Source organism: Sebastes umbrosus, chromosome 19, assembly GCF_015220745.1.
Source record: "Sebastes umbrosus isolate fSebUmb1 chromosome 19, fSebUmb1.pri, whole genome shotgun sequence".
NCBI classification, from domain to species: domain Eukaryota; kingdom Metazoa; phylum Chordata; class Actinopteri; order Perciformes; family Sebastidae; genus Sebastes; species Sebastes umbrosus.
This window is the reverse complement of record NC_051287.1, coordinates 3,741,717-3,878,596: the sequence shown is the minus strand read 5'-3', so window position 1 is coordinate 3,878,596 and position 136,880 is coordinate 3,741,717. Positions and strand designations below refer to the sequence as shown.

At 39.4% G+C, this 136,880-nt stretch overlaps 3 protein-coding genes and 1 long non-coding RNA gene across 8 annotated transcripts; 2 read left to right on the top strand and 2 right to left on the bottom strand.

Annotated features, from left to right (window-relative positions):
- The first annotated feature begins 19,770 nt into the window (after positions 1-19,770).
- On the top strand, positions 19,771-99,032 carry lhx5 (LIM homeobox 5). 5 transcript variants are annotated; one of them, XM_037753651.1, is made up of 8 exons: positions 19,771-19,976; positions 39,193-39,396; positions 76,229-76,296; positions 79,006-79,644; positions 83,097-83,320; positions 84,498-84,775; positions 88,001-88,166; positions 97,232-99,032. In XM_037753651.1, the coding sequence occupies exons 4-8, from the start codon at positions 79,472-79,474 to the stop codon at positions 97,579-97,581; spliced, it is 1,191 nt and encodes a 396-aa protein (XP_037609579.1). In that variant the 5' UTR covers positions 19,771-19,976; positions 39,193-39,396; positions 76,229-76,296; positions 79,006-79,471; the 3' UTR covers positions 97,582-99,032. The 5 variants fall into 5 exon arrangements, with proteins under 5 accessions (XP_037609579.1, XP_037609576.1, XP_037609577.1 ...); XM_037753648.1 differs by having other exon boundaries at positions 78,817-79,644; XM_037753649.1 differs by having other exon boundaries at positions 19,771-19,986; positions 78,817-79,644.
- On the bottom strand, positions 53,364-72,479 carry LOC119478728. The gene is made up of 3 exons (XR_005204489.1): positions 72,315-72,479; positions 72,081-72,082; positions 53,364-53,375 (listed from the first exon to the last, which is right to left on the bottom strand). It is a non-coding gene; the product is annotated as an uncharacterized LOC119478728 (long non-coding RNA).
- A 16,197-nt stretch (positions 99,033-115,229) lies between the features above and the next one.
- On the bottom strand, positions 115,230-118,870 carry LOC119477763 (beta-1,3-galactosyl-O-glycosyl-glycoprotein beta-1,6-N-acetylglucosaminyltransferase 4-like). The gene is made up of 3 exons (XM_037751875.1): positions 118,624-118,870; positions 116,884-116,936; positions 115,230-116,781 (listed from the first exon to the last, which is right to left on the bottom strand). The coding sequence occupies exon 3, from the start codon at positions 116,778-116,780 to the stop codon at positions 115,476-115,478; it is 1,305 nt and encodes a 434-aa protein (XP_037607803.1). The 5' UTR covers position 116,781; positions 116,884-116,936; positions 118,624-118,870; the 3' UTR covers positions 115,230-115,475.
- A 5,673-nt stretch (positions 118,871-124,543) lies between these two features.
- On the top strand, positions 124,544-135,832 carry LOC119478406 (3-hydroxy-3-methylglutaryl-coenzyme A reductase-like). The gene is made up of 19 exons (XM_037753125.1): positions 124,544-124,676; positions 125,833-126,029; positions 126,152-126,263; positions 126,360-126,447; positions 127,390-127,474; positions 127,584-127,689; positions 127,796-127,902; positions 128,012-128,131; positions 128,337-128,470; positions 128,583-129,030; positions 129,122-129,316; positions 130,319-130,477; positions 130,581-130,738; positions 130,871-130,976; positions 131,098-131,268; positions 131,434-131,574; positions 134,154-134,312; positions 134,447-134,601; positions 134,693-135,832. Exons 2-19 carry the CDS (start codon positions 125,868-125,870, stop codon positions 134,745-134,747), a joined length of 2,661 nt encoding a protein of 886 aa, XP_037609053.1. The 5' UTR covers positions 124,544-124,676; positions 125,833-125,867; the 3' UTR covers positions 134,748-135,832.
- The last annotated feature ends 1,048 nt before the right edge of the window (positions 135,833-136,880 follow it).

Sequence of the window (136,880 nt, the reverse complement as noted above, 5' to 3'; positions counted from 1 at the left end):
GGACGCAAGATATTGCCTGCTTCCATTGCATTCCTTTAAAGACACTAGACGGTTTCTTTCTCTCTGTGCTGATTGACGACACTCACAGATCTCAGCGTAGCGGTGGTCTGTCTTTCTTCTTCGTCTTGCCGCTGAGTGAGTGCAGCTGTGGTGTCTTTCTCTAGTTGAAGGGTTGATAATACAGTCAGAGCCTTGAGGAATGCAGTGAAACGCATTTGTAAGCATCACTTTCAAGAATACTCGCTGCTATTGATCTTACCTGTGATGGTCTAATTGATTTTTTATTCCATTCATGTCCCGTGGTTGTGAGGAGGAGGAGGGTGGGTATAAATATAAGGGGTAGGTATACATTATTAATAGGGCTGTCAAAGTAATCGTGATAATAATGCTTTAATTAAATATATGAAACTAGAAAACGTAAGGAATCCATCGGTACCAACCATGTCGTACTAGATTGTTGTGAAGGAGGTTAAATAACGCTCCAAACTTACACTAAATTTTGGTGAGGAAAAACTGTCATGGCCATTTTCAAAGGGGTTCCTTGACCTCTGACCTCCAGATATGTGAATGTAAATGGATTCTATGGGTACCTGTGAGGGTTTCTGGACAATATGTCATTGTTTTGTGTTGTTAATTGATTTCTAATAATAAATATATACATACATTTGCATAAAGCAGCATATTTGTCCACTCCCATGTTGATAAGAGTATTAAATACTTGACAAATCTCCCTTTAAGGTACATTTTGAGCAGATAAAAACTGCGATTAATCGTGATTACATATTTTAATCGATTGATAGCCGTAATATTTTTTATATTTAACTGTAGAATTTGATGCCCATCGTTCTGAATGGTTTTACTGCGATCACATGGGGGCAGTAGAAGCACACTGCAATTAGCATCGTCACCCAGTTGAGCCCAAATCTTTTTTTTTTTTCTCCACCTTTTCTGCTTCCCATCATGAATGAAAGTGAATGTGAAATGAATGCATTTAGTGTGTATTTGAAACAAAGCATCCTCTCATTCACAAGCAGTCTGATAGTTTTGCAGGTGATGCAGAGAGAGAGAGAGAGAGAGAGAGAGAAGGAGCGAGGGGTGGAGATGCTGTGTGTTTAGCTGTCTACGAGGCAGGCTGCAGGGGCTTTATGTGGCTGCGGGTCTTTTATGTGGCCGTTTGTCCTGTTTATGTGCTCCTGCCTCTCCTCTGCGCTCTGCATTGATGGCAGCGTGCCTGTAATTGATGGCACCTTATTGCTGTGGTGTAGCAGGTTTAATGGGGCTTGACAGAGCAAGAGAAAGCAGCATGCAACCAGGGAGGGAACTTAACCCTTTCGCTCACGCCGCCACCCTCCGTCCGCCTCTCCACCGCTGTTCCCTGCACCCTCCCCCTGCACATCATTGCATGCAAAACACAAATGAGAATACAAATAGGGCCCTCGGTGATTAGCTTGTTTACGATTCCTACTGTTATCAGTGGTCATGGTAATGGCAGTCTGGTTCATGATCAAGGAAGCCCAGACACCCCTCTGACTCCACTTCCCCGAAAATAAATACTCGCCAGCTGTTGGTGCTCTCCCCCGTTTTGCTTGGAGGAACCTAAATGTGTTTGACAAAGGTAAACGGCTGGGAATTTATTTCCACAAACTTGGCCTGTAGTTCCGGCTGTGACCTACAGGGGCCAGTATGGGTCCAAGCTGCCAGTGTGGCCCTCCACTACCTTGGATTTCCATAGGCATCCACTCCAGCATTTTGGATGTGTTTATTTTGTTATGAGGGAATTTCATGGCTAGTGCAGACTCCTCCATTAAATAGGGAGTGTTATCCTTCACTCAGGCGGCGCGGTGCGCGCGCATGTACACACTATATGCACCATTAATCAATAGAGACGATGAAATGATGCTATTGTGTGTGAGGCAAGGCGAACGGCACGTTGAATAATGAGCTAGTCAAAGCTGTTGGCAAATCATTAATGTAAGGTGTTGGTCTAAACCAAGTTCTCACACTTTTTCTGTGCAAGCTGTTCCCAGGTGACAAAAAACTGGGGAGAGACACTATTTTAGGAGCCGATATCACACCTCTCTTCTTTTTTTTTTACCCCCATCACTTATATTCCCTGCTGAATCTCTTTCTCTGTGAGAGCACTCGGGTGGGGTGTGGAGGAATATCATCCTGTTTTCTTTCCCTTCTTTCTCTCGGGTATTATCCTTTCCTGTGAACTCTTGGTCCACATTTCTCTCTAAATTTATAGGCCACTTTCCCCTCACTTGTTGTCTCTCTACATTCACTCCCTCCCCTCTCTAACCCCTTCACTCTCCATCATCACGCCGCCCGCCTCCCCTCCCCTACGCTCCCCCCGCCATCACCCTCCTTGCCAGGCTGGCTGCAGATTGGCTATTTCCTGCACGCGCCCAGTAGAGCCCTTATCAGAGGTAAAGTGCTGATTGTTGGTCTGTCTCTCAGGCTGACTGACAGTTCGGGCTGCGCTGCTGAAATGCCTGATTTGGTCAATGTTTGTCTGTGGGGCCTTATCTCCACACCTTATATTAACTGCCTTGACAGTATGTGCAGGCAGTCTCTCTCCATCTTGTTGCACCCTCCTCCTCCACCCCCTCCACCTCCCTCCATCCTCTGTCTCTATCTCCATTCACTCTCTCTCTCTCTCTGCTATACGCACTATAGTCTTTCAACCAGCAGCTAAACACTTTCACGCTGGTCCTCCTCCTCCATCATTCTTCCTCTTGGCGCTGGATCAGCACCTTGAACGCCATAAACGTCACTTTATTTCTTGTTTGTTATTTCTTCCAAAAGCGTCCCTCGAGGGTGAGTTCACCCAAATTATAAAAGAGACAGATTTTACACACACACTTTACTGTTCGTGGTATCAAACCTTGCAGATATTTTTGGAGGTATTGAAATAAGCATCTCTGCGTTTTCTGCTGCAAAATTCAATACAATATAGGTGAACTGCATTTTTTGTTCGTATAAGCATTGACAAATTCACCAGCAACAATATCTCAGTTACTCCACAGACCTCACAGAATAAACTGGAGCAACTTACTACTGAAGAAATAGTTATTCCGTATTAAAACGGTGGATTATGCAGAGTAACAGAAAAATGTTGCTGTTCAATTTTCAACATTACAAGCAGGGCCACAGCCAGCTTTTTGGAAAATACTAGGGTCATGCGTCAAAATCCCCACAAAGAAAGTCACAAAAATGTTGTAATTAATTGAATTTTTCACATTTAATTTATTCAGTGAGGTGTTCAGTTATATTTTCTGCAGGTTTTATTAAAATGGAACATTTCTTTCACGGAAATTCCTCTGGAAATCACCAACGGCAGATAAACTCAACACATCTAACCTAACTAAAAAGCTAAAATAACAAATAGCTTTGTCTCTCTCTTTGCCCTGTAATTACTGTAATTAGTAGATTATAGACTTCAATCTTATTATAAACTTCCTAAGAAATAAATAGGAATTCACATACATGCAAATGAAGTGTGAGATGTAGAGAAAAGATAGAATAGGATGTGAAATGCAGTTCAGAGCTCTAATAAAGGTAGCATGTGGACCTTGAGTTGAGATTATCACACATAAAGTGTTCCCCTTTCATTTCCCGACATATAAAGCTGTTTCAAATGTCTGAATGTATTAAAATACTGTATACTTTATTTATTCTGTTGGCCTACAGTTGTCATATTTTAATATTATTCAGTCTAAAAATACTGGAATCTGCCTAAAAATGTGAATGTTTTTAACTGTATAATATAAACTATCCAGGAAGACATGACCTCAGTGTCTTCAATTATAAGAATCTCAGTGATGGATATAACAAATACAAAAGTGTCTATAATAAGTAGCATAAGGACTCTCTTGCACAGCTGCCTTTAAAAGAGGCTGCATAAAAATGTTCTTTATAACTGTTAACAAAAGAGGTTGCAGACAATTTATGTTCTTAAAAAAGCCTTTTAAATAATGACATTACTTTTTATATAATGAATACATAAATGGTCTCCAAACAGTCGTCTTAGAAATCGCCTACGTTGACTGACAGACACTTAATAAGCCGAACTACACTTCTAACTACAGCTTGAAAAAGTTTGTGTAAAGTCGGTGATATTTCTATATTTTTTCTTCTTGTCATAAATCTTATGAAAACCAACAAAGAATGTATCTAACAAGTATCAAAGCCTGATATCTGTTCTTCCTCTGAGCCATAGAGCTCCATTAAAACACATCAATGAGCCTCACTGGGTGACAAGTTCCTTCATTACTATGAACACACACACACTGTAGTTTATTTAGACTCAATCTCACACACACCGTCCTGCTGACACAAATCACTAGAACACCAGATGTGGATTAATCCGCAGCTGAAAGTATACCCCAATAAATGCACTATTTCCTCAACCCGGTTGGCAGAATTTTTTTTTGCATTGTACGTTTCTGCAAACGACGGGACGGATACGTTGAATGTTGACGTTTCCGAACCAAAAATATGTTTCATATCAGCCTCGTATCACGCTTGCAGAAACACACACAATGACACGTGGTTAACATTGTGAAACGATTGGTTAGGGTTAGGCAAAAAGCTACATTCGATATCCAGAGCATTAATATTAGCAGCAAACAATTATTGTCTATGTAAAGATATAGAGGAGTAATGTCTACCTGAGCAGAGAATGAAGTCGCTCTCCCTCTGTGTGTGTGTTGTAATCAGAGCTTCTCTGTGCTTTGTTGACATAGCCGGGCCGGCTGCCGGATGCTTTTAGTGCATATTCGTGGCCGCCGCTCTGCACTGTTCTCATACGGCGGTTATAGCTGCTAACGGCGTCCCGGGAAGTGTAGCACCGACCCTCCGAATAAACTTTATTTTCCAAGATGTGAGCCAACATCCTGACATGTAACCTATGTAGACAGGAAAGAAAGAAATAAACACAAAGAAATGTGATAAAAGGACATACAATAAAACTTAAAAAAAAAAAAAAAAACTAAAAAGACTGCATCAAATATTTATGAAAAAAATAAATAAAATAAAAAATAACTTTATATCCTGTTTTATAAGATTATTTAAAATTTAAAAAATGAAACTAAATTTTTATGACCTCTTTTTAATGATTTACATCCTCAGTTGATATGAATGGGGATGAGTGCCACAGACAGGAAGTCAGAAAGTATTGAGAGACGTTTTGGTCTTTTCATCACCAGCCTTGACCTTTAACATTGAGTTGAGTTCACCTCAATAACCTGATTAGCAATCCACCAAAGTGACTGTAACTACTAGTGGTAATGTATAAACTGTACTTACAAGAGTTGATCCACCCACACATCGAGAATCAGAAACTCAAAGCTCTTCCTGCTTTTTTTCTTTTTTTTTTTTTAAAGTAGCACTAAACGACAGAGACTGAGGAGGTAAACACGGCCTCTTAAGCGTTATTTATTTATTCACTTTATTAGCAAGAGGCTGTTCATTCCGTCTGTTAATGGCAGCTGTGGGAACGAATAGAGTTCACACTCACTTGGACCCCTATTGTGTGGCAGGCTGTCAGGTTACACACACACTCACACACTCACACGCAGCCGAACACACGTAAACACTCGTGCACAAAAGGCGAGACACTCTGCACAGCTGCCTGCGAGGTGTGTCTTAGATTAATTGTTTTCTGGAATCACTGTAGTTCAGTATTACTGTAGAAAGGTGCCTCTAAGCTGTGTCAACAGTCTGCTCCTGCTATTGTGAATATAGAACGTGTGACACGGCTGTTTAACTGGGTGACTTTCTGCATCATCTATCAGAGGATGTTTCATTCATTCATGTTCCCCATATCTTCATAGTCATGTGATCTCTGCTAGCTCTTCCTGCGTCTTCTTAAGAAAATCATTAAAACATTAAAGGGTTGATTCACCGAAATTAGGTAACATTTTTGCCCACATTTTGAGATATCTGTCTCTGAGGTTTCTTTTACAATGCTACAGGTGTTTGTGCAGGTCAACGTGGTGAAAAATGTCATTTAAAGGAGACATATTATGCTCATCTCCAGGTTCATTCCATAGACTGTATATAAGAAGTGGACGTAGTCACCGTGACGTCACCCATTGGTTTATAGACTGTCGTTTTGAAGCCTCGAGTTCTGCATTTTGGCCGTCGCCACCTCGTTTTTTTGCAACCAGAAGTGACACGAGAGGGTGGAGTTAAGTACAACCGAACTCTGAATATGATGTTTTTATAATTCACTTTCATGAACTGAAAACTGAGAACTGTTAAAGGGACAACTCCCAGACCGGACAACGCCGTGGTAGCGACCTCTCAATCACAAGGGAGCCCCGCCCTAAAGCATCCCCTGCTTTATGGTCTATTTGACTCTAAATGGGACCATAATTTACTAAATGAACATCATGCTGTATTGAAGAAGACTTGAAACTAGCGATTGAGACCATAAACTCATGTTTACAATGTTTACTGAGGTAATAAATCAAGAGGGAAGTAGGCTCATTTTCTCATAGACTTCTGGGTGGTATATTCTAATGAGTCTGCATGTGACATAGGAAGGGGAGCCAACTCTGAACGGCTTGTTGAATCACATGTTTTCTGATCACAGCCCACAAAGAACTGACTGGGTTGTTTTATTTCACAGCTTGTGGGATGGTCGGCTCTCCAGATAACCCAAATGCATGAACACAAGCATTGAAAAAACAACTTTTTCATGATATGTCCCCTTTAATGAATTCAGTAGCATCATTTCTAGCAACAGTTTTCACTGGAACTACTTTCTACTAGTGTGCAAGTAAAAGTCATGCATTCAAAAGTTTTCTTAAGTAAAAGTGTTATCATCAAAATATACTTAAACTACCAAAAGTAGAAGTACTCATTATGCAGATTGTCCCATTTATATTATTGGATTATAATTATTGATGCTCTATAATAAATCATAATTCATTAGTTGAGCACTGTTGAATATTAGTTAAATTTTGTATTAATCTGAATCTATAAATACTAACTATAGCTGTTACATAAATGTAGTGGAGTACAAAGTGCAAAATAAAGTATAAAGTAGCATAAAATGTGGAAAGACCACATTGAATTTGTCTGTAAAAAGACAAAACAAAGAATTTACTTTCTCCGCCGCCTCAGGTTTTTTGGGACGAGTAAACAAATCCTTCTTTTGTTTTTTACTTCTGTGATTATGAGTGTTCTACAGTATTGCTATACTACATGGTACAAGAATTTGTCCACTACTTTAAAGTCAAAACTGCTCCACCAAATGAAAATCTGCTCAAAGATTGTAGGTCAACCCCTTGAGAAACTCTATGAATCAGCCTATCATAATAACATCTCAAGGCTGGCTAACACCATCGTCTCTGACCCCAACCATGTTTTGAACAGTGAATATCAATTGTTACAATCAAATCGGAGATACAGGGTTCCATGATTTAATAAGGTTAGACTGAAGCACTCTTTTGTACACCAGTCAATCCTTAAACTAAATATGGAGCCTAATCCCAGATCAAATGTGCGTTAAAGGGCCCTGAATATCGTCTTCTGTGGTTGTAATGTTTAAATGTTTGTATCCTTGTTTATTGTCTTTCTCATTTCTGTGATGTTGCAAACGGAGCTGCTGTGATGCAAAACAAATTTCAGACCTGTCTGACAATAAAGTATTATCGTATCGTAAAATGGAAATACTCAAGTAAAGGCAAGTACCTCAAAATTGTACTTAAGTACAGTACTTAAGTAAATTTACTTTGTTACCTTCCAAAGGTAACAAAGTTACCTTGGCTATTTTGCTGCATTGGAGATTTTTACTTTTTGCTGATATTACTTAACGTACTTCTGCTTATGTATCATAGTTCCTGCAGGATTTTAATAGTCAGGTTTTGCTACTTTTACTCAAATAAAGGATATAAATACTTCCTCCTCCACCGGACGTCACCCTCTGCTCTCGAAACTTATCATTTTCTAGACTATACAATTAATCAATTAACAATTGTCACATAACATGGAGGCGTAGCTACCAGTGAAGGCACCGAGGATATTTAAAATTAAACACCTTATTTTTATATTTCATGTCAAAATGTTGTGAGTGTTGAGGGCTGATCTCAGTGTTCCCAACATCCCGGCCAAGACGAGCTGTTTATTTGCTTCCGCCTTGATGAAGTCTATTTGAAGTGTGTTGTTACTCCGTAAAGAATCCGCGTGAGAGCTGTTAAAAGAAGGAGAGGTAACAATAACTGTGCTGTGGATTATGAGCTGCTAATTGTCGACTAAAGAATAAACAGGGAAGAAAAGAGGAGTTTAATCATTTCCCAATTAAGACATTTCCAAAGGTGTTTTGTGTGCATGTGTGTGTTACAGGGCTTCAAATTCCTTTTAATTAAGGCAGAGACAGAGGTTACTTGTCTATCTTTGTCTCAGTTGTATTTCATGGATTTTCTATTCTGTGTATTTAAACTGAAGATTTTAATTGCCTTTAATTATGCATATTTAATTAATACACCTTCAGTTTAGAGTTTAGGAACTTTTAAACCTGTTGAGTTGGAATCGTTTGCTTTCTTTCTTTTTTTGTTTTTTGCGGCATGCAGAGCAGCTGGAGCAGAAGAACAAACAGTAATTAGGAGCTATGTTTAAGTTTTCTTTTTTAGTTAATTTTAATTGCTGTTCTTTGTTTTTCTGCTACTATATTTCAACTTTTTGTGTGTTTGTGAGCTTGCTCTGGTGTGTGTCTGCAGTCTCACGACACCTTGTGAAATAATCACTAAATGAAATCGATTTAATTTGTGTACATCGACACTAATTTCACTTTTTTTTTTCAGGATGCTCAGCACAACTTTTTAACAGCGTATTTTTCGTGCATTTTCCTACAAAAGTCCAGCAGCACATTATGCACGTGTCAATTTCCGCTCCAGTCTTTTCAAAATAAAACTACTTAGCGACTTGGTTAGGTTTCGGCAACAAAACTACTTGGATACATAGGTATAGTTTGAACTTTAAGGTTGGGGGTTCACAAAAAAGAAATCTAGAGGGAATGCAATGTGTACAACACAGAGAGGTCTAATGTATTGGGATGCGTGTAGCTTACATATTACACCCTCCAAACAGAATGTGACGCGAGTGTCGGCGACAAAATCAGTTTGATTGCATTGTTTTCTATTAGAATGAACTAACTGGCCGCGAGCGACGAAGCGCTGCACAACGCAGTGTTTTGTGCTGAACTTGTGTCAGACGTCCTGTTTCTATTTATTCCTGTTTCCAACGGACGAGGAGCAGCTGATTGGTTTAAGTTGAAATAAGGAGTTATCGATACGATACCTCCTCATTTCACTACAAACACCTAAATAAGGAGGCAGCAGGCTGGAGGGAGATCACCTGACAGTTTACTGAGGCTACTGTTGGCTGTATTGTGTCATTGTCAGTAAATATCGTAGTATAAAACCTGTGTTTTCTGTTTAAAAAACACAAACGTCAGACGATAGCAAGTACTACTCACCCATCTTTTAAGTGGTTACGTCTCCAGTCTGATCTGGAGCACACAGCTGATAGCTACATGGTTTGTTTACATGACGTAACAGAAGTGCATATTTAACGGTGTGTTGACAGAGAGTGTCTGATGTTCTGAGGCTAGAATTAAATAAAAATACCACAAATCTATCTTCTTATCTTGTTGGTTTCTTATTCTGCTCATATGAAGACACAAAAAGGTTTATATTATTCATCATTACAATTAATTATTAGTTCTGCGTTATTATAAAAAAATTATAGATGCATTTCTAGGGGGTTCAGCGAGCCCCCAGAAACCAACGCAAAGTGTGCCTGAGCTTGGATTGCTTTAGGGAAAATATCGTGGTTTGGGTTTAAAATAACTCTGGAAGTGGCGTTACTTAGGTACTGAAGTTATGTGACAAAAACTACTTAGTTAAGTTTAGGAAAAGATCGCGGTTTGGGTTTAAGATAACTCTGGAAGTGCGTAACTTAAGTACGGAGGTTGCATTTGACTTGTGGTTTCACACGGGACGTGGTTTTCCTGGGTGAAAGTCTGGTGTTTTTTTGACCCACCCATCCTTCCCGACCTCCTCCCTACACGGCGTGCAGAACAGCATCCCCCCTGAGGAATCCGTCATATGTCAGCGGTGTTATGTCATGTCATGTCACTGCCTTGACTTGCTGACACAATACCAGTATTTTGCATGTGTAAAGGCAGATTATGTACATTTTTTGCCACATGCTTTTACCCCGGTTTATCTACGCGTGCATGCATGTGTGTGCACAACACCGGTGTTGTACCGTATAGCGTCCCGGTGCATGTGTTGGCCGTGCACCCCGACAGACTGCTGTGCTGCTTGCCCATTGTGTTGGCTCCTCACACACTGGTTCGCTGGAATAATGCCAACAACTACCCCCATTGTACCCGCTCTGAAAGGACTGAAAGAGCTCTCTCTCCGACACACACACACGCGCATATTCACCTGTCTGTCAAACCGCATGGCAAAAGCCATACAATTACCCTATAACATGATGAATATTTACATACACTGCTGATCCTGTTGAGGTTAATGCCGTTTTCATTCAGCTCCTTTTGTGCCTCAGTGATTTGAACGTGGCCATGCCGTTGCACCTGAATTTAGAAGTTTGCAATTAATTTGAGACTTGACAGTTTATTAATGAAGGTGGGGGCTTCCTGGTGTCTCAGTAGGCTGTTGGATGAACAATGTAACCGCAGTGTTGTGGTTTTGAATCGGGCCTGGGACCCTTGATGCAATCATCCTCTCATCTCTCCTGGCTCTTCCTTCTACCGGCTCTTCATTAAAACGTTAAACAGACAATTTAATCTGTCCATGTTTCCAGATATCTGTCTTTGAGATTTCTGCTTCTGCTCCAGTACAGTGGAGGTGAAAGGGATTTTGTTTTCGCTGGTCAAAGGGGTGAACATTTTAATTAAAAATCATAAAACAAAACAAGAAAATAACCTTACGTCCTTCCAGGTCTGGATGATCCACAAAAATCACTGTGAACTAGTTTCAACGGAACTACTTTCAACCAAAAAAGTAGTCCCTAAATTTGTTGATTGACGATCAACCCAACTTTTCTGGAAAAATATATTGTTGAATTTGACATTCCTCCATTGAAAATTTTGATTTTTTAATGCTGTGAGCACCACAAATGCAATTAAATTCTCCAAGACTGAATTAACTAGAAAAATGCCATCAGTAGAGTGCAGATCTCCTCCAGGTGTTTCTCCGTCTCCTCGGTGTTTTTCTCTCACAGAAAAATAAACTTTAATAATGAAAACTTGAACAGCAGATTCAGAAAAATCTGTGTTTATGAAGCAATTTACAAAACTAGAAAAGCGCACTCAGTAGAGGGCAGATCTCCGCCAGGTGTGTCTCTCTCTCCCCTCTTAAACAAAGGACGAAAAACCGGGGTTTAGTCATCTCGTATTGTGTCTAACTTTAATGGATCATAACATATCAGGTATTGAATTAATCTGCAGATGCTCCGGTTCAAAATGAGACCAAACATCTACGGATGTTAATTTTTGAACCACGACAAAAGCCAAACTGTGGCCTGCAACAGACTAGTTAGGCTTGCTTTTAGACAAGCTAACTGAAATGCCTCTTCCTACTGAAGCAGTCGTTGATCACTTGCGGCGCCTACCACTCGGTTAAGAGGAGTCAGCAGTCAATGACGTTATAAAACAGTCAACAAATTATGTTTTTAAAAAATTGTGAATATTGCAACCATGAGACGTCCTTGAGCAGACAGTCATAAATGAACACAGAAAATATTGCACCTCGTTCCACAGGGTTTTGTTTTGTGTCAATAAAAGAATGGATAGAAACAACACTGCAGGTATGGCAGAGAAGTGACTTGCTACATGGATATAAAACTGTGTTTTTGTATCTATGAGTTACTGTCGTCTAGACAAGTCACATTTTAATGCTACATTTTTTCTAAGTGAAAAAAGTTTGACGGTATATTTATCTAACATTGGTAGCATGCTAGCTGTGTAACAAAGACTGTGCATGCATAGTTCAGACATCTTTTAACAAAATAGTACATTCATTAATCAGTTTATTAATTTGCTAATTTGCTTAAACACACATTGCATATGGTTTGCCCATCATCTGCCACAAAAGCTAAATTTATCCAAACTCGAGGCAAATTACGGACCAAAAAAAAAACCCGGAAGGTTTCGCAAACACATCGGAGATCACGAAGGTTCCCACAGGAATGGTTGATTTGGATACGTACACAGAGCTATGTGGAAACAAGGTGTTAGAATGATGGGTTCACTAGTATGCGAGATTAGCCGTGGACAGACAGACAGACACACGACCGAATGCATGATCTCCCCACAGGCCTGGCGGAGATAATAAAATCAAAACTATAGAAAATCTTTTTTTTGTTCTTGTAATTTGGGTGAACTGACCCTTTAAAGCATATATATATATATATATATATATATATATATATATATATATATACTTGGTTTGATTGTATTTAAGTGTGTATGGGGGGATATCAGTAAACGCATTATCGCCTGGCGGAGATAATGAAACCAAAACTATAGAAAATCTTATTTTGTAATTTGGGTGAACTGACCCTTTAAATCATATATACTTGGTTTGATTGTGTTTACGTGTATATGAGGAGGTATCAGTCTGCAGAATAATGTGTTGATATAATGACGTGGTGTAACACTGGTGTTGCTAAAGTGTATATTTGATTTTGACAGAAATAACAGACCACGTTTCAAAGACTTTATTATTTTTCTCGGCCGAATCTCAGATATTAAAATAAACTGCATGTCACTTATTCTTCCTCTTTGTCTCCTCGGCTCTCACGCTGTTCTCTCTATCTATAAATTTTCGCTTTCCTGTCTCCTCTGACTTTATTTTAAAAACCCTCCTTCCCTCCTGTCTCTTGCAGCCCGCTAGCACCCTCATATTCTGTCTCACTCCCTCTATCTCTGCCTCCCTCCTCCTCCTCCTCCCTCTATACACTACCCCTCCTCCTCCCCTCTCCTCTCCTCTCCTCACCCTCCCACTCCCTCTCTCCCTCTCGCTTTTCCCCTGGCAGGCTAGTGATTGACACTTACAAATTACCCGGCGGCAGTGGCATTGTGTGTGACCCCTCTCTCTCATCTCCAGCCCGCCGCCGTTTTGTCATCTAATTACTGTGAATCCCCGGCCTGCTCCCCACTGCTGCATTTTTAATATGCCTGCCTACCCCCCTTCTCTCTCTCTCTCTCTCTCTCTCTCACACACACACACACACACACACACACACACAACCCCCTCTTCCATTCACCTGCAGCCTGCTTTACCTGCTTCTCTGTCCAATACTTGGAGTGCGACCATCGTCTCTATATCCTACCGTGCGCCCTCCGAGTGTTTTCTCTCCACCGCCTCCATTATCACACCATCATCTCTCCTGCCTCCTCACTCCGCTCTCCTCCTCTCTGTGGAGTGTCACTCCATCCCACACACAGACCAATCCATGTCAATCTCTCTGTTTGCATTTCAGTTTCCAGGAGTATCATTAAAAGTGTTTGGTAAACATGTTGTTCAGCTCACCTGATCAATACACGCTAATGAATGCACAGAAGCTGTAACAGGATGGAAGATTTTTTACCTTCCTGTCTCACACGCTTTCATAAATATTATATTTTCTCATCACATTGAGTTGCCTGTATATCTTATTTAGTGAACTGTAGTTCATTATTTGCATGTGCAATGCAAAACATCTCAAAACAATGTTGTTTCTCTACTGTTCTGTAAGCTTTCTATGTCAGACAGTATCCTCAGCATAATGTACAGTTTCTGTTTGGGCACAATTGATGTCTGTTTGCAATGCTGATATTTTCTTTTCATAAAAAACATATAATAGATGTGAAATTATGTTGTATAAAAAAATGCACAGAATGCTAAAGAAAGCCATTATTTCACCTCAAGGTGACAAACATAAGGAAAGCACGACGTCTCGAAGGACTCTTTGTTCAGAAAACTGCATAAAGTTGTGAAAGAAATGAAGAATGCAAAGACTTATATACGCTTCTCTGACTTACTTCATTTCCTCCCACACGCATGCACTATCACCAATAGGCACAGATCAAGGTTTTCATGCAAACACACACACACACACACACACACACACACGGCAAACACAAGGAGAACCTCCACTGTAAGTTGTAATGATTGCAGCATGACGAAATGCAAATCTCCTCGGACACACAACACCCACAACGGGCCTCACATTGAGTGTTTTCTACCTGTTTCTTTGTGTGTGTGTGTGTGTGTTGCTGTGTGTGTGTCGTCCATGGCTCAGCTGCCCACAGCCAGACTGAGCTCCCCCGCCGATCCCCATCTTCCAGCTAGAAATCAGCAGAGCATGGCAGACTGCTGCTACAGCAGCGCTCCAGAGGAAGGGAGGGACAGAAAGAGAGGAAAGACTGTTAGAAAGAGAGGAGCAGGATGGTTGGAGATGTTTTTGTCTTTTGGTTTTGCAAAGTTCTGCAGATCAGAAAGTTTTATTTAGAGTCCAGGCGATGACAGATGCCTCACAGCGTGGCTGAGACAGACGTGCAAGGCCAGGCAAAGCCAGGCCAGGCCAGGCCAGGCAGGGGCCGACCTGCCCCTCCACCTTCTGATGTTGCTCCAGGGCGTGGTAGGATTTAGCATGGCCTCATTACCTTGTCATGAGTTTGGAGAAATATGGGCCTCCTGAGAGAAGCTCAGGGACGTGGACTGATGAAAAGAGAAAAGGAAGGGGAGGTGACAGCAGACGCACGCTAAAAAAAAAGGGAGGCAGGAGGTGGGATGAATGAGAAAAGAAGGAGGGAGGAAAAAAGAGGTAAGAGAAGGAGGGTAATTGAGAGAGAAAGGGAGGAGAGATGTTGGCAGAGCTGGAAAAATAGAGGGAGGGATGGAGTATGGCGGGGAGTGGCGAAACTAATGGTCCTGCCTGGAGAGATAGTAGTCAATCAATCATCTTTAAACAAAAGCAGCAGGCCCAGGAGAATATTTAAGAAGTGCTTATTTAATTAAAAGTCCCTTTGCTCATATTTATGGGCCATCCTTCCTTCAAATATTAACCTTCCAGGTCCTGGGAGGCCTCGGACGACTCAGCCCCGCTCTGTAGGCTGGATGGCCCGACACAGCTGAGCTCGGAGAGGAAATACAGTACGCCGTTCACATCAAAACATCAGTCTCACAGTCTCACATTTCCTTACCTTCTTTACCTTAACATGTGCATCAGTTATTGGACGGCTGTCAATCAATTAAAATATTGAATCGCAAATTAATTGCACATTTTTTTTTCTGTTCAAAATGTACCTTAAAGGAGATTTATCAAGTATTTAATACTCTTATCAACATGGGAGAGGACAAATATGCTGCTTTATGCAAATGTGTGTATATATCTATTATTGGTTATCAGTTAACAACACAAAACAATGACAGATATTGTCCAGAAACCCTCACAGGTACTGCATTTAGCATAAAACAATATGCTCAAATCATAACATGGCAAACTGCAGCCCAACAGGCAACAACAGCTGTCAGTGTGTCAGTGTGCTGACTTAACTATGACTTGCCCCAAACTGCATGTGATTATCATAAAGTGGGCATGTCTGTAAAGAGGAGACTCGTAGGTACCCATAGAACCCATTTACATTCACTGATCTGGAGGTCAGAGGTCAAGGAACCCCTTTGAAAATGGCAATGACAGTTTTTCCTCGCCAAAATTTAGCGTTCATTCACTTGTAAGTAGATTTTATTTTATTAACTTTTTCGATATATACAAACATAAAGGCACATAAAACCAGTTGCTACAGTAGATCATTGAAAAATAAGTAACAAAGCAAACAAAAACAAAATAAATCTACAAAGAATTTATGTACAGTTGTACAGTAAACTGACTTTTATATGTGAAATTGGTGGAGTGCCCCTTTAAATTATGAATCCCTTATTGAAATTCAGCACTAGTAACTTCATCTATCAGATAAATATAGTGGAGTAAATTGACTCATAGATGTACAAAGCAGCATAAAATGGAAGTACTTAAGTACTCAGTTACTTTCCTCCAAAGTAATGTCACTTTTTGTTGTTGTATTTTTCTTCCACTAAATCAATTACAATAAATGCCTTCAACTAATCTATTCAGACACTTACCTGCCCCAAGAGTCAGCTGGTGAATACTCAACAATATAAAGATCACTCAAAGGTGTAAATATGCCTAATTTCCCCTGGCCTTTATAAACATGTGACATATCAGAGTGCGCTATTCAACCAACCTCTGAGTTCTCACGTCGTGGCTGCTCGGTTCACACATCCAGCGTAAATCAGTGATCCTCTGTTCCTGCATCCTTCATCTCCTGTCAGCTGATGTTCGGAGCTGACATCAAGCGCTTTCTTCTTCTTCTTCTTCTTCTTCTTCCTCTTCGGCATCAGACGCGTTCTCACATATTCACACACATCTTCAGACTGCGGCGACTATCAACACTTTACAGTGTTCTCAGTGTTCTAATGAGAATGAGATCACAGGTAATGTTCACTTAAGACCTTCAAAAACACTCCACTTTACATAACTGTTTTATGAACCGGTGCTCACTTTGCGGAAGCACCTCACTACGTTCAAGCACCCACCCGTGGGAGTGCTTGTTCATTACGTTGGGCGATGCTTACACTCAACGCATTACATTACATTTTTGGCATTTTTCTGCCATGAGCCTGTTTACTGCATTCTGCAGGTTGAAATTGTCTACATTTTAACGGCAGAGAGGAATCACAGCAAGATAGAGCTTTGAATGAAGTGTTTTTTTCCCCCTTATGTTCTAGTATTAACAGTATGTATGTGAAAGCCTCAAACAATGATAACATATTAAAGTGCTGAGGAAGTTAAATCTTTTTATAATCAATATTTATATTTATAAACAGATGACTTCTTGTTTGTGTGTACGTATAAGAGGTGGAGGTTGAGGTGAACATGGATGGATTACTGAACAGGCCTACTGGGAACAGAGTAGTCTCAGGGGCCCCGTTGGCTTTGACGTACAAAGTGTAATTCAAAAAGACACGTACCAACCAGGAAGAGACTCAAAATGACAACATGGAGACATAAAATGACTATAAACAGATGCAAAATGACTACAAAGACGCAATGCGACTACAAAGAGACGCAAAACGACTTCAAAGAGACACAAAGTGACTATAAAGAGGCAATTTGACTACAAGGAGACACAAACCGACCACAAAGAGACACAAAACGACTTCAAGGAGACACAAAGTGACTATAGAGAGATGCAAAACGGCTACAAAAAGACACAAAGTGACTACAAAGAGATGCGAAATGACTACAAGGAGACACAAAGCAACTACAAAGAGACACAAAATGACTGCAAAGATGCAATACGACTACAAAGAGACTGAAAAAACTACAAGGAGATGCAAAATGACTACAAAGAGACACAAAGTGACTGCAAAGATGCAAAATGACGCAAATGCAAAGAGACTTAAAACGACTACAAAAAGGGGCGAAACAACCACAGACAGAAAATAGCTACAAAAAGACCAAAACAACAACAAAGTGACACAAAACAACAACAAAAAGAGGCTAAACAACTATAAAGTCTGCTTGTCTTGCTCATTAGTAGGAGAGATGGTGGGGCCTTTTCCCCACCATCTCATAATCTGGTGAGGATCACCGGTGGGGAGTGATGCTCTCACAGCACAGTGGACCATCAACGCACGGCTGGAGCTGACTGGAGCTGTGGGGGTGCTGTGTGTCCGGAGTGTTTTGAGTTGGACGTGGGCGGCCACCGGGAGTTCAGAGACTGCATGGGAGAATTTCAGGACAGTGATGATCTGCAGCATTCAGGAGGAGTTAGTCACTTTATATAGCTCAATATCACGAATCACAAATTTGCCTCAAGTGGCTTTACAATCTGTACAGCTACAGCACAAGAAATAAAAAGTTGTTTTACAGAAGGCCAGCAAGGAGTGACCTGCAGTCATTACGCCTCTGTACGTTAAATGAAGTAAACTAGTTTCCCTCTTTAAATAAAGCAAATGTTTGTGTGTGATATTGTGTGTAGTTTACATTTAAGCGTTTGTGAAAATGCAGCTGAAGGAACAATCTTACTGTAATAAGCCTACAGCAAATAATTACCCCCATGAATTATGCAGGATTAAGATCGCCATCATATGGGAGATAAAATCACAATTTACTCACGCAAGATTTTAATGGGAGGAATAAACTGGTCTCTGTGAGAAAATAACATTCACAACTTTACAATGGCATCTCAAATAAGTGAAAGAAATGTTCTGTCTGTGACCAACTTGAAACTTGAGTATATTCATAGTTCTCTCTCTTTCTAAAGCGTCAATAGTGTTGACCTTCCCAGGGTTCCTCACTAGATGCTGACTCCAAAAGCATTGTGGGAACACCTTGAATTTTCATCCTGAAATTCAAAATCAATAAACATTTTCTTACAAATCAGGGTCACTGTTGCTTTTTTCACTTCTAACATTTGTGTTGGTGGCAATATAAAAAAAAAAAATGTTCCATTGAGGAGATACTATGACTTAAACCTGTATTAAATGATTTTTCAGTCACTTGGAAAAAACTTTATTATTATTATCACACTATAACATGTTTTGGCTTGTAGTTAGTGAACAGGTACAAAAAAATGCACAACAATGCAGTGAATTTAAGGATTACTTCATTATGGGTTATGGTTAGAGTTACTGTACCTCAGCATAGGTAAAGGTTGCACTTGGATCTACCTAATTGTTCTTATCCATTTCTTTATTTAAGAAAACACATTAACAGTATGTACATCCAAAACTGCTAATACCTTGGGTGCATATACAAAGTATATATAGCCTATAAAGAAAAGGTAGGCTAATACAAATTACTACTGCTACTATTATAATTATTATAATTATTCTTATAATTATTCTTATAATTATTATTATTATTATTATTATTAATATTAATAATAATAATAATAATAATAATAATAATAATAATAATTCAAAACTATCGGTCCATAAAAAATTATCAACAATATGAATAGATTTAATTGCCTTCTTATTCTTAATATTTCATATGGATACAAAATTTCAAAATTTAGGTTTGGAGTCCGCCTATATCTCTTCTTGTGAATATGGTAAAAACACTTGCATCACTTGCATCTACCTAATTTAGTTTTATTTCAAACTGCCCATATGCAGAGTAACAGAAGGACACATTAGAAACACTCACATACAGATGATGAAGCATAGCAAAAACAGAAACAAAAAGCAGCACCAAACATAAAAAGGACAACAGAAATGATTCAAATCCAACATAAAATAAATCAAAAGAAAAACACACAAGAGTATGACAAGTAAACATTTTGAAGATATTGCATACATTCATTGTTTTCATAACTATTTTTGTTTTGTGAGGAAAAAATCGTTGACACATTATTGTTCCATTTCCTTTATAAATACAAATAAATTATTTTCTTTTTTTATTAATTTAATTTTTTTTTTTTTTTATTATTATTTTTTTTTTGTGGGGTAAATTTAAATTAAAATTAGATGAATAAGGAAAAATGCATAACTGTCTTTATCAGTGTAATCATAGCAACCAAATATACAATTTCTATAGTAAAAATGCAAAATCTGAGACATGCATCTACCTAAAGCACCACCAGCTGGCACGCTAACTGACGCAAATCAAACACACCTACGTCGTTGCGTCACAAACAGGTGCACCATGGGACTGGCTAACATGCTGAATGCCAACATGTGGTGGTTCCTTTTACCTTCAGTTAGGTATCTCATCTGCTTGAGGACTGGTTATACTGGGACGTAGAGACTGAGTGGACTGGTTATATAGTTTGTATTGGGAATAAACGAGCTGAGAAGTTGAACCTGGTGGAGATTACTTACCTGTGTGGTGCAGGAGCCTCACAGAATGACGTCAGACAGGTGAGTACAGGTGAGTACAGCAACAACAACACTCATTTATTGCTGTGGTGATGTGCAGAAACTCTCTTTCTGCTGTCATGTGTTTGTAGCTGCAGCAGCTGTGGAGTTGATATTGTTTAAGCATCTCTGTGTTGCTGCTTTGTGAGGTTTTATTCTGCTGTTGATGCTATGAAGTTTCAGCCTGTTATTCATTGTTGGTCATTTTTGTTTAATTGTTTTGTCTTATTTTCTGGTTAATTCTTGTCAGGCTACACAGAGGAAGGCTGGTGTATATTTATAATTGATAATCAGTTGTATGTAGCATGGATACAGGCTATTGTTGATTTGGACATCCGGGTTCTTTGGTATTAGCCTAATGTTTACTCAGAGTACATTTTAACTGACCTTCTTACTGTCATCTAAGAAGTACATTTTGACACAGATAACATCACTTTTACTTGATTTTAATATTGTAGTACTCTTTCTGTACACCTTGCATATGTAAGTCAATTATCTTAAGATCATCTTCATCATAAAATATCAATGCAATAATTAATGCAATCATTATTTAAGAGTAAATAGATCAAGTTTCCAGCATCACAGTTCCATAGTGCAAAACATGTTAGTAAAAAGGCAGTAAAGAAGTTAGTAGTGCAAAGTACAAAAAAATATACCAGATATAAAAATACAAGGAGATGAAGAAAAACTGTTAAAAGTGAATATAGTGCAGGGTAACAGCTGTGATACAGGACTATTAAAAGAGTGAGTATAGTGCAGAAGAGACTGTTAAAAGTGAGTTTAGTGCATTATCATCTGTCCTGCAGATATGGTGATATAAGAGCAGATATCATCTTAGATGTTGGATATGGTTATATGGCATAAGTGTTGTCTTTTTCTGGTTTTAAAGGCATTACAGTACAAATGTAGCTGTAATTTTTTTTAACTTAACAGGCTGTTCTAGCTGCTCTATCATTTGCCTTTACCCACTTAGTCATTATATGTTGTGATATTTGATTTTCTCATAACGCCCAGTAGATAGTCTACTTATATTATTACTGTTTTGGTTCCCAACTCATTTCAGAATGGATTTAAAAATTAATTTAAAGGCCATTTATTGTAGAACTCAAATATACAGTATGTTGAACTCTCCAACCTGCTATTTCAAGGATCCTGTTCTATTCTCCAAGGCCTCTTCTCCCTCCAGGTAGTCAAATCAAAAGAAATCTGGCCTCTTGAAGCTATGGAACAGTTCAACATATACATTCATGGATATTTTTAAATCTCTTGTGATGTACCATCTCATATTTAAGGGGCATAAACTCACAAGAAAGATCACATTAGATTAATTAGAATGGGCTTTTTATCCTTCTGTATTTTTCTAGTATATATGATTTATTTTTTTACTTGTCTACTAATATAACTATTTAAAAATGTGGCCACCTCTGCAAACAAAATTGCTTCGATTTTCCACGATGTTATTGTTTTTTTTTTAACCGGTTGAATATGAATTACGGCACAAAGAAGCAGTTGTTTTGAAAACACAATGTATGTTCTGTCTTCTGCCGGAGATGTTTAATGTATTTCACACAGTTACATACTCAATGCATGTTATTATTTGTGTTTGCTTTGCATTATGTATGTGAGAGAGAGAGAGGAAGAGAGGGGAAATTCAAGTGGATAGCAGTGAAAATGTATATAAAGGATAATGTGCAAGAGGATGAGAGAGTATAGAGGGGTGTATGTATGCACACTGTTAAGAATTTCCCAGTAAAATAACAGTAAAGAACTGGGTTGCCTTTATGTTACTGTAAAATTAACATTAGTATACTGTCACTGAAATTTACAGCTTTGTACTGTTATTGAAAAATACAATATGAACTGTTTTTTTTATTAATTTCACAGTATTTTTACAGTTAATTTACTGTTTAAAGATACATTATATAGCTGTTTTTCACCTTTCTTTTACATTATTTTACTGATTTTGTTTTAAGTCACTATTTAGGTTACATATACATTTTAATAAACATTATTATATTGCCTAGATGAATAGACTTAGCAGGTTACAGACATAGGAATAGTCACACTAAATACAATTAAAGGCACTTGTTAGGAAAAAGGCTATAATAGACTTGTTGACACTTTTCCCAAAATGTGTGTCTCTAGCTGGCTACAAGCACAGAATGCAAACCAGAACAACATGTGAGTGAAGAACAATAAAGCTAATTCACTGATTTTACAATCATGTACAATGTACAGCCTCACATGTGCAGATCAGGTCCCAGAATTAAAACAATACTGCATGAAACTGTTACTGATGATACTTTAGACAGTTGATCAGCAGTAAAGTGCTGTTTTTTAAGAATGCATTATAGTTCAGTTAAATTTAATTTAGCAGGTTTTCTTTTGTATTAACAGTAAAGCACTGTTTTTAGCAATAACAGGTTAATACTGTTGAAATCCTGCTGTAAATTAACTGCATTGTTTACAGTGTATGTATAAGTATTTGTGTGTATTTGTGAGCGAGGGACAGACAGACAGACAGACAGACAGACAGACATACAGACAGACAGACAGACAGACAGACAGACAGACAGACAGACAGACAGACAGAGAGAGAGAGAGAGAGAGGGAGAGAGAGAGGTTATTGCTGGAAAGCGTGAAGACAATAATGCAAACTGACACTTTAGAAATGAGATGCCGGTTGCCTTGGCAACAGGCCCTGGCTAGGGGCTACCGGGGAAGGGGTGAGGATGGGTGAGCGCGGGTGAGAAGGGCTGCAGAGAGGGCCGAGATAGTGAGTTAAATTACGTTTGATTAGAAGCTCAATCATTTGAAAAGAGCAGAGAAGAGAGCGTGGTGGCGGTGAGAGGACAGGAATGTGCTGTATGTGGAGATGGCAGGAATGCTCCATCTATAGGAAGCGCCTCCAAATGGACACGCGTGCTTCTCAAGTGTTTTCTTTTTTTCTCACTGCTGATGTTTACCTGAAGGAGCACTAGAGCTAACAAATAGTCTGTGCTCTGTGTCGGCAGTACGGCATTACTGTGCTGCTGCTCGGTATTTACTTTATTCATCGTATATTAGCTCAGATGGCAAACATTGTTTATACGGGATGCAAGAAATGTATGTATTCATGCTTTTCTAAATGTAAGATAGAGCACAGCAGCGTAAGAAATTAAGGGGGGCAAAGCAGGGCAAATGCAGCAAGTGCCAAATCTAAAACACATTTTTTTAATCCAACCAATGATGGATAGTCGAGTCTATAAATTTGGGCATGAAAAAAAGCATGCTAAAATTTTCAACTGCAGTTATTTCCAAAACTATATATAAACTAACAACTTGGGCTGCCCCCTCTTAGTTGACTAATCGGCTGTTTTGGTCTTCGTCAACTAAGATTTCTTAAGTCGATTAGTTCTTTTTTATACTGTTTTCTTGCTGAATGACTCATTTCTAAGAAACCTCTGAGCACATCTCTGGTAAACACCAGATTTAAAGCGGTGCTTTTGTGTGATGCTTTGTGGAGAAACTGAGTTTTACAGATCTGTTGATTAAATCAACTAATTGATTAGTCTACAAAATCATATTAGTGTTAGTTGACTAATAATTTCTTTGGTTGAGGACAGCCCTATTTCTAGCACACTATAATGTTATTGTTTTTTATTTTATTTACACTTAAATTTACACAAGATAGACAAGTTCCAATCGCTACAACACATGACACGTTGTGAAACAACACATAACATAGACTTTTAAAGTGTTTATTAATGTTCAAAATTTGTCAACAATTATAACTTCTCCTATGAAGACATACACTCACCGGCCACTTTATTAGGCACACCTGTTCAATTGCTTGTTAATACAAACAGCTAATCAGCCAATCACATGGCAGCAACTCAATGCATTTAGGCATCTAGACGTGGTGAAGACGACTTGCTGAAGTTCAAACCGAGCATCAGAATGGGGAAGAAAGGGGATTTAAGTGACTTTGAACGTGGCATGGCTGCTGGTGCCAGACGGGCTGGTCTGAGTATTTCAAAAACTGCTGATCTGCTGGGATTTTCACGCACAACCATCTCTAGGGTTTACAGAGAATGATCCCAACAAGAGAACATATCCAGTGAGCGGCAGTTGTGTGGACGGAAATGCCTTGTTGATGTCAGAGGTCAGAGGAGAATGGGCAGAGTGGTTGGAGATGATAGAAAGGCAACAGTAACTCAAATAACCACTCGTTACAACCAAGGTATGCAGAATACCATCTCTGAACGCACAACACGTCCAACCTTGAAGCAGATGGGCTACAGCAGCAGAAGACCACCCGGTACTAGCAAGGTGTACCTAATAAAGTGGCCGGTGAGTGTATATTATATTGATGACAATGATATTGAGGATGTTGTTTAGGATATTCATGATGATATCGATGACGTTGTTGATGTTAATGATGATGATGACAAAGAATCTGCTTCTATCCTCCCTGTGCGTCGCCTCTGTGCACTCCTGTCGGCACCTCGGTCCGATCGGACTTAAAGCTGTTGTTGGCACTTCCTCACGTTGTCCCCCTATCTAGATCCTTGCTTGTGTTGTACGAACTCTCAGATGTACGTCGCTTTGGACAAAAGCGTCTGCTTGTGTTTCGCTATATTATGTTTATACACCAGCCTCCACTTGTGGGTGGATCCACAGGAGGAATTATGGTTTTTGACAAATACATTAATACATATCTGCTTACAAATACCTTTTTTTATAGAAATGTTTACTGCTTACAAATGACAATAAGGGGGTTAAGGAAAAGTGTTACCCAAAATGCATTTAAGGAATCAAACAGGAGTAATTGGTGCTTTTTGGGGGGATTATTTCCAGCCATGGATTCGGTGCATTAGTGAGTATTTGTGGCAGCAGGACGGTGTGTGTGGGATTGAGTCGGTGTGTGTGTTCATGGTGATGAAGGAACATGTCACCCAGTGCAACAGTGTGGCTCATTGATGTGTTTTTAATAGGTTTTCAGGCTTTGGATACTTGTTAGATCAATTCATTGTTGGTTTTGGATTTTTAATTTAACCTTCAATACTTCCAGTTGTGTCACACAGCTGTGATGAAGTGTTGAGGGAAGTTTTAGTTTAGTTGCAAAAAGTGCAATGCTACTGAATGAGCTGAGCCACAGACTCATTTCTGCATGTCAGCAACCAGTAATGCTATTACACAATGTTAAATATGTTCATTTTAAACAGCCACACAATGCTGCACATATGATGTGTGGTGTGAGCAGCGGACATTTTTTAATTTAGACAGTACGTGCTACTTGTGAAGCGCCACAATGATGCTGTTGTCATCGTTTCTCAGCTTTATGCGACACAAGTCAACGAAAACGAGCAGCCAGTCGATTTAGTTCTCTAATCTTTCATAAAAGACGAATAGAAACAGCTCAGTGTTCTTTACTGTCCTGCCACGTCGGCCGCCTTCGATGCAGAATAAGGATTTACAGTTGAACATTTGTCTGGACTGCTGTATGCTATTTTGTAAAATGTTTATCGAAGACATCATAAGAAGCCGTATAGCAGCAGATGGATGATTGCAGGAATGCAAACTGCAAACGTAGCTCCGCCATCACTTGGAGATTACTAACTCGTTGCTAAAGAAAAGCTGTAGACTTTGGGTTTTGACTCTGCACAGGTGATGGGAGCATATCAGTAGTCAGTCTTTGAAAGGACAGTAAACATGGCCAAGAGGCAGAGATCAGACAACAGAGAGGCGTCTTATCTGTTAGATATTAGCTGATGTATTCATCCGAGCTGAAAAGTTAGAAAAGGAATTTATTAGCAGCAAAACGCCAAGTGGCAGTGTCCTCTGAGCTCGGCAGAAACTGAGACGACTGACACCTAAACACAACCTGCACTGCCACCACAGAGTTTATTATTACAAACACATAAGGGGCCATGTTTGCATGGTTCAATAACGACCTTAAAGTTTTTTTTTTTTAAGCTGAATTACTTGAACAATCTGTATAAAATGATTCAAAAGACATCTAGAATATTTATTTCTATTGCAGTTGATTCAAAGTGTGAAATGATGGTGCACGTTCTTTTTTACTACTTTCATTTAATGACCTCTTCTCCGGAGTAAACACGGTGATTGAAGGTGATTGCAGACAATAGCAGGAGAAGGTTCAATGACACCAGCATCAATACTCAATTCATGACTTAGCATTGATAGTGTCTCCTACTTTGTATCTACATGAAAGATGCTATAACTAATATTTTTATATTGACATGGGATCAAATAGCTTTGCATATGTGAAAGGCGTTGATGTACCCACAGAGGATTATCACCCGACTCTGCAGTTCCCTTCAGCTATATGGAACATTTTAGCATCTTTCAGCTCATTGTTTTGGTTTTCTGGCACACAACTTTACTGTTTTGGGCAATATAGCCAAAATCTTCTATCCCGATTTCATATCTCGATAACGATATTTATATCACAATATAGCATTTTGTTCTGGTAATTGGATAAATAAATATGAAATAACCACATGGTATTTTTGTATACTCCTGTATAAATTAAATACTTGACAATATTGCGTATTTTCTAATTTTACTAAGAATTTTAGTGCAAAATGAACATAACAAAAAATAAAAAAAGAATAGATAGACCTAGGTGAGTGGAAAGCAAATTTTATATGAATAAAAAAACAGCTGATAAATGCATTTTACAGGATAGGTGGCAGACATTAAGGCCCATAATAATGTATACATACACATTTCTGCACAAAACTACTACTTCTAAAAACTGCACAGTTCTTTCATTTTATTTCAGATATAGTGTACATATTTTTGTGGTATTTTTTTCACATTTTCATTGTAATTTTCCATACAGCTTTCCTTTGAATTCAGATATATTGTATATATATATATTTTTAAAAAATATATATTTTTATTGTAATTTTCCCTTTCTTGATTTTTGTACTTTTTATTTTTTATTATATTTATTATATTTTCTCTTACCAAAGCAAATTCCTTGTATGTGAAACCTAATTGGCAATACACGGGAATCTGATTCTGAGATATTTCCCTTGCAGTTGGTGGAGAACAAAACGGAGCTAAAAGGAGAGAAAATATTGGACGTACATTTATCAGGTGGCCAACATGACTCCAAACAAATCCTAATGTTGCTACGTAACTGCATCAGTTAATGTAGGTTTAAGAGAAAGCATGGGGTGCAAGAGGTTAAATGGCTTCTTCGTTTCCCGGTTGAGACTTTTAGCCCTCTCTTAATAAACTCTGCTCAGCGTGGTACACTGTGACTCACTGCAGCTAAAGCATGCTATACCGTACCATACCTGACCTCCACAGCTACAGTCACAGTTAAATATGTCTCCTGAGAGGTCATGTAATTCCAGCTGTGCGTTGCTACATTTAGAAAGACAAATGATCAGCCAGCTACTCGTGTACTTTAAAATACTAATCTATATACAGTTGGAGCAAGCACAGTAGTGTGTGATATACATCTCAACATGAAATAGGCGCGCTCTGGCTGCTCTGTCAAACCGGCCAGCCATGTGTGAACATTTTTTGCAGGCCTGCACTGTAAGACAAGTAATTATACGCGGCAGTCCAGGAGGCCGCCGTCATTACGCACCTGGTGCATTTACAGCGCCGATAGCGTGTTAGCATCGTGTTGTTTACTCCACAATCAACAATCTAACAACAGGGGGACAAAACACAAGCTTTAAATAAACATTAGGATGATTTAAGTCTGTGCAACACGTTACTAAATCTGACTGGTTTAGGATGAGGATGAGTCTTCTTTTTTAGCTTTGCAAGACGCCACACATAACGCCGTTAGATCTCCTCACCTCGTGATCGCTGCAATGAATCCCTTTAAAATCACAATCAAAGTGCAGTTAGAGGAGACCTGCTGTCACTTCAATTAAAATGTGCAAATAAAAACCGCTAAAGAAATAAATTTAAAGCAAACTTGTGAAATACCAAAATCCACATTTTGCATAAATTTGAAAGCAAATATTTTCCTAATCATGTGTACAAAGTTTGTAATGAATTGTGTATTGGCTCCACCAGCACGGCACGGATGCACACACACACATGCCACATTACATGCACACACACACGCACACACATGGACACGCACAGAGGCAGCAGAATTGAATGCGATAGGGAAGTGAAAAATGATTAACCCGGGGTCAGCTCTCAGCCTCAATCTCGGCAGCGCTCAAAGAACATCCTCGCCTGATTTACACTCGTCATGTTCCACAGCACACATTTGCATATATTTATTAAATTCACCACGCGTTTGGAGAATAAAATATAACAGGGTGGAGGGGGTGGCAGCGTGAGGGAAGGAGTGGAGGAGGGGAATGAGGGAGGGGGTTATTTAAAGGAGGCGTGTTTCTGATAGATTTGCCTTTCATTCATATTCATTTGCTCTCTCTCTCTTTCTCTCCCTCCCTCTCTCTCCGTCTCTGTGTTTTGTTCATTAGCATGGAGGTCAGCGCAGGCATCAGATGTGACTGCTTAACGCTTTAGGGAAAACATTGCTGTTGGTCAGCCTATTGAATTGACCTTGTTATCGTTGTGACAGACTGTGTTATTTATCAGTTAGTTAGATAAGCCAGCATGGAGGATGGTGATAGTCCACCGCACGGAGAATGAGTCTCGATAGTGAATCTGCGGTGACAAACACGGCCCCGGGGTGTTTTCACACGTGCTCGCAGTTATCTTGGAGAGCGCCAAAAAAGTGATGCGAGGACAAAATGAGTTGTCTTTGAGGAGGACTAAAAATCATTTTCTCAACTTTAATGACGTCTCTACTTGTCTTTAATATTTCTAGCAGTGTGGTCGACTGCAATATGTTAACAACTACTGGATGGATCGTCTTTAAGTAGGTTCAGATATTAATATTATATCACTTTGGTGATCCCGTAACTTTTTATAGCGGCAATTTGTCAAATTTTTTGCTTTAGGGTTGGGCAGTATAATAAAATATATCATCAAAACAACATAAAAATATCCATCATATATGTATTTTTCTATAGTTTCTATCGCGATACAAGCTAAGTCTATATTTATTTATTTTTTCTCTATAATTTCACAATTTAAAAATGAGAAAATACTTTTTATTTGTCAGGCATTTAATTCACACAGGAGTATACAGAAATAGGCTTTACCATGTGGTTATTTAATATGGACTGTTTATTAATTAAATTACCAGAAAACATGCTATATCATGACATATATGGTTATCGTGATATGAAATGACTGACATCGGGATAGAAGATTTTGGCCATATCGCCCAGCCGTACTTTGATTTATAAACAAATACCTGCAAAACGAATGACATCCCCATCAGCCTCTGTGTTTACTGTTCATTAGCAGATGTTAACATGCTAATATGCTGAACTTAGATGGTGAACGTTAGGGACTAAGTACGGTCTCAGAGAGACACTAGCATGGTCAGTCTTATTTCTTTTCTTATCTTTATTTAAATTAGAATTAAAGCACAATATCTAACGATGCTGATCAAGTTTAAATGTAGTCCTTCTAGGCCTATGCTGTTTCCTCTTCCACTCCTTGCACCGGAGAACAATGCAAGTCGACACCATTGCGAATAACACGGTTTTGTAAACAAACAGACATTGTCTACAAAGTTTTTCGTGCTCTAGCAAGCCGAAATAATGGAAAACACCTCACCGCCAATATTTAGACATGCTGGAAGCTCAAGTCAAGGCCGAGGGGAGCGGCCTGGGAGTGATGTTAAGATAAGATAAGATATACTTTTATTGTCCCCGTGGGGAAATTTTTCCTGGACTCCGTCCAACTGCAGTTACAAACACTAAATTAAAACAGCATAGACAACAATAATAAACAATTCCACATCAGACAGGGAAACAGTTTCACAGAAACAGATGTTCCAACACATACACAGTCCATGTACATAATGGCATATACTATCACACACACTATCACACACACCATGGCAGGTATTGCACCGGTAGTGCACTGCACCGTCTACCGCGTTGCCCATATTGCACAGACAATAGTCCAATATTACACATATGCAACATATTACACTGTCCCAGTTTAACATATTGCACTGTCCCAACCCAACATGTTTCCGGCGATGAGCCCAGTGCATTCTGGGTGTTGTAGATTTTCTACCTTTTGAGCGAAAGACAATATCACACAGCTCTTTTTTCTCTGTTTTCTCTGGTCATGTAGCACCAATTTCCAAAATATTTGCTCCTTTGTACTGCATAGACAGCCTAGTTTTATGACTCCAGAGGTATATTTGATGTTATATCTCACAGGTGCTTTATTCTATCTTTCGAATTTTTCATGACTTTGTCAATCAATTTGTTCCTAATGACTTCACATAATTGTTTTCTGTTTCTGTTGTAATTAGTGTTTTATTAAATACTAATATATTGGTGTCTATGCAGTCATTTTGAAGGAGACAGACACCGATACAGCAGACCCACGTCTTCATGTGCTCTGTCTGTATTTGTTTTACACAAATTAACTCACTTTCTTAAAATAATAACCTGTTTTGTTTTCTTCAGATGACATTAATTACATAACTAATAATATTTTGAGAAGAACGGTTGTTAGTTTATTCAGCTAATAGTCCTTGTATGTTAAATATGTTGGTAGGATGAGGGTTAAAACACCAGCAAACAAGATGTGTCTCATTTAGTGTAGAAATAGGTCGGCTCATTTAATTAGTAAATAGCTCCCTCCCACTCCCTCTGCAGACCTCGAGGTAATTAGCATCAACTTCTCCCTTTTTCTATTTAATTCTCAGATTTTCCTTGTTTCCAGGGTTTCAGAGTCGGACAGTTAATGCTGACAAAACATGCTGATTAATCACCCCGAGTTCACCTAAAAAGTTGAAACCGGCCAAGTGTGAAACCATCCTTAAACCCCCCCCCTCCTCCCCCCTCCTCATGCTCTCTATCCCATCTGATCCCCCTCACACCAGCTGATGTGAGCAGCCGTGGCAGGTGAGATCAATAGGGCTGAAACCTGTCCAGAGCTTTAATCCATCAGTGGTGAGCCGGGAGAAGAGACAGGGCAAGGAAGCCATCACTCACACACACAGAGCCGAGCCCCTTTCTGCTCCAGCCGGCTAAATGGCCATCTGGAGAAAATTGTCAATCAGTAAAGTTCCCTTTTTTTCAGTCAAATGTGTCTCTATACTTTGATTCTGTTTGGTGGGTTATGAAGCTTTCCCATAATATCGCCTTGCTTACAGTATCACAATATATCGAATCATTACCCCAGTATCATGATACGTATCGTATTGCCAGATTCTTGTCCATCCAAACCGGGTTACCGACTGCGCGCATTTTTTTATTTTTATTTTACGAATCTCGCCAAAGTGTGGCCTAGAGCTCTGCATTTTGAACTAGGGATGCACCGATACCACTTTTCTTCAGACCGAGTACAAGTACTTATATTTGGGTACTAGCCGATACCGAGTACCAATACGAGTATTTCTCTGTCCCTCGTTAGCGACACATGGCAGGCTGGGGAGTCCCGCATATGAGGTGGTGCGCCGTGACCGCCTATAGGTCGGCTTGGAAAGGCTCGGGCGAAGGTGCTTCCCGGGGCCGTGGCCAAAGTGTCACCGTGGCGGACTGTCCTTAGTGGGCCCCAACCGCGTCGTGCCCCCAGGGCGGGGCTCGGCCCACGTGAAAGGCGCCAGGGGTCTGTGGCGATATCTGCAACCCAGCCGACCAGTCTTGAAACACGGACCAAGGAGTCAGAGGGTGCAAGCAAAACCCTGTGGCGCAATGAAAGTGAGGGCTGGCGCGCGCCGGCTGAGGTGGGATCCCGGCTCCTGGGTCGGGCGCACCACCGGCCCGTCTCGCCCGCACCGTCTAGGAGGTGGAGCGTGAGCGCGTGGACCCAAAAGATGGTGACGAGAGGTTAACGTCACGCTGCCGTAAAGTGGTATCGGTGCCGTTGTACCGTTTTGCAAGTACGAGTACACAGTATCGAACCCGATACCCGATCCCTATTTTTAATTATTTTAATACAGGTAGTCGTGCGGCTGTGAACATGTAATAATAATTTCAGTTCCGAGTCAAGACAGCAATAAGTTTCCTCTGAGGAAAACTCTCTCCAGGATTCCCAGACTGTCAGTGCGTCATGATGACGGGGGGAGTCCTGTGATTAAAGGGGCTGAAACTAGTGAATGTAATTGTCACAGCCTCTAATGCAGCCACCTATAATGTATGCTAATGCGTTCTTTCTGGTCCCACCTTGTGCCCAAGTGTGCCACAGGTGCGCCGAGGGAGCCTGGCCACGAAATTACCAAAAGTGCACTTGGCACGCTTCCGACGCCCTTGGCAAGACGCACCTGACTGCGATCTGGCCGCGCCGCTGGGTTCACGGAAAATAAGAGCCGGCGGTGTCCCCTTCTGTGCACAGAGCAGACACTAACCACCGACGTGTGGAGGTAAAGAGATAAAAAACCAACACTCTGTCTGTGCATAGAAAGCAGTGACAGCTGCTGTTTGTGGGCACAGACAGGATGGACATCTGAAACATGACGCAGTGTTAATAACATGTTTAATAAAACACCACATATGAAGTGGTAATCAGCCCGGAGGTGTGGAGTCCGTATGGGAATGTTTTCAGTTTTGATGAGTCAGCAGTAGCTTAGCTTGTTGCAGGTTTAAATATCCTCCATCATATTGATCATATTGATCATATTTATCCTGCTGTCAGATTATTTCCAATAGTACTGCTGTACATCTGTCAGCAACATGAATATGCACATAAGCTTTCACGTGTACACACGTCACCTTTGCTGAAAATATACTCCCATGCACATGCATATGCAGTATATATACATGTATGTAGATATATGCACATACAAATACTGTACATTTACACACAGGATATGTACATAATGTATATACCCAAACACACATGCAATATATGTATTCACATACATGTATAGACAATATCATTCTTTGCGTATACATATACTGTACATGTACTTCCAGGTTGCTTCCGGGCTCAGTTTTAAAGCTAGAAGAAGATACTGACATCATATGAAACTACAAAAACTAATGAATCCATTGGTACCAACCATGTCATACTAGCTTGTCGTGAAGGAGGTTCAATAACGCTCCAAACTTACCTCCAATTTTGGCGAGGACAAACTGGCATGGCCATTTTCAAAGGGATCCCTTGACCTCTGACCTCAAGATATGTGAATGAAAACTCTGAGATGAACAGAGTGAAAACTGTATCTTATTAGATAAAAAAGAGATGTTGAGAAACGGCACAAGTTTGCAGTTGAAAATAGGTAATAAATGTCTTACCGCAATATCGCCAAAATGTTTAAAATCACAATAAGATCATGTGACTTGAGATAGTATTAATTTATGTTTCTGCTTATAAAATGGTCTACATGTAAAATATATGCAAGTACATGTACAGTATATTCTTGTGTATATATGTAAATAGACATGTACATGTGTGTGAATAAGCAGAACAAACAGACCACACTGAAACAAACAAATAAAAACCAAAACATTGGAGCAACTCCACCGCTCTGGTGGCCGACTGCCAGGCAGCCTGCCTCCCTGGAAGGCCCCTGTCTGATGCCGAGTAAAACAATTGGCAAGAGGGATGTGAATCCCTCTCTCTCTCTCTCTCTCTCTCTTTCTCTTCCTCTCTCCCCTAAACACACACTCACACACACATGGAGAGGTAGTGATGGCAGAGGACCAGCAGCCTATGCCAGTAGGCGTAGTGGGACTGCTGGGCATGCTGGGACCAGCCTCAGGAGTTAAGACTCGCTGAACTACAGCTGCAACCAACCCAGCCGTCGCCAGAGCAAGAGAGAGTGGCCATGGGATACATGCTCCGACACACCGCTACAGATACACTGACAGACATACGCTCGCCTCCGCCATCACACACACACACACACACACACAAAGGCGTCTGTCTGGTCCCGTGATATGTGTCTCAGCTGTGCCAGCGTCGCCGCCCCCCCTCAGGCCTGGACCTCCCGCGTATGCCACCCCTCTCCACCCTCTTCTCCCTCCTCCTCCTCCTCTGCTCCTCCCTGCCGGTAGCCTTTGTGGGCTAATTAGCGGTGAAATTGGTGAATTGCAGGCTCGGGCACACACACACACACACACACACACACACACACACACACACACACACACACACACACACACACACACACACACACACGCACACACATACAGTCGTTGAATTGCAGGCTCAGGCACAGCAGTGCAGACACTTCAGCATAGCCAAGCGCCACTTCAGCCGCTGAAAAGCCTCTGAAATGGGGCACACAACACAAAGACAGGATTGGAGAGGAGAAGAAAGGAAATTGGGGAAGAGAAGGAGAGAAAGAGTGTAAGTGGAGAAGGAGGAATATATTTTCTCCAGATTTCCTATTTACACTTGAAACGTGCTCCTACTGTACTTACAGAAGTTTTTAAAATATTCTTTTTCCGTCTTGTGGTCCAGGCTCGCCGTTAGTTTTAAGGTTTAGCCGACACTCACCTGTGTGTCATCAGCTTTTAGTGGAGAAGTAGTGGGGCAGCTAAGCTAAAAATATTCATAACAACAGTGCATTTTGTATTAAAAGCAAAAAATTTTACTGCTAATGAAAAGTGAAATGCACCGATGGAAAGCTGAAGATCTTGCTGTTCTAGAGGTTGTCATTCTATCATGAATGAAGGCAAGGCGGTGAAGTTTGACCCTGATGTGGCCATGCTCCTTTTATTTGGTTTTCATGCTTTTTCTCAGATTAAAAGCTTTAAAAAGCACCCTTACAATTTTTTAAAAAGATTTAAAAGATGATATAATCAGCTTGAACACACCTTGGAAATAATCAAGGCTCATAAAATAAGTTTTCTGCAACATTTAGGAATATTTAGCGCTAGGGACTCGTACACCATTTTTCGGGTCCTATCGCACGCGCTCACGCTCCGCCTCCCCGACGGTGCGGGCGAGACGGGCCGGTGGTGCGCCCGACCTACCTGGCGCGCGCTTGCCCTCACTTTCATTGTACCACGGGGTTTTGCTTGCACCCTCTGACTCGCGCGTGCGTTAGACTCCTTGATCCGTGTTTCAAGACGGGTGGGGTGGACTGCAGACATCGACCCCTGGCGCCTTTTACGTGGGCCGAGCCCCGCCCTGGGGGCACGACGCGGTTGAGGCGCACTAAGGACAGTCCGCCCCGGTGACACTTTGTCCACGGCCCCGGGAAGCACCAAAATTGCAGCTCCCCGATATCTATATCTTTTCATAACATAAAAACCTACGCCTGTGCCGAATTTGTTGCTTTTATCGCAAAATGCACAGTTGTTATGCTTCACTGGCGCGCTAAAGGAATCACTGAGCGTCTCTCTCTTTGATAGAGTGAGAGTGAAAGAGAGCTTCCAGTCTCTAATGATTTCTGTGATGGACGACACTCATTCCATCATCCCCTCCGTCCCACCCACACCCCATAAATTAACTCTCATATTAACAGGCTGTATTAAAACCATGCAACGTGTTAGGGCTCTCATTTAAGATTAATAAGTGGTAATTATGGAGGGAGGGAATCTGATGAGGAAATAAGGGAGGTTGGAAAAGGAGTCCACTGCTAAAAAATGAAAAGAATAAAAGTGTGAAAGAGTTTCTCTGAGGCATCACTGCACCGCTTTCTATGTGTCTTTTAAATATAGAAAATAATCAACAAAACATGGAGAGAAGTAATTTGAAGAAGCACAGTTTCATCCCGCAGATGTTGTGATTGAATATTAATATAGTCACAGAGACGACATGGCTTCCCAGCTGAGCATGAAATAAGGAAAGTGGGTGGATGACAGAAGGACACATACATGGTTGTATTTGCGTGATGCTCGCCACAGGCGCAGAATTAATATCTGAAAGGACAACAAACAATTTAACAATAAATGAATCCTTATTCTTCACCCTGCACAGTCCGCTCATTGAATACTTTCTAGATAACTGTCTTCATAAACCTTCATCTTTCTGTCTTTTCCACCAGCTCATGAAGGATTATTACGCTTTATTACAACTTGGTTCTTATTTTCCTCATTTTGACCATCGTTCGTATCGTTAATATCACTAAGATAATGAAGGAAACACAAGAAGTCAGATGATCAGACAGGTTGAAAGCAACCTTTTGGGAAGAGAACGACCAAGGTGAACTTTAAAGTTATTACCAAAAACTGTCTGTTGTAAACGAGCCTCCATACTGGTTCCGGTTTGAAAGCTGGGAGCAGCAGCCAACGGCGGGAAAGCGTTCGTCCAATCAGGAGCCGAGTGCCTTGTTTCTAGGGACAGCACACCAAGCGTCCAATGCTGGGAAGCGTCGCGTCCCTCGCGATAAAAACCGCCCCTGTGGACACGTACCATGAGTGCATTTTTATCATAGCAGATAAGAATGAATTTATTGTCAAAACTTTTAACATAAAACACAAGATCCAATAAAACACAGTTATCCTTTTAACGTTTGCTTAAAGCTAAAGAATCCAGCTGTAACTATTGAGCCTTTTTAAAGAATGAAACCAAATATTTGTGACTTCTTGAGATTAATTTAAAAGAACATATTGTTCTCTGATTGGAGTAAAATAGCTGGATGAGATTTGCTTCTTCTGTCCAGTGCAGCGTCGGTGTGTTTGTGCAGTAAATAGATTTAACATTAGATTGTACATGTTGGTCAGAGCATGTGCATTGCCACAGAATACACATAAACATGGACGTAAATGTGAGTCCCAGAAAGGCATCATCTTCACAGCCTTTAACCACTTTAAAGTCCTTGTGCTCTGATAAAAGAAGCCGAGCGGCGTTGTCTGCTGAGCTGTCCTACTCATCCTTCTCTGGCCCTCCAGTCCCCCGGGGACACATTAGTCTCTTAATGCTTTGTCATCACCACAGGTTAATGGACCTCACAGCAGTCTGTTAAAAACAGTCCTAATCAATACACACTGTGTGCACAAAGTGGATAAGGTCCAAAAATAGAATGACTGGACTTTTTTTTAATGTATTTTTTTTTTTTTAACAGTGATGGTGATGAGGTGTAAGTTTTAGTGACTGCTGGGTAGAAATAATTACAGGAGGTGAAGACTGAGACCGTTCACCATCTATTCAGGCCGGATTCTGCACTTCACCGTCATTTCTTAAACATCATTATGACAATAAAGACACATATGAAATGCTAAGAATTAAATTTACTTAAGCATATACTTAAGTGCAACTGCATCAGTAATGGAAGAAATATTCAGATCCTTTACTTAAGTAAAAGCACTAATACCACACTGTGAAAATACTCCACTACTAGTCAACGTCATGCATTCAAAACCTTACTTAAAGGTCCAGTGTGTAACATTTCGGGGGATCTATTGGCAGAAATGGAAGATAACATAAATAACTATGTTTTCATTAATGTATAATCACCTGAAACGAAGACTCATTGTGAGTGTGTTCCAATCCGCGTACTTCCAGAAGTACACTTCAATGTAGTGCTCTTTGTGCACTCTGTACTCACTTGAGTAGTGCATAAATTTCAGCGGGGTAGGGTCGTCTCAAATTGAATACTCTGCGGCGCACTGACCGGAAATGACGATTGCAACATTTGACCGCGGCTCGCTACCCGCCAAAATATCTTCTGAAAAAAAATGAAAGCAGAGTGGAAACTACGTTTCCAACGTCGTCGCCTACGCCTACGATGTGTCCTCCTGTTGGCTGAAAATGCACCGGTATATTTACGTATTGTATTGTATTGTTGTATTCTGTTATCTACGTCTGTTTGAATAGTGGTCGTGGCTCCGCCCCTTCAGCTACGTAGCCAAGATGGCGACAGTTGAGTGTGGAAAGTGTCCAGCGTTCCACACTCAACGATCTGACCGTTTTGAGTACAACATCCGGGTACTTTGAGTGCACTGCATTTTGCCGTACTTCCCAGTGTGAACGCACTTATGCACTCAAAATAGTAAGTGTAAGTACAGAAGTACGCCGATTGGAACACACTGCATGTTTTCGTTAGCTTAGAATGAACCTTTCATATCTGCATAGGGAGCAGGTCCTCTTCACGGAGTCCTCTTCTTGTTGCTCTGCCATGTTTCTACAGTAGCCCAGAACGGACAAACCAAACACCGCCTCTAGAGACACACTTTCATGTTTTTACGTTACCTGAAGGCCACCGTAGTTCTCCGACACGCTTGGAAAGGGAAGAGTGAGCTGAAGTTGGTTGCAATCTGCAACCACACCACTAGATGCCACTAAATCCTACACACTGCTCCTTTAAGTAAAAGCATGTATCAACAAAATGTACTTCCCTTTTTTTGTGCATCACCATTTATCTGAAACAAATTCCCAGAAAACTGCAGGTGTGCTGCAACTCCCAGCTCTTTGAAATCAAGGCTAAAGACTTTTCTGTTTGCTGCTGCCTTTTTATTAAATCAAATATTTATTACACTACACTATAACTTTTATTATTGTATTTTATACCTGTCTTGTTATCAATTTTATTTTAGCTTGTTTTAATTTTCCATTAAATGGAAATACTCAAGTAAAGTACAAGTACCTTGATTTTGTACTTGAGTAAATTAACTTTACAATGAACTACATCACACACCTGTGAACGCCGGCCCTACGTCTGTCCTGGCAGGCATCATCTGGTGAGGTTTATTATAGGGAGCTTGGTTTTCTCTTACTGTGATGTGGATGCATTGTGAATGTGAAGCTGATAGAGAAAACTTGAAGGTGCTGGAAAATCAGGATGACTGAAATATGGGAGCAAATAAGGGAAATCATAAATATGAAATCAGGATTACAGAAATGAAAATGTAAGAGGAAAGGCAGCAGTTGTTTCGATGGTGCAACTCAGTGTATTTTTATCATCACATGTTTTGGCAATAGTGTTCAGGGTCCCTCTGATTGGTTCATTACAAGCAAGAAACATAAAGTAGAGAGTGGCGAGGGAAACGCTATATATATACTGAAGCATCTGCGTCCTAGTTAGCACCTCCAAGAAGTCAAACTCATCAAGCAAAGCGAGGTTGTTGGGGGACAATCAACACAGTCCAAACAGTGAGTAAACAAGCTAACACTTGTACGAGCAAGACACAGCAAGGACCACTCCTCCACACACACACACACACACACACACACACACACACACCTCCAGCCCTCCTTACATCATTATTTCTTTCTTCTTCTCCTTCTCCATCTCCAGCAGAGCGAGTCTCTAGTCTGGTTCCGAGTGTCTGGCACCTTTTGCCCAAATCTGGCTCCGAGTGGGGGGCTGAGCCGAGAGGGGTAACGCAGGAGAAATAAAGGAAGGAAGGAGCAAGGAGGCAGGAAGACAAGGTGTTAACACCCTTTTCAACACCAGAGCCCCCTCGCACAAACCGAGCAGAGGGAACCGTCTAATTGTAAGGTGTGTGTGTGCTCATATGTGTGTATAATAGTGTGTGTGTGAGGCTCTCTAGCTGTGATTATTTCTTTCGCTGCAAGGCAAAGCAGATTTAATGCAAGCGTTTCTTTATTGTATTTGATAGCTTTTTACTATAACACAGCTCGCTCGTTGTTTACTCTCAAATATTTAATAACTATAATAAATAGTCCTGCTAAGTGTTGTTTTTTTTCATCTCATCTTCAGCTAAAATAAGTTTCTTCTTCCATTTTTTCCTCTTTGTCTGCCTCCCCCCTTTCTTTCTTTGTCTTTGTTTCATTTCCCTCTTTTGTGTCTGCTGGTATTCTGCTCTTTCACCTCCATCCAATATACTCAGACAATCTCTTTATTTCTCATTAGTGCGTTTTGACAGTTAATGAGTGGGACTACTGTGTGTGTGTGTGTGTGTGTGTGTGTTTTTGTGTGAGACTACAGCACAAGAGAGAGAAAGTGAAGGAGGGAGACGGAGAGAGAGAGCGGTGGAGAGAGAGAGATAGAGGATGGGGGTGAAATTCATGTTGATAAATCATGTGGTCAGTAGCACAGGCCTATGTTTATCTCCCGCTGTCAGTGGAGTATGGGGCCTGAGATACCGCTCACACATTCAAACACACACACACACACACACACATCAACAAGGACGACAGAGGAGCGTTGGTACCTGAGATTTCTTGCTTTTCCTCTTCCCTCTGTCCTCCTCCTCCTCCTCCTCCTCCTCCTTCTCCTCCATCAGGGTGGATGTGGAGGTCAGAGATAGAGCCAGCCTCCTCTTCCCTGTTTTGCTTTGTCCGACCCCCCCGAATCCATCAGTCAGCTGTTTGTGCTGATTACTGGTTGACTAATAGACTTTAGTCTCTCCCCCTTTCTCCCCTTTTTTTTCTCTAGTTAAGAACATTTGTAATAGGGCTGGAGCAATATGATGATATATTATATAAAAATGTCAATCGTGTATATTTTTCCATATCGTTTATAGAGGTAAGAAAATATCTTACCTCTTAAATTAACCTCCGCCGTCTAGCGGGCTCAGTTTTAAAGCTAGAGTAAAGTTACCAGCATCACATACAAATATAAAACCTAAGGAATCCATTGGTACCAACCATGTCATACTAGCTTGTGACATAGGAGCATAAATAACGCTCCAAAGTTACGCTCAATTTTGGCAAGAAAAAACTGGCATGCTGATTTTCACAGGGGTCCCTTGACCTCTGACCTGCAGATATGTGAATGAAAATGGGTTCTATGGGTACCCACGAGTCTCCTCTTTACAGACATGCCCACTTTATGATAATCACATGCAGTTTGGGGCAAAAAGCAGTATACATTTGTGGTTTTTGCCTATTCTAAAATGGTGTATTTTTGGTGTGTTCTTTATATTATTACAGTTGATAACAACAAGCAAAATTATCATATTTTTCTGCTCTAAAATGCGTCGTATACTCGTGTCGGAAAACAATACAGCTTTGCTTTTTGTGAAATTTTATAAGCCTGTGATCTGAAAACTGGATGAAAACATGCTGGTTGTCGCAGGTGTTCAGGATTCAGTTGCTATGATTCTAACAAAGGTCATGTTGTTGCTACACACACTGTTGTGTGTTAAAAAAAATATGTCTATAAAGATGGAGATGAGATGTTTTAGGTGGAAGAATTTTACAACTTGTATTAGTCAGTAGACAGATACTCTAACATATTCACGACATTTAGTGTTCCCAAAACGCATTTTTCTTAAAGCAATACATTAAATTTAATGATTTCAGCAAATAAATTCTAGTCTAATGCAGATTGACTGATCATCATTTGAGAATGATGCATTCAGATATGATACTGAATGCTGCTTGTTCTGCAGAGAAGAATGACCTGATCCTCTTAATATTATACAGATTCATTTTATTTTTATATGTGCAACGCCACTAAAGCAGAAATGTACTTATGTAGGTGAGATTTCTTACTACTTTAGCACAACGTTTTTAAAAGTACAAGCGTATGAAATATCCTTGCTGCCATAGCAACTCAAAATATGATGGATTTTATACAGTTGATTTATAAAAGTTGCAACACACTCAATATAATGTAGTCTGAATGCACTGCCTCATATAAACGTCTGCTGTTTCTCTGCAGCCAGATGCAGTTATAGTTATTATGTAGTTAGTTATGTATATACAGTATATGCTCCATTAAGTCCAGAAAGCAAAGTGAATGGTGGGATCATCATCATCATTGTGGCGTACTCGGTACTATACTCCAATGTGTTATGTAATGTTGATAGTGGAGTATTTTCTGTGTGTGCTGCTGACTACGATGCACGACATGGACGGCTCTCTCTGCACTTAATAAGATGTTATTCCATCGTTATAGTTATTCTGTACACAAGTGTCACACGTCTCACCGTGTGCTCATTGTTCATGTACCAGCCACTGCGCATTATGCAGAGAGTGTGCATTTACATATGTATGTGTGCGTGTGTGTGTGTGTGTGTGTGATGACACATGCCCTTAAGTGTGTGTGTGCTCTCGCACTTGTGTTTGACAGTTGGGAGTGTCGCCGTGACATCGTGGCCTCCGTGAAAAAGACGTGAGCCGCAATGTATGTGTACATGCGTGCCTGTGAGTGTGTGTGTGTGTGTGTGTGTGTGTGTGTGTGTGTGTGTGTGTGTGTGTGTGTGTGTATTCTGCAACAGGCCGGTGGGAAGAGAGACAGATTGCGTTTTAACAGCCATCGCTGTCATCTCCAACAGCTGTCCTCTTCCCATTCTCTATTCAGAGGGCCTGTGTTTGCATTGTCTCCCTCATGACCTCCCTTCAAAGACCTTCCGAAGAGAGAGAGAGAGAGAGAGGGGAGTAGAGGGAGGGAGAGAATAAAAAAAGGAAAAAGTGAGACAGACCATTGGACGGTGGAGAAAAAAAATAACGAAAAATGCAAATGGAGGCACAAAAAAAAAGGCGATGTAAGGAAGAGGAGTGAATGGAGAGAGGCTGATGCCATGACAGAGGGAACATTAGATGCCCCAGAACTGTCTCCCATCTCTTCTGCCATCCCTCTCAATTTCTTCCTCCCCTCCCCTCCGCTCTAAATGTACTGTAGCTGCCTCTCCTCTCCCTCCCTTCTTATTACAACTCCACAGCCGCCCTCTCCACCTCCCACCAACCCTTTACACCCCTTCCTCCCGTCTTGTATCTCTCCTCCCGCTCTGCTTCTTCCTCTACCTCTCCATCACCCCTCCTCCTCCTCCTCCGCCACCGCCACCACCGCTGCCCCGTCTCTCTCCCATGTTGTCTCTTATCAGGTAGAGGAGAGATAAGGCCGCTATCTCGCCGTGCCAGGGCTTTGACATGACGCTTTAATGCATAATAAGTTCACTCATCTTTTAATCAATGCGGCCAAATGATGAATTTCTGAAGGGTTAACAGTCAGTCATTGGCAGGTTTTGAGCTAAAAACACAGAGATAAGGTCTGCCTCCGAATCAGACGGCACAGCGTTGGATTTTTGCACAGACAAATATGCAAATCAGATGTACGTACAGTCGCTGTCAAGATTCCTAGCAGACCTCAGGAGCATTGTCTCTGTCTCAGCGTTTTCCGAACACATCCACTGACATTTTTCTATTAGCCGCTTCGCCTTAAATCTCTCATGAAGTAGCTGTTTGCGATGTTGTTGTCAGATCTGAATGTGTTCTCCGTTTAATCTCCGTTTTGAGACAACGTATTCATTCCTCCGGTCCGAGATTAAAATCACAGATCTCTGACACATCTGTTCAGCTACAGCTTTATTAGTTTTATTATTATTACTCAAGGAAATTTGTCAAACTGCAAAAGATATTTTCTTTACTTTAAAAACATGTTTAAAAATATGCTATTTTTTTAAATGGGAATTTGGTAGAATGAGGCATTTTAAGCACCTCACAGTATTTGACTGGATCATTGAGCTGCCTTATCAAATACAGATATAATCACACAATCGTGAGACGATTAGAGGACGTCAGGAAGTCAAACTGAAATTAAAATGATTTTTTTCCCACTTGCCATTAGAAGCTGAGACTTTTTCTTTTATTTGCACACACATAAAAAAACTTAATAAAATCCAGATAATGAAAACAATAAAAATGTGACAGGAGAGGTAAAAAAAAACGCAGACTTATGCAACACATCTCCCCTCAACATCAGGAGAAAAACAAACCAAGCTAACATAACCTTTGTGATTTCAACACGGTTAAACAACATTTCCTTTTAGCCACACAACGTACTGTTGAGAAAGATTGTTCCATTTAGCTACAGATGTCAATGGGATGTTTTCCTACTTCTCGAACAGGTTTCAGTTTCACTTTGGCTCTTTCATTTGCGAGAGCGGGCACTAAAAATAGTTTGTTATACTACTTCAGTTCAAACTGTGGATGTAAATGGACACAACGCCACCACTCGGCCTTTCTGCCAGGTTGCAACATCTCTCTAACAGCCAGCAGGGGGCGACTCCTCTGGTTTCTAAGAAGAAGTTTGATTGTATAGAAGTCTATGAGAAAATGAGTCTACTTCTCACTTGATTTATTACCTCAGTAAACATTGTAAACATGAGTTTATGGTCTCAATCGCTAGTTTCAAGTCTTCTTCAATACAGCATGATGTTCATTTAGTAAATTATGGTCCCATTTAGAGTCAAATAGACCATAAAGCAGAGGATGCTTTAGGGCGGGGCTACCTTATGATTGACAGGTTGCTGTCCGGTCTGGCAGTTGTCCGTGTTTTCTTCTTAGAACTTTAATCCTTTCACAGTGTGTTTTCAGTTCATGAAAGTTAAAGGGACTGTTTGTAAGATTCAGAAATGCTTGTTAACAGCGACACCTGTGGCCGTTAAGTCAACGAAAGTCAGCGTCCTGTTGCTCGCGCTTCGAAATCGGCCTACTGCGATTTTCAAATCATAGGAGGTGCAATATTTGTAAAAACTGAAATGTATGTCAAAACAGCATTTTAAATGAAATGTTGTGGTCCTGGCCTACACATCATATTCTACAGACTTAAGAAAACATCTTTGTTTGGTACAGATCTCTGCAAAAAATCACACCATATTCATATTAATAAGTTCATCATTCCCTCCAATATTGCAAATCATATCAAAATTGCAATATCAGTCGAAATAATCAGGATTAGATATTTTTTCTAAATCGTGCAGCCCTAAAAAAACCACTTTCCCCATAGACCACCATCATAAAAGAGACGTCTGTAAAACTGTTGACTCCTTCAGCTGCAAACAACATCAGTTATTACTGAATTTTTAATCCATAGCTAAACACCTTTTTTTTTGTCAAAAATGGTTTATGGAAAAATATGCACACTTTAGTTTATATTTCCTTGCACAAGAAGTGAGGAGAATTCAAATTCCAGTCAGACTTGAACTAGTTCCTGGACCACATTCAGGTGGATTTGAACTGATCCCAGACCAGACAGCTTTCCCTCCAAACCACCCACTCTGCCTTTCACTCCTCCAACCCTTCTCTACTTTTTAACATCCCCTCCTTCCTCCCTCGTCCGCTCTCCAGTCACCCATTCAGCCTCCCAGAAACCCCCCTCTCTTCCTCTTGATGGTTAGTTCATGGGTCACCCGGGTGACAGGGCCTGAGTCGGGAGATAAGAAGAGGCCAGAATGGCATTACTACACCCCGACACTCTGAGGGGTGACGCCGGGGCGACAGCTGGATGGAGAGATGGGACGGAGGGGGGATTGAGCGGGAAGGTGGGGGCTAATCTGCCATCGTTTGAAGTAATAATACATTAGTGATAATCATCGCTACATGCAGAGAGAGAGAAGAAGGACACACACATACACATATGGGTGCTGCACACAAAGACAGAGGCAGGACCAACAAACAGAAATACAGCTGGTTCTTCCTCTCTCTCTCTCACTGTAAATCACAGCTCTCTGTACTTCCACCCAGCCGCTGCCCCTCCCTCCAATCCAGTGTGGATATCAGGCTGGTGCAGAAGGGCTCAGCCCAGCTGATAGCAGGTCCTCTGGGGGTTGGGGGTGGAGTGCTGAGGGGTGAGACATGGGTGGGTGGAGGTGGCGGCGACTGTGTGTGTGTGTGTGCGTGGGTTCGGGAGCAGCAGCTCAGGGACTAGGAGGCTTACCCTGCTCCCTCAGATATGGAGGTCAGGGGTTAGGCGGGGCCGGACGGCCGGTGTGCTGCACACAAACACCACCGGCGTGTTTGTGTGTCTGCGGATATATTCCTGACTCTTTGTTTAAAAAGATAATCATAACTAAAAATCTTCATATTCACGTTCTGATCGACGCTCTGCAGGTCGTTGCAGCGTTAGCTCGGCAGACGGGCGTGCGCGCAGGTGTAACAACTCATAAAGAGAAATTGTCCTCTTTTCTTCTTTTTCCCAGAGTGATTGTGGAAATATAATCAATTCAGCGGACACTTCATCTCGTAGCAAAATGGCAATTTGACCCCTGCAGAGAGCGGGTCTGATGTGACAGTGAGTGGTGTATTGTCACAGGTGCAGAAATGCTACCGAACCACATGCCAGCATTAAAAAGAAAGAAAGCAATTTCCTTTGTGTGCCGTCCTCTAGCTTCTTTCCTCTCGCCGGGGTTTGACGACACCGACTCAAGTTTGGCAAAAATTAATGAAGATTTTTGTCTTGTGATTCTTTTTCTGGGTAAAACCGGCTCTGAGACAGAAGATTACTTCCTAATGCTGATTTGTTGTCATAACTTCGCTGGCTGTTTCACTTTTAAACAACAAGTCCTCCAAATTAAACAACAAAACACATTTTGTAATTGGATCTGCCCTCCGGAGCAACACTTTTCATCAGAAGCGTTTTCTGACGAGGCCTCGTTGGCAGGATGCTATTATTTGTTAGCGCCTTCCAAAACCATTACAAATTACAGTTGCAGAAATATCACTGCGGTGGCCACGGTTAGATTTAGACATAAGAAATTACTTTGTAAAGGTTGGGGAACGATGGCACTTTAAAAGGGTAAGACTGGCTCTGTTATATATTTTGTATTGCCTACAAATCCTGTGAAAAGAGGAACTACAACAGTACCTGTGAAACTGCAGTATGGTTAAAGTGAGGGAACGATTGTGGTTATTGTAAACTCTGGTTAAGGTCTGGTTAGGGTTAGGCAACAGAAACACTTGGTTAACATTTGAGTTAATAAAAAGATGTCTGTGATGGGAGGCGAACTCCGGTGTCCTGCGAGAAAGTCGGACTGCCTACACGCCCACGCACCATCCTATAGAGGAACGTGGCGAATGCTTTGTGTGTTCTGCCATCTAGCGCCCCCGCAATTACAAGTTGTAATGACTCTACTGTCTGCTAACAGTATTTACTGGTGTCTTTCAGCCGAGAGTATCCGTTGTTTCTTGTAGTAACTTGTATAAATGGTTTACGTAGATAATAAACATAGATGAGTATGTATTTAATATTGATTAAAGTAAAATTGAAGGCTTCCACGAGGACTTAGTTGCCGTCACTACGAACGTCGCGTTCGCCTGAGAGTCAGTTAACACAGTTAGCAGACACTTTGTACGTGTGTTTGTGATGCCGACTGAATGATGTTTACTTATTAGGTTGCCCTACTTAGAGCAGCTAACGTTATATTTCACAATAACGCCACAATGAGTTTATTTATTCTGTGGGACCACCACAGCCCCAAGACAGTGCCTCAGACCCCCTAACGCCGAAACAAGTAACGTTCGCTACGCCAGCTAAGCAGTGTTAACTTAGCTGACGTTACTTGTTTCATCATGTTAGGATAACGTCAGGCAGCTGAGAACTGCTCAGGTTCTCCCGAAAACTCCTAGACATCGTTGTCAAAAGTAACGATGCATAGAGAGTAAAGGTAAAAAAACGAAATTTCTTCCAGTACCTCCCAGGATTTGTGTATATACTGTACATAAATCATGAAGTGCAGAATAATGCAATAGCAATGTAAATACTAGGAATACTGGACTGGTAAATACTCACTAGAGCACCGAATATGTATTAATCCGCTGCTGAAAATAGTCTCCAATACTGTAAATGCACTATTTTCTTCTGTTTGACTCACATTTACTAAAAACTACAGAGACCAGCTGTTTGAGGAAATGACTGAGAATACTTTAGACTGTGTATTTGTGAGATGTTTTTAAATCTTCAGGAGTAACCGATGTGTTTGGGATGGCACCGAGAAGTCAGAGAGACAGACGAACACATTGTTGGTTTTGGTCTTTTAGTAAAATTTACTGGAGTTTGTTGACAATAAGAAAAATATATAACAACACCAGCCTTATCCTTTTAATAATTTCCATTTCCTCCGCTGCTCTTTCCTTGTTTCCTCCGTTATTTCGTCCCTTTCTTTCTCTCTACATTGTACCATTCTCCCTTCCATCCTTATTCTCTCATTCCTCACAGTTTCTCTCTGATATACCTTTACTACGCTCCTTCTGGCTTCTATAGTTTTTCTAACCTGTCCCCCTTCTCTCTCCCTCTCTCTCTCTCTCTTTCTCTCCCTCTCCCTCTCCCTCTCTCTCTCGCCATTTCAGCTCCTGCATTCTTATCTCTATGTTGCCGTCCTCAGTAATTATTATTATGTGCTGCAGAGATAATTCGAAAGCTGTGAGGAGAGAGAGGAGAAAAAAAGGGATGAAAGAAACAGTGGCTGTGGCTTCCTGGGCTGTGCTTCTCTTATCTGACCTTGGGCAGAGCCACTTATTGTTAGGCAAATCTCATGTGCAGAAAAATGGAGTGAACGGCTGTGAGAGCGAGTGAGGTGGTGGTGGTGGTGATGGTGGTGGTGAGGGGGGTGGTGGGCTGTCGGGAGGGGATTGAGAAGGAAAGGGAGGGAGAGAGAGTGAGGAGGAGATGGATGGAGGTGGAAGGAGAGACGTCAGAAAGCAGCGGGTAGAAGGAGTGTTTTATGGAGCGATTGGGAAAGAACCGAATGGCAAAAAGAGAGGGATAGAGGTGTAAAAATGCACAGAGAGGTAAAAAACAGGCAGACGTATACACAGGCCGTGAGATATGGGAGGAAAAGGGAGGAGGGGGGATGAAAAGAGACAGAACGTGATGACGAAGAGCATGAAAGAAAAGTGGAAAATGAGAAAGACAGAGATGAAATGGAAATATGGAAAGAGAGTGAGAGGGAAGGGGAGTTTAATATGGGTGGGGGGGGGTATCCAATTTTCATTGCCTAGTGAAGTAGACACTTTTGGCTTGTTCAAATAAATCCCTCTGCTGAAGAGGAGTCATATAAAATCAATTCACTTTTGTTTGGGAAGAGAGCATGCTCACATTTGTCTATACTAAATTGTACTTCTTGTATACTTTGATTTGTGCCTTTCTCTTCTCCGTTGACTGCATCCCATTGACTGTGTCTCTCTATAACCTCTCCTTAGTGAATAAATATAATATTAGAATGACATGTGTAGCTGACATTTTCTATACATAAGAGCATTTTCAGTTTTTTCACAAGGAGCGCTCATTGAACCCTTGAATTTCTTTGCATCTCTACAGTGAACGGTTGACTCCATTGTGTGAGTTGCTGCGGGTGACGTTGGAGTTTAATATGTCTGGCCTCGAAGCTGCACAGCGAGCACGTACGCCAGCGAAGGGGGGACCATAAATTCCCATCAGTGGCGTCCAGGCCCACGCGGGGCTGATGTGTGGCCTTTTCCACCGCTGCAGCTCGGCTTCCTTTAATTACAACCCATTCTGCAGGAACAACAGGCTGTCCTTCCACCAGATTTAAAACGACGTGCTCCTAGTAATTAATCGGCCTGCGTGTCCTTCACAAGGTGCAATGTGTGTGTGCGTGTAGGTGTGTGTGTGTGTGTGTCAGTTTTTTATTCAGAAATCATGTAAGAAATAGCCCCCGAAAAATTAGAGGAACACATTATTGGTGTGGTCGGAGGGAATTCTTTCACCACATGATGCAGAGTGTTCAAACATTTCACAACGTAAAGGTTAACGTATCGTTTTCCCCAGTGGTGGAGAAAGCATTCACATCCTTTTACCAAAATAAAAGTAGCAATGCAACACTGTACGAATACTCAAATACAACTATTTTTTGTTGAGTAAAAGTACGTAAATATTTAGGGCTGCAACTAACGATTATTTTCATTGTCGATTTATTATTTTCTCGATTAGTTGTTTGGTCTATAAAATGTCAGAAAATGGTGAAAAAGTGTTTCCCAAAGCTCAAGATGACATCCTCAAATGTCTTGTTTTGTGTACAACTCACAGATATTCAGTTTACTGTCATAGAGGAGGAAAGAAACAAGAAAATATTCACATTTGAGAAGCTGAAATCAGAGGATTTTAACTTTTTTTTTCTTAAAAAATTATTTAAACCGATTAATCAATTATCAAAATAGTTGGCGATTAATTTAATAGTTGACAACTAATCGATTATTTATCAGCAAAATGTAGTTGTGCATTAAAATATCAACGTGAATCTTGAAAACAATACTTCAGAATTGGCTGGCATCATTTTGGGTAGTTTTTCCAATATGGAAAATCAAATATAAAAGTTTATTTTCCAAAATGTCACACTATTCCTTTAAAACTGAATATACATTAATAGTAATATCATCATTGCAGCATGCAGTCAAACAGAAATATTATTATTGCTGCATAGAACATGCAGTTACATGGTTGCCTGTGGAGAGAAAATGCTCTCTCCTGCAGAGAGGGGTAATCCAATCCGGTCTCACGGGAAGGCGTATATATAGCACGACATCACACAGACATTCCACATGTCATGAGGACGCATTTTAGGCTTTTACGCGTGTCAAAACAAAACGTAACATCCGCAGTTAGGTTTAGGCAACAAAACCACTTAGTTAGGTTTAGGAAAAACATCATGGTTGGGATTAAAATACGTATGGAAACAACATAACATAACTATGGAAAACACGTCACAACAACTTGCAAAACAAAACACCAGTCTTGAACACTGGTCTCCAGGTTAAAAGTCATGTGTTTGTTGGACCCATCCACCTCCCCATCCGCCCGCCATAAGCACTTTTTTATTCTACGTCACTAGCTCTGAGCGTGGCGTATTCGTGTTTATATTGCAGTCCAGCACAGGCGCACAGCAGTTTGTGAAATAGTCACAAAATTGAATGTATTGATTTGTGTACATCGACATGAAATTCACATTTATTTCATCATGGTCAGCACGAAATCATGTAATCCATGTAGTCATGAACGGGGAAGTACAAAGAGAGAGAGGTTGGGTTGGGTCAAAAAACTCTGCACTTTTGCCCAGGAGACCGCCGTTCATGTCCCGTGTGAAACCAGAAGTCAGAGTTGATTTATTTGTCATGTAACTTCCGTACTTAAGTTGTGGCACTTCCGGAGTTATTTTAAACCAAACCGCGATCTATTCCTAAACCTAACAAAGTCGTTTTTTAAAAAAAAAAAGAAGACTGGAGCGGAAATTGACACGTGCTTCACGTGTTGCCGGACATTCGTAGGAAAAAGCACAAGAAAGACGTTGTTGAAAGTCGTGCTGAATGTCACTAAAAAGGGAAATTCTTGTCTATGTACATGAATCAAACAGATTCAAGTTCGTGATTATTTCACAAACTGCTGTGAGACTGTGTGGTACAGTCAGTACAGACTACATAGCGTACAAATAACACGCCGAAAGCCTAAACGCTAAATGCCTTGCGTATTATCGTGGCACTCATACGCCTTTCCGTGCGAACGGGCCTGGGTAATCACAACAACCGAACACCTGTGATTGGTCAGACAGTTTACCTGCATGTGGAAAAGGGATCGCTCAGCTGGGTGTCAAAATGCTGATATGAATAACTCTGCTGCCATAATGTGTCGTAACACACAACATATATCATCATCATCATGTAAATGATCACAGTTGTCATCATCATCATCACTGATGCAGTCATCAGCACCGACCTCCCATGACCTCCCACCCTGTGATGGAGGATCTGTCCCCTTCAGACCCCCCCGTGTCCTCTGCTCCTCGTCCCCTCTCTAAAACCACGTCTTCACCCCCCCCTCCTCCTCCTCCTCGTCCTCTCCCTGCGGTCCACCCCTGCCGGCTGCTCAATTCAGCTTCTTTAACCGAGGAACAAACAAACAAAACACCCCGGGGTAATGAGGCCACCTCTGGGAATAGACACGGTGAAAGGAGCCTTGCGTATTGATGTGGGATTGACCTTTTATTGAGAGAAAGCAAAAGAAAAAGGGGAGATGTGGAGAGAAGAGCTCTGATCTGATGGAGTGGATTGAGCCGTCTGCTGCTGCTGGAGTGAAAAAAAGGTGACAAGACAAAACCCTGATCAGTGACTCAGGCAATGAGATAACCACCTTTTGGGGCATTGTGCTCAGAGTGCTGGTCTGGATTTAGCGTGGGCTTTCCCACACTATGAACAGGACCGGACAGTGTGAGTGTGTGAGTGTGTGAAGAGGTGACGCGACCACAGTGACCCGTGGGTGTAGAGCTGTGGTGCCCCTCATCATCTCACATGATCACAGCAGGCTGACGGTTCATTCAGTCACACGCAGCGGGTTCAATGAAGCAATTACACAGCTGACATATAGTTTAGGGCTGCAACTAACTAATTATTTCATTGTCGATTAATCTGTAGATTATTTTTTCAATTAATCGATTAGTTGTTTTGTCTATAAAAAGTCAGAAAATGGTGAAAAATGTTGATCAATCAGTGTTTCCCAAAGTCCAAGATGACGTCCTCAAATGTCTTGTTTTGTCCACAACTCAAAGATATTCAGTTTACTGTCATAGAGGAGTAAAGAAACCAGAAAATATTCACATTTAAGAAGCTGGAATCAGAGGATTTTTAGGATTATTCATTTAAACTAGGGCTGTCAAAGTTTAAGCGATGATAACGCGTTAACACAAATTCATTTTAACGCCACTAATTTCTTTAACATATTAACACAACTTGTGATTTTCAGGTTGTAGCGGGCTCAGTTTTAAAGTTAGAGAAGTATACTGGTATCATATGAAACTAGACAACCTAATGAATCCATTGGCACCAACCATGTCATACTAGCTTGCCGTGAAGGAGGCTAAATAACGCTCCAAACTTACACTGAATTTTGGCGAGGAAAAACTGTCATGGCCATTTTCAAAGGTGTCCCTTGACCTCTGACTGAATATGTGTCATTGTTTTGTATTGTTAATTGATTTCCAGTAATAAATATATACATACATTTGCATAAAGCCAGCATATTTGTCCACTCCCATGTTGATAAGAGTGTTAAATACTTGAGAAATCTCCCTTTTAAGGTACATTTTGAACAGATAAAAAATGTGCGATTAATTTGTGATTGTTCGCGATAAACTATTTTTGACGATTTAAAGACTTATTAAGCTTTTAAAAGTTGTTTTCCCTCCAAGTTTTCGGTATACAAAGTAATTCTTTACACTTATTCTGATTCTCTCAGCCTTAATGAGAAAATACACACATGTTCTTTATGAGGAACAGGATACAAAGAGGTCAAATACAACTACACCAACTCTGTTTGAAGATGAGCTGAAAAGCTTCTAAATATAAGCCGCAGTAGTAATGAGCCGCTGAGCGCTCACAACTATGAAAAGCAAACTGATCAAGTAATTGTTTATTTGGAAAGATAGTAGCTTTAAGTATTGGTATCCTTTGTCGCAAAGCTAATTAACCTCCTCCCACGACGGCTGTTTATTTTTATTTATTTAATTCCTAAATACTTCAGATCCGACCCTCTTGGATTAGAGGTGTCATGGCTTTCTTTTTTAGCGCGGAGCCTCTTACATCAAGTGCTGTTCTCTTGCTCTGTGTTTTTTATTTTTTACACGAGAAGAGGTTTGGACTGTACAAAATATCAGCATGTGGAAAGTCTTAGGTCAAACACTGCTACACAAAGTGTTACACCTCTTCTGCGTGACTCTGAGGTGAGAGTGCACGGAGCGTTAAACTCACAGATTTATTTATAGGTTAAAAGGAAACGAAGGAAGACTTACCTGAGGTATCGTGGTGCAGCTCTGTAAATACAACAATCCAGTTAGAGGCATGTTTACTCCTTCTGAGAGGCATCAACACTTAGCAGAGTTTTGTTTCCAGTCACTTATTGTTATGCACATTTTGAAGTATTGCATTAGGAAATCTGTATTGAAACGAAACGCCTTTGCCGAATACATTTTTATGTAGCAAACATTTAAAGGGACTATTTGTAACTTTCAGAAATGCTTGTTAACAGCGACACCTGTGGCCGTGAAATCAACGAAGGTCGATTGCTCGCTCTACATAGACATGAACGAGCATCGCTCAAAACAGTGAGGAGACACACGTCAGCTAAAAGCACAATATCACTCTATATTTCAGCTGCTTGGCAGAAATGTTAGCTGACCAGATGAAGGTCTCTCCATGAATCAGTGCTGATACTGTGTTTGCTTCTCCTGCCTCAGCGCAGGCTTCAGCTGCGGGGCTCCGCAGCGAGAAACTCGTCCTACTCCGACCGCAGCCGGAGGGAACAGGGAGACACCGGCACCCGGTCGGTAACGAGACGACAAGGTTTCTCTCTGCAGAGTCCCATCACTTCACAAGACACGGGAAACCTCTGTTTGTCTGGTGAAGCTGCAGCATTTATTTCTAGATATTCACTAGATATTCTCAGAGCTAAACTAACTCACTATTGACCCTGATAATGCTACCTTGCGAACAACAAATCCGGGTTGAAATCAGCTGGACGAGAGCTAGTTAATGCTAGCTGTTAGCTTCGTGCAGGACTGTGCTGCTTACCGGCTGCTAAATGTTATTTTGTAAAATGTATTTTTTGTCAAGAAGAAATATAAAATAGATAATAGAGAGGGAATTATGACCTGTTGAACTTCCTATCAAATATCTGGTTGCAAAAGACCAAGATAGCGACAGCCAGAATGCTGAACTTGATGCTTCAAAACGACAGTCCACAAACCAATGGGTGACGTCACGTTGACTACGTCCACTTCTTAAATACAGTTTATGGATAGAGGATGAAATGATTGTCATCGTGCAAACTTTCCAGAGTTGTAAAATCCTCCCTCATGTCCTAATAAACCGCTGTGCAGTGTTTTGGTGTCAGATAAGCCTTGAAACTCATGGATGTGTCTCTCAAACTGGTTTAAAGCTTCAGCATACAGGACAGGTCCAGTCCCGAGTGGCTGGCAGCAGCTTTTATTTTGAAAATACCAATCAGATATTATCAGCGTCACTTAAGTTGAACAAGGATATTATTTTTATTTATACTATTTTCAAATCAGACAATCCACATGAGGCTCCAACCAGCACGTTCAGAAATGAAATTTACCTAAAACAAGATTCCAACAGCTTTTTATTAACTTTGCAGCCAATGATGCCGATAATTACCACAGCCATCGTTTGCAGGAGGAAAATGTCATTATGCGTCTTTTGTGTTTTTGCTCATTATCTTTTTGCTCATCACTAATCCCAAACGTGTTGGTGTGTGCACTGTGCATTCCCCCGTTATCTGCAGACAAAATGTACAATTGTCAATTTATTCAACGGCAACATTTCTGGTAAAATAAGTTCAAAGACACAAGGTATAATTTATCTTTACCTGTTTTTATACTGATATCTTGTCCCCTAAAGACAGCATGAACTGGACTCTTTTAACCCTTAGATGCATACCTCAGGTCTTTATTACACCCTGTCGTACTCATTCATTTCATTCAGTCATTAAAGTTTATAGGGTGGTAGAGGTAGAGTATGTAATAGATGTGTGTTACATAGCGGTAATGTTGTGTTTTCCTGTTTGGCCTCATGATGACATTGTTCTGTTACTACTGTATGAGGTATGAGTAATTTTGGCAGTGACGACACAGCTTAATTCCCGACTAATCCAAAGAAATGGGCAAAGAGGTGGAGCGGTGGTGGAGCAGACAGGTAGCAGCTAGCGACCTGGTACGTCACCCACCTGTCACTCAAAGCGGCCATGCTGTCATTATGCCGAACTTTAAGCCTCAATATAATGTTAACGGGTGAGTTATATAAAAATTCACCACCGTACAGTTTACATGAACGGGGAAAATTAAATATAGAGACCAAAACAGTTTTTTGTACCAGGCTGTAAACATGTTTGTTTCTGCTGTAAAGTTGGGCATTTTAACATGAAGGTCTATGGAGATTGACTCACTTTTGGAGCCTCAAGTGGCCGTTTGAGGAACTACAGTTTTTAGCACTTTGCGTTGGTTTCATTTTTCAGCACCGGAGGTTTCCGCTTGGGGTGAATGAGAGGCAAATTGTAAAGTGTTTTGTCCAGTAAGGTAGAAAGGTGCTTTATAAATGCAGTCAATTTACCAAATATAGCAGGCTACGCTGAATAATATGAATGAATCACATCATCTATAAAAGCATCAGTTAGCTGTTTTCAGTCTGTCTGTATATTGCATCTAACCCTATCAAATAAATCATAAAAAAATTAAATCAATTATTATAAAAAATTTCATAAATGGCAAAAATATTTTTTGTGTGTGTTTGCTATTGTTAAAAATATGTTCCATAAAGTTGTGTTTTTTTTTCGGGATTTGATCAGCACTGCCTAGTTTGACCGTTTGGTCGGAGTGCGCGAGTGATTGACAGCCGGCTCTCATAGACGGCAGCTGGACAGCAGACCTCAGGTCAGCTCTGACTGCTTGTTTTCCTTCGGTCTGTGAAATCTTGCAGATGCTGTTAAGAGCACCGGAGGACACAGAGGCACATGATTATTTTCAAGTTACCCGTTTCATGTACTACTGTCACGATATAGCGACTTTTATAAAAATAACTTTCATATCATATCATATTTGCTCCAATCTCGCCAACTTCAGCTTTAATTCGCACGTCAATATATTATTTCGAACTGTTGTTTTTGTCATGAATACTTTCACACATAATATTACACGGCGAAAAAGCAGCATCATTTTTTTCTGGAACAAGGTCGATTTTTCTGAACTTTCGCACCACAAATACAGGCATCAACCAATCACGTTGTGCAGATAGATAGATAGCTTTATTGTCATCGTATTAAATAAAACGAGATTCACAGTTGCCACTTCTGGTCAGCGCTTTAAAACAAATACTGCCAATCACATTGTGTAGAACGGACATATTCAAAACAACACGGAAGCTCCGTAGTCCAAACCGAGACGACAAACTGTATCACTCCTTTCAACCTTGACAAAGGCAGCGCAGACCAGATCCACTCCTTCACTTCTTTCCTTTCACAATAAAAGACATATAATTAATTGCAGGCGAGTATTTAGCATTTTCATGTCATTTAATTGTCAAGCCCCCCGGTGTGTAAAAGCCTTTAATCTGCTTTATATATATATAAGTGCCAGGTCATTAAAGAGCAGAGGTATGTAGGAATGTTTAATAAACATGCATTTATGTGTTGAGAAGATGCCGTCTACTGGAATAGAAACACCAAAAGAACAAAAGAATTGGCTCATGTTTTCTGTCGCTCTGCTCAGATCTGTCAACCTCGGTGGCGTTGTTGTTGTCGCCCCGTATACGGCGAGTATTTGTGGCGGCGAAGGCCGGGGCCAGAGTGAGGGGCAGCTGCCAATGCTGGAACCGGTGTGACAGTTGTAAATGACTGGCCCGATCGGCTCCTTGTAGTAATTATCTAAATGGGCTCATTCAAAACCTCTTCATTGTGGAATCAGTTAATTAATTAGCTGTTTCACTGACAGGATAATGGTGAGAGCATGCTAAATAGATTAGTCTGGAACTTGATTTATCGTTGCAAGGCACCCCCCACCCAACTCTGTTTATCACCACTTCTCACCCCCCCTTCTCTCTCTCTGTTTTTCTCTTGTCTTTGTAGCATCTATAACAGCCACCCATCTACTCACTGAATCCCCCCCCACTAGATACAAAGCTGCTGAGCTGATAAGGTAAATAAATTTTGGATGTAGAAGTGGAAAGTGATATCTAGCAGAACCGGTTGTTCAGTTTCTACACGATGAGGGATACAGAAGCTCAGGTAAGATGGAGAAACTGTTAACAAGGCAGCTGAATAACTGTGCGTGAGTTACATTTTGTTGAATTTGCAGATCACTATCACAAGTATTTATCTTTCAAATGGGAGAAACAATGTGTTGCTTTATCTGATCTCATCTTATCGGCTTTGTTTTCGCTCCTCTAAAGAAAGAAAGATTCTTTTTATGAAAAAAATAAATCCAAAATAGATCACGGATATATCTGCCTGCCAGGTTTGTCTCTTCATAGACATTTATATGTTCATATATAAAAATAAAAATAATTCTTTAATTTAGCACAGAGAGCTTGTTTCAGATAAATTGGCAGGACCGGAATTAACAGACAATGAGGCCCCAGGGCGAAGATGAGCTGCTGGGCCTCTTTAACCCCCTCATCCTCCCACTGTCTGTGCATTATGTGCATCTTCTCTATGTTAGGATGCTACCTGGCCACACATTGAGATAGAAATGTGCAACATATCAGCACAAAACTGAAATAATGAAGGTCTTAAAACGAGGGCTGTCAAAGTTAACGCAATAATAACGCAATAAAAGCTAATTATTTGTGATTAACTTGTGATTTTTTACCTCGTCGCGGGCTCAGTTTTAAAGCTGGAGTAAAGATACTGGTATCATATGAAACTACAAAACCTAAGGAATCCATCGGTATCAGCCATGTCATACTAGTTTGTCGTGAAAGAGGCTAAATAACGCTCTAAACTTACACTTTTTGGCGAGGAAAAACTGTCATGGCCATTTTCAAATGCGTCCCTTGACCTCTGACCTCCAGATGTGTGAATAAAAATGGGTTCTCTGGGTACCCACGAGTCTCCCCTTTACAGACATGCCCACTTTATGATAATCACATGCAGTTTGGGCCAAGTCATAGTCAAGTCAGCACACTGACACACTGACAGCTGTTGTTGCCTGTTGGGCTGCAGTTTGCCATGTTATGATTGGAGCATATTGTTTTATGCTAAATGCAGTATCTGTGAAGGTTTCTGGACAATATCTGTCATTGTTTTGTGTTGTTAATTGATTTCAAATAATAAATATATACATACATTTGCATAAAGCAGCATATTTGTCCACTCCCATGTTGATAAGAGTATTAAATACTTGATAAATCTCCCTTTAAGGTACGTTTTGACCAGAAAAAAATCGATTGACAGTCCTAATTTTTGTATAAGAATCCCTCTCTTCCTGTAAAATATTACAATATTTTTCTTGAACTCTTGAGCAGAGCGGGGTCGTACGTTTGTGTCTGGATGTCAGTTGGTATCAGGGTCCCCATTACTCATTAAACATGATGTCAGCAGTATTTATTGGGACTATTTCGTCGGTTAAAAGTAGTTTGAAGTCGGGTGAACGGACCCTTTAATACAATTTAATTTTCCTTAAGCAAGGCACTCAACCTCCAGCAGCTTCAGAGTGGTAAAATATACTGTCATTGAAATTGCGTTGCTAGGAAACAGCTTAGGTCCAAGTGTATTTCCTTTATTTGTTGATAATAAGAAATACTGCAACATTAAATAAACATTTAAAGTGTTGAAAAAACACTGAAACCTTTTATCAGTTTGTAAATACACTCAAATGCAGCGTGTCTGCTTCAAAGAATAATCATAATCACGCTACGTTAAGCAGCAGACAGTACATTTAACATATCCTTTTCTATACATTCACATATATTCTCTGCTCTGCCAGAGCCGCAGCTCAAGTGGATCAAGCACAATGACCACTCACCCACTTAATAATGATAAAAAATAATTCGGATCTTCAAGTGCTCAGCCCTTCCTGTTTTATTCTGTACACTATTCACACCAGCAGATGATAGCTGATGGTGCGCGTTGGCCTTCGAAATGAATTGGAACTGAACTTAAATGAATTTAATTGAATTGAACTCGATGTGCTCGATAGTCTGATGCAGCGTCAGAAATAATAAAAGAATAATCTTTGGAGTGTGACTACATTTCGATGCGTATAAATCATATATATACAAGAGCGGAATAATGCATGAGCTGAAGAGTATTTAAAAAACGCTCAAATGAGAATCTCATAATCTGGTTTACAGAGACAAAAACACAGGTCTATTTATAATAAAATCTAAAATCAGACAGTTGAAGGCACTTGTTATTTGAATGATACGTTGGGTCAACTCTTGGTCAGCTCTAAATTAGTCCCGCTAATGTTTTCATGTGTCAGCGGTGATAAGCAGAGAGAAATAAAAACACCCACACATCAGATTAGCACAAAGTCACATAAAAAAAAGAATCTGATAAAATAGTGTCGGGAGGAAAAAGACAGACGTAGGTTGTAGGGGCGGAGTGTTTGGGGGGGAGGAGGAGGATTATTGAGACACAGAAAGAGTGTGTAAAAAAAAAAAGAAGGTGTTATTGAGAGCACTGGAATCACTTGATTAATCAAGAAAGAGAGGCAGAGCTCTCTCCTGCCGATGTCCAATCAAAGCTGGAGCAGCTCTGTGCGCTGCACGGCGGGCCAAATCCTCTTGTTGCTCCACCAGGAGCATGAAAGCCAGGAGGGGAGTCTCCTTTTGTCCGCACAAAGGCAACCCTAACGTGCTTTCACTGCGACAAGGAATGGGAGGGCTGTTTGAAAAACAGCCAACAAGAGGTGCGAATAAGATGCCCATTCATCTCCCGAGCTTTACACTAATTCCCCCGACCGTCTCCTTTTCTTTCCTTCGTCTGCTCCGCCACAAAACAACAAACAGCGAGAGGGAGTGAAAACACTAGGATCTGGGGGGCTTAGAGCAGACGTGTAATCCCTGCTACTTCTGACCCTCCATCGGTGTGTAAGTCCCTGACCTCCCCATTGAGGGGCCGGGATGTGTGACTAAAGGACGGGTGACCCTCGCGCACACACATTTGCACTCATACACACATCCTATTGCCCCCAACGCAGCCCCTCACTCACACACCCCACACTCCAAGCCTTTTAAAGAGCTGAGCTAAGGAATTCAGGCTTTGGAACACCTCTGCGGCGCTGAAAAGAGTGAGTCTGTGAGGAGTCTATAAGTAGGGCCAGGCCTGATCGTGTTTCTTTTCTCCCACCATTTAATTCGTCTTTAGAGGCCATCTCGTTAACACGATCTTCCCTCGCTTTTTTCTTACCTCCGTCCCCTCTCAGAGAGACCCCCCCTCCCCTCTCCATCTTGCCCAACTTCAAAGGTCCCCGCCAGCCGAGGAAAGAAAGTCACCTCTTTCTTCCATTCAGCGTCTCTCGTCTCTTCTCGCTCCTCTTTTTCTCGCCGTGGCTTTCTTTCTCTCCGCTCTCCTCGCTTCTTCCCTAAAGCGGCCGCCGAGAAATCATCTCACTTTCTGCCGCTGCTTTGCATTTGAAAAAAGGAGTAATTAGCCAGAGACTGCGGGGAGGGGGAGACGGGGCTGAGCGAAGGAGGCGTTGAAGAGAGAAAGAGAAGAAGAAGAAGAAGATGGCCCCTCCTTGCTCTCTGTGTTCCCCCACCTTGTCCGCCATCAAGCCCAGAGGCCAGTCTGTTCTTCACATCCTTTACTACACATCCTCTACCTGCACATCCTACACATCCTCTACTACACATCCTCTACCTGCACATCCTACACATCCTCTACTACAAATCCTCTACCTGCACATCCTACACATCCTCTACTACACATCCTCTACCTGCACATCCTACACATCCTCTACTACACATCCTCTACCTGCACATCCTACACATCCTCTACTACAAATCCTCTACCTGCACATCCTCTACCTGCACATCCTACACATCCTCTACTACAAATCCTCTACTAACACATCCTCTATCTGCACATCCTACACATCCTCTACCTGCACATCCTACACATCCTCTACTACACATCCTCTACCTGCACATCCTACACATCCTCTACTACACATCCTCTACCTGCACATCCTACACATCCTCTACTACAAATCCTCTACCTGCACATCCTCTACCTGCACATCCTACACATCCTCTACTACAAATCCTCTACTAACACATCCTCTATCTGCACATCCTACACATCCTCTACCTGCACATCCTACACATCTTCTACTAACACATCCTCTACCTAGACATCCTACACATCTTTACGAACACATCCTGTACCTTCACATCCTCTACCGACGCATCCTCTACCTACGTATCCTCTACCTGCACATCCTACACATCCTCTACCTGCACATCCTACACATCCTCTACCTGCACATCCTACACATCCTACACATCCTCTACCAACACATCCTCTACTGACGCATCCTCTACCTACGTATCCTCTACCTGCACATCCTACACATCTTCTACGAACACATCCTCTACCTGCACATCCTACACATCCTCTACCTGCACATCCTACACATCCTCTACCTACGCATCCTCTACTACACATCCTCAACCTACACATCCTCTACCTGCACATCCTACACATCTTCTATGAACGCATTCTCTACCTACCTATCCTTTACCTACACATTCTCTACCTACACATCCTCTACTACACATCCTCTACCTACACATCCTCTACCTACACATCCTCTACTTGGGGCGACGCAACAGTCGGCCTTCATCGCCTTCATTGTTCTTTGGCGTCGGCTTAGTGTGTCTGGGCCTCGAGGGGGCCCCGAAAATGAAGAGCCACTGATTTCTTTGCAGCTGCTCTGCTGCAGTTCAGCTTCTCATAAAAACATTTTATTGCAGAAATGTGTCTTTTCATAAATAGAGAAAGCGCTGACACATATTTGTGGCCACATGCCGGGATTATAAGCAACTATTCTGTCCGAACAATGTCAAAAACCCAAATCCTATCACGGTTATCTCACTTCGTGCGTATTTCATTTCAGGACCCGGTGCAGTCCCTGTGGTGTTGCTTCAATTCATTCACTGTGTGACAGTCTATTTCAATAATCTACATGCGTATAGCCATAAGGCAGAGATAGGCTCAGCCCAAGCATATCTAAAGGTGCAGTGTAATCCTGTAATATGCAGAGTAGTGAGGAAAATTCATTCTCCCCTCACGCCCATCGGGGTCTTAAGCCCCCTGATGCAGCTGATAGGGATCCGGTGTTATCTCCACAACACAGAACAATTTAACACACTCACCCTGCCACACACACACACACACACACACACACAGAAACCAGCCCCATGACCACCTTCTGCATGTGCGCACACACATTTGCACACAGCTGCTTCACGTCAAAAGGAACATTCAAATGCACATTGACTCTCCCCGTTCACGTTTCTTTCTCTACATCTCTGTGGAGCTACAGCACACACACACACACACACACATACACACATGCACACACACACACACATGCACACACATTAGTAGCTTCCTCCTCATGTACCCTCTTACCTCAGATTCCCCACTGTAAAGTACCACAAATGACAATCAAATGAAAGCATGGCTTTCCTCTATATTCTGGTGATGATGTATTTCTATAGTTTGTTCAATGTGGAAAAAGAGAGGAAGCAAGAGGAGAGGGAACGAGGAGAGGAAAGGACAATAGAGGAGAGGTGACGAGGAGAGGAAAGGAGAATAGAGGAGAGGAAACTAGAGGAGGAGAAACGAGAAGGGCCAGGGGAAATAAGAGGAGAGGAAACAAGCGACGATAGTAGAGGAGATTAGGAAACGAGGAAACAAAATGAATGGAGAGGAAACAAGTAGAGAGGAAACAAGTGAAAAGGAGAGTAAACAAAATGAGAGGAGAGGAAAAAAGTAGAGAGGAAACAAGAGAAGAGCATAGGAAACAAGTAGAGAGGAAACAAGAGAAGAGCATAGGAAAGAAGTAGAAAGGAAACAAGGGAGCAGGAGAGGAAACGAGTGGAAATGAGAGGAGGAAAGGAAAAGAGAGGAGAAAAAAGGCGGTAGGAGAGGAAATGAGAGGATAGGAGAGGAAACGAGAGATGAGGAAATGAGAGGAAGAGAAACGAGAAGACCCAGAGGAGTGGAGAGGAAACAAGATAGTAGAGGAGATTAAGAAACAAGAGTAGGAAATGTAGAGGAGAGGAAACAAGGAAAGGAAATGCGAGGAGAAGAGAGGCGGGAGGAGAGGAAACGAGAGGATAAGAAAGGAGAGGAAAGGAACCAAGAGGAGAGGAGACAAGACAAGACAAGTGGAAACGAAAGGAGAGGAGAGGAAACAAAGAGAGGAGAGGGAAGAAGGGGAAACAAAGGGAGAGGAATAGAGTAGAGGGGAAACGAAAAGAGAGTAGAGGAAACGAGGAGAGGAAAGGAGTAGAGAGGACACAAGGAGAGTAGAGGAAAGGAGGCAAAAGGAGAAAAACCAAGTGGAGTGGAAACAAAAGGAAATGAGAAGAGATGAAACAAGGAGAGGAAACAAGAGCAGAGGAAATGAGGAGGGGAGTCAAGAGGAGAGGAGAGGAGGTCATAGAGAGCATGAGGGTGCATCCAGAGGAGACGATTGAGGACCTTGATGTTGGTTTAGTCTCCTCTCTCTGTTTGTATAGTCTGGTCTGGTTGCTGTTGTTGACTGAAGCTCATATCACTGTTTTATCTGAAGCAAAGTTGAATGCGTCTCCAGACTCTCCATGACGCCTCGCCGTGCAGCTCCGTCACAACAAAGCTTCACTCCAGCAGCTCTACGTTTCACTGATAATTCTGCCTGCTCGTGCCTAAATCAATATTCCTTCTGTGGTTTGTTTTCTGGAAGCAGCCATAACTTGGCACACGAGTGTTGATCCTTGGTATGGCACATATGGGCCGTGGTGTTAATTCTTAGCACTGTATATCCTGCGCTGTTGATTGTGTCCAGTGTTGACTCTGGAGAAGCGCTGCTTGTTGATTCGCTTGTGTACATCTGCTGTCAGGGCCCCCAGTGGTGGCCCGCTAAACGGGAAGAGCCTGCCTGGCAGAGCGAGGGTTGTTTGTCTGCTTCCAAACATATTGATCTCCTGCAGAAGGGAAAACATTAGCGATAGCGTCTGCACAGGCTGGGCTGGAGGTGGGTAAATAGCTTTGTCAGGTCTGGCGAGCCTCCTCTGCCTTGTAGGAAATGAATAGCAGGTGTATTTGCTGAGCGTTTGCAGGAGGGAATCTCCTGCCAGGCTGACGAGGCAGGCGCAGCGATGGGATGTCACAGCAGACCCTGACTCCTTTTCTAGTCACTAATGGGTGTTTTTAAGAGAGGAGGCTTTGTCTGTATATCCTTACAACAATCCTAGATCCTCCTTTTGCTGGTCAGAAATAGGAAATTATTGATTTAAAGGTCCAGTGTGTAGTATTTAAGGAGATCTATTGGCAGAAATAAATGTTTTCATTACAGTATAATCACCTGAAAATAAGAATCGTGTTTTCTTTACCTTAGAATGAGCCGTTTCTATCTATTTATTACACGGCTTTGTTGAAGACTCGATTCTGATTGGTCAATCACGCCGTTCTACGGTCTGTTATTTCTTTATAGCAGACCGTTGCTATGTATAACAGACCGTTGCTATGGGCGCAGCTCTGATCTCGAACTCTGGTGGACCGTTTTTGTGTCAAATGATTGATTTCTTAAGTAAGTAGCCGTGTAATAAGCGGGATAATGTATAGCTAGCGGGTCATTGTTGTGAAATAAACTCTGTACATAGAGCGGGTCCTCTTCACGGAGCCGACTGCCATGTTTCTACTGTAGCCCAGAATGGACAAACCAAACACTGGCTCTAGATAGGACCATTTTGCGTTTTCATGTTTTCACATCGGCCACCGTAGATCTCCTACACGCTCGGCACACGGAAGAAGTTTCAGTTGGTTGCAATCTGCAACCTCGCCACTAGTTGCCGCCAAATCCTACAAACTGCACCTTTTAAATAACACTTAATTTCTTATGATGAATAGATTTTTATTTGCTTGTTTTGCAAATTTGCTATTAAAAATTAGTCAATTTATATAGGCTTGATTCCTCATAATAAATGACAAAAATCCCAGAACTTCACTTATTGTCTTTGCACTTCCATTTAGCACCCAAACACACAGCAGACAGAGACAGAGGAGGAGTCCAGGATATGAATATTTAACAGTAGCCTCTTGCAGCGCAGAGCCTGCCAGTCATTGTCAAATAGGACTTAATCTTTTCAATTTCTGGGTGCAAATATTCACACTGGCCACTGTTTGTTGCCCAGATTAATGAGGCTCTCTGCCCATAATCCTCTGCTGCTAATTCAAGTGGCCGCCGGTGCGGTTAGCCAGGGGAGGACGGGATGCTGAGAGCACATACATAGCCGAGATTACCTCCTCCTCCTCCTCCTCCTCCTCCTACGCCTCCCTCCATCCCCCCCTTTTTTGCCCACTTTGTCGTGCTGCTGAGTCGAGTCCAATTCACCCTCTGCGTCTGCACACAGCTGACCAATGCAAGAGTGGGGTATATATATATACAGTACATATATATATATAGAGAGAGAGAGAGAGAGAGAGAATGGCTGGGACAATACAAATGCATCTGATCATTTGATTAGCATCATAAAATAATTTCTATGGTGTTTGTTTACATCTTGTAGCAGGAGTTATGTAATCATCATTTCGTCCGTGTAACCGACAGTAATCCAGCTGGCTTGCAGCCCATTGAGCCTTAAAAAGCAAAGCATATAGCAAACACACGTCTAAATAATTTAAATATCTGCAGTGATGGAAAAGTAATTTAATTCTTTCCCAGTTATATTTTTTTTTTAGTGAAAAGCCAGCAGCATTTAACATTTCTGGCATTCAGCTGAAGGGAACAACCTCGGAATAGATTTGTCTTTGTTGACAGATGTGATAAATCCGTTTGAAAATATGCTTAACTTTTGGACCGTTTTTTAGAAAAACTCTTCTTTACACTTTAATAGTTATGTATATAATAGTTTGCTGTGTTTTTTTTTCATTTAAGAATGTCTTCACCAACATGCCTACAGTGAAATTATATTGCAGAATTGAATTAGAAACAAGTTATATTGTTTTAAACTTCACTCGACACCCTCTTTTGCTGTAACTCTCTGGTTGATGTGACACTTTGTCGGCACACTCCTTTAGCATTAAAACTAATCATGCCTGTGAGTAAGTCAAGTCAGTTTATTTATATAGCACAGTTTAAAAACTACTGCTTTACACAGGAAAAAGGAAAAAGGCAGAAGTTGACAAATGACACAAACACATATTGACGTTTCGAGAGCCAGAGAAAAAAGGGTGGGTGACGTTAAAATTGGAGTAATAAGGCATGATTTTTATTTATTTTGTTAGTAGACGTGCATCCTCACCAGCTGAAGGCGTCTGACTGACTCCCAGATATAAAGTGCGTTATGCAATTATCCAGGCAAGAAGAACTAACAGCATGAATTATTGTCCTCGAAATCTCTAAAAGAGAAAATGTGTTTGACCTTGATGGTAAAAAGATGACGTAACAAAAGCATCTATTTGTTTATCAAATTTGAAAGTCAACAATGCAAAATATGTATTCAGATATTTCTGTTTAAGCCAAACAACATCCATACATCCTTTTAGTTAACTCTACTGAAGGCAAGGAATCAGTCGTCAAACATAGTTGGAGGAACTTAATGAAAAGTGATGAAAATTCAATGAATTAAAGGGACTATTTGTAACTTTCAGAAATGCTTCTTAACAGCGACACCTGTGGCCGTGAAATCAACGAAAGTCAGCGTCGGGCTCGTGCTTGCTCGCTCTAAATACACATGAACGAGCATCGCTCAACACAGTGAGGCGACACACGTCAGCTAAAACCACAATATCACTCTATATTTCAGCTGCTTGGCAGTAATGTTAGCTGACCAGACCAAGGTCTCTCCATGAATCACTGCTGATACTGTGTTTGCGTCTCCTGCCTCAGCGCAGGCTGAGGCAACGGGGCTCTGCAGCGAGAAACTTGTCTCCCTCCGCCCGCAGCCGGAGTGAACAGGGAGACACCGGCAACCGGTCGGTAACGAGACGATAACGTTTCTCTCTGTAGAGCCCCGTCACTTCCCAAGACACGGGAAACCTCTGTTGGTCTGGAGGAGCTGCAGCATTTATTTCTGCACAAACGTCCACTGTACATTCACTAGATATTCTCAGAGCTAAACTAACTCTTCTGCAGTGTGGAGTGAGCGCACATTCACGTCTGGAGGTGGAGCGAGTACGCGAGAACGCGCGGGCTGTGTGAGTAAAGGTAAGCAGGCAGAGGAGCGGGGAAGCCGACCACACGCGAGCGCGCATATGCGAGCGCGTATGTATCCCGACCCGGTACATTTATACGCTTAGAAAGTTACAAACAGTCCCTTTAAGCTGAAATATTGTTTGAGTAAAAACAAAAGATCATAAAATGAGTTCAAACATTTAATCTAAAATTCTAGCCTTAATAATATGCTGCTGCTGTTTAATTCGTAGATTATTTTTCCATTCTTGTAACTACTCTGCATTCCTTAATATTTTGTTCTCTGACTTTCTCTAAGCTTTTTCATGTTTTTCTCTTTCCCTCTGCATGTCATGTTGTTCAGACATTAATGTCCCCCTACGGGATGAATCCTACTGACTTTGGTGATCCCCTGACTTTTAATCTAGCGTCACCATCAGGTCAAACATTTTCATTGTTCAATACTTTAGTTTATGACCAAATATCTGCAAAACTAATGACATCCCCATCAACCTCAGCTTTGCTTTGTATTTAGTGCTAATTAGCGAATATTAGCATGCTGACACGCTAAACTAAGAGTGCGTTCCAATCCGCGTACTTCTGTACTTACACTTACTACTTTGAGTGCATAAGTGCGTTCACACTGGGAAGTACGGCAAAATGCAGTGCACTCAAAGTACCCAGATGTTGTACTCAAAACAGTCAGATCGTTGAGTGTGGAACGCTGGACACTTTCCACACTCAACGGTCGCCATCTTGGCTACGTAGCGGAAGGGGCGGAGCCACAACCACTATTCAAACATACGTAGATAACAGAATAAAACAATACAATACGTAAATATACCGGTGCATTTTCAGCCAACAGGAGGACACATCGTAGGCATAGGCAATGACGTTGGAAACGTAATTTCCACTCTGCTTTCATTTTTTTTCAGAAGATATTTTGGCGGGTAGCGAGCCGCGGTCAAATGTTGCGATCGTCATTTCCGGTCAGTGCGCCGCAGAGTATTCGATTTGAGACGACCCTACCCCGCTGAAATTTACGCACTACTCAAGTGAGTACAGAGTGCACAAAGTGCACTACATTGAAGTGTACTTCTGGAAGTACGTGGATTGGAACACACTCATTGTACCTGCTAAACATCAGCATGTTAGCATTGTCCCTGTGAGAATATTAGCATGATATGGTTGCCAACATCTTCTAATGGAAAAAAGGAACCCAAACATTTGCTCTATAAAATGCTCATTTTGTCCAAAATGACGGGTCTGAATTATCACCCATCACATTTACCAAAGCCCATGTATTCAGACAAGCAAACACACAAACCTGAGTTTTGTATTTTTGAGTGACAGGAATACGTGTGTAACAGATTATCATTCGAGCATTTCCTTTGGGCTGTGCAAAACAACATTTTAGCATATATCTTATTTCTCATTCCTTAGAATAAAATAGAATTGCATTTTCCCATTCCCCTTTTTTTGCCGGCGGACTACACTCGTAGGTTTTAAATCGAGTCACGACCCGTGAGATGAGCGGCATAACATGACAGACAGGCTGAGGGATGGCAGATCAGGAGGGTTTCCTTCTTCCTGTTTTAATAATAGTCTAACCTGGGATATTTCTCTCCGATAGATTTGCACTGAATTCTCAAAATTACAGAACAAAGTGCGTCCCTTATCAGTTCAACATGTCTTTTTAGTTTCCAATTACGGGATGATTTCTTATTTTAAGGGGACGTCTGGCAACACTATAGCATGCTGACGTTAGCATTTAGCCAGCTGTGCGTAAGTTCAGCCTCACAGACTCTAAACAATGATGAAGATTATGATTTTTCCTTTGACGAATGTATCCAACAGGAGCAGTTTCTTGCTATGAGATGTAACACAGTGATGCTGTCCTTCGTTGTGGTTCATACAGAAGTCTACATGTCTGTCAGTCGGCTGGTCCCGCTGCCATGGGCGGTCCAGATATCCGGCTGACCCTCCTGATCCTTCCTCAAGGTGGCCGAGATGAGGGCAGAGGTCGACGCCTCACACACTTCTCACTCCCACTCCCTCGGAGGTGTAAAACACTCTCCCAGTCAGCTGCCTCCACCCCTTGTATTTCCTCTGGTTTTTCTTCCCAGGAAATGATGCCATCCCTCTCTCCTCCTGGTTACTAACCAGAGCTCTTTAACTAAAAGCACCTTCCATCCATCGCTTGGTCCATTAGTGCTGCCAGATGGGGGAGGCTGGGTCCTGGCGGCAGTGTGTGACCCTACTCTGATTAATAGAGTAGGTGAGGGCAAAGGTGCAACGCCCACCCCCATTCATTACCTCATTAGGATGGCCCACAGTGAAAGGTGATCTCCCTCATTATATCTCAATGACAGGGGCTGAACTCAACACAGTGTGAGCCATGCAGTCATGCTTTTTACTCTCCATCCACCTGTCTTTTTACACTGCGCCAAATAAAGTCACACCACTTTACCAAGCGGTTGACTGCAGGAAGGAAATCCAACCTGATGAACGGCAACTTGTGACTCCGTCTCCCCCCGGAACAATGCTCCAATTATCTATTCACAGGTGCTGTGTACAGTAGGATACAGCATCAAGTGTGTGTTTATTTGTCTGCACGCGCTTGTTTGTGCGAAGTATAATGTGGGATTTAGTGCTCGAAGGGTGGAAGGTGAATCTGCTTGTTTGAATTACTCCTTTATTCTGCGTGTTTGAGAGGGTTATATTTGAGACTCCTGCCATGTTTGTTTTCCTTGATGATAGCTTTTTCCCCCCCGTTCTGCCTGTCCTTCTATTCACAACACTTTTATTCATTTCACTGCAGATTCCTGGTGAGCAAAAGTGCTTCACATAAAAGTAAATAATGTTGTTTTTAATTCAAGACACATTTGAAAGAGTAAAACTGTTGCTGCAAAATATTAAAAAAAAAACTGAGAAAAAAATCTTCACACATCCAGAGGGAAGGTTTCTTTATATAAAGGTGTATGAATTCTAAACAACATCCAAACCCTAATCTATCTTTCTTCCTCTGTGCCGTAGAGCTCCTTTAAAACACATCAACGCGCCTCACTGTGTCACTGGGTGACATGTTCCTTCATCACCATGAACACACACCGTCCTGCTGCCACTAATACTCACTACAGCACCAAATTGGGATTAATCCGCCGCTGAAAGTAGTCCCCGATAAATGCACTAGTTCCTCCTTTTTGTTTGTTAAAAACTACTGTATTAATCTCATTTTTTATCTGTTTAAAAAAGACCTTAAAGGGAGATTTATCAAGTATTTAATACTCTTATCAACATGGGAGAGGACAAATATGCTGCTTTATGCAAATGTATGTATAGATTTATTATTGTAAATCAATTAACAACACAAAACAATGACAGATATTGTCCAGAAACCCTCACAGGTACTGCATTTAGCATAAAAAATATGCATAAATCATAACATGGCAAACTGCAGCCCAACAGGCAACAACAGCTGTCAGTGTGTCAGTGTGCTGACTTGACTATGACTCGCCCCAAACTGCATGTGATTATCATAAAGTGGGCAAGTCTGTAAAGGGGAGACTCGTGGGTAGCCATAGAACCCATTTACATTCATATATCTGGAGGTCAGAGGTCAAGGGACCCCTTTGGAAATGGCCATGCCAGTTTTTCCTTGCCAAAATTTAACGCAAGTTTGGAGCGTTATTTAGCCTCCTTCGCGACAAGCTAGTATGACATGGTTGATACCAGTGGATTCCTTAGGTTTTTCTAGTTTCATATGATAGCAGATATCTTCACTGTCGCTTTAAACCTGCACAAAGATTGATTAATGCGTTAAAGAAATCAGTGGAGCTACACGTGAGAGACTGTCCAAAACGATTCATCGCTTAGAGACTACAAAAACCCGCAAAAGGCACAGAGCTCTTGGAGAGAAATCAAGGAGGCCGTGGGATACAGCCAGGAGGAGGAGGATGACACATTATATGAACTAATTCTTCCAAGCATACTCAACCCTGAATGCATTGTTGGTTTTGGTCTTGGAATTTGTTAACAATGATAAAAATGTACAAATAACTCCAGTTATATCATTTAAAGTGGGCCAATGTAATCTTTCCTGAACAGCAGACAACTGTAGGATAACGATGAACGTTAAAGCGTAGTGTAACAGTACAGTAGGACATACCAGCCCATTCTCATTCCCAGGGCGTCAAATACTGATGCTCTTTCACGGCTGTCGCCGTTTGATACCGCCGCACAAGGCACCCTTAAAGTGGCAGTAGGAAGTATATTTTTGGCATCACTAGGCAAAAATTCCATAATAACCTTTCAGCATATTGTAATTCAAGTGTTCTGAGAGATAACTAGACTTCTGCACCTCCTCATGGCTCTGTTTTCAGGCTTTAGAAAATTTAGCCCGTGATGGGAGACTTTGACCAATCACAGGTCATTTCACTGAGAGAGCGTTCCTATTGGCTGTGCCAAGACAGCAGACCTCAGATCAGCTCTTACTGCTTGTTTTCCTCATGTCTGTGAAATCTTGCAGATGTCGTTAGGAGCACCGGAGAACACAGAGGCACATGAGTATTTTCAGGTTACCTTTTTCATGTACTACTGTCACGATATAGCGACCGTTTTATAAAAATAACTTTTTTTAATCAATCTCGCCTACTTCAGCTTCAAGGTATGTTGTCGGTATGAAACGCACAAGGCTTTCCATTAACTACAATGTAAACCCATCTGCAGCAACAGTAAACGCTCAGAGAAAGTGCCGTAGTGACGTAGTGTAAAGAGCAAAAGAGACACGCCGTGTGGGCGAGAGGGGAGGTGGATGGATCCAACAAACACAGGGCTTTCATCCAGGAGACCGCTATTCGTGTCCCGTGTGTTAAGTTTCAATTTCACGTTACAATTAGCTGTTAGTTTGTGTCCCGTGTTGACAACGTTCAGTGTCATTTACACTACAAACATATTAGTTTTTAGCCGAACCATTTTGTTTTTTCCTAAATCTGACTAAGTGGTTTTGTTGCCTACACTAAAGCAAGTGTTTTTGTGTAATTCACATTAAGCATGTGTTAACGGAGACCGAAAAGTGACGCAGAGGGGTCTGACAAAGCGTCAGTATGTGACGAGTTGGGATGAGAACGCGTTGGACAAACTTACTATAGCAATACCTAATGTTTGCTCACACGATGTAATGTTGTGTGTGAGTGTATTGAATTATTTAGGTGCTTGCTTTATTTCTTATGGATTCAAGTTTTCATTTCCAAGAGTGAGAAAGTGTTTTTTTCTTCTTTGAAAAGCTCCATAGTCTTGATCTACCTTTATATAAATAGATGTGCTAATTTATTTGAGCACCAACAGAGAGATTTATAAATGACAAATGACGTGTGTGTGTGATATGTGTGCACGCTTATATGCTCGAATGTAACCGAGGCCTTGAATATTTATATATTTGTGAGCGCTGGTTGGCTGCCTCCAGTGGGACAGAGGTGTTGGTGGGCTGAGCAGAGGGAGACGGCAGCGGGGAAAGATGGAGGGGAAAGAGAGAGTCCCTCAGGCGTGTCCGGGCTCTGATGGCTCCCCTGACAACCTCCTCTGTAATGGTCTCCCTCTCTCTCTGAGTGCTGTGAAATTGCAGGCCGGCGCTCTACAGCTGAGGACTCCGAGGAGACAAACGGCCTTTTAATTCAGAGCGCAGAGAGGTGACGGAGAGGGAGGCCCTAAGGGAGGGCTACCAGTCAGACATCCATCATACTAACCTCTCCCTTGGGACCGGCCCTGCCAAAGAGGGGCCCTGGAGGTGGTCTTGAGCGTACGTGTGTGCGAGCGTGCATGCGTGCGTGCGCGTCTTCGGGGTTGGGGTGACACCGCATGCATGGAATGGCGGCTGCAGGAAGGAGAGGTTTAGGAAGCGGTCTGCTCAGGTGTCCAGGCTGTCAGGGTGGAGGGGAGCGGTGGCGGTGGAGGTGGAGGTGGGAGGTGGGAGGTGGGGGTGGATTTCTTTTCTCCGTGTCTCACATTTATATATTTCTTCTTTTCCCTTCATTTCAGCTCACAGTGCACAGCAGCGCCCACAAAAAAGAGAGCTACTCCACCAGAAAGAAGGTCCTATTTGCTTGTTTTTAAAAATATTTTCTTGAAATTCAATTACTGCAAACATTAACCTTTATTTCTGTCATCCTTAGTGCGCAGATTCTGTAGGAGCTCGTACCGAAGGGACACCGAGAGTTCAGGGTTTGTGGACATTGCTCACAGTGTTAAAATTACTGAGAGACAGATGGAGATGTGCAGTTGCGGAGGTATTTCATGAAGGCCTCTTAGCAAAGAAAAGGGGGACCGATGCTCAGATGTTGATCCTTGAGAAACATGTATTGTGATGCACCTGGTAAACTGTTGTGGTTGTACTAACATCGCTTCTATCCTCCAGAGTAGATTCATAAATATCAAGCCATTTATAAAATTCATCAAAATTATTCTTGAATGATTTGGAATCCTTTATGAAACTTCTTCTGTAACTCGGCTCAAAGGCTTTCGGATCTTTATTTAACGTGCTGAATAACAGCAATCCATCCTCCGAGCGCTGTGAAGGCTTCTCTCAAATAGTTTGTGAGGAGGCAGAAGAGAGGCAGGAATTCACCAGCGAGCTCTGAAATTGTTGAAACTCCAAATGAATTCCAGGCTTTGAATGTTTGAGCTTTACTTTGAGATCGTATAGAATTTAAAGGATTCATATTTTTATCGAGAAATGTTTGACTTAAGTGTCAAGGGTTGTAACAATACATCGAGGTATACTACAGTATGAAGTGTGACATTTATCATACCGTGTACATCTGCTGAACAAAACTGACATAACACTGTGTGTTTGAGTTAAAGGTGCAGACGAGAGCAGCCTGGCTGTGCACCTACAGTATATATTAATTATTAATAATCTTGGGGTGTTATTTTAAAAGCTCACAGCTGATGCTATTATTTCATTTAGTAGTTCATTTAACATGCTGTAGTGCTGCTAAGATGGAAACTAATACCAGGCACACACTACACAAGAATCGAGGCTTATATCGGGCCCGATTCCCGCCTCCTGATGATCGTCAGCAAAGCTCAGATTCTTAGATGCTTCTACAGATTCTACTGTGGCGTGACGTATGTTAAGAGTAGTTCTGGCCGCACCGATTTCAAATTGGGAAAGAACGATAGCCGATTGAGAACCAAGCTCACTGAAGAAGGAAGGACAACCACCACCGTCGTCATGGCGGCCGTGGCTAATGCATGAGCTAATGCAAAACGTGAAGCATAAAGTCGAGGACCAACTTGTTGGTTTGTGGATACAACACGAGTGTTTATTCAACATGTCTCCATGACTTCATCCATTATTTTTCTCTTTGTGAATTGTTTGATTTATCATCGCTAATTCTTCCTGCTCTTCGTCCGCCATGTTTGTTTACACTAAAGTCACGTTTGATTGCGAGAAATTTTGTGAGATTTCCAGTTTTGAGAGTCAGACTTACTGCCTTTTTACTAACATGTTTTGCACTATGGAAAAGTAACTATCTCTCTATATATCTATCTAGACTCTGTTACGATTTGCCAGCCTTAACATGCTTCAGTTATATAGCACGTTATATTTACATTATTTTTTTTATCAGGTTTATAATTCTGTTCTCATTCCTTTAAGGGTCAATTTCATTTCATTGAATTACACAAAGACTATCAGATATACATCTCTCCATAACCAGTGTGTTCATCTTTCTGTTAAAAGGAAACTGTGGCTGTATTAACCACAATATATATTACACATAGAAATGAACACTTGAGTGCAACAATCATCATATTCATTCCACATAAGGGCAAGGTGTCGTATGTTTTTTTTTTTTAAAGCAAAGCGGCCGAGTACCATTTATTCATTGTACCTGATAATAATAATAATAAAAACATAATAATAGTGTAATACTTTATACTGTGATATTTTCTGAATATCATACTGTGAAAATCTCATACCGTTCCAACACTAGTAGTTTATGAAAAGACTCTTAGGTTGCATCAAAAAACGTGTCTATTTGGGCATTAATGAAGTGACTTGACGTGCCGTGAATCAAATGAATACAACCATTTTATGAGCAAAACACTGTTATTTAATCAAGCACTTTTATCGTTTAATCAGTGTGTTCATATAACATATAATCAGCTCGTACCGTGATGTGTCATGTTTGGCTCCACCTGAAAAAACTCATCTTTAATTATCAAAGAGTGTCTAACAAACCTCTGCAGACTGACGTTAATATATAGAAAAAAACCTCAAGGAGAAATAAAGATGTAAAGAAGTCCTTGAAGGAATCGGCATCAAAAAATGTTTTTTGAGGAATGTGAAGAAGTGATTTTGTCCCTATAGGAAGATGACGTACCGTGTCAGGGTCAAGGTCATAGTTTAGCCAACAGTGTGTCAGACTACAGAATAGAGTAGAAGCAATATGTGATCATGTAACGTTAGATTTCCTGTAGGAAAAGAGAAAAGCCTGTTGCTGTCCTTGGTGCTTCGTGTCTGTCGGTACCACGGACAGCTCCCTCCTCTTCCTCCACAGGTGAGCGTGTCTCTGTTCGGTGTGCACAGCCGAGCAAACAGGCCTTTTTTTATTCTTTTGCACAATACAGTGTGGCTACATTCAAACAAGAGACGCATTTGCCTCACATGCTCTTTTTCCCACCGTTTCTCCCTCTATATCCACACCCTCCCCCCCTTTTTTTGTCTCCCTTGTTTTACAGGCTAAAGGCGGCTATGTTAGGAGCTCGGATAATTGGGGGAAACTCATTCAGCCTTTTCCCTACAAAAGGTCTGTAATACCCAGGTTAACCCACGGCTACCTGGAGGATGAATCACACCTGGTATCATGGGCGTAGTTTAGATAGGAAAACACTAAGTATATATGATAACTGAGAGGTGGAGACTTCTTCTAATGGTTCTATCAACATCATATTTTAGGATGCCAAAAAAATAGGAGACATTACAAAGAAAGAAAGAAAGACATGCATGAAGCTCATGTTGGTGGTTTGATACCTGCTATGTGTCCTTGAGCAAGACAAGGACACCTTCTGAGAAAGCAAATTGGCCCTATGTATGTGGCATAAATGCAAAAATATCTGCCAAATTAATGTAATGTAAATGTCTTTTGATCCCTTTTACATGGAAAACAGATCATTAAATTGACTTGTCATTAATAAAGATAGATAGATAGATAGATAGATAGCAAAACGAGGCTGCTGGTAAAGAAAGAAAGAAAGAAAGAAAGAGGCGTGCATGAGGCTCAGGTGTTGGCCATTATTTGTAAAGTTGGTGGTTTGATACCAGTTTCTCCTGTCTGTGTGCCCTTGAGCAAGACAAGGACACTTTTTGAGACAGGAAATTGCTCCCATGTGTGGCAAAGAACTGCGAAAAATATCTGCCAAATGAATGTAATGTAAAACAAAAATGTAATGCATTTTCATTTTTGTACCTTTTATCTGGAAAACTGATCAATAGATAGATAATTATTGTCCCTTAAAGCTAACAGTTGTGTTGTTTATCTGCTCCTCTCTAAATGTTTCAGACGACCTATAATTGTGTAAAATTAGTCAAATTTCACACCTAATATCATTGAAATAATCATGCATGAAGCTCAGGTGTTTGTAAAGTTGGTGGTTTGATACCAGCTTCTCCTGTCTGTGTGCCTTTGAGCAAGACAAGGACACTTTTTCAGCAAGAACTTGCTCCTCTATGTGTGGCAAAAAATGCAAAAATATCTGCCAAACTAATGCAATGTAAAACAAATACAATTCATTTTTATTTTGATCCCTTTTATTTGTCAAACTGATCATTAATCTGACTTGTCATTAATAACAATAGATAGATAGATAGATAGATAGATAGATAGATAGATAGATAGATAGATAGATAGTGTATTGCGTGTTTGCTTCACTGCAATAACAAAACAAGGCTGTGGGGAAAGAAAGAAAGAAAGAAAGAGGCGTGCATGAAGCTCAGGTGTTGACCATTATTTTTAAGTTGGTGGTTTGATACCAGTTTCTCCTGTTAAGGTGTCCTTGAGCAAGACAAGGACACTTTTTGAGACAGCAAATTGCTCCCATGTGTGGCAGAAAATATCTGCCAAATTAATTGTAATGTAAAACAAAATGTAATGCATTTTTATCTTGATACCTTTTATCTGATAGATAGATAGATAGATAGATAGATAGATAGATGACGCGCCTGTTAATTTCCGTTGCCAGGAGAGCCAATCAGAACGCAGTTGTTATGGTTACACGTCCACAGCCTCCTGATTGAACCTGCATCCCAACCAGGACCGAGGATGGATGCATGCATGGAGCTGTTACAGAGGAGGCCAGCTTGGGAAGGTTTCATGTTGGGTCAAGAGTGACTTTATAAAAGAGGAGAAGCTGCAGATGGTTCCACCCAGAGAAGCTCCTCTGATCGGACCTTAAACTAGAAAGTCCACCAAGCTGAAGGTGAGGAAATACCTGTAGAACAGGTGAGGGAGGAGATGCATGTGAATAAAGGGAGTGGGAGTAGCAGAACAAGGACTAATAATACACAACCTTAGAATGGCCTGGTGACAAAAGCACTGCTGCATCCCAGTGAGGCTGCAGAGGAGGGCCTTTTCTCATGCACGGAGCTCTTTACTATTTACAGGGAAATGCGCTGGATGGATTATCTGCAGCTCATCAATAGAGAGAGAGAGAGAGAGCCTGCTGGTCAGCTCACGATCGAATCGCATCTCAATATTTACCAACAGACTCGTTTTGTTAGTTTGCAGTTTAAAGCAAACACGAAGATTCACGTTAGTGGAGCAGCATGTCTCTTCCACATGTTAATGAGGATTCATTTCAATGACATTAGGTGTGAAATTTGACTCATTTTACACGATTATAGGTCAACAGAGACAACATTTAGAGAGGAGCAGATAAACAACACGACTGTTGGCTTTAAGAGACAATAATCATCTACCTATCTATCTATCTAGCGTTATTAAAGTCCAATTAATGATCAGTTTGCCAGATAAAAGGGATCAAAATAAAAATGCATTGCCTCACATGTGCAGATCAGGTCCCAGAATTAAAAAAATACTGCTTGAAACTGTTACTGATGATACTTTAGACAGTTGATCAGCAGTAAAGTGATGTTTTTTAAGAATGCATTATAGTTCAGTTAATTTTTTTTAGCAGGTTTTCTTTTGTATTAACAGTAAAGCACTGTTTTTAGCAATAACAGGTTAATACTGTTGAAATCCTGCTGTAAATTAAAAGCAATTGTTTACAGTGCAGCAGCCTCATCTGCAGCTTCTCTCTCTTTTATAAAGTCACTCATGAAACCTTCCCAAGCTGGCCTCCTCTGTATAAGCTTCTTGCATGCATGCATCCATCCTCGGTCCTGGTTGTGGGATTCAGGTTCGCTCAGGAGGCTGTGGACGTGTAACCATAACAACTGCGTTCTGATTGGCTCTCCTGGCAACGGGAATTAACAGGCGCGTCATCCAATGTGAGCGCAGGACGAGCAGGACGCACAAACCCTCATGATGATAACCCAGCCAGGCACAGCGATGCGTAAAGTGGCGGCGTTGAGGTGCAGGTGAAGAAGCCTGGAGGAAGAAATGACATGACTGGACCCAAAACAAGAAGCTGAGGGGATGCATTATTAGAAATAAAACATGCTTTTTGTTGAATAATGAGGTTTTAACAGAGAAAACATGCACATCAGCTGCTGGAGCGGCTGAAAGCTCTCCTCTTCCTCTCTGGATTGTGGATTTGTGACAAGTGCTGCAGGACCGTGCAGGATCAGGATCAGGACTACAACCGTGCACCGAGGAGCTTCTTCCTCTACTTTTTTCGCCTGCACAAAGCGCACCAAAAGCAGCCAAGACGTTGTTCTGCCTCAGTCCGAGCAGCAGCTCAGTCCGTGCAGGGAGGTCTGCTCTCGGCGTCCTGCAGGCCGGAGACGGAGACAGAGGAGACATCATGATGGTCCACTGTGCAGGCTGCGAACGGCCCATCCTGGACCGGTTCCTCCTCAACGTGCTGGACCGAGCCTGGCACGCCAAGTGCGTCCAGTGCTGCGAGTGCAACTGCACCCTCACCGAGAAGTGCTTCTCCAGGGATGGAAAGCTCTATTGCAAAACGGACTTTTTCAGGTAAAACACACACAGAGAGAATCTGGATTTTTTTTATTATATCACAACATGCACCAAAATCAGGGAAATATTTATATGCATATAAATATAGGAATAAATAAAAATAATTTGGCTCACAAAATCAAACCTGAACTTTAAGCAATATTTCTATATATATAAATATAGAAAATTCAAAAAAAATATAATGTGGCCCATAAAATCAAACCTGAACTTAAATTTAAAGTGCAAATAAAGGTTAAAACTATTTATTATATTGCAGGCTGTGTGGATAAAATAGAAGAAGTGTCCATAGGCCTAGAATAAATGTAAAAGTTGAATTTCATTTTAAAGTGCAGGATTAATTCATCTCTAAAATGAAATTGTTGCTCAATTGCAAAATTGACTTTTTCAGGTAAAACACAGAGAATCTGGATAAATATGTCTTTAAAATCACAACAATATATGCGCCAAGATCAGAGCAATATTTCTATGGATATAAATATAGAAAGAAAAATAATGTGGCCCACAAAATCTAAACCTGAACTTAAATTATAAGTGCAAATAAAGGGTTAAAACTATTTATTATCTTGTAGGCTGTGTGGATAAAATAGAAGAAGTGTCTTTAGGCCTAGAATAAATGTAAAACTATCATTTATTTATTTTAAAATGCAGGATTAATTCATCTCTAAAGGCAAGGCTTTATTTGTAGAGCACATTTCAACAACAGGGCAATTCAAAGTGCTTTTACATAAACATTCAAGAACATTAAGACATAATTAAAACAGTTATAAAAACATTAAAGATTAGAAAATAAAAACAAGTTAAAAATAAAAGCTAAAATAGAATATAACACACGAGAGTAAAAGCTCTAGTGCAGTATAATAAGATCATTATCTGGTTTAATAAAAAGCAGCAGCAAACAGAAAATCTAAAATGAAATATCACGTTGGCCTTTTAATACATGCAAGGCCTCTACAATAATAAAACAATATTTAATTGTGCAGCCATGTATGTGCTGAGCATTTTAATCTATTTCCCACATCCAGACAACACTTAGACTATTAACCGGTTCACAATCCCTAAAAAGTGTCTCAGGTAATTGAGTGATAAGTGAAGCTCTTGTTTGTGTGGCGTCGCACTCCTCTTAGCATCATTTTCATTTCTATGTGTCAGTTATTTTCTCCCAAATTGTCTAATGACATGTAAGACACATTAGCCTTTTGTCCAGACTGGCTATTATTGGCCCTGGCCATCATATTAGTGCAGGTCTCCATCAAGCACTGGATTTAAATGTGCAGCCATTAGCAGGGCGAAACAGTAATCACCCTAATATGTCCATTTGTTGTGTAAGTAGAGTTGTGCCCTTTTGCTGGCTGTGTGGTGGTTGGGGGTGGAGGTTTGGCCATGCATGTGAAAGGAAGAGGACTGTGGAGCGATACTGTTGCAAATGGAGAGACAAGCCGACATTAGTGTTAAAACAATGGTGCACAAAAGGAGAGCTTGCTTTCACCCAGAGGCTTAATGCAAAACCCCCACCACCCTGCAGGTTATTTGACTTTACCAAGATCCAAAACCAAATCAGGTCAAAGTACAGCAACATACAGAGCAACATACAGAGCAACATGCAGAGCAACGTACAGAGCAACATACAGAGCAACATGCAGAGCAACGTACAGAGCAACATACAGAGCAATATACAGAGCAATATATAGAGCAACAATGTAAATGAGAATTGGTTCTCTATTGATTTTACCTGGTTAAATAAAGGTAAAATAAAATAAAAATAAAAAAAATATACAGAGCAATATACAGAGCAACATACAGAGCAACATACAGAGCAATATACAGAACAATATACAGAGCAATATACAGAGCAATATACAGAGCAATGCAAGAATGGAATTCACTCCCAAATCATATTACACAACAAAATACTATATATGTTTTTTTTTAAAAAAACACTATAAGAGCATTACTTAAGAAGATACTTTAGTAATTTATAAGTATTTTTTGGTGTGTAAGGGTATTATCATGTTAAATGATGATATTTTTCTGTTAGATCATGATAGATTCAGTCTATTTTCTTTGTGTTTTTTGTCATTTAAACTGTGTTATTGTTTTATTTACAGTTGCATTGCAATGTGTTATGTTAGAGTGTATGATGAGTAGTGTGAATGTGTATTTTTTGTATTGTCACCATGTAAACTATGTTGACCCTGCAGGAAGAATAGCTGCTGCTATGCAAAAGCTAATGGGGATCTAAATAAACAAACAAATCCTGCAAATCCAGGTATAGAGCAAAGGCCCCAAAGAGAGACTTAAACATCTGCTAAAACTCCTCATATTTATATAAAAACCATAAATACATGCCACTCACCTCTTTCCATCATGCAATTACGCACAACCTTTTTTTTTCCAAATTCTGCAGAATTTATTTTTTGGGGTTTTTATTTTTTGTGCATCAAATTGGTGATGAAGTCTCTTCGGTATTTAAGAGGGTGAATATGGATTAAGAGCAGATTTTCACGCTGAAATGCTCCTACTCTGCTTAATCCTGTAATATATCCGCGGCTACAATGTGTTGATTGTCACTAATACGTTTTGCGTGGGGTTATTGTCACATGCACCTCCATCAAAATAATAATGAACATGCGGGGATTTCCAAAGCCTTAAAAAAAAAAAAAATCTGATTTATTTTTTTAATTATTATTTTATTTCCGTTTTAATGGTTTCTATTAGTCAGTTATATAGAGACAGGGAGACATACCTTTATTTATTTATTTTGTTTATTTATTGTGAATGATTATTTATAATTACTTAATACTTATACATAAGAGGACTGCATATATTTATTTATATTTATTTATTTTATTTACTGGAATGGTGATAAATAAGAAGCATTGTATTATTATTATTATTATTATTATTATTATTATTATTATTATTGTTATTATTGTGTGCTGGTATTTGTTGGTATATTATTTTTTTTTTTATGATTACAATTTGACATGTTAATATTGTGTTAAGTATTAGTGCTCGAATTATTTATTCCTACCAAACTATTATGATATTTATAACACATTTTATTATAACTGATATGCACATTTATGGACATAAAAGCTCGACCAAAAAAAAAGGATAAAAATAATTATATGATGTTGCCAAACAAGAGCTTATCTTGGAAGTGAGATTTTTTTATTTTTTTATGATTAGAATTTGACATGTAAATATTGTTTAAGTATTAGTGCTTGAATTATTTATTCCTACCAAACTATTATTATATTTATAACACATTTTATTATATCTGATATGCACATTTATGGACAGAAAATGTCTATTATCAAAAATGATAATTATATGATGTTGCAAAAAAAAAAAGGCTTTTGTGCAATGCTGTTATTACTGTGTTTTGGCCTTTTAAACTGTTTTAATAAAACAACATAAATGTGACATGCATTTCTGGTTTTACGCAGGCGGTTTGGCACTAAATGCGCGGGCTGTCTGCAGGGAATCTCGCCCAACGACTTGGTGCGTAAAGCTCGCAGCAAGGTTTTCCATCTGAACTGCTTCACCTGCATGGTGTGTAACAAGCAGCTGTCCACTGGAGAGGAGCTCTACGTGATAGACGAGAACAAGTTTGTGTGCAAAGAAGATTATCCGAGCTCCGGAGCCATCAAGGAAGTCAACTTGAACTCAGGTAATCAATGCATTAATATGTTATAATATCTAATAAATAAAATAACAATCTGCCTGTTGGAGGAGGCTTTAAATGTCCAGTATGTGATGCTGATTTTGTGCAATATTTGCATCAGTCCGTGGAGAGTATTTCACAACAACCTTGTCAGATGAATGACTCCAATATTTACCTCCACAGGACAATAGCTTTCTATTATTGTACGTCAGGATCCGCTGGGGATGAGCACGTTATAGTGTGGCCGCGTGCGCTATTCATCCTTGTAGAAAGCTCACGAGGACAGCAGCCCTTCTTCTATATATATATATGCACGTGTTCATTTACATGCATGTGTGCAATTACTTTAATGGAAAATATTTGAATTTTTTTTAGCTTTTCAGGCATCAAATCTGCAAATAACATTTAGATTTTGTTTTGTTTATTTTAATTAAGAAAAAAATGCATAGTGCATGTACAAAAATGTCACACTAGTGCCTTTTTTTTTTCTTTTTTTTTTTTTACAAGTTTCAGTGAAATATTCGCATATTTTGAATGCATAGTTCTGGTATGGCCGCTGTGCATCTCCAGATCTAAAATAAATGCAAACATCTCATGTAATTGCTGTTTTTTGACAGAATTCAGTGAAATATAACTAATATTTTGGATGCATATTACCGCTGTGCATGTCCATGTCTAGCATAAATGCAAAAAATCTCATGCAAATGCTGTTTATTTGACAATTTTCAGTGAAATATTCGCCTATTTTGGATGCATATTATCAGTTGTGCATCTCCAGATCTAAAATAAATACAAACATCTCATGCAAATGCTGTTTTTTTGACAATTTTCAGTGAAATATTCGCATATTTTGGATGCATATTTCCAGTATTACCGTTGTGCATCTCCAGGTCTACAATTAAATTCAAAAATCTCATGCAATTGCTGTTTTTTTTTTACATATTTCAGTGAAATATAACTAATATTTTGGATGCATATTGCCGCTGTGCATCTCCAGGTGTAAAATAAATGCAAAAAATCTCATGCAAATGCTGTTTTTTTGACAGATTTCTGCAGAAATATTCGCATATTTTGCATGCACATTACCGCTGTGCATCTCCAGACCTAATTAAACCCCCCATCCCTCCTCTTCCTCCGTGACATTTGGGATCGTGACCTTCCTCTTGTTTGTTTCCCCCCTCAGTGTCGTCGTGTACAGATAGGAGTTTATCGCCGGATCTGCAGGACCCAATACAGGACGACATAAAGGAGACGGACAATTCCACGTCCTCTGATAAGGAAACGAACAATATAGAGAACGAGGAGCAGAACTCTGGCACCAAGAGGAGGGGACCCAGGACCACCATCAAGGCCAAGCAGCTGGAAACGTTAAAGGCCGCGTTTGTCGCCACACCGAAACCCACCAGGCACATCCGAGAACAGCTGGCCCAGGAAACAGGACTAAACATGCGGGTCATCCAGGTAAGATCAGCTGGTTAAGGTGCTTTGTGCAGGGAACCATCAGGGGAGGCTCTGCAGACACAGATGATGGGTTATAAATCAGTGATTTCTAATGGAAGGCCTCATCATCTGTTAGAGAAATGTCTAGATATAATGTGCTCTATTAGCAGCATGCAGATCCACATTGATCTCATTCTATATGTGCATGTTTATGTTCTTTTTTGTGTTATATTTGATGAGATTTTCTCAAATAATAATAGAAAAAGACCTCTTAAATGATGTCTTTGCACGTGACAAAGACAGACAGTTTGCATAGGTTTTTTTTCAATATTATATTTATTGTTTTTTTTGTTCATTTTAAAACAACAGTCCCCAATAATAACATTCTCGGTACAAAGACACTTAATAAACCTAATATTAATATAAAATAAGCCAGTATAGATACAGGAAAAACATATATACAAATATAAGTAAAAAGAATATACACAAGTAAAAGAAATATAATTTAAAACAATAAAATAAAATAAAATGTATTTATATATACATGTATATACTGTATACATACATACATACATACACATATATGCACACGCAGTATATACACATACAAAAATACATATAATCAATTAAAAAAATCCAGTTTGCATAGTTTAATAGTAAAACACATTCATGTGGTAGCAGTGTGTTGCCTTAAGGTGGCAATCTGGAAGCTTTTCATTTAAATAAATGTATATATGTATAGCTAAAAGGAGGTAACACAATGCTGATTGATGAAAGTCAATATTTATATATTTGCAGTATTATGAAATGGGCGTCTGGTGACATTCCTGGAAAAAATGCTGTTGTAAACACACACAAAATTAAACTATGCACACAATTGTGCAAACTTCAAGCTCATGTACATATAAATATAATATTTCTACTCTATTTCTATGCTCATTTATCAACAAAAAGACTCCAGTCTGCTGAACTCAGAGCACAATTTTAATGTTTTTACTCGAATAGAAAGACTAAATCTTCCACTTTAAATGACAGTTTTATATTTGTATTATTATTATTTTATTAAGAGTTTGTTGCTTTAAGATTGTTTTCAAATTTAATGCTGCTAACTCCACTATTTATTTTTTTAATTCCTATAAAAGTTGTATTCCTATTTGCATCCAATTTCCACGCTCCTGTGTCCATATCTGCAGGCGTTCATTCATTTGTAGCTCTGAAATTAAGATCTAGTAATCCAATTTACTGATGCATGGATATAATAATGTTGTTGTTGTTTTGTTTTTTCTAAAAGAATATCATTTATTTTGTGCAGACAGCGCTTTATTTCAGTAATCAAACGTGTTGCACAGCCATGAAATTAGTAAAAAAACAAAAAACAAAACAAGGTTAGTCTTGTTTTTGCCAAAGGCGAGAGGAAGCCCACATATACAAACATGAGCGTACACTGTTTTGGACCCTTTCCCTGTCTAGTCTTTTCACCCTCACACACACACACACGCACACACACACACACTGAGTGTCTGGGTGCAGACTGTGTCAGGATGATTAGCACCATCTCTGCCAACTGTGATGTGGCTTTTTGTGCACTCGCTGTAATTATCGCTGATTTCACAGATTTACATACCACCCTCCCCTTTCCCACCTCTCTGCTCTTACTCACTTCCAGCCTGTGTTCCCACTGCTTATTAGAGCGGACCACTGCCTCGTCTATATCATACACTGCAGGCTGCTGCTGTGTGTGTGTGAGCTGCATCAACAGAGCTCAATCAAACAGTCAATAAATCAATCAATCAATCAGGGGAGTCCATCCCTACCCTCCCTCCCATCCCCTTCTGAGTGTGTGTGTGTGTGTGTGTGTGTGTGTGTGTGTGTTGCTTGGAGCCAAAATGGAGGCTCTGTTTCGTCATCTTCCTCCTCCTCGTTCGCTGCGTGTTAAATACCATTGCTCTCAACACGGGGAGCCCTGTGAGCCACGCTGCTTCTCCAGCATGTGTATGTAATCCCTAAGCAACGCTCTCTCGAGGGGAGCGAGAGCATTTCCATGAAAATGTACCCTACAGTTAGACGATTGTTCTCAATAAGCAGGTGTCGCCTTTGCCGCTGGAGCACATAGAACAGAGCCTAAGTGGTTTTAGGTGTTTGTGTGCGTGCGTCTGTGTGAGTGAGTGTGTGTGTGTGTGTGTGTTTTTGTTAATCTGCAGCACAGTGGGATTTTGCCTCTGGTGTAGCCTGGCTGGGGTGAGCACACATCATTATGCAGCAGTGATGCAAAGGCGAAACAAGACGTGTTATGTGCTTATAATGCCGACATTCTTCCATATGGCGTGTAGTGAAATCCTCCTTTGTTCCTCTTCAAAGACGTCAGTGATAAGGCCTTTTTATACTCTGATTTGTAGCTTCCACTGTTTATTTTAACTTGCACCGAGGTTGTGTGTTGGTTTATATTGCGTTGCTGTTCATCTTTATTTTACAACAGGAGCTTCATGACTGAAAAGTGTGTTTCTTTATAAGTGTCTTATTATAGATAAGACACTTAATTTCAAAACGGAGCAGCTTTTCTCATTCATTCTGAGTTGGTCTTTAATACTTTGTGCTTTCCAGAGATATATTGTAATATTATATGTATAAAAGAGTGAATTACAGGAACAAAATGCCTCATTGATGTAAACTTATGTAATTCTAATATTGCACTGGAAGGTTTTCATCTTATATTTAGGTTAGAAATTACTTTTTTCTGTGAAATGTAACTACTTTTAGTTTAACTTTAACACATTTCAATGAGATTCAAGAGTTTAAAACTCAATTAATGCAAATGTAAATACTGTAAGTACAGTTCAAAATGGTCACAGAAATAAATAATTTGTCGTTTTTGAATAAGAGCTCTTTAAAGGCTTAAATCTATATAAAGAAAAACAGCATTTCAAGTTAATAGCTCCGACACAAGCTCTGTAACAGTGAGCATGAAATTGAATAGATGAGTGAAATCACCTAAAAATGATCAGGATCCAAATGAAGTTGATGCATATTAATTTGTTTTCAATCCTGTCAGTTGTGCTTTGTGTATTTAGTGTTTGTGCACGATGCAACAGACTGAATCCTGTAGCGATTAGAGTCTGAATCGTACAACAACAACATGACTCGTACCTCTTGGTTTTAACTCGGCATGACGCAGTAAAAGCTTGAGTGGAAACAAAAACAACCCTCTTTTTAACTGAGGTCCCCGTCTTAATCTGGTTCCGATTGCAGGTTTGGTTCCAGAACAGAAGATCCAAAGAGCGACGAATGAAGCAGCTGAGTGCTCTCGGGGCCCGGCGGCACGCCTTCTTCAGGGGCCCGAGGAGGATGAGGCCCCTGGGAGGCCGGCTGGAGGATCCGGACATTTTAGGACCTGGGGCCTATGGCTACTACGGAGGTAAGAGACAGAGTATTCGCTGATGACAACACATGCAGGGTCAACGAATAAGGGGATTGTTTTCTTGCCATTGTCGCATCACAATGCATGCTCATGGGGGATCTCCTGAGAACAGTCTAGACCTGCTCTATATGAAAAGCGTCTCGAGATAACTTCTGTTATGATTTGACGCTACATAAAAATAAATTGAATTGACCTAATACACATTTAGTGCACGGCCCTGTATCTTTAATGTATATCACTCTTCAGGTGATATTGTGTAACTTAATTGCAGCCTTCAGCAGCAGCAGCAACGAGGCTGATAGTTACTTAAAGATTGTTCTTTATCTACTGCAGACGTCCCCTCAGTTTATATGGACATCGAGGGTCGCATGATTTTCTATTCATCTTTCTGTTCCAAGATACAACATATGATCAGTCCTTAATTTGACTCTAACCTTGGGGACTATTTAGCCAGTGCGTACTGTATGCATTTGACTTCTAGTTGGAGAGTTAAGCTCAAAATAAGTATTGAACCTGCTTAACTTGCCACTTGTTATACAGCCGGGAGGGGTTACAGATGTGCTCCAATACAGACATTTGTAGAGAAAGTGTTGCAGCATGGGTGGCATATACTGCAGTCATGCATTTAAGCTCAAAACACGCAGTTTATATTGATTCATCCAGACGGGAGAATCTCAAAAATAGTAGGTGTAAAGTCTGGAAAAAATAAAGCACAATATCACTATTTGTGACATTTGATTCTTCTCCTATTCTGCAATAGAAACGGATCACTCCACCCAAGTTTTAATGAACCAATAAATCTGCATCTTCAACAAATTAAGGTTAAAAAAAAGAAGATGTTTTTCAAGGAATAGTAAAACATTAAAGCAGATTCATCCAATGTAGTTTTGAATATTTAAGTGTTAGAGAAAAGCTTTAATGAAGAGCAAATATCTTACGTTCTTAAGTGTTCTCGAGAAGATTTTAACTCAAATCAACAAAAGGCTGACATATTAAAATATATTTCTTAAACAGCTGCATCCTCTTTAGCAGCTGAGACGGGCTGAAACATGTAGAGGTGAATGTGGTGTTGCATCTATTCACTGACAACATGTTAATTTCACAGGAAACAATCATGTTTGATTTTGGCAAATAATTAGCTATTAACATATGAAAGTTTCTATTAAATGCAGGAGATGAGGCGCACCTGGTTTGTTGTTTCCCACATGTGAAAATGATAAAATGAAAAGCTATTTTTTCTTTATAGTTTTCTTTTCTAAAGCTGGAACACAATGTGATCTCCATTTGGTGTAAAGACTCCTTTAAAAATCAATATTCCCTCAAAAAAAAAAAAAAAAAACACTTCTCAAGACCACTCTAAGAAAAATCTGGATTGTGGGTTATTAAAAAAAAAATCATTTTGACACAATAGCAGGTGGGCAGCGTGTAACAGCAGCACAACAACAGCTCCACATTGAGCTGCAGGAATAAATCAGATGCACCTGTCATGTATATCAGCAGTTTGTTTTTTCACGGACGGTGGTGAGAGCCGCAGTTTCTATACAGCTCGTGCACATCTACCTGAAGGGCCCGGGCATTGAGGATACAATAAACTGGAGCCGTCAAGGCTGCGACGCAGGGAGTGGGAGGGGAAAAAACACAGGACAAAACCTCCATCCCTCACTCTCATCTCTCTCTTGCTTTCTTCGCACGCTGCTTTTCACACCCTTTTGTGCCGCAGCAGCACAGGCCAGTCTGCTCGCCTTTATCTGAGCTCGCTGCTTCCTTATGCTCCGCTGCTGCTGCTGCTGCCGCCGCCTGTGTGTGTGGTACGGTGCGTCTGCATGCGTGAGAGTAATTATAGTTTGCAGAGCCAACGCCTCCCTCCATCTCCATCCCCCATCACACACACCACGCAGGCCACAACACACGCTTGTTGTTTATTCTCAAGGTCGGGCCAAACTAGCAGGGGAGATCAAATAATTAGCTTGTTTGTGAAAGTCATGTCAGCTCTTATTGTTTCTAAAAAAAAAAAGGCCACGTGCAATGACGAATAAATGCAGTAGTTATAATTAGCCAACATATTTCTTGATATCTAACCTGTTAGTTCCTGGATTCTGCCTGTTTAGACTGAAGTAAGAGGAGCATATGGTTGGGAGTGGAGGAGTAAACTCCAGTGCAACATCTGCGGCAGCGGGGATGAAGTCTGCCATCGATCTCAGTTTCAAGGTGGTGTTGAAACAGAATGGATTTAATGTAACTGAGGTAATTTGGAGCAGAGGGGAGGATGTAAATTTGGGAGGAGAATATGGAAGCGGTGAGAAGGCAGAAGGCAGGTGGAGGTTTTGTAATTGTTAATGGATGCAAACGGTGTGTGAAGTTATTGGCTACATGTGGAGCGGATGAGCCCTTTTAGAAACTCTTCTGACGGGATTTTGTCTGATAAGCAACTCAAGAAATGTACTTTTAAGAGAATAGCACATCAAATATGCAAAATTCAGTCCTCCATAACTTTTGCCATGTCAGCAGAACATCACAACACAAGTCTTTGTCCCTTTGAGACTAAGTGTTGAAAAGAATCGTTGTGCAGTCAGACTTTGTGACTTGTTTGGAGGTATCAGTCTCTGGTTTAAGGTTAAAGGAATATTTGGTCTCAGTTGACTAACATTTCTTTAGTTGATTAGTCATTTTTTATGCTTTTGAATGACTTATTTCTAAGAAACTTATGAGCACATCTCTGGTAAACACAAGATTTTAAAGTGGTGCTGTTGCGTGATTCTTTGTGAAGAATCTGTCGATTAAATCAACTAATCGATTAGTCGACAAAATCGTATGAGTGTTAGTCGACTATGAATTTCTTTGGTCGAGGACAGATGTAGTATATACCCTCATTTACTTTCTTGCCGAGAGTTAGACGAGAATCTCCTCATCTAACTCTCGGTAAGAAGGTGAATAAGTGGATTTCCCCCAAAAAATTCCGTTAAAGTTGAGCAATGCAACTGTCACAGGCTCGGGTGAGTCAGCTGTGTGCAACTACTGTACATCTAGTACACACTGTAATCTAGTACATACTGTACATCTAGTACACACTGTACATCTAGTACATACTGTACATCTAGTATACACTTTAGATCTAGTACACACTGTACATCTAGTACATACTGTACATCTAGTATACACTTTAGATCTAGTACACACTGTACATCTAGTACATACTGTACATCTAGTAAACACTGTACATCTAGTACATACTGTACATCTAGTATACACTTTAGATCTAGTACACACTGTACATCTAGTACATACTGTACATCTAGTATACACTTTAGATCTAGTACACACTGTACATCTAGTACATACTGTACATCTAGTAAACACTGTACATCTAGTACATACTGTACATCTAGTAAACACTGTACATCTAGTACACACTGCACATCTAGGACACACTGTACATCTAGTACATACTGTACATCTAGTTGTACATCTAGTGCATACTGTACATCTAGTACACACTGTACATATAGTACATATTGTACATCTAGTGCATACTGTACATCTAGTACATACTGTACATCTAGTTCATACTGTACATCTCTAGTACATGCTGTACATCTAGTTGTACATCTAGTGCATACTGTACATCTAGTACACACTATACATCTAGTACATACTGTACATCTAGTACATACTGTACATCTATTACATACTACGGTTCCGCTCTGAGAGAGTGCAAGAGGAGCTCAGCTGCTGGTCGGTTTGTTGTGGCCACATTCGTACTGGACGGATCTCAAAGTGGTTTGGCACTCAGGATTGGATTCATGTGTGAACTGCTTGGAAACAGTATAGGGTCTGTTCATCCAAATAATGGAACAAAAAAGTGTCTCACCTGTTGCGTTATCTACAGGTAGTTTTGGACTGCGGTTGAATAGTCTTTTTTTTTTTCTTAGGAAGGTTCATAACTGAGTGAAATGACCCGGAAGTATTAAGTGCCAGCCATGATGATAAGAGCTGGTTGAGTCCTCTAAATACTAAGGAAAGGTGCTTCAATGCTTCCTTTTATTATCTCCTTTAGCAGAGGACACACTGGACCATCCTTTAGGAGAGAAAAGGAGATAATGTCGTCCCACAATTCCTTGTGGCTGCAACATTTAAAGCGACGCACCATTCGGCCGTCTATAACATCCGCTGTCGCTGTTTAGTTGTACATTATGGATAAATTTAAAACATCCTTCCTTCATCCTTTTTTCATGTGATTAATTCACACGTCAGTATATTTTTCCAAACTGTTTTTTTGTCATGAGTACTTTAACACAACTACAGTATTACACGGCGAAGAATTGAGGTACTTTTTTTCAGAATGAGGACGATTTTTTCCAACACGTTCTCATCCCAACTCGTCACATACTGACGCTTTGTCAGGACGACTTGGTGTCACTTTATGGTCGCATTAAACACGTGTTTAACGTTGTGAATTCAAACAAAAACACTTAGGTTTAGGCAACAAATCCACTTAGTTAGGTTTAGGAAAAAGGTCATGGTTGGGTTTAAGATTACTACGCTTGTAAAGTGTCCTGTAAAACACGACAACATCCGTCTGCTGTCGTTTAAGTGCAGTCAGATTGTCTTAGCACCGTGGTTGTCTTTTCCTAAGTCCTTATGAATTGATGACATTTTCCATCGAGGTCAAGGAAAAGACTATTTTTTTTTATTGTTCGACTGCAGCCGTGGTTTTATTCATCCAAGATTTGAGATATTTAGAATTTTATTTTCGGCGCTCACAGCATTTCCCTGTCACCCTACACCTGGTACGCAGCTGTAGGGTAAAGAAGCAAAGAGAAGAAACTCCAGTGTTTTTCTGACAACAGCTGCTGTCACCATTTTGGACTGAAAACGCTTCATTATATTTATAATATTTGTATTGTTCAACACAGGTCATTTCAGTAGAGACATTAAATGTGACAATAGAATAAAAATGTGTTTTACTTTTTTTACGACACTTTGTAGGTGGATGTTTTACTGGCGTCCGATAGTCGCTTTCAGTCAAAAATGGCGGAAGCGTAGCTCTGCTGACGTTGCAATGGAGCGAACAATTGACTTTCACTTCTTGGCGATAAGCATTTTTTGTTGGAACTATCAAAGAAATAGTCTCTATGAAAACTGTTCACAGTGAGGTTTATTAATTATCCAAAGATTAGGGGACATTGTTTGTGTTGTTACTGTTGATTTTTTAAATCTAATTTTCCAATGTCCCGTTAACCTCCGTTGTACTGGGCTGGAGGCAGAAATCATAGACGCAAATATTACTGTAGGTAAGTGACAAAATCAGTTTTTAAAAAATAATTTGCAACCCTTTAACCCTTTGTTAATGGACAGCATTCACGATATATTCTGAGACTCATAAATAATGAATGAAAATGTCACGATGTTTGAGGTATAAATGTGAAAACACCTGCAGACATCAAACATTATAGTCGGGGAGGCGGGGGGGGTCCAGACTGTGCCGAGACCTCTCGGAGGCGTAAACATGTCAGTCAGTGTTAGAGGTGAGGGAGAGCATATTTAGTAAATCCGAGTGTGTGCAGGAGATTTCCTGTGGAAGCACGGTGTTTGGGCTGTTTTCTGTCATTAACGTGTTTCTGCTGCGACGCTTTGAAGTCAAATGTCGAAATATTTTAGACAAGAAAAACATCAACAAGTCGTGAATGAAGCTTCGCTCAAAGAGAAAGGGAGTTTCAATATATACGCTTTCACCCACACGATTATATGTATATTGTTTTATTATTATTATTATGAAATTAATTACATTCTGTGCAGACGTTCATGTTCCTCAGAGGATGAATCCTGCTGACCACGAGGTTGTCATTGTCATGGTTTTTAGTGAAAGTGCCAAATAGATGTAACGAAGCCATTGCTCCTGCTTGATGCATACTGTATGTGCGTGTGGATATTTGCATGAAATCATTGACTGAACAGAGACCTTCTGAATGATTTGCTGACACATAACCAGGCATAATGTGTTTTGATAGAGAACAATCTTGTCATGTGATGCTGTATGGATGTAAATAGAGCGGGGTAAATGTGTCACTACCACGACTGACTCCATGTGGGAAGCTATTGATGATGCAACACTGATTGTGGATAAAAACACAGCAGCATGGTGAGGTTTGAATGGAGAGAAGGAGGTTTGAACAGCAATAATTCTGTATTTAGAGCTGAAACGATTGCTGAATTAATTGAGTGGGCAATCGGCCAACAATTAATTGGAAAATGTTTTGATAATCGATTCATGGTTTTAGTCATTTTTCATGCAGAGATGCTGCTGTGCATCGTCTGGTTCCAGCAGGGCAATATATCGATATCATATCAGTATTGTGGTATGAGACTAGATATCGTCTTATATTTTGGATATCGTTATTATACGGCCTTAATGTTGTCTTTTCCTGGTTTTAAAGGCTGAATTTCAGTAAAGTGATTTATATTTTCTGATTTTACCAGACTGTTCCAGTTCTATTATTTCCCTTTACTTCCCTTTTTATGTTAATATTTTGTGAAGGCACTAATAGTCGACCCTACAATATCGTCGTAAATATCAATATCGAGGTATTCGGTGAAAGATATTGTGATATTTGATTTTCTCCATATCGTTCCAGCTTCTCAAACAGAGGATTTGCCGCTTTTTTTTATAGTTTATATTACTGTTAATTGAATATCTTTGGATTTTGGACTATTAGGTGGACAAAAGAAGTAATGGAAAGAAATTGTGAAGGCATCTTGCACTATTTTATAATGTTTTATAGACCAAGCAATTCATCAGTAATCATAAAGCAAGACCCTATAGGCAAAAAAACATTGTTTTTCATGCACTGTTTTGAGATTTTGCTTCCATAACACGTCTTCTTTCAGACTATAGTGGAAAGAAAACATCCAAAATACACATTTAGGTGTTTATTTTGCTAGTTTGTCTATTTGCGTCTGTAGATTTCTTCTAAATTCACCCAAAGTTACCATTAGATAACGCCTCATTTGCATATTTAAACACAAAATTTCAGAAAATTTGTAATACAAAAAAATAATTGTCTTAATGTCAGTAATCAACTGGAGAAGTTTCATGGTGATATCTATTAATTACAGATGTTTTTACCCTGTTAACCTGTAGTTTCTCCCCTTAACTGATAATGAAAATGATTGTTAATCAATTAGTTGTCAACTATTAAATTAATTGGCTACTATTTTGATAGTTGATTAATCCTTTTGAGTGATTTTTTATGAAAAAAAAGTAAAAATTCTCTGATTGCAGCTTCTTAAATGTGAATATTTTCTGGTTTCTTTACTCCTCTATGACGGTAAACTGAATATCTTTGAGTTGTGGACAAAACGAGACATTTGAGGACGTCATCTTGGGCTTTGGGAAACACATTATTCTGACATTTTATAGACCAAACAACTAATCGAGAAAATAATCAGCAGATTAATCAACAATAAAAATGATTGTTAGTTGCAGCCTTAGTTGGATTGCATGATCCGTGTAGCTCAGGAAATAGCCACAGCCCAGTGAGGTAGAGGAGAGGGATGTTTGCTGGAAGCTGCGTCAGACATGACGGAGGGGAGATGCGGCCGACAGGACCTGGCAGGGCTGCAGGGGAAGGCAGGGATCTCATTCTGGAGTTCCTCATCCAAATCCAGAAGTTTCAGTGGGGAATCCATCGAGGTGCACGCATGGCTGCGAGCTGAATGAGTGAGGGAGATGAATGCAGTGTGGAGGAGGCGAGAGAACTGAGGTGGAGCAGCGTGGAGTTGTTTATACACTCAAATGAGGCTGCTGGAGACCGGTTGGTTGGAAATTGGACATGATCAATTTCACCATTTAGGTAAAGGGGTGGAGGTGTGAGTGAAGGTTTTGCATACTTGCCAAGTATGGGGGTCTGGGGGTCCTCCTCAGAGTTTCAGAGACTGTGTTTCCTGCATTCTGGTGACTTTCAAAGAATAAAAATAGCAAAATAATAAGTACACTGCAACATAATTTTTATGTTAAATACGCATACTTTTAATTTTACTTTTAATCTCAGGAAAGAAAACTAGAAAATGTAACCCTCTGGCGTGAATTTGTGTGAATCTCTGGTATATTTATCAGTTTTTATTCATTCATTCATTCAGTACTTCTTACTCTTAGTACTCTCTCCATTTCTCACTCACTGAAGGCCCTTTAAAACTCAACGCGACAACGGCACCACTGCGCTCTGAAACCCGTTATTTCTAATGGTACGTGTCCTCAGGGGTGTATTTTATTGCGAGGCCTCGCCTCACTTCCGAGCATTGGACACTTTATGCGCTGCCACTAGACACAAGGCACCTGATTGGACGAACGCTTTCCCTCGTGGACTGCTGCTCCCAGCTTTCAAACCGGAACCAACATGGCGTTTCTTCTCTTATAATGTGAAAATAGTTCACCGAAATGTGTTTCTGAAAACATTTTATGCGGAAAAATAAGCCGTGCAGCTGCTGAATCTTTATTTTGGATCGACAACGGTTAGTTTAAACGTTTTTCGGGAGTTTCCAGAGGCGGCGAGTTGCGTCGGACGCCCCTGATTTGCATAAAGTAGCCTCAACCTTAACTTTATGCAAATGAGGAGCGGGTGACGTGATGCCTTGTCTCTTGAATCACGCCGCCACGCTACCAGAATGCATTGCACGGCTGCTTACAAAGACAGCATGGAAAGGACGGAGGCTGTGGACATGGCGGCTTTTCGCTGCGTCGAGCAAAGCTCAATTTCGGGCGCTGCACAAACCGTGTTGTCGCGAGCAACTCTTCCACTGGGGAAAAGACATTTGGTGTAGCTCTATTGTCGTCCAGGTGGAAACAGTAGGACTTATACAAGCTGTACAGAGCCAGAAACAGGTTGAGATAACGAAAATTTGACATAAATTGGATGAAATACGGGAGAATTGTGACCCCGGGAGGAAACCGGGAATGAAAAACGAGTCTCCCGGGAAAATCTGGAGCGTTGGCAAGTATAATGTATTTTTGTATATTCAAAGTGATAGAAAGTCTAACCTCCGTGTGTTCTCCTGTCCCTCCACAGAGTACCAAGGTGACTATTACGGACCAGGAACTAATTACGACTTCTTCCCCCATGGCCCTCCATCCTCGCAGGCTCAGTCTCCGGCCGAGTCCCCCTACATCCTGGGCTCCGGACCCGGAGCCATGGAGGGATCAGGCCACCACCCGTCAGACGACCAAAGGTTCACGGACATGATCTCCCACGCGGAAACCCCCAGTCCGGAGCCGGGCTTACCGAGCTCCCTGCAGCCGGTCCCGGGGGAGGCTTACGGGGGCGGACCCAGTCCTCCGTTCTCCTTGGCTAGTAACTCCAGCTACAGCGCTCCCATGTCCCACCAAGGCCCGGAGATGGGAGAAACCACAGCCTGGTAAAAAGGACCGAGCACAGGGGACCATTCCTGGGCTGAATGTCAGCCCTCGTTTAATTCAGGAGATGAATAATAAAAAAAAAAAAAACACACATTGTGGAGTGAAAAATACAAATTTTTATGGAGGACTTTTTAAAAATCACGGACTGATTTTCACAGAATCAAGAATGGGACAGCCTGCTGGAAAACGTAATATTTGCTGCCCAGTAGACTCCAAAGCATATCCCTTCCTGGATTACTGGAATTATTTAAAAATAAAAAAAAAATAATTTGCGATTCCACCCAGCAAAAATGCTTCTCGCCTTCCCCTTGATGTTAACGAAGGTATATCTTCTAATAACTAGAGAGAAATGCCAAAGGGGACATCTTCAGTTCTCTTCATTTCTCACCACATTTTTTGCTTCAAAGCAATATTATTATTATTTTTTTTCACTGTTCATTCCTCAATATTAAAGAGACAAAAGGACCCGGTTTTAACACACGCTTTAATGTTCATATACGGACACGTATGTGGCAATCGAGACACGATACGATGCTTTAAACATCCTCCTCTAAGTAAGACAATATGTCGAATCAAAGGCTGCTTCTTGATAGAAACTCTACACACACTGACACATTGACTTTCTCCAGCACACATCCCAGCTTTAAGTCCCTTAATGCACAAAAAGCGTTCTTGATCATAGCTCAAAAGAAGGATGTCTATACCATTATTCAAAACACGGACACAATTATACAGGCACTTGTACTCACTCAAGCACACACACACACACACACACACACGTCTCACACCCATCCAGCCGGCCCTGATAGTTCTGCTCTGCAGACTGCTTCACCTGACCTTCCCTTTGTTACTGTCCCTTTTAAAAAACATGTTTTAATGGAAATGATTTTCAAAAGAACATTGAACCCATAATGGAGAATCTACTTCAACAGCTGAGGTCTCCTTCCTCTAAAGAGAGAAAACAAAAGAGGGGGCAGACAACATCTGTGACATTACCTCTGTCGGCTCTGAAGCACTCATTGCCATCTAGTGGCCTTAAAAAGAAATAATAATCAGCTGAAAGCAGCAGCAGCGTCCGGCTGTGTGTATGTGAACATCTTTGTGTGCTGCAGAGGACAAATTCTTGTTGTGTTTTTTTTCTCTAAATAACGACAATAGATAATTCTGCAGTTTCAGGGCCAAGTGTCATCGGGGGCTCCGGTTTGAAAAGTCAGCCTTTGTGGAGCTACATTAAAAGAAACAATATGTTCACCTCTCCTTATAATACAGCTTTCTGAAAGGAGACTTTACAAACCAAGTGATATTATTCAATACAAAAACCTCCCATAACTCCTCATTTTAAAAATTAATCATCACACACAATACGTCTTAAACAAAAAAACACATCCAACACTTGTTCTGCTGTTTTGTCCGCCGCGATGAGTTACTTGAAATATTCGTTTTGACATAATTTCCTTTGGACATTGTGTACGATCTGGAGAGAATGTGTCTGATTTCTGATGTATTGAGATATTCTTGGATACAAAAGTGAGTGTGTGTGTGTGTGTGAGTGTGTGAATGCTTGAGGGTGTGCGTATGCGAGCTCATGTGCGTGCGTGTGTGTGTGTGCATTTAAGGTGGGGGGAGGGAAGGGGTGAAGGCTGTATTATTTCTATGTAAATAGCACTGGTAATAAAACCTTCTCTTACAACTTGAAGAACTGACTTTCTTCTTAAGCATCATCACGCAGTCGACCTTTCACTTTCTTCAGTTTGTAGTGGCGGGAAGTTACTTAAATTACATTTAATAGTATAATAAGTACAATGTAGAATATTTACCTAAAATTTCCATTCTATACTACTTTATACTTTCACTTCAATACATTTTAGAGGAAATATACGGCACTTTCTACACCTCTAGGTTTATTTATTTAATTCATTTATTTGTTTGTTGGGACAGTTGACAGGCATTGACTGTCCCTGATTTATTTGTTAATTTATTTTATTTATTTGTTTATTTAACAGGACAGTGGACAGACATTGACTGTCCCTGATATATTTCATTATTTATATTATTATTATACATATTTATTTATTTACATGACAGCGGACAGGCATTGATTGTCTCTGATTTATCTCTTTGTTTATATTGTTATATTTATTTATTTATTTATTTGTTTATTTAACAGGAATAGTGAACAGACATTGACTGTCTCTAATTTGTTTATTTATTTATTTTATTTGTTTATTTAACAGGGACAGTGGACAGTCATTGACTGTCCCTGATTTATTTGTTTATTTATGTTATTATATTTATTTATTTATTTATTTAATAGGGAAAGTAGACGGACATTGACTGTCCTTGATTTATTTGTTTATTTATGTTATTATATTTATTTATTTAATAGGGAAAGTAGACGGACATTGACTGTCCTTGATTTATTTGTTAATTTATATTATTATTATATTTATTTATTTATTTGTTTATTTAACAGGGACAGTGGACAGTCATTGACTGTCCTTGATTTATTTGTTTATTTATATTATTATATTTATTTATTTATTTATTTAATAGGCACAGTAGACGTACATTGACTGTCCTTGATTTATTTGTTAATTTATATTATTATTATATTTATTTATTTATTTATTTGTTTATTTAACAGGGACAATGGACAGGCATTGACTGTCCTTGATTTATTTGTTTATTTATATAATTATATTTATTTATTTATTTATTTAACAGGGATAGTGGACAGACATTGACTGTCCCTGATTTATTTGTTTATTTATGTTATTATATTTATTTATTTATTTATTTAATAGGGAAAGTAGACGGACATTGACTGTCCTTGATTTATTTGTTTATTTATGTTATTATATTTATTTATTTATTTATTTAATAGGGAAAGTAGACGGACATTGACTGTCCTTGATTTATTTGTTAATTTATATTATTATTATATTTATTTATTTATTTGTTTATTTAACAGGGACAGTGGACAGTCATTGACTGTCCTTGATTTATTTGTTTATTTATATTATTATATTTATTTATTTATTTATTTAATAGGCACAGTAGACGTACATTGACTGTCCTTGATTTATTTGTTAATTTATATTATTATTATATTTATTTATTTATTTGTTTATTTAACAGGGACAATGGACAGGCATTGACTGTCCTTGATTTATTTGTTTATTTATATAATTATATTTATTTATTTATTTATTTAACAGGGATAGTGGACAGACATTGACTGTCCCTGATTTATTTGTTTATTTATGTTATATTTATTTATTTATTTATTTAATAGGGAAAGTAGATGGACATTGACTGTCCTTGATTTATTTGTTAATTTATATTATTATTATATTTATTTATTTATTTAACAGGGATAGTGGACAGACATTGACTGTCCCTGATTTATTTGTTTATTTATGTTATTATATTTATTTATTTATTTATTTAATAGGGAAAGTAGACGGACATTGACTGTCCTTGATTTATTTGTTTATTTATGTTATTATATTTATTTATTTATTTATTTAATAGGGAAAGTAGACGGACATTGACTGTCCTTGATTTATTTGTTAATTTATATTATTATTATATTTATTTGTTTATTTAACAGGGACAGTGGACAGTCATTGACTGTCCTTGATTTATTTGTTTATTTATATTATTATATTTATTTATTTATTTATTTAATAGGCACAGTAGACGTACATTGACTGTCCTTGATTTATTTGTTAATTTATATTATTATTATATTTATTTATTTATTTGTTTATTTAACAGGGACAATGGACAGGCATTGACTGTCCTTGATTTATTTGTTTATTTATATAATTATATTTATTTATTTATTTATTTAACAGGGATAGTGGACAGACATTGACTGTCCCTGATTTATTTGTTTATTTATGTTATATTTATTTATTTATTTATTTAATAGGGAAAGTAGATGGACATTGACTGTCCTTGATTTATTTGTTAATTTATATTATTATTATATTTATTTATTTATTTGTTTATTTAACAGGGACAGTGGACAGTCATTGACTGTCCCTGATTTATTTGTTTATTTATGTTATTATATTTATTTATTTATTTATTTGTTTATTTAACAGGGACAGTTGACAGGCATTGACTGTCCTTGATTTATTTGTTTATTTATATTATTACATTTATTTGTTTATTTAACAGGTACAGTGGAGAGACATTGACCGTCTCTGATTTGTTTATTTATTTATTTTATTTATTTATTTGTTTATATAACAGAGACAGTGGACAGACATCGACTGTCCCTGATTTATTTGTTTATTTATTTTATTTGTTTATTTGTTTATTTAACAGGGACAGTGGACAGACATTTGCTGTCCCTAATCTAATCATTTATTTATTTATTTATCATAACAGGGACAGTAGACAGACATCGACTGTCCCTGAGTTAGCTGGATAGTTAAATTTCAGCAGCTCCTGGGCAGGAAAATCCATAGACGAGTTATTTTGGCCTCAAGTGTTAAAATTCAGACAGGTGTACTGAGAATAAACATTACATCATACAAAACTAAAAACACTTTCCATTTAAAAACATTGCATCTTACAAGAAATTAGATAAAATACTTAATATTGAGGACTTTTTGGTTAATTGGTCACATGATGTTTCAGCCATGACTTCAACTGTGATTTAAAACTAGAGAGTTGTCTGATTTGATGTTTGACAGCTATAGTTACTTACTTATATCTTATTTTGCAGATTAGGGTTTTAAAAACAAAACATATAATGAGCTCATAGAATATAAAATAAATAGTAAGTTATTTTAATTTCAACATTTCGATGCTGGGACTAGCGGTGTCACGATATACCGGTATTGATAATAACCGTGAGATTTAAAAAAATTAAACTAATGATATCTAATAATTTACATATGATAATATTGTGTAAATAATCCAGCACCTTTTAAATCATTTCAGTTTCTTTCTGTTCTCACTTTCATCTGGTTGCCTTTTTCAGCATCCATTAGTGTAATTTGAACAGTTCTGGTTACAGACTCTCTCTCCACCTCCCTACACTCATATTTAGAGTTTAATTAATTTGCCAAAATGCACAATAAACAAAATTAAAGATGAATTTCACTGATATGACATCAACTTCGATGGAACCCTCGCTGAATAATTCCAACGGTAACCAAACAGACGATCTGCATGTCAGACTATTGATGGTAGCTTGGTGGGTTTGTGCAGGATGTCCCGTGAGCGGCCTGTGGGGTCTGCAACTCCACCTTCTAGTATCGGCTCAGCTCGCTTAGGAACCTCGACCGTGGTGGTACCAAGAATGAAGAGGTTCTATTGGTACCATCCACAACTTTTGCTATAATGTAAACACAAAAAATAACGAACTGAACTGGACTGCTTGGTGTAAAACGCAGCTTAAAAGTTCTGAAACACTCACTGTAGAAACGAGGGAAAGATAATTCTCTGTGTGTTCGTCACTTAGGAGTCACCTCTTTCACATTACACACAGTCATGTGATCCACTGTTAATATAAAATATTGATTAGAGCAGCTTTAATCCATCTAGCATCAGCACAAATAACCCCCCTCTGTTCTTCCCCGTTAACGCTGCTAACAGAAGAGGAATCAGGGCTTTTTCTGACGCCCGCAGGCTGCTTGAAACTGACTTGAGACCAGTGCCTTTGGGCAGCCCCGTCCCTCACCGGGTCCCTCTGACCCCCCCACCTCCTCATCCCCCTTATCCTCCTCTTTATCCCCTCCTCTGGCTCCACGTCCCCTCCTCTCGCTGTGGGGCCAGGTGGGCAGACGGTGGCCCAGGTCTGCAGTAATTTTCCCCCTGACTGGTTTTAATGTAAAGGGTAATGTGAGAGGAGACAGGCAGACACTATATATATGTGTGTGTGTGTGTGTATATATATATATATATTCAGACACACACACTGAGGCGGGTGTGGTCCTCAGCATCCAGCAGTCCATTACCAAGAAGCTCTACATCCTCTTTATTTATTTCTCCCTCTGTTTACCCTCTAGAGTATTTTCCTCCAATTCCAGTTTTTATTTCTCCATCTCCTCAGCTGCGTTTCTCCAGCCGAGCGAGCGACACACACACACACACACACACACACGGAAACTTGTGCTGGGACTTGAACACCAGTAAACCTCCACGAAACACCCTCAGTAACCTTCACCTTCCTTTCACCCAGTAGCATCTGGTTATCACTCTCTCTCACACACACACACACACACATATAAAGGTGCACAACTCACACTTGTGCAGCCTCTGTATCATGCACGCACACACACACACACACACACGTGAGCATGCACATACGCACACACAACACACACAACACACACAACAATCCCATTAACATCAGTACTTTTTGTAATGGATGTGTTTGCTGTGCTGCTGTGGGAGAGAGGAGAGACCTGGAGTAGCTGTTATAAATCACTCGCTTGTTCCCCCTCCCCCCCCTAACACACACACACACACACACGCACACACACACACACACACACACACATAGGCCCTCTATTGGCATCACTACATGGGGCTCCCATTCACTAACTCTGCAAACACACACTCTCTCACACATCATACATACGTGCAGAGCCGTTTTCTCCCCCTCCCACTCTCTTTACCGCCTGGGGTGGGGAAATCCTATTACCCTATGAAGAGGAGGAACACATCATTAATTACACTCACATACTCCTTTACACACTCAAACATATCTATATGCCAGGCTCAGCCACAACACATGCACTCACTTACAGATCACAGCATTAAAACTCTCATTCTGAGCTGCAATATTTTGGTGTATTTCTCTGTCAGCTGCACCCTGACAGGTGACATTAGAGCTGAGCTGGTTTATCTGATAGCACACACACATATATATATATATATACACACACACACAAACACAGAGCTCTGCCTCAGCGAGGAATATGTCAGAACGCGTGAGAGAGCAAAGTTACGATCGCCGAGAGAGATTTCAGGCAACATGGACAGGCAGATCAGGGGCTGTCAGAGTGTCACCCTCAGATTTATCCGCAGCCTCAACAGCCTTTTCAAGGTTTACTAGATAGATGGATGCCATAAAGTGATACATGCACACTATAAAATGAACAGAGGAGGAGTAAGCCATGCATAGCCGGGCTGTCAGGGGGGAGTGTTTATGCACCCAGGTGGGCACCTTTAGGACACATTAAGTCATGGCTGTTCCAGCAAAAAATAGGGTTTCACTTCAGCGAGGGGACACAAATGTTCAGGTTTTAATGATGCTGAGCAAAGAGATGCATCATTTATTGCATATGGAAATTTGAATTGGCTTTCTTAAAGGTGCAGTGTGTAGGATTTGGCGGCATTTAGCGGTGAGGTTGCAGATTGCCAACTGAAACTTTGTGTGCCGAGCGTGGAGGAGAACTACGGTGGCCGACGTGAAAACATGAAAACGTAAATGTCCCTCTCTAGAGCCAGAGTTTGGTTTGTCCGCTCTGGGCTACTATAGAAACATGGCGATGCAACATGCAACATGACGATGCAACATGGTGGACTCCGGAAAGAGGACATGCTCCCTATTTAGATAAAAACGGCTCATTGTAATGGTGCGAGTCCACAGCCTCCGTCCTTTCCACGCTTCCCATTCATCGTCTACGTAAGCAGCTGTTCTGGTAGCGTGGCGATGCGACTCGAGAGATGGAGCGTCATGTCTGCCGCTCCTCATTTGCATAAAGTTGCGGTTTAGGCTACCTTATGCAAATCAGGGGCGTCCGGCGCGACTCATCGCCTCTGGAAACTTCCGAGAAACTTTTAAACTAACCGTTGTCAAACTGAAATAAAAACAGATTCAGCAGCTTATTTCTCGCATAAAATATTTCAGAAACACATTTTGGTGAACTATTTCGGGGTTATAAGAGAAGAAAGTTTCCAAACGAGCCGTCATGTTGGTTCCGGTTTGAAAGCTGGGAGTCCACGAGGGAAAGCATTCATCCAATTAGATGCCGAGTATCTAGTGCAGCCCATCAAGTGTCCAATGCTGGGAAGCGAGGCGATCCCTCACGATAAAAAACGCCCATGTGGACACGTAACATAAGGTAATGAAAACACAACGATTCTTATTTTCAGGTGATTATACACTAAAGAAAACATACTTATTAATATTATATTCCATTTCTGCCCCTAAATGCTGAACACTGAACCTTTAAATTGCAAAAAATAAATAGATAAACAGCCACAAAATAAACAGATTAGAGGAATGACCTCACTACACCTAAACATGCGTACAAGCTACACTGTCCAGTAAATAAATGGAAAGTAGTTAGAATATTAATACACATGCATCTGTTCATATACAGTATTTACAGGCTACAGATGAGTATGTGCATGCACGTACACACATGTGTACATATTAAAACATATCAACAGGATAAAAAATTATTTGTCATGTACAGAGAGTTGTTTTTTTATATTATTTTTTACATAAATATTAATTAATCTGCATGATTGTTTCATAGGAAATGCAGATAATAGACAAAATATGTCTATAATATTTCAGGATACACAATAAAACAATATTAAATGATGTAAAAAAAAAGATGAATCTGGTCCCTTTGAGGACTACATCCATGTCAAAGGTAGAATCTATCCCAATTTATTTAAAAAAAATCTTTTATTAAATCAAACTATTCAGCTATAACATGACTTTCTTTTCATCTTTCACCACTTTCCTTCCTTTTCAGACTCAACACAGTCGAGGTTGCTCACCTGAAACCAGGAAATGTGTCAGTTTTTTTGTCTGAAATGAGACAAAAGAGAAAGCAGAGTTTCACTGACGCACAGCCACAGTGCCACCAAGTGGATTCAGACCGCCACCGCTGCACAGACTCTGACACCAGAGCTGACCTCACACACACACACACACCATCTGAGTCTGTACAGTAACAACAACAACAAGGACAACAACATTACTGAGAGCCAAGATCTTTATTTAGCAGCAGTGAAGAGATCCAAGTAAACGTGAACTGCCTTTTTTTTTAAATCCAGCGAAGCCAAATACTTTATTAAGAACTCACACATTTTGGTATCAAGGCCAGAAATAAAATGATGAATACATTATGAATGGCTCATTTGAAAGAGCGCCTCAAACTAAAGAATTTAATTTTTTGGGGAGGGGAGTCTGGGATCTTTTATTTGTTATTAAATAGGTTTCAGCTTTTTGTCTCCATCAGAGAACACAAAGTTTGATCTTTTAATATCCTTAATAATATACTCATTAGCCATAATTTAGGAGAAAAATACAACTGCATTGTTTAAAATTCTGCTGAAGAGATTTCACCTCTTGTTACATGTCAGCATGTCGGCAGATAACGGAGGTTTTTGTTAAGATTTGTTTTATTGAAAAATACAATGATGCTCAATTTACCGTGCAGTTGTGATATGTTAGATACATAAATATTTCCAACATGAAAAGATACATTTAAAAGAAAGGAAAAGGAAAAATACATGAGTGTACAGATACACATTCGAGCATGTAGAATACAAAATAAAATAAAAAATAAAGAATGATCATACCAACAAGTAGACAGTCAGAAAGAAGTAGTATTTACATACAATGAAAAGCATAAGAAAAATAAATTGTCAAATTGATTTACATATTTTCGAAAAGGAGTGAGAAGGAGTACAAACTTATTTAATCCCACCCCTTCTCCATATAACCAGCTTCCTTATTGAGCCATACATATACTCTAATTAAATGTTCCTAAATTGTTCTAACTATAATAATAATGATACATCAACTTAAATATGTATTGAAGTAAAATAGTGATAATGATATATATAACATACTATTGATAATAAACTTAACCTGTAATAAAAGAAAACATGAAATACAATAAAACAAATAAAGTATTATTAATGTGTGACCAATCAGCCAAAATCATCCATGCAATCTCCACCCCAAAAGTTCCTGTATTTTCAGAAAGTACTACCCGCCCGTGGTGAAAAAGGTCCCGGAACTTAATTTAGACTCGAAACACAATGAGTTCCTCAAAAGGTTCCTATTTCGTGAGAAAGTTCCTGCGGTCGAAACGGGGGCCGTTGTCAACAGCTGTGCGTTCCAGTAGTCATATACTACCGTACTATTTAGTATGCCAAAAAAAAGATGTCCCAATACATAGTATGTCAAATGCAGTATACCAAAAGTACCAGGATGTCCTACTACTGCACATCTGGTTGCATTTTGCAGTATGCAAGCCAGCATGCTTTTCTGGCTATTCTGACCCACAATCCTCTGCACAGCGCAGAGGAGGCAAAGGGAGGTGAGGTCAAATTTTAAGGCGTAATGACGGAGTAGTATCTCCCAATAGTATGCATACTGCATGCTACAGTACGTACTTTGTAAGGGCAGCTGCAGAACTAAAAGTAAAAAGAAAAAGTATGTGATATTGTGTTATTCTCCATCCGTCCACCAGATGCCCTCAGACTCTTCCACCTTCACCTGCTCACCTGTTCCCACTTTCCCTCATCAGCCCTGGAACCATTTCCTCTCATTCTCTGCCACATGATGTTTATGCCTTTCCTCTGCAGCCACCTGAACCTGAACCGGATTCTGTTCCTGTTCCAGACCTGCTCACCTGTCATGCCCCCCCTCGGCTCCGTTCGGACCGACCACCTGTTACCAACCTGTCAGCCTGCTCCTGTCCATCACCTCAAGTTAAGTTTCATCCTTCATCTTACCTGCTTTCCTTGTGTCCTCCTCCCTTTTGTTGCCGGGGTTACACCGGCCTTGTCACAGAATAATCTTCAAATGCTTCTCTGCAAGAAATAGTGACGCCTTCACATCTCTCTCTTTGTCACAAACGATGTGGGAAAAGGTGCCGCTGTGTAAACTTCATACTCCCACGTTATATGACACTGACGTGACGGCCTTGACTGTCCCAACCGCAGCTTGCATCAATAAATGTTTCTCACATTATTTTTGAACTTTGGTTCCATTCTAGACAAGATTTTAAAGAATGTTGAACAATGTGGTCTTTCTGTCTCGCAGACGGGAGACTTGCACAGTCAGAACCTCAAGTATTGCAAATCCTGAATGACGAAGGCTAAACTAGTCATAGTGAAGGAAAGAGGTCAAATCTGTTGTTCTACCACTGAAATTTAGTTTTGTGTAGTTAATAAAGTAAAATATATTTTCTAATTTCTTTAACGCAATCCATATTACGGAGGCTGTAGCGGGAGGAATCCATTGGCACCAAGCATGTCATACTAACTTGTTGCGAAGGAGGATAAATAACGCTCCAAACTTACACTCAATTTTGGCGAGGAAAAACTGTCATGGCCTTTTTCAAAGGGGTCCCTTGACCTCTGACCTCAAGATATGTGAATGTAAATGGGTTCTATGGGTACCCACGAGTCTCCCCTTTACAGACATACCCAATTTATGATAATCACATGCAGTTTGGGGCAAGTCATAGTCAAGTCAGCACACTGACACACTGACAGCTGTGTTATGATTTGAGCATATTTTGTATTCTAAATGCAGTACCTGTGAGGGTTTCTGGACAATATCTGTCATTGTTTTGTGTTGTTAATTGATTTCCAATAATAAATATATACATACATTTGCATAAAGCAGCATATATGCCCACTCCCATGTTGATAAGAGTATTAAATACAGATAGATTGACAGCCCTAATTTTGTTCACATGAGAGATTTATGTATGGGTTGTTTACTGTCATGTCAGTGTGATAAGAGTCAAACCAAAAGAACGAAATCAGTTTCAATTCTCTGCAAACACAATTATAGAGGACACACAGCTTGTGTGAGTCATGTTATCTGTGGCTGTCCGTGTGTTCTTCTTCACAATGAACATTAGCATCACTGTAGAGCTCGAACCAGAGTGAACCAGACAGCTCAGATCGAAACTCGACACTTGTGAGACACGTGGTTAGCGAGGGGCCACACAGAGCTATTTGAGGCTTTTGGCGTGACTCACCTTTTTCCTGTTCACCAACAATCGTCTGTGCAAAAACCTCAGCAGCTTAAATTTAAACTGAGAGACATACTTTCTAACAGTCACATGGAACAATAGTTTAAAATGCTTTTATTGTAAGTTGTGCTTCGTCATTCACCGTCAGCTGAGAAGAATGAGAGAATCTGCTGTATGTGCAGAAATGAATACGAACACTTGGGGTAGAATAGACGTTCAACTGCTTTATAAAAACATCTGATGTTGAAATGAATAAAAGAGAGTAGAGAGGAAGGACCAGCCAAAAATCCTGACCTCAACTGTACTTCACCCTGACATGAAACAAACAGCAAGATCAAAAAATGCTCTTCATTGTGTTGAACAAAGAAAACAAACACAAAGTTCCGTTTTACAATCAAGTAGAGATTCCATGGCATGTGGACAATTATAAGACACGCCTAATTGAGCAAGTTGCATGACCTTTTCCTTGGAACAAACAGAGGTATTTCTGGTACTGCTGGTTAAAGAGACGTTTTTGTATTTGAGACTCCAGTTTCGCCAGCAGACTGCACTTAACTTTAATAGGCATTGTTACAATTAATTAAAGTGCAACCAATGCAACGTTTATAGGACTTCTAGCCATAGCTGATTTGCAGACCTTGTCCCTGGTTAGGCTTTTAAGAAAAAGAAAATAAATTTAAAAAAAATACAGAATAGCACATCATACATAAAATCACATAATACAACATCGTACATTACAATCAATTACAATTATGACTTTATTCTCTTATTTTATGACTTTATTCTCATAATATTATGACTTTATTCTGGAAATATCAGATTTTTTTTCCCTCAATGTGGCCCTAATACTTCGTAGTACATTTGCACTTTGGCCCTCACTGCATTAGACTTATAAACTATATACTTAGACTATAAACCGTGTTACCTTCATCACAATGCTCAAATGTTTTGCGGCTCCAGAGAGATTTTTTTTTTGACCTAAAATGGCTCTTTTGATACTAAAGGTTGCTGACCCCTGGACTAACCTAACTAAGTGGTTTTGTTGCCTAATCCTAAAGTGACACAAGGGGCGGTATGTGACGAGTTGGGATGTGAACGTATTGAATCAGCTAGCCACCGTCCCGTCTCGTCTTGTAATACCACTTGTACCTTGTGATGGAAATTTCCATACCTGCAATAGAGACTTTGAGACCCCCGACGGAGGAGTAAACCAATAAAAGTTAACCATATACCTGTGGAGAGGTCTCAAGGCATCTCACAGATAACCTCTGTAAACAACAAATTGCGGATGTACTCGCTCAATGTCCGGGAACAAGGCATGACGAGCCTGATAAGATGTATTGTGACGCTGTGTTGTCTGTGAAGAGGCTGTTCTGTATTAACTTAAGGTACACTTTACTATATCTCCATGACTCTGCATGTATCAGTGTGTATAAAAGCCCGACTTTTCATGTGCTCTGGGCTCACTTGTTTCACTTCACTCAGTCGACTGCGCCAGCGAGTCCATCTGCAGATGCTTTGAATTAAATTTACTTGAAAGACAAGCTGTGACCTTGGCTCGTGTCTTGTTTAACAGAAATTGCCTCCACAACCTCGAGAGGCGATAGTGAGTCTCTCTACAAAGAGATGAATTAATAATCAACACAGCGACACAGGATAAGAATCTTTAAAAATTATTTTTAATCTCACAATAAATTTAAAGCCCCTATGTGTGTGGGATATCTACGTGATTATTTTATTAATGTATCCCCAGGCTGGATACATTAATTTCACCATTTGGTGGCACCCAAAGTCTTTTTCCATAAATTTCCTAATTATGTCAATTTGCTGACGATCGTTAGTTGCAACCCTATGTATTTTTATTATTATTATTATTATTATTATTATTATTATTTTATTTTATTTTAAATTTTTTAAATTTTTAAATTTTTAAATGTTTTAAATTTTTAAATTTTTTAAATTTTCTTTTTTTTCTTTTGTAATTTGTAATTTATATTTTTTTAAAGTAATTAATTGAAAAAGTACCAATAAATAGAAGTCTAAAAAATTCGTTAGTTGCAACTCTATGTATTTATTATTATTATTATTATTATTTTATTTTTTTTTAAATTTATAATTTTTAAATTTTAATTTAAATTTTTTAAAATGTTTAAATTTTTAATTTATATTTTTTTTTAAAGTAATCTAAAAAAAATCGTTAGTTGCAACTCTCTGTATTTATTATTATTACTATTATTATTATTATTATTATTATTATTATTATTATATTTTAATTTCTTAATTTATAATTTTTTTTTTTATTTAATTTTTAATTTATCTTTTTTTTAAATAAATTAATTGAAAAAGTACAAATAAAAAGAAGTAAAAAAAAAAAAAACATCAATTCACAGAAGTTGCTCTCCAGGTCGGCTGTAGAACAAAACATCAGCAGAAAATCTCACTCCAGTCAAACACCTGACACTCCTGCTGGTGCACACAGCAGGTGTAACGTTCTCATGCCAGGTCATGTAGCTCAGTCACACAAACCACTAAAATTAATAATTTACTGAAACCTAAACGCCCCGTCATGGCCTCGTGAGCAGCGACCCGTGTTCTGTAACTAAACTGCAGCGAGTTTTGTTGTGTTGTGTTTAAGGTAATAGTTACAGGTTGGACAGATATTCTCCTAATTTATGGTTCAGGGTCATAAACAGACGCTGTGTAACATTCCTGAGGAGAACGTACTACATACAGTATGTACTTAACACTTGATACCAGTCAGTATTGACTACCACTAAGAGATAAAACCTGTTCAGTGAATGTTGTTCAGTGCTAACTGTCAGCCTTTTTATTGTCAAACTGTGACCTTAATTTACTTAAGTTAAAACCTCAAAAGGAAGTCTCACCACATTTCCATTTCCCGTCACTGTTGGTACTAATAGTTCTCGATGCAAACAGCTTCACAATACAGACGGGGAAGTTGATTCGTCATGGCAAAAGATTTTAAACTTCTCCCAAGATAAGCATTTTAAACAGATAAAAAAATGTGCGATTAAATATTTTAATCCATTAACAGGCCTAGTCTCTATATAAAATAGACCAGTGATTCCCAAAGACTGGGTCGCGACCCTCAAGTGGGTCGCAGGATATCTTATTAGGGTCGCCAAATATTTTTGCAGAATTTCTTCCATTGTCTTTTATTCAACATTTATATCTGCAGTAGAGCTTTGTGCCACATGAGGGAGCCTGAATGTTCACATTGTGTTTGTACTTTTAACATTGAATCTAATATGAAAGGCTAGCATTATACTCTGTTTGTTTTACTGATGAGAGGAAAAAAACGAGAGCCTCTTAACTTCGCCTAAAAGCATTTATTTGGTCTCATTTATAAAGAATTTAAGATGTGTATATGTTTTCAATAACACATGCGTAACACGTATATCTCTTCGAAAAAGGCTGGTTTACCTATTATAAGGTGATGTGGAAATGTCAGTAAAGATGTTCTTTTATGCACAAATCTGCTCTTCTCACGATTTATAAATAAGATAGATATGAATTGGGTTGCGATGGTTGGGAAACTCTGGTATTTAAACGATATGTTGTGTGGTGAGACAACATGCTTTCTAGCAGAAAGAATGCAGTTTGACCATGTATGACGACTATGTTACCGTTTTTCTGACTTGCTTTTCCGCATTATGTTGACGCCACCGATGACAGTCGTCCCTTCACCCATCCCCCCTTCACCCAAATCATTCAATACAGCCTGGACCATCCTTTCTCTTTCTTTTTATACCTCCATATACCAAAGCAAACACATTCTCCTTTACAATACACATGTACAATTCATGACTATTTCCTCCTGTTTATTTCTTCTGTAGCAAGAAAGGTGTTCACAGTGAGCTGTCTGAATCATCCTGAGTAACACCGACATTATTCATCTATTGTTCATCCTACAACACAGGGTTGGGTTGCACAACAAAATGTAAGGTGTAGTTAATTTATGTTGCACAAGAAAAAAGTGATGGATTACGTCTGTAGTCCTTTGGCAGCAGACAGAGAATAACCTCTCATCTACTAAACAAACGCCACAAGAGATACATTTGGGTAAACTAACCCTTTAAGGCGAAATGCTGGATTCATGTTGGCTTTTAAAATGCCTTTTAAAAAGCTCAAAATATACTTTAACCTCTGAACCTGACTGAAGAAAGACTGAATGTCAGTAAGAAGGAAACAGAATCTCTATAACGCCATGTTGCAATAAACAGTTTTGCTAATGATTATTTCCATTACTGATTAATCGTTTGGTTTATAAAACAACAGAAAACTTACAAAAATGCCCTTAACAATTGCTTAAAACCCAAAATGATGATATTAAATGTCTTTTTTTTGTTTCACCAACAGTTCAAAATACAAAAGGAATCAATTTCTTACAATTTTTAGGACAAAAAAGCAATAAATTCCCACATTTCACAAAGTGGAACCATCAAATGTGTGCTGAAAAACGTCTTAAAGGAGACATCAGGCTCATTTTCAGGTTCATACTTGTATTTTGGGTTACTGCTAGAACATGTTTACATGCTTTAATGTTAAAAAAACACATTCTTTTTCTCATACTGTCTGTCTGAATATACCTGTATTCACCCTCTGTCTGAACAACACGTTCTCACTCCCAACTTGTCAGATACCGTCACATCGGAGGCTGACACACGAGGTATGCGTCTTGCGTTACTTTTGAGGTAATCAAAACGGTCACACGGTGTGTCAAAATACGTTTGTTATATGCATAGTGTCCTTTCAAAATGAACTTCCATTTTCACAGGACGTAATGTTTAAGCAACACAACCACTTAGTAAGGGTCAAGGCCTATTGAAAGAGACTGAGGTTGGTGGTTTAACACATGCGCAGTGTAACCGGAGCTGCAGTCGAGCGTTGCGATTGGCTCAAGTTCGAGATAAGATAAGATAAGATAAGATAAGAAAAACTTTGTCTGTCACAAGTAACAGAAATTTGTCTTTGACAGGCTCAATAATAAATAGATAAAACACATATAAGCCAAAACAGAGATACACACTTGCCCATAGGGCACAATATACAATTATAACTGACAAGAAGCGTGTGAAAATAGACTGAATAAACTGCTCAAGGTGATGATGAAAGATTACATGTACATGTGTTGTAACCTCAAAGATATGACACATTGGTGACATCTCTTTTCACACTCGCGGTTAGGATTAGGAAATGGAAATGGTCATGGTTGACGTTAACCTCACTGACTAGCGACTCATGTGACAAAATAAGTCAATGTTATTTTGTTTTAGTTTCACACGGGAAACGAACTCCAGTCTCCTGGTTGAAAGTCTTGTTTGTTTGACCCATCCACCACCACCACCCTTCCCTTTATTAATACTACATCACTTGATCCGACCGTCAAATAGCGCCGCAGGTGGGTTTTCATTGGAGTTAGTTGAAAGCCCGGTTCATCACATATTGTCGCTTAAGGGTGCCTTCGTGCAGCGGTTTCTGATGCCAAGAGGCGCTGCCTAATTGTTGGTATTTGACGAGTTGGGATTGAGACCGGGTTGGTCTGAAATGCTCCGTTTTAGCGCCGGTCTCTTAAAGGTAGTTCTCAAGCTGTAGGCGGTAAATTCTAATGAGCCTGCATGTGACATGGGAAGGGGAGCCACATCTGAATGGCTCGTTGAATCACGTTTTCTGATCTAGACAGCCCACAAAAAACTGACTGTGTTGTCTTATTTCACAGTTTGTGGGTTGATAGGCACTCCAGATACACAAATGTTTGAGCAAACAAGCACTGAAAAAGTAAATTTTTCACGATATGTCCTTCTTTAAACGAACTGTTGCTGATTAATCTTCTCTTGATCGACTAACTGATTAATCGACTAATCATTTCTGCTCTACAGTAGCTTTTGGTTAACCCTTACGACAGGTAGGAGATGCCACTGATTGGAATAACTTTTGTTTTTCCTCCAGCTTCTCCTCAAGGCACTGAATGAGAATGGGGTCCACTTTGGGGTCGAACTTGTTGGCGAACCAGTGACCGTAGTTGAGCAACCAATGCATTTCCGCCGCACCAAAAATACAAACGCTGCGGACGTGTTCCCCCGAGCAGTGCGGGTACAGGTTCTCCTCCAGGTACTGCCATTTCACCAGCCTGGTCTTACTCATCAGGTCCGTGATGTCGGGCTGCGATCTGGGCACCTCTCCAGGAACACCCGGCAGTCGAACAAGTGTGGCCCAGAAGTGTTCATCCGGTGAATAGGTGTCCTCTGACCAGGCCAAAAAATCTTTCACCACAACTGAGGAGTCCATGTGCACCACAAAGTTCCGGGACAAGACGAAGTAGGCGTTGCCGCAGAACATCTCCATGCCGTGTGGCGGCGGGGTCTTTAACTGCTCCGTTTTCACCGGCAGTTTTTGATATTCAAAGTTGGCATCCCTCAGCTCGTAGTGAAAGGTGAACCTCTCCTTCTTCGTCACACTGGGTCGGCTCGTCTCCAGCATATTGGCTCCATTCAGCTTCCTCAGTTCTGACACCAGCTCGATGTTGGACCTGAGGGGGAAATCTTGGCCACAGAGGTTGATGACATACTTCCACTTGACTTCTGACTCCAGAAGGTCGGACAGACAGTTGAGATCAGCTTTCAATCTGCTGATGCTCGCGTAGAAGACGGACTCTCGCTTGGAGGCGATGAAGACGTTGGGCAAACAGCCAGCTAAACCCTCCATGGCTGAGATGAACTCAGCTGAAGACTTCTGATCATAGTGGATGCAGTAGATGTTACGGGGTGAGTACAGCGCTCTGATGAGCCTCTCTACCATCCACGCAGACTTATGCACAACCATCGAGTAAGCAAGAGGAAAGTCTTTCTCCTCCTCTGAGACACACACGTCATCATAACCTCTGGACTGGATGAATAACGGGCAGTTGGAGGTGAGGTTAACCAGACACTCATCTTTGTCCTCCACGACTTGTTTCCGTCTGATGATCAGCGACTTTCCCACCTCCACTGGGTCCATGTCATAGATGGCCAAACAGTTAATATTGTACTTGTGAAATGTCTGGATGTCATCTAAAGCTGCCGGGGGAGGTAGAGACACAGGGACGTAGCTGTGCTTCATACTGACCAGTAGCAGGACACACAGGGTCAGCAGTGACAGGAGGGAAGGGAGGAATGATTTTCTTCTTAGTCTCCGTAATGAACATCCCATATTCATTCTGTGGGGAGAAGAAACAGGATGAACAGAAACCAGAACAAACTATAATTAACATGTGAGAACAGGAGACCTGAAAGTGTGGATTTGACAGAAACACACTCACCTTGCTCCACCGGTTCTCTGAGCGTCTTGAAAACCGTTTCATCAAGTCGCACCCTAAAAGTTTTAGGATAAATTCAGATTTCATACACCAGTTTTTCTGTGCAATAAATCTATTTAATAATCAATCAAAATTAATAAATAAAAAATGTTGAAAAAGGTCACCTAAAGGGATGTAAATATGTCCTTTTTTTTGTCTGTATAATAGAATAGATAATTGTGTAAGCGAATGTGTCTAAGTGGATATATATATGAATGCGCGTGCGGATATAGACATATGTATATACTGTATATATATATATATATATATATATATATGAGGTTGGTTGTATGTATATGAATATGAACTTATCTCTTGACACTGCACTATTACAACGGGTAGTACTTTTTTTTTCTTTTCTTTTCTTTTTCTTATGTTTCTTTTTTTTTTTCGTTTTATGAATGTTGTTGCTGCTGTCTGTATGTCCATCTAAAAGTATGTGTATGTATTCCTTTAACCTAAAATAAAAAAAATAATTAAAGGGACTGTTTGTAACTTTTTACACGTATAAATCTATCGGGTCGGGATCCCATGCGTGCTTGTGTATGCGTGCTTGCGTATGCGCGATCGCGTATGCGCGTATGGCTACGCTGTTCAGACCGCTCCTCTGCCTGCTTGGCTTTACTCACACAACGCGCGCGTTCTCACTCCACCTCTAGACGTGCATGCGCGCTCACTACACACTGCAGAAGAGTTAGTTTAGCTCTGAGAATATCTAGTGAATGTACAGTGGACGTTTGTGCGGACATAAATGCTGCAGCTTCTCCAGACTAACAGAGGTTTCCCATGTCTTGTGAAGTGACGGGGGTCTGCAGCGAGAAACGTTGTCGTCTCGACCGGGTGCCGGTGTCTCCCCTGTTCCCTCCGGCCGCGGTCGGAGACGATAAAGTTACTCGCTGCGGAGCCCCGAAGGCTGAAGCAGCGGGGCTGAGGCAGGAAAAGCCAACACAAGGATCAGCAGTGATTCATGGAGAGACCTTCGTCTGGTCAGCTAACATTACTGCCAAGCAGCTGAAATATAGAGTGATATTGTGGTTTTAGCTGACGTGGGTCGCCTCACTGTGTTGAGCGATGCTCGTTCATGTCTATGTAGAGCGAGCACAAACTTGAGCCCGACGCTGACTTTCGTTGACTTAACGGCCACAGGTGTCGCTGTTAAGAAGCATTTCTGAAAGTTACAAATAGTCCCTTCAAAGGGACTATTTGTAACTTTCAGAAATGCTTTTCAGAAACGCTTTTCCTGCTTACGCCGAAAAGCGGGTTGGTGCCGGGGCTGAAGCAGGAAGAGAAACGTTATCATCTACGACTGCGCACGCAGGAAGACACTGGCACCCAGTCGGAGATGATAACTTTTCTCGCTGAGGAGCCCCGTCACTTCATAAGACACGGAAACCTCTGTTGGTCTGCAAGAAACGTCCACTGTACATTCACTAGATATTCTCAGAGCTAAACTAACTCTCCTGCAGTGTGGAGTGTGCGCGCATGCACGTGTAGAGTGTGTTGAGTGTGAGAGATGGAGCCAGAAGGAGCGCGGTGTGAGTGCAGGCAGAGGAGCAGAGACTTCAGCCACACGCGAGCGCGCATGGGATCCCGACCAGGTAGATTTATACATGTCAAAAATTACAAACACTCCCTTTAAATTAAAGAAAAAAAGAAAAAAAAATCGTTTCCTGGAAAAAAAACAAAAAACAAGAAGCAACTCACCGGTGTGTCAGGAGAAATAAGAAGAGTGGACATTTATCTTCCGTGCCATTTCCACTTCTTTTTACGCACGACTGGTGCGACATCTAAAGGCAATATCAACTTGATCCAGCTCTTCATTAACCAAAGTCCGAGATTTAACTTGCTTTATCCATCCAAAGAGATCTTAAAGAGGAGCGCAAGAAGTGCAACACGCTCTGGATGTCAGTCTGTGTTGAGTCTCTGTGTGTGTGAGGAGAGGAGAGGAGAGAGCTGCAACCTCACAAATAAAAACCCGGAAAGAATGAGGGAGGGACTCAGGATATCGTCTAACTGCACTAATTACAGATGCAGAAATCTTGTTCTGCGTTTCATATGTCACAAAGGGTGTTATTACACGTAGTATAAATTGTAAAAAGGGAATAAAAGAGCGCAAATGGAGCTGTGCGTAAATTACAGACATCTGCAAGGCAAGGCAGCTTTATTTGTAGAGCACATTTCAGCAACAGGGCAATTCAAAGTGCTTTACATAAACATTCAAGACATAGTGCAAAAGAACATTAAGACATAATTAAAACAGTTATAAAAACATTAAAGATTAGAAAATAAAAACAAAAGCTATAGGAGAATAAAAATAGAATATAACACACAAGAGTAAAAGCTCTACTGCAGTATAAGATCATAAGTTTACAAGAAAAAAAAAGTCATATTATGATAATAAAGTCATAAGTTTACAAGAAAAAAACAGTTGGAATATTATGAGAATAAAGTCATAAGTTTACAAGAAAAAAAAGTCATATTATGATAATAAAGTCATAAGTTTACAAGAAAAAAACAGTTGGAATATTATGAGAATAAAGTCATAAGTTTACAAGAAAATAAAGTCGTAAAATTATGATAATAAAGTCATATTACGATAATAAAGTCATAGGTTTACAAGAAAAAAAAGTTGTAATATTATGATAATAAAGTCATAAGGCAAGTCAGCTTTATTTGTATAGCACATTTCAGCAACAGGGCAATTCAAAGTGCTTTACATAAACATTCAAGAAAATTGAGACAAAGTGCAAAATTGTAATTTCCCCTTATATTTATTTATGTATTTATTTTTGCATTCAGTTTTTATATATCTATTTTAAATGTGTGTATTTATTTATGTACTTATGCATATATTTCTGCACAATTTTCCCTTTGCATTTCACCCCTTTGATGAAATCTAATAAAAACATATCAAAACATCCATGTCATTTGTTTAAATTGTCATTTTCTCTATGGTTTCCACAGCCTTCACTTCTGTTTTTTTTGTTCTGATGATATATATATATATATATATATATATATATATATATATGATCACCTCTGTGTTGTTTTTCTCCGTTACTGCTGGATGTGTACTTTTTTCCATTTTTTATTAGACAAAGATGTTATGAAACAAACATAAATAAATATCTTAATAGCCTTTTTATTGGTCGAATTAGAAATTATTTTTACATATAGTTTAATATCCTTCACGAAAACAAGAAAACAAGGTTTATTGTTGCTAAATTTACATTTATGATTAAAATATTTTGCTAGGATTATTATTATTATTATTATTTCTATTAATATTAATAATAATAATAATAATAAAATTACAGACATCCATGCAGCTGATTAAAGAGGATGAATGAAAACCCCATGGTTTGTGTCATCTGAGCTCACTAAAAGAAGAGAGAGAGACAGACAGAGAAACTGTTCAAACTGTGGCACTCAAAAAATGCACATAACCTTTCAAGTGAGATTCCGGCCTCTCAGGATTTGGAAGGTTTGGAGGAAACAAGTGAGAAAAACCTGTTTACAGTCAGTAACCAGATCCTCTTGTTTAAAGATAAAGAGGAAATTCACTCCCCTTCACTGTTTGTGATTAACATCTAACACAAAATGCAGGCACAAGGTGAGGATTCAATTCAATGGATCCACAAGAATCTCTTTACAGTGATACCCAATTTATGCAATTAGGGACAATTTAGGGACCCCAGTATGCAGAAATGTATAATCACATGCAAACAAATTGCATGTGATTATCATAAAGTGGGCATGTCTGTAAAGGGGAGACTCGTGGGTACCCATAGAACCCATTTACATTCACATATCTGGAGGTCAGAGGTCAAGGGACCCCTTTGAAAATGGCCATGACAGTTTTCCCTCACCAGAATTTAGCCTTTAACTTTGGAGCGCTATGACAAGCTATCGTGGGTTGGTACCACTGGATTCCTTAGGTTTCTAGTTTCATAGCATCTAGCATTAAGTCTGAGCCTAAGCCTAATTATATTTTAGGGGTGCTGAGATGAAATTTAAGAGTCTAAAATCGCCACTGAGTGATACTGACCTGATAGTGGGTTAACAGCGTTAAATGAACAAAATCTTATCATCCAATTATGAGATTATAAAATCAGTTTTCAGGTGTTTTTTTAAGAAGCAGATATTGCAAACATAGTCATAGTAGAGACTGGGGACATTTTGATGCTGCTGTAGTGTTTATTGATGTATATGTTCATGCAGCAAATATGAGTACTGATTTATAGTGTTATTATTATTCAGTGGGTTTTATTTTCCATCTTATGTTATGCATTTTACGTACGTCTACTTTTTTATTTTTTTTTTAATCTTATTTAATGAAATATGTTTTATTTTCCATCTTGTTTTCCCTGTTTTTAAGAGAAGATAATCCTTTATTAGTCCCAGCGGGGAGATTTGCAGTGTTACAGCAGCAGTAAAAAAGAAAAAAAAGATATAATAAAAAAAGTAAGTAAAAACAAAATATAATAGTATACAGACTGAATGGTTCAGTTCACATTTGCACATATAATAAATACTTATATTGCACAAAATATTGATATTGCACAGTTTAGTATACATTGAAATTCCACATGAATGAATGGTCAGTTTTTGGGATGTGCAGTAGTAAAAAATAGCTTTTTAGTCGAGGTAGTTATTTGTAAGACAGGCAGACAAGGAATAACATCATCTAACTTTATTCTCCTCTATTATATAATTGGCTGACTGAACAAAACATTTGGACCAGATTTAAAATCAAAAGAATCAGCTGTATTTTGAAAGCTGAATGTAATATTATAAGTTTTTTTATTAGCACATTTAGGAATTGTCTCTCTCTAACAGATACATTAAAAATGTATATTTTAAATAAGGGAGAAGCATTTCTAAGCCAATATTGAAATAAATCTACCCAAGAAATGCACCTGAAGTTAATGGTTGCAGGTGTGCAGCACAAACTCATCAGGTGAGCAACAGACAGCAAACTGACAAAATAAACATTGACTCTGTAAAGGTAAAACAGGAAGTATCATTTTGTTTTATAGTATAAGAAAATAGCAAAGCATCTGCAGACTCAGGAGGGACCCCTAGTGGCTTTTACCTCCTCAAGACTGTTTAAACGAGTGTATTGGTATTTACAGCCATCAGCACAGACAAATACATATTGTGTGTGTGTATGAATGATTTCCATGTAGAAACAGAAACATAAACAGAAAGAGTTTTTTCTTGTTCTAACTTGCAGATACTGCCGTCACTGAGTTTAGTCCTCACCAAACATCTTAAGCTGCCTCAAGGTCATGTTTGCTTAAAACTTCTTAACAAGGAGATTTAACTTCAGATGTATTTTGAACCACTAAGGATGAATGAAGTGATTAACAATTTAGGTATTTCGTGCAGAAGTCCACATGCTGTTTTGCTGAAGAACAAGGTGATACTGTAAGAGACTGAACCGTGGAGCCAGTTCATCATCCCATCAGCGTTATCTAGTTACAGGAAGAGGACAAACCTAATTTGATTAAACTAAACTGAGACAGGATTCAAATGCCAACACATCACGAAGAGCACAGAGCAGCTTATTGATTCTCTTAAAGTGAAACAAACAGACGTGGTTTGCATGAATTTTACATATGAAAATTCTACCTGCAGTAAAGCAACATGATATTTACTGAGACAGAGAGAGAGACTGTTGAATGTGGCTGAATAACTTCTCCAATAAACTGACCACACAATAAACGTTATGACGTAAGGAAGTAAGTTGATTAATAGATACCACCATGAAACTTCCCCATTTGATTACTTATTAAGGTTAAAATGTAAACAGGGCTGTGATAAATTATGCGTATGAGAAGTAATAAATATACATAATAATATAAAAATAAACAGGTGTAAAACAGTAAGTAAAAGTCTGAAATATATGTACAGTGAATATATATATAGAGATACAAGATATGGCATCATTTGTATATGAACAAACATATATGATATGATGAAATATGATAAAAACATATCAAAACAACCATGTCATTTGTTTAAATTGTCATCTTCTCTATGGTTTCCACAGCCTCCACTTCTGTTTTTTTTTGTTCTGTATTTTTTTTCTTTTTTATTAGACAAAGATGTTATGAAACAAACATAAATAAATATCTTAATAGCCTTTTTTGTTGGTCGAATTAGAAATTAGTTTTACATATAGTTTAATATCCTTCACGAAAACACCAAAACAAGGTTTATTGTTGCTAAATTTACATTTATGATTAAAATATTTTGCTAGGATTATTATTATTATTAGTAATAATAATAATAATAATAATAATAATAATAATAATATAATAATGATAATAAAATTAAAATTAAAATTAAAATTAAAATTAAAATTAAAATAAATATAATATGATTATTATTATTATTATTATTATTATTATTATTATTATTATAAAAAATATAAAAAAAGAATAGCAAAATTATATATTTTTCTTTCTTCTTTTTTTTGGAGAAATCAAAAACAACATTTTTCCCTAATAAAATAAAATATAAACTTGAGGGACCTCGCCACTTGGTGCTCGTTGTTGGACGACATGACACACTGAGGACAGTCCTCAGTGTGGCGGTGTCATGTCGGCTACCCCCTGACCTATCTTGAAACACACAGACCTCGTCTCGTTTAACATCCTGCACGAAAACACCAAAACAAGATTTATTGTTGCTAAATTTGCATTTATGATTAAATTATTTTGCTAGGATTATTATAATAATAATAATAATAATAATAATAATAAAATAATAAAATAATAAGATAATAAAATAAAAATAAAAATAAAAATAATGACATTATTAAAATTATTCAAATTTAAATTAACATAAAATTAAATAAAATTAAAATAATAACATAATTATAATTATTTTTATTTTTATTTTTATTATAAAAATATATTTCTATATATATAATATATAATATATTATACTATATTATAATATATTATAATTATTTCTTTGGAGAAATCAAAAACAAAATTTCCCCCTAATAAAATAAAATATAAACTTGAGGGACCTCGCCACTTGGTGCTCGTTGTTGGACGACATGACACACTGATGACAGTCCTCAGTGTGGCGGTGTCATGTCGGCTACCCCCTGACCTATCTTGAAACACACAGACCTCGTCTCGTTTAACATCCTTCACGAAAACACCAAAACAAGATTTATTGTTGCTAAATTTACATTTATGATTAAACTATTTTGCTAGGATTATAATAATAATAATAATAATAATAATAATAATAATAATAATAATAATAATAATAAAATAATAAAATAAATATAAATAAAAATAAAAATAATGACATTATTAAAATTATTAAAATTATTAAAATTAAAATTAACATAAAATTAAAATAATAACATAATTATAATTATTTTAATTTTTATTTTTATTATAAAAATATATTTCTATATATATATATAATATATAATATATTATAATATATTATAATTAGTTCTTTGGAGAAATCAAAAACAAAATTTTCCCCATATAACATAAAATAAAATAAAATCTTTAAAAATATTGTCTTGATAAATCAGCCTTCACCTCTGCTTCACCTTTCACCACGCCCCGTGACGTATCATGAAGTGACGTATCATGAAGTGACGTCAGCATTTCCGCATCGCCATGTTGACGTCGCTACATGATGAAGCTAGCTAGCTGAGCAGTTTGTTTGTTGTTGTCATGGAAAGGACTCTCTGACCGACAAGAAACTTACATTTACAAGTACGTGAAGTCAACATGTTCATTATAAAGTAGTTAAAGTGTTCATAAAGTGTGTTAGGATGAAGTGACCTTGCTGGGTGTGACAGCTAATGTAGCTCATGCTAACCTCTGTGTTATAACATGTAGCTAATGCTAACTAGAGGAAACAGCAGCTGTTATCTGAAACACATGTACTGTCTGTCTTTATACACGTTGAACACTACACTTAAGTGAGTCTGCATATTTTGAACTCCACATTCTTACTATTTATGATCTCAATATGTGTTTTTATTCATAAGATACTTTCTGGTGAAGGGAATATCCCTGAGCAGTTCCTATTTACATATTTTATTAAATTCTCAGGTGTACATTTGAATTTAAGCACTGCTACTACTGTTTCTATTGTTTTGCTGTTATTACTGTCTTTATTACAACAGCTTTTATTTATGTATTTGTTTTAATCCTAACTGCAACAAGGGAAGCCTGCAAAATGTCATTGTCACACATCTCCTCTGCTCCTCTATTTAAGAAACTCCACATTCTTACTATTTATGATATCAATATTTCTCAAATTTTATTTATAAGATACTTTCTGGTGTGAATATTCCTGAGCAGTTCCTATTTACATATTTTAAAACAAATTCTCAGGTGTAAAATCTATGTATCTGTTTTTATCTTTTTTATTTTTTCCCACTCACAAAGTCTTTATAGATATTTAAATCAATATCCTCCTCACAAACACTAACCATACACTTCCACGCAACACACACTTGTCTTTTTTGATATATTTACTGTATTGTTATTGTTGTCATTATATATATCTTGTCCTAATTGTTTTGTTATCACTATTATGTAGTCATATTATTTCTTTATATTAATCTTGTCTCTAGGTGGAGGCTTCAGATCAGCCCAGTGGGTTTTTTGCCTCTTCCTGCACTCTATATTATTCATTTATTTTTTTTGTTATGTTGTGTTGTCTTAAATTGTGCAAAATAAATAAACAATATGCTTATCTTTCACGGTAGCTAGCCATCAAGAGGAAGCTATATTATGGTCTTACAGCTGCTAGCTAAACATTCAGACAGTTTGGTTTGCCATTATCACCTCATTAATCATCTTATATAGCTTATTGTCGCATTGATTGGGAATGATTGTGCTTTCATCCTTTTTAATATAGGTGAGGTTGTGACCTAAGGTAGCAGGAAAGGCACCATGTTGGCACGTCTGTTCAGGCTCCATGGCCTGCTGGTGGCCTCCCACCCCTGGGAGGTAATAGTGGGCACCCTGGCTCTCACCGTCTGCCTAGTATCTATGAACAACCTGGCAGCCAGCAGCCAGATGTGCACCTGGAATGAGTGCCCTAAAGTCGAGGAGGTGAGTCTGTTTTAGGTGGCTAGGCGTGGGTGTGGCAGCTCAATCCTAATGTCAACAAGAAAGAGAAGGAGTTGCTCAAGTAGTGTTAAAAACAAAATATGTGTGTTCTTGTTTTTCTACAGAAAGTCCACAGCAGTGACATAATCATCCTAACAATCACACGCTGCATGGCCATCGTTTACATCTATTTCCAGTTCAAGAACCTGCGACAACTGGGCTCCAAATATATACTGGGTTAGTGTGATGGGATGTTGTAGAACAAAGTTGTAGCTATGAAAATGCCACACTCAGTATATATATTTAAACTGTCATAATTTTCTCTTCCTACAGGTATTGCAGGGTTGTTCACAGTGTTTTCCAGCTTTGTTTTCAGTACAGTGGTCATCCACTTCTTTGGGAAAGAGCTGACAGGTTTAAAGTAAGTGTACTAACATATATTTATTGTTCGGCAGACAGATTAATACAAGTAATTCATCAGTTTATGATAGCTGAACCTTTCTGCTTATGGTTGAGGTTGCTATTCCTGTCCTATCTTGTCCTTACCGCAATTAATAGATGAACAAAACACAAGTAGTATGGCGGTGAGATCAAACAATTTGCATTCAGGTCGGTCAGGTGATATACAGTACTGTGCCCTCTGGCCATTGCAATGTAGGGCTGTGCAATTGCTCGCGCCTGGACCTCGCCACTTGGTGCTCGTTGTGGGACAGCCACACTGAGGATGTCATGTCGGCAACCCACCTGACCCGTCTTGAAACATACAGACCTCGTCTCGTTTGCCATGCTTTGTGGGTGTGACTTTTTTGCGGTCATCACCATTCATATCTATACAACCAATGTGTTTATGATTGAATTGTTTACTAGAACACAAAGTCTTTCATAGGTGTAGTCTCTTAATTTAGCTCTCAAAGTGCACCACATTGATGCATTTGACTTTAAAATGTAGGCTACAAAATGTTCTTTCTAAATCCATGATGTTTCCAAAGTCAATGAGTAACCATGTTAAATAATCGTGATCTCAATATTGACAAAAATAATTGTGATTATGATTTTTACCATAATCGTGCAGCCCTATTGCAATGGTTTACAGCTGTGACTAAGAATTAGGGTCAAAATGTACTGCACATCCATCAATATGATTATCAAAGAGACATGATAATACACAATATGTCATAACCAGAGCTCTGATATAAAAGATATCACTAGAAGGATCTTAAAGTTGTCACAGAGGACACTTTGACCCATATGAATGTCAGTGTCACTTGTGGACCTCTTTGGCTTTTCAACAATGTAGACACGCTTCCGCAGTAAAATAGTACAATGACCTTCCCTGATTGACTTTCGTCTCTTTCCCCTCCAGTGAAGCCCTGCCGTTCTTCCTCCTGCTCATTGACCTGTCCAAAGCCTGTACATTGGCCAAATTTGCCCTCAGCTCAAACTCTCAGGTAATGTAACACATGCACCTTGTTTTGGTGTATGAAATAAGATCTGTGTTGATTCATAGGTAGTTGAGGTGTCGCTGACTAGTGCTATGGATCTGTGTCTCGTGTATAGGAGGAGGTGAGGGAGAACATCTCCCAGGGCATGGCCATCCTGGGCCCCACCTTCACCCTGGATGCTCTGGTTGAGTGTCTGGTCATTGGGATTGGCACCATGTCAGGTGAGGAATACTAATATGTATTGTTCTCCAGCACGGTGCCAGCTATGTTCTATATTTTTAATACTCTGATCATCATAAATCATTTCTATTTTCTGTTGTTTTCCAGGTGTGCCTCAATTAGAGATCATGTGTTGTTTTGGCTGCATGTCTGTCCTGGCCAACTACGTTGTCTTCATGACCTTCTTCCCTGCGTGTGTCTCCCTGGTCCTGGAGGTAAGGATGATATATATTTACATTTGGGAGGATTATAGTCTGAGATGAGTTCCTTGCATCTCAAAGTGAATTTCTGTGTGTGCTCATGCTGCACATTTGTGTGTATTAGCTGTCCAGGGAAAGTCGTGAGGGCCGTCCAATCTGGCAGCTGAGCCACTTTGCCCGTGTGCTGGCTGAAGAAGAGGACAATAAGCCCAATCCTGTGACCCAGAGGGTTAAAATCATCATGGTGAGAAACTGTATTTGGCCGTGTTCCACAGTTTTTCAATTTATTTGCAACAGCAAAGATACAGGAATGACATACAGATAGGAAGTATATAGAAACTATATATGTCTGGCCCTTGATGTGATTCTCATTTCCAAGTGTGACCCTTAGTGAAATAGAGTTTGACACACCTGATGTAAACAATCTATGTATTTGATATCCTCCTCAGTCTCTGGCCCTGGCCTTGGTTCATGCTCACACTCGACTAGCAGCTGAGCATCCCAATCAGAATCGCTCGGTGGAGGGGCCCATAGCTAAGAGACTGGACTCTGGTGGTACCATGTGGCCTCTGAAGCTCACCAGGTAAAAGCATTAAACAAGGAAGCTGCTCATTCCATGAATACATTTGCCTGTTATTGATTCCTGTGCAGTAACTTACTGATGTATCACTTTGTCTCTCTTCCCCTCCGACCAGTATGGACCTGGAACAGGTGATAACTCTCGGTCTAGCCCTGCTCCTGGCTGTGAAGTACGTCTTCTTTGAGCAAACGGAGACAGAGTCCTCCCTATCTCTGATGAGTCCCATTAGCAGCTCTCCTCTGACCCAGAAGCCCAGGGTGGCAGGGGACTGCTGCAGGAGGGACTTCTCAACCCCGAAACCCCAGACAACCATGAACGGTTTCTTAGTAACCAGCCCTGACACTAAACTTTCCCCTGAGGCTGACACGGCATTCAGAAAGAAGGGTGAGGCTTATAATTGGACAACAGAGGCGACTCAGCCTCCAGCAGCCCCAGTGGAGAACGGCCCGTGTGTTTCATGTTTTGGGGACTCTCTTGCTCCGACACCTCATGTTCCTCAAAGTAGCTGTGATTCAGAGGCCCGGACGCTGGAGGAATGTATGACCATCCTCTCAGATCCTCAGGTAAGCTGCCGGAGGAGATGGAAAGCAGAAGATATCTTTAGTCCTTTATTTGTCTGAAGGTTTAATAAATCACTGGTTTGTTGCTTTCCAGAGGGGGCCCCGTTTTCTTAGCGATAAAGATGTGATGAACCTGGTAACCTCACGTAACATCCTGAACTATAAATTGGAAGCTGTCCTGGAGACTCCAGAGAGGGGCGTGGCCATCAGAAGAGAAATGCTTTCACCCAAACTGCCTGTTCTCTCTGCTTTGGCTTTTTTGCCTTATAAAGACTACGACTATTCTAAGGTATTGGTGACATGCATGTCTTTCACTTTTGATGGTGTCTATGTGGTCTAATCTGGGGGTTCTCAACTTAAATCTTTTTTAACTCACTAAAGTTTTAGTATGTTGATATATTTCATAAAAAAAGTCATCGTTTAGTATGTCAAAAAATTTCATAAAAGTCATAATATAGTATGTGGAAAAAGTTTATGGAAAAAATTCATAGTATAGTATGTTAAAATTTTGTACAAAAAAAAATCATAGAATAGTATGTTGAAAAATATGAAAAATAGTCATAGTATAATATGTCAAAAAAATTCATAAAAAAGTCATAGTATAGTATGTGGGAAAAAGTCATGAAAAAAAATCTTAGTATATACAGTATGTCAAAAAAAGTCATAATATAGTATGTCAAAAAATGTCATAAAAAAAGTCATAATATAGTATGTCAAAAAATGTCATAAAAAAAGTCATAATATATATGTCAAAAAAAGTCTTGTATGTCGAAAGATTTAGTGAAAAATTTCATAAAAGTCATAGTATAGTATGTTAAAATGTTGTAAAAAAAAAAAGTCATAGTATAGTATGTTGAAAAATAGTCATAGTATAATATGTCAAAAAAATTCATAAAAAAGTCTTAGTATAGTATGTGGAAAAAAGTCATGAAAAAAAATCTTAGTATATATGTAGAAAAAATTTTGGTATAGTATGTTGAAAAATTTAGCAAAAAAATGTCAGTGTAGTATGTCATAAAAAAGTCGTTTTGTTCATGTCACAGTTTCTATTGGCCCAAAGGTAACGTTGGTGAATAATGGACACAAGATGGTTGTTTTATTGGTGCAAATAGTCCCCAAATTTGCAAATTATTTCGCGGACATCCTGACAAGAGTTCCACAGACCCCACTTTGAGAATCACTGGTCTAATCTACAAGCACATTCATTATCTCACATTTGTTTGTGTGTTCATGTTGCAGCTGCTGCATGGTGTTAATTTAGTCTGTATTACTTTGTGTTCTTGCCCTGCAGGTGATGGGTACTTGCTGTGAGAATGTCATTGGCTACATGCCGGTGCCGGTAGGAGTGGCTGGTCCTCTTCTGTTGGATGAGAAGCAGTTTTACATTCCTATGGCGACCACAGAGGGCTGCCTGGTAGCCAGCACCAACAGAGGATGCAGGGCGCTTTCTGTAAGTGAGGCAGATCTAGCTCTAGCTGTTGTTGCCTGTGTGTATGTGTGTGTGTGTGTGTGTGTGTGTGCTCTGCTGACTCTATTGTCTTCTTCCTGTTCAGCTGAGCGGGGGTTGCCGCAGCAGCATCCTCGCTGACAGTATGACCAGGGGTCCTGTGGTGAGGCTGCCCTCGGCGTGCCGGGCTGCAGAGGTCAAAGTCTGGCTGGAGACCTCGGACGGATTCAGCATGATCAAAGAGGCTTTCGACGAGACCAGCAGGTCAGTGGAAACACCAGGACAGAAAACACTGATGGAATGATTGCAGGCTTTTCCTTTGGTCACACCTATAAAATGTTATTTTAGTAGTATTGGAGGACGAACAGATCATAAATTAATATTTGCTCTTTGTAGGTTTGCTCGTCTGGAGAAGCTGCTGGTGGGCTTAGCTGGGAGGAACTTATACATTCGCTTTCAGTCTCAGACAGGAGACGCCATGGGCATGAACATGCTCTCCAAGGTACGACCAAATGTTGCACAGCAGTCAATGCAATTTGAATGTAATTCTTGCTCCTGTCTGTGTATTTTTGCATCTCCAATGCTGTAAATACTTAAAAGTGTGTGTGCTGTGTTTTATCCAGGGTACTGAGCAGGCTCTGCAGAGACTCCAGCAGCAGTATCCAGATGTGGAGGTCTTGTCGGTCAGTGGCAACTATTGCACTGACAAGAAGTCTGCAGCCATTAACTGGATCCTGGGTCGGGGAAAGTCTGCTGTGTGTGAGGCCACCATCCCTGCCAACGTGGTCAGGGAGGTAAAGACAACTAAAACCAAACTCCTCTGTTTATATAAATCATCTTATATCAGCCAGGGAACAAAAATCACAGTTTATTTATTCATTTGATTTACAGCTTTTGTTTATTTCTATTTGTGAAATCATACATTTCTCATGAAAAACAACCCATTAATGTGTCCGTAGGTGTTGAAAAGCAGCACATCTTCTCTGGTGGAGCTGAACATCAACAAGAACTTGGTGGGCTCGGCCATGGCTGGCAGTATCGGGGGCTTTAATGCTCATGCGGCCAACATTGTAGCAGCCATCTACATCGCCTGTGGACAGGTAATACATCACTCAACATGTTTAAGCCTTTGATTTCTGAAACTAACATACAATGAGGTTAAAAAAAATCCAGAGGATTCAGAATGATGATAAAAATAATTACAGCATGTTTACATTGTGAAATGGCTCATATTCCTGGTGTAACTCAGTTGTGACTTTGAGTCACATACTGACATACAATACTATGACTTTTTTTTTTTTTTTTTTTTATACATACTATGGCTTTTTCTGACTTTTTTTGAAATTTTTCACATATACTATGACTTTTTTCAAACACATTATACTATGACTTCTTTTTTTTTTTTTTTAACATACTATGACTTTTTTTCTGACTTTTTTTGACATACTGTACTGTGATTTTTTTTTTTTTTTTTTTTAACATACTATGACTTTTTTTCTGACTTTTTTCGACATACTGTACTGATTTTTTTGTATGAAAAAAAAAAAAAAAGTCTTGGTATAGTATGTCGAAAAAAGTCAGAAAAAAAAGTCATAGTATGAAAAAAAAAAAAAAAGTCACAGTATAGTATGTCGAAAAAAGTCATAGTATGTAAAAAAAAAAATCACAGTACAGTATGTCGAAAAAAGTCAGAAAAAAGTCATAGTATGTTAGAAAAAAAAAAAGAAAATCACAGTACAGTATGTCGAAAAAAGTCATAGTATGTAAAAAAAAAAAAAAAAAAGTCATGGTATAGTATGTCGAGAAAAGTCAGAAAAAAACAAAACAGTCACAGTATAGTATGTCGAAAAAAGTCAGAAAAAAAGTCATAGTATGTTAAAAAAAAAAAAAAAAAAAAAAAATGTCATGGTATAGTATGTCGAAAAAAGTCAGAAAAAAAGTCATAGTATGTTAGAAAAAAAAAATCAAAAAAAGAAAATCACAGTACAGTATGTCGAAAAAAGTCAGAAAAAAAAGTCATAGTATGAAAAAAAAAAAAAAGTCACAGTATAGTATGTCGAAAAAAGTCATAGTATGTAAAAAAAAAAATCACAGTACAGTATGTCGAAAAAAGTCAGAAAAAAGTCATAGTATGTTAGAAAAAAAAAAAGAAAATCACAGTACAGTATGTCGAAAAAAGTCATAGTATGTAAAAAAAAAAAAAAAAAGTCATGGTATAGTATGTCGAGAAAAGTCAGAAAAAAACAAAACAGTCACAGTATAGTATGTCGAAAAAAGTCAGAAAAAAAGTCATAGTATGTTAAAAAAAAAAAAAAAAAAAAAAAAAGTCATGGTATAGTATGTCGAAAAAAGTCAGAAAAAAAGTCATAGTATGTTAGAAAAAAAAAATCAAAAAAAGAAAATCACAGTACAGTATGTCGAAAAAAGTCAGAAAAAAAAGTCATAGTATGTAAAAAAAAAAAAAAAGTCATGGTATAGTATGTCGAAAAAAGTCAGAAAAAAAAGTCATAGTATGTAAAAAAAAAAAAAAAGTCATGGTATAGTATGTCGAAAAAAGTCATAGTATGTTATAAAAAAAAAAAAAAAAAAAAAAATCACAGTACAGTATGTCGAAAAAAGTCAGAAAAAAAGTCATGAAAAAAAAAAAAAAGTCATGGTATAGTATGTCGAAAAAAGTCAGAAAAAAAAGTCATAGTATGTAAAAAAAAAAAAAAAAAGTCATGGTATAGTATGTCGAAAAAAGTCATAGTATGCTATAAAAAAAAAAAAAAAAAATCGCAGTACAGTATGTCGAAAAAAGTCAGAAAAAAAGTCATAGTATGCTATAAAAAAAAATCAAAAAAAAAATCACAGTACAGTATGTCGAAAAAAATCAGAAAAAAAGTCATAGTATGTTAGAAAAAAAAAATGAAAAAAAAAAAATCACAGTACAGTATGTCGAAAAAAGTCATAGTATGTAAAAAAAAAAAAAAAAAAAAAAGTCACAGTATAGTATGTCGAAAAAAGTCATAGTATGTAAAAAAAAAAAAAAAAAGTCATGGTATAGTATGTCGAAAAAAGTCAGAAAAAAGTCATAGTATGCTATAACAAAAAAAAAATCACAGTACAGTATGTCGAAAAAAGTCATAGTATGTAAAAAAAAAAAAAAAAAAAAAAAAGTCACAGTATAGTATGTCCAAAAAAGTCCAAAAAAGTCATAGTATGTTATAAAAAAAAAAAGAAAGTCACAGTATAGTATGTCCAAAAAAAGTCCTGGTATAGTATGTCGAGAAAAGTCAGAAAAAAAGTCATAGTATGTTAAAAAAAAAAAAAAAAAAAAAAAATCACAGTACAGTATGTCGAAAAAAGTCATAGTATGTAAAAAAAAAAAAAAGAAAAAGTCCTGGTATAGTATGTCAAAAAAAGTCCAAAAAAGTCATAGTATGTTATAAAAAAAAAAATTAAAAAAAAAAATCACAGTACAGTATGTCGAAACATACTATACCATGACTTTTTTTTTTTTTTTTTTTACATACTATGACTTTTTTTCTGACTTTTCTTGACATACTATACCAGGACTTTTTTTCGACATACTATACTATGACTTTTTTTTCTAACTTTTTACGACATACTAGTGGTGCCACACTTGAAATTAAGTTTCTTAGTTGTTGAAGTAAAATTGTTGTATTGCTTGTTTCAGGACCCCGCTCAGACAGTAGGAAGCTCCAACTGCATCACTCAGATGGAGCCTGCTGGTCCAGAAGGGGAGGATCTGTACATCAGCTGTACGATGCCCTCCATTGAGCTGGGCACTGTGGGAGGAGGCACAAACCTGGCACCACAGCAGGCCTGTCTACAGGTAATATCACCTATAATTTGCTCCAATCTGCCTACTTCAGCTTTAAATACAGACTGATGAGATTGGTATCACAGTTTTATGATGTTTTGCTGATGTATAATTCACCCAATGGCTGTATCCATCTATGTCTTTAGATGCTCGGTGTCCAAGGTACCAGTTCCAACCAGCCAGGTGATAACGCCCGTCAGCTGGCCCGAGTGGTTTGTGCCACCGTGCTGGCAGGGGAGCTCTCCCTCATGGCCGCTCTAGCTGCTGGACACCTCGTGAAGAGTCACCTGGCCCACAACAGGTTAGATATATTACTCACATTTTATTCACCTTTTGTACACATCGTAGTTTTCCCCCATGATTGCTGACTTTGTCCCGTTTCTCGCTCCCAGATCTAAAACAAACTTGTCAGAAACACCTTCGTCAAAGTTGCAGACAGCCGCGTGACATTAAATGTTGCCGGTCCATCATCAGTCGGCCAAACTGAACGAGCACTCCAGCTAACAGAGGAAAATTTCACGGTGAGAACTGAGAAGATTTCATTGTCGTGGACATCTAGATGTTAAAGACTAATAGGCTAACAAGCAGACCCAACACATGCTGAAGACCACAGCCAACGTGTGCATGCTTTGCCTGACGCCCCGCTGACTGCATAAAGACTTTTTGTTGACGTTACTTATTTGTGCCATTTGCCTGCAACTGAACATTGCAGTCGTGTTTTTGTTGTTGGCATTCATCTTTCAGACAACTGTGAATTACTGATCTGGTCTGGATTGGGAAAATCCACCACGCTGCAAAGTCTTGAACAAGTATCCTGTGTGCCTCTTGAGAGTCAAACTGCTTCTCCTACCATACAATGGAACTACCGCATTGATTCTTGTATGTTTTTTTCATCTAAAATGCATGAAGTGAGATCTTAAAACAGCCATAACATGTTTTTCTCTGAGAAATTGGATCTTCACTTGCCATATGCTTGCTTGAGACAACGTGGGTGACATTTGCGCAAGTTTAAAATGGCAACCTTTTGCCTGAATGTATGTTATACTTAATCAGTGTTGTAGGATATCACTTGCACAACCTTTCCTGATGTAAGATGCTACTGTATACCGTGTATACTGTAGAACGAATGTGGCTGCTGGTTCCATGAAGGAAAAAGCAGGTTTTTGTCACAGAGTGACTTGTTTGGACAGATTGTTACAGGCGGGTTGTTTGTTTGAGGAAATTCAAAGCCATATTAACTAATTTAATAAAGTTTCATGCTACACTAACATATGTGCGGGACAATGGGAGGATTTATTGGCATGGTGGATGTTAAAGGCATCACTGACTACTCCTATACTGCAGGATCTTGTATTGTCCTTTTTCGGAAAGCAATGTGTCTCAGAGATGGCCTTACATGCAGGATGTCTTGGAGACGTTGAGCCTTAGCATGTTCTAGATAGAATATTCAATTTTAAGCTATTATTTTGAAAAGATTGTACTATGTTTTATTTAACAAGAAAATAATTAAACTGAAAATGTTCCCTCTTAAAGATGTCTCATTTGTCGTAAACGTGGCGTCATTTGATGACTTGTGAAATTTTACAACACACTGACTTTTTTTCCATGACATTTTTCGACAAACTATACTATGACCTTTTTCACAAAAATGTTTTTGACATACTATACTATGACTTTTTTTCCCAAATAATTTCGATATCCTATACACTATGACTTTTTCTTCACAAAGTTTTTCGACATACTATACTATGACTTTTTTCACAAAAAATGTTTTCGGCATCCTATACTATGACCTTTTTTTTAAAAAAAAATTTCGGCATACTATACTATGACTTTTTTTAAAAAAATATGTTGACATCCTTCACTATGACTTTTTTTCAAAAAACATTTCGGCATCCTATACTATGACTTTTTTCCGAAAAAAATTTCAACATCCTATACTATGACTTTTTTTTCACAAAATGTTTCGACATACGATACTATGAATTTTTTCAGAAAAATGTTTTCGACACTATGACCTTTTTTTCAAAAAAATGTCGTTATCCTATATGACTTTTTTCCGAAAAAAATTTCGACATCCTTTACTATGACTTTTTTTCAAAAAAAATGTAGGCATACTATACTATGACTTTTTTTCCAAAAAAATGTCGTTATCCTATACTATGACTTTTTTTCAAAAAAAATTTCGACATCCTTTACTATGACTTTTTTTCAAAAAAAATTTCGGCATCCTATACTATGACTTTTTTTCAAAAAAAATTTCGGCATCCTATACTATGACTTTTTTCCGAAAAAAATTTCGACATCCTTTACTATGACTTTTTTTCAAAAAAAATTTAGGCATACTATACTATGACTTTTTTTCAAAAAAATGTCGTTATCCTATACTATGACTTTTTTCCGAAAAAAATTTCGACATCCTTTACTATGACTTTTTTTCAAAAAAAATGTAGGCATACTATACTATGACTTTTTTTCCAAAAAAATGTCGTTATCCTATACTATGACTTTTTTTCAAAAAAAATTTCGACATCCTTTACTATGACTTTTTTTCAAAAAAAATGTCGGCATCCTATACTA

Coding starts and splice junctions, on each gene's coding strand:
- lhx5 (XM_037753651.1), top strand. CDS start 79,472: ATGATGGTCCACTGTGCAGGCTGCGAACGGCCCATCCTGGACCGGTTC. Junction 79,645..83,096: donor TGCAAAACGGACTTTTTCAG/GTAAAACACACA, acceptor GGTTTTACGCAG/GCGGTTTGGCACTAAATGCG. Junction 88,167..97,231: donor GGCCTATGGCTACTACGGAG/GTAAGAGACAGA, acceptor GTCCCTCCACAG/AGTACCAAGGTGACTATTAC.
- LOC119477763 (XM_037751875.1), bottom strand. CDS start 116,780: ATGAATATGGGATGTTCATTACGGAGACTAAGAAGAAAATCATTCCTC.
- LOC119478406 (XM_037753125.1), top strand. CDS start 125,868: ATGTTGGCACGTCTGTTCAGGCTCCATGGCCTGCTGGTGGCCTCCCAC. Junction 126,030..126,151: donor AGTGCCCTAAAGTCGAGGAG/GTGAGTCTGTTT, acceptor GTTTTTCTACAG/AAAGTCCACAGCAGTGACAT. Junction 129,317..130,318: donor AAGACTACGACTATTCTAAG/GTATTGGTGACA, acceptor CTTGCCCTGCAG/GTGATGGGTACTTGCTGTGA.